Source organism: Leptopilina heterotoma, unplaced genomic scaffold (genome assembly GCF_015476425.1).
Source record: "Leptopilina heterotoma isolate Lh14 unplaced genomic scaffold, ASM1547642v1 Lhet_47, whole genome shotgun sequence".
Classification (NCBI taxonomy): Eukaryota; Metazoa; Arthropoda; class Insecta; order Hymenoptera; family Figitidae; genus Leptopilina; species Leptopilina heterotoma.
In genome coordinates this window covers 704,086-840,999 of record NW_025111098.1, presented here as the reverse complement: position 1 = coordinate 840,999, position 136,914 = coordinate 704,086, and the positions used below count along the sequence as shown (strand labels likewise).

Here is a 136,914-nt window from a genome sequence, read left to right as displayed (position 1 = left end):
TGCTTACTGATCAGATTAGGATCTATCGTTCCTTGTAAGGCAAAAATCAGTGAATTTTGACAAATTGTTGTCTTGGATTTCGTTTTAAGAATCATTCATAATAAAAAATAACACGAGAAAGAATTATTTACAATTCTTTGGGGTTAATTTAATCTGGAACGCTTCTTAATATCTCGCAATTTACTCTGTAGTTAAAACTTACTTTGTATTGTTACACTCAATCTAAAATACTTTATTCAACTTATAGGTCTGTTTAATGGGAAAGTGTGTGGAATTACAATCTGACAAAAATTCTGTTCTCAATGTAGTATTCCCTAATCATTTTCAAGTACCTAAAAATAATTCCTCTCCCGACGAGCAATGTAGAAAAAGAAGAAAACCAGGCCGTGAAGAACTTATAAAAAATGATAATAAATACAGCTTTTTGGTAAATAATAACTGTATTATACAACACTTGTAATTTGTTTCAATATAGTAAGACAATATTATAATGTTTGAAATTAAGTGTTTCGGCGTCTACATATACTTTTCGGATCCATACCATTCTCTAGCAAAGAATGTTCTAAGACATTATTTGTCAAGAATGAAATGTTTAAGGAAAGAAAATTATTTTTTGACCAAAAAAAGTTACATGAATGTTTTATTCTTGAAAATTTATTTCAGGTTAGTTTAAATGATTGTCAACTTAACTGTCAAACTTTATTTGATAATAAAGTTGCTTCAAATGAATATTATGACGCTGATGATGGAACTTTGTGTAGTAATAACGGAGTAAGACATATGTGAATTTTTAACTTTTTTTAAATGAGACTATGGCATGAAATGAAATTTTTGATTAAAGAAATATTAATTAAAAGAAATATTTTTAATTTTACAGTATTGTTATAATGGAGAATGTCACCATGTAAACATCTTCTCAGCTGAAAAGCAGTGTTTAAATTTTGGAAAATCAAGTTTTTTAAGAGTTAGTATTCTACAAATAATAACAATTTCTTTTTTCTTTACGTCATGTGAGGGTACGACTATGTATTATTAATCTAAAAATTGCTATTATTTTAGATGTCTAAAACAGAATGTCGCTTAGTCTGCATTCATAATACTATCGAAATCCATGGTTATTTTCATTACTCACATAATACAAAAGTTTCCAAAGAGGTAGAAGTAATAGCTCCAGATGGATTTCCTTGCCATATAGAGGGTGTAAGACATATTAAATTGTATAAAATTTTCTATATCGCTGATACAGTAATAATAACAGTTTAATTTATACACTAATAGCATCCGCATACTCAGGATATCCTATGGATCTACTGGCGATAACTATGGTCCGGGAAAATTAGGTTATTCCTAGAATATTCCAGGGGATATTTTAGAAAATGTCTAAAAATTCAGTACAAACTCCTTATAATTCAATAAATGAAATTTTAACTAGCTAAACAAATTTAAATAAATAATTATACAAGTTCTGAAAAAGTCATAATCCATGAATCATATTTTTCCATTCCTCTTAAGAGATAACTGAATGTTATTTTAACACTGAATTACGTGTTTAAAGTGTTTATATTAAATTTTTGCTCGAAAGTATTATTTTTTGTGGAACATTCGACAAGAAACCCCAGGAAAAAACACGCATATTTTTTAAAGTGTTATCGAGCGAACCACATTACTGCATAAAAATTAAATGCAAAATAAATAAGATTTACAAGCATTATAACTTTCTCTTTTTAGCACTGTGAAGGTGGAAACTGTATTGTTCTGAGAATTACGGCAACTACTGTCAGCACTATTGAAACAACTACTCCCATAGATAATTTTGAAACATCAAGAAAACTATGTGAAAGTATTTCAATGTCTTTTATGTATGACGTTAGTATTAGAACAAAAGTATTTTACTTTTTTCAAATTTTCATAAGTTTATTTATTTTCTTTGGTTTTTAGTATAACCACGGATGTGTAACTTATTGCTATTTGAATGGAACAGCCGATAAAAATTTAATTGCTGAAAATGGATCTCCTTGTTATAATAATGGAGTGAGTGACATTTTGAAATATTCATACAAGTAGCTGTGAAAAAAATTTTTTTCCGTGAATCACAGTCAAAGTTTTTGGAATAGACACACAAACATATATACATACAAACAAATATTTTCTTCTTATTAGTATTTTCGGAACTTTTAGGTTAAAAGATAAAAGTATATTAATAAAAATTTCTATTCTGTGTAATGCACGGACAAAAGTCTAATCTTATGTACAAGAATTTATCATCATTAGCTTTACTTGTTTTCTCTTTTAGTTCTGTGAATATGGTATTTGCATGAATATGACAAGTAATATTCGTCAAACGCCAGTACATTCACTGAACCAGAAATTGAAATTTCCTTGGACTCGATGTGAAGAAATTGGAATGGTTTATAAGGTTAGTATTATAACAATAAATTAGAATACATTTCTACCTATGTTACCTCAAAATGTAAGTCAATTAAGGGAAGTTTTGACCTACACGTCAAAAAATTGACAAACAATTTCATCTGCCCTCAAAATTCATGTCATTTTTAAGAGCGCTTTTGATCTACACGTTAAAAATTGACAAAAAATTCCCTCTGCTCTCAAAATGTTGGTCAATTTTAAGGTCAGTTTTTATCTATACGTCATAAAGTGATAAAAAATCTCCTCTGACCTGCTCTTTCCTCAAAATTTAGGTCAATTTTGAGGGCAATGTTGACTTACAATTCAAGGTTTACATGAATCCTGGCTGACCACAATAATCCATAAATAGCCCCGTTAAATTAAATATTTCCTTTAAATATTTGGATTATTTTAACACGAAATGGTATTAATTTTTTTAAAGTGAATAATATGAACAATATATTTTTTTAAAAATAACTTTTATGTCAATAATAAAAATAATATAAAATAAAAATATATACTTTATAATAAAGCAATAAAACATCTCACTTAGACTAAAAATTTTGTAAGTAAATTTTTTTTATGTTTATTTAATTATTAATTTTTAAGGCAAATAGCCTTCCTAGTTATTTTACATATTTATATGAATATTTTTAAATAATCCATTAATTTTCTTTTAATTTTTAGAACTATTTTGGTGAATGTATGTTCCAGTGCACTAGAGAAGGTTTTTTCGGTATTATTATAAGGTTTTTAAAAATTAGTCTATTCGATCAAAACTTAACCGCAGAAGATGGATATCCTTGCGGAAATCATAAAGTAACAATACAATTTTTATATATCTTAAACTTCCGAATTGTCTTTTGGTACTACCTATTATCAACAAGTTGTTTTCTCCTAAAATCATGTTTTTGAGAATTTTTAAAAAATTCTAATTATTCTCACCCCATGGATTCTATGAATTGAGGGGCTGAATTCTAGAAGAGGATACACGAACCATGCAAAAGAAATGAAGCTTATCTCCTTATAGCATCCAGCCCCTGATTTATAATTTGATAAAAAGTTGTTGTTAAGTGTTTCAGATAAAGTTTAAAATTTTTTGAAAAGTTATTAACCCCAATTTAAATTGGGGTTAATAACTTTTCAATTGTAAATTGCATGTTTAAGCGAAATTTACTACAAAATTTTTTAATTTAATTAAATAAAAATAATTATTATTTATAAGCTGTTAAATCATGTTAATAGTTAAAAGTTAATGTTTAAAAGTATTTTTCTCAGCTTTTATATTATCTGAAATTAATAATCTTCACCTACGAAGTATTTGTAATTTTCTACTTTACAATTTTTCAGCATTGCTTCAATGGGGAATGTGTTGTTTTCAAACTTACTCCAAATACTAATAAGACATCCATCAATTTGAGTACGGATATATTTAGTGTAAGTATTTAAATTAATGAATATTATGTGTATTTAAAGGATTGTAACTAAACAATTTTGAAAAATAGTTTCATGGAATATTAGTGCAGTAATTTTTATTGTCGTTGATATTTTTAAAATTTATAAATATATTTACAGTACATGAAAGAGGAAAAATTAAAGTTAACATAAAAGGTTTCAACTCCATAAGTGAAGAATAAAATGTACCTAAAGGTTAGAATTGAAATAAAAATTTATATTCTGCATAATATTTTGTGAAGAGAGCATAAGTGGATTTATTCTCATTTTTAGATTTTTCCAAAGTCGATGAAGATGTAGAAGAATTTGCGAGTGGACTAGGTATTTATATTTAGAAGACATGTTATCGTCGAGCGATTTTTATTCTAGGAGATAAGAAAATTAATGTTTGAAATAAATTTTAATTGCAATCTAATATTTTTTTATAATAATGTAATAACAGGGTTACAATAAATTTGAAATTGTTAAATATTTAAAAGGTGATACATTTTTAAAGAAGAGATAGGTCAGTTTGTGTTTTAATAAATGCAGCTTAACTACAGTTTTGGTGTTTTACTTTGAAATCTTTTTTATTTCGAAATTTTATTATATTCAACAGTAATAATCGTATATGATACAAATACTAATTATTTTATGAAAATAAAAGTGAGATAAAAGAAAGAGTAAGTTAGAGTCAAAATGATAAAGCCCTATTATGAATGTAGAAAAATGAATGTCGAAATAAAATAAGCTACATAATATCTACCCTTTACTTTAGTTTAATTTTCGAGCCCAAACTGGGATTTCACAAAGTATTTCTGTTATAAATCAAAAAAATACTTAAGGAGAAAAGAAGAACAAAACTTTAGTTAATTACGTTAATATTTAATCTCTGTCCTATTTGGAAATAGTTCCATAGGCCAATCTGGGCCAGATATGGGTTTACGATTAATGAAAAATAAGAAAATTGAAAACTTGAGTGAATTATATATTAATATTTAAATAATATGTTTCATGTATAAGTAAAATATATATATGTGAAGTTCTTAGTATTTAATTTATAAAACTAAGCCAATAAATAAAAAATTATGTGTGTTTCGAGTTTTGTGTTTTCTACTCTGACTTTATTCTTGATATTTTATTTCTTATTTTTATTCAATTTATTAATATTAGTGAACATTATTTTCTAATTTTTTTATAGCAAATTATTTGAATAAATTAAAACTGCAAACAAAATTTTAACTTTAATGTTAAGTATAGGGTGACGTAGGGTGATGTGCAACGTTTTTTTTCGTTGGACAAAAAACATGTCAAATAATTAAATTTTTAAGTATTTCAAAATTGAATGACTTAGAGGCATTATAATAGAATATTCCTGCATTCTTAGATTTTCAGAATTTAAAATTTTTCTTACAAATTTTTCGCTTTTACAAAAACGTCTGTTTTTGCATTTTCCAAAAAAGTTGGGGTGATGTGCAACACCAGTAAAATTCAGGTATGTAATGCATAAATATCGATGAAAATGTCTTTAATTATTAATTTTAGGCATTTTCAATGCAAACTAATCGAAATCTGACAAAAAAAAATTTACTAAAGTATAGTTGACCTCTAAAAAATAGAGATGTCATCAAAGTAAAAAAAAATTTTTTTTTTAAATTTTTTATTTATTCATGACTGAATAAGAAATATAATTAAAGGAAAATAACTAAGCATTTTTTATTCATCATGTGAATCGTAGTTATGGCACGTAAAAAGTAGTTACGTCCACCCCAAAAAAAAGTGTTGCACATCACCCCAAATATGATATTTTGCGAAAAATGATTTGTACGCAATACAATGTAATGGAAACACAAAATATAAACAGATATTTAAAAACACTTAAAAAACTAACAATAAACACATTTTTATCTATAAAATAAATTAAAACCCTTCACGAAACGACTAGAAACGTAAAGCGCCAGAAATATTTCCTTCTCGAGAAATTTAAGTCAACTTTCGTACAGCAAACCTAGCTGCGAGCTGTCTCGTGAGTTTTATTTCAAAAACAAGCTACTGAGGGCACAAACAAATGGCAATACTTGGCTCTGTTCAATATCGAACTGTAGATCAGATATCGGCGGTGTTGCACATCCCCCCATGTTTCACATCACCCCACATCACCCTATACTTTGGTACTTATTAAAATCTGTTTTAACTACATTATTACTGTTTAAAATGTTGAATTATGTAATAAGTAAGGTTATTTTAATTAATAATTAAAAATTTATTATTTTGCTTCCTCATAAAGGAAGCTTTGTAGGGTAACTGCACCAATTGCCGAGGGTGCTCCAATTGTCGAGGATAATAATTTTCTTTTTTAGATAAATAGTATAATATATAATATTTAAGAACAAAAAAAATTTCTAAATAATCTTTGTATTTTCAACTGTATATTTATATATACAAATTTCGTAGCGATTCTACTAAAATAATTATTTAATTAATATTATAATTCACTGCTGTGAAATTTACACGAATCTCCGTTTTCTTAATACTTCAGGTTGATTAAAAGAGATTTTTAGAAATGCAAATTAAACGTATTTATAATGACTTTTTGTGTACAAAATTATTATTATAATTTTGTACACGAACTAAATTAATTTTGTATGCATGTTTTTTTGTTAAAAAAAATATTTAATATTTTTTAAAAGCAAATCATCGGTATTTGGTTCCTTTTTTTTTGACAGTTCCATTTTTCGAGGTAATGACTCGAAAATTGGTGTAGTCACTTTTTTCGCTGATGTACCATTTATCGATGGTTAAGTGTTTATTTACTAAACGTCAAACATAAATACTAAACATTTATAGGTACAGAGAAAAAGAAAAAAAATGCTCCAAAAATTTACAACCAACAGAAAATAATCAACCAAAAAAAACAAGGAAGACGGAAAAAAAATTAATAAAAAAAATGCATTATTTAAAACTAAAAAATTTTGTACTATAGTTTAATTATAATTAACCATTATATTTACAGTTCGTAATAAAAGTTGATTTTATTCGTTTACAAATTTAATGTGACTTAAATTAATTTATTTTTTCAATTAGTGTCTGATTAACAAAATTGATTAAATTTAATTAACTTATTTATAAAAGTTTAAAAAACAGTCAAATAATTTTCTGTCCTGTATCGTCTACTATAAAAATGTTTTATATCGATATTATAAATTATTTAATTATAGTTAAATAAATATATTTGATTTCTGGTAATGTTCTATAATATTTTTATCGAAAAAATAAATATCTACTTGATTTTCAAATATCTGTACAGGTTAATTGTTAGGTTATATTGGGTTATATGTTTAAAAATGTCATACCCTCGACAATTGGAACAGACCCTCGAGAAATTAGCACAAGACTATCGACAAATGGTGCTTTTGCTCGATTGACTTTTAAATATATTTTTTGCTTAACAATTTAGTTTATATTAAAAAAATAATAATGAATATTAAACATTATTAGATCCTTCGTCCAAATATACAAAAATCAAATTTTAAAGTGCATTTACTTCCGAGAAAAAAAATGTCAAAGTCACATGTTGCCTAAAACCCTCGACAATTGGTACAGTTACCCTATTAGCAAAATTTTGGTTTGTCATTTTTTGACATATTTATAAATTTTTTTTTATTATGCCTAATACTTTAGTACTTTATATACGCACAGGAACTCCCGGTATAAATGTTCTAAATAAATAAAAAAAAATTTGACGTATTTTGACCTCTGAAGTCCAAAAAACGGATTTTAAAAATTTGTCCCGATGTGTGTGTGTGTGTACTAACATTACATTTGTCTCAATATCTCAAAACGAGAAAGAGCTAAAGGCCTCAATTTTTTTTTAAATTGTAGGTCTCCCCGGGGGACATAAAATGAGAGTATTTTCAGCCCGATTCATGAAGTTTAACTATTTTTTTTTGCATTTTTCATTTAGTAAAAAAACGTTTTTTGGACATAACTTAAAAAAATGTTAGGACACTTATAAATCTTTTTCTTTAGTTTTGTAGAGTTTTTTCACACGCATCTTTTGAGCCCTAATTGAACATTTTTCGTCCATATTAACCGGAGATATTAAACTTTTAAAAATCAATAATTTTGGAAAATAAGACTTTTTAAAATTTTTTTTTTAATTATGTAAAAGTAACTTCAAAAAATTATTACCAACTTGAAGAGCATTAAAAAACGCTTCGATTGACCTATTTTTGAACCTGATTCGGGCAGAAATTATGAAATTATTGGTATTTGAAAAATCAAGAATTGTGGAAAATATCATTTTTTCAACATTCTTGTTTATTAATTTATGTGTAATTATTAAACTATTATTACCATCTTATAGAATATATAAAAACACATTTTTTAGACCAAGATTTAATGATTTTTAACCCTTTTATAAAAAGTAATTCTTATATTTCAATTATTATCATTTCTATGAGGAAGCAAAGTGTTCATGAAATGAACACCAAAATTATAAAAATGTACAACTTGGCAGCGGTTTTAATTTATTCTATCTAAGCTAAGCCTATTTGTTTGTACAAGTAGAGCAGAAAATATACTAAGTTTAATAAAAATGTAAATCATTGTCATAGAATAATTTATTATTTGGATAAAAAGTTTTAAGAAATTTTAGGAATAAGAGGAATAATAAAAGTTATTCAATTAAATGTATAGAATACTTATTTTCCATTTTTATCTTATTCATCATATTTAATGTAAATTGTTTTATCTATTTAAACAAATTCAAGGCATGTTTCGATATTGTAACACTTAATTTCAATATAATTAACACATTTAAGTTAACCTTCTGAAAAAAAATATTAAAATAAACTTTAGTATTGTAACACATATATATATATATATATATATATATATATATATATATATATATATATATATATATATATATTTATGTATATGTATATATATATGTATATGTATATATATATATCATTACACGAAAATTTATCATTTTAAAAAATTGAAAAAAATTTTCCAAAGTCTACTTGTATTTGTAACACAATTGAAAATGCACATTTTCTTTTTTAGTCACTGATAAAATTTATATTTGAAATAGAATAAAATAAAACTTTATACATATCAGTAAATATATAAGTCAAATTTTTCCACGTGTCAAAAAATAAACTTTTTTTGAGTTTATTATTACTCCTTTTAATGAATGTATGAATGTGCATTAATATTATTTTTATGCGGGTAACAATAAAAAATATTTTTTCTACATATTTTAATTTTAAAAAAAATTAAATTTATTATATTACATTTTTTAAATTACAGTAAATTTTATAATTTTTGTATTACTCTTAAATTTTTATTTTTATTCGGAATACTTCGATTTGATTTCTTAATTAATTTATTTAAAAGCATTAAAGAAGTTTTTTAAAGCAGAAGTTACATGACGTTTGTTATCTTTTTTAAACGTTTATTTTTATTATAGTATTTGTTATCCAGTGGGCACACTTGTTCAAAAGACGTCTTTTTACCAGACATAGAATATCTTTTAGTTGTCTTTTTGATGACTCAGAGACATTACCATCATTGTCCCCGAATTGTCCGCGGACAAAAAGGGACGTCTTTTAGACGTCCCTGTGCCCTTTGGGTAGTTATTACTTATTAATGACTAGTTATATTAATTAAAATAAAAATTATTTCATTGGTTCATAAAGGAAAAAATCCTCAAAAAACTACGGAAAGGGATTTTTTCAGTAAATGTTTCCAACTGGATTCACCTCATTTTGGAAAAATATAAAAATTTTTTCAAACAAAATTTAAAATAATATTATGTTACTTAATCGTCAAATTGTATAAAAAAGATAAGTTCATTCCAAGTTACAATTCAATAATTTGTAAACTAAAATTTATTTCTAATGTATATGCATAAACATATTTTTATAAACATAATACCTGCGTAGAAAATGTAACTTTGCAGATTGGCTGAGAGACAATAAAATAGTTCGATTTCTCGACTTAGTGAGAATCTAGTGGGAACCCTCCACTAATACACTTTTGTACTTTTGAGATTATATATATGGATTCACAAGCCTGTAACCTAGACTTTTGTTTTGGATCTCGAAAACGAATCATTCCTACTTATGAAAAAAGTATAATTATTTGAATTCAAAAATTATTTATACCTGACACTTTAAGTGTTCTTTAACATTATATTAAATTTCCGAAAATTACTAACGAAGAGAAAATGATTTACGCCTGTATTTTATTTTGTGCACTCATTGTCCCAATAGAGTACACAGTTAAGGTAAATATAGTAATTAATAATTACAATTTGTTGGTTCATAAAATAATTATTGAATATTTTTCATTAGGCCCAACAATATTTCACTGATCAAGGAAACAATGAAGGTATAAATAAATAGATTTTAAAACTTTAGTCACACCCCAGTGTGCAAAGTTACAGAACAATTCTACAACTATTCTAAAACAAAAAGAACAAGTTCTGTAACTGGTGAGGAACAGGTAGGTCAAAATGTCGTCCCCCTGGTGACACAAAATAGGAACAAAAGTCTGTAACAATTCTAGAACAAAACTAGAACATTGTTTTAGAACAAATATATAACAATTCTATAACAAGAGCGATTTGTCAAAAATAATTCCCAAGTAGAAAGCTAATACTTGCATAGTACAAAACTTTTATGAGTATGAATAAAAATATAAATAATTAATAGAATTGCTTTTTTTGAAAAGAGTTTAAAAAAAATATTTTTCTTATTTTTTTCATTACAATCTTATTTATTTAAATTAATGACTAAATTATTATCATTGTTAATAATTATTTAAACTTATAGTTTATGTCACACTATTAAGAATTATACACAGGACACTTAAAACTAAGAATAAAAAATTTCGCACGCACGGGGGATCGAACCCTAGACCTTGAAGACACAAGTCGAATACGAATACCACATAGCCACGCAAGCTTGAAAGAGATTTCACTTTAACTTCCCTTTGAATTGTGGGACCGTTATATACAGTGCTAAAATAATAAATTGACTGTAATATATTTATTAAACAGAAAAATTATAAATGTATGTTTTATATATGAACCCTAGTGAAAATAAATACGTGTTTACAGTTTTATTAATTGTTTGTAACAGTGTTCTAGAACATTGTAGGAACAATATTACTTCAAAATTCTATAACTAATTCAGAAAAAATGTTAAATGTTCGTTATAGAACAGATACAGAACAACTGTTCCAGAACAAATTTAGAACAACGTTCTAGAACTGTTCTATAATAAAATTGTAACACTTGTTCTAGAACACTGTTCTTTTTTTTGGTCTAGAACAGTTATAGTACGTGCACACTGGAACTTTTTCCAAATAATAATAATAATTATAGACCAGTAATCGTTTATTTGGATCAAGTAGATTTTATATTTATCAATGTAAATATGTAAGAAGTAACATTACATATTTGAATATTTCAGAATCTAAAGGGGAAGTTATTTCTATTAAACATTCAATTCATAAAAGAGGTCTTCCTGAATTAACACTCTATTTGAATAAAGGTGGCTATAATAAAAAAGTTATTTTACAGTCAGCAGAAGGATTTTTTGCTGGTAAAAATACAAAAGTCTGGGTAGCTAAAAAAACTGGCAACAATTTTACATATTTTCCACAAAATAATGTAAGTTAGATCTGGTATACTTTAATTTTCTAACCTCTACTATAAATAAATAGTAATAAAAATAATTAATAATGACACATAGATTATGGACAAAGTAAACCTTACATTTTATCACGACCAAGAAACAAAATCTGTAATAGCTCATACAGTAAATGAAGAAGGTGTTTCGGAATTCGTAAGTATATTTCAAAAATAAATGTAACTTCTGCTATCGTCTTTCGTAAAGCGTCATATATCTATCGAATAAAAAATTATCTTTTTAGAATGGCATTATTGATTCTGAATCCATTTCAAATCAGGCAGGTCGACTAACTTCAAGTTATAGATTTAGCTGTCGCTAAAATATGTTATTGTACATGAAACATAAAGAGACACGTATTTTCTTATTTTTCAAAAAAGATAAATTTAAAGAAGTTACGCACATTTGAACTTTGAGTGGTAAAACTCGAATGAATAGTGAAAAAAAATTGTTTTGCTTGTCATTTTTTTTCTTTTGAGTATAATTTAATTTTCTTTCTTGGGCCTTGTAGATGGTCTTGTACTCTTCAAAATCCAGTTTGAAATTTGAAAAAAAATTTAAAATTATAAAAATAGGGGATGATTTTCTGAAAATAAATAAGATCAATTTTCTCAAAAACACCACCTTTTTTCTATCCAAATTTTTACTACAAGTTCTTAAAATAATTATGAACATTTTCTATGAATTTCAAGCGGGCTAAACCATTCTGGCAATCAGGAGAATTTTTTTTTGAAATATTTATTTTCACAAATTTTTGAATTGTTAACGTTCACGTCAACAATGTTATAGCGATTCATTTGTTTTTAAAAATGCAAGTTAACAATTTAAAAATTTGCGAAAATAAATATTTCAAAAACAATTCTCCTGATTGCCAGAATGGTTTAGCCCGCTTGAAATTCATAGGAAATGTTTATAATTATTTTAAGAACTTGTAGTAAAAATTTGGATAAAAAAAAGGTGGTGTTTTTGAGAAAATTGATCTTATTTATTTTCAGAAAATCATCCCTTATTTTTATAATTTTAAATATTTTTTCAAATTTCAAACTGGATTTTGAAGAGGACAAGACCATCTACAAGACCCAAGAAAGAAAATTAAATTATACTCAAAAGAAAAAAAATGACAAGCAAAACAATTTTTTTTCACTATTCATTCGAGTTTTACCACTCAAAGTTCAAATGTGCGTAACTTCTTTAAATTTATCTTTTTTGAAAAATAAGAAAATACGTGTCTCTTTATTTTTCATGTACAATAACATATTTTAGCGACAGCTAAATCTATAACTTGAAGTTAGTCGACCTGCCTGATTTGAAATGGATTCAGTCCAAAATATTTTTTTTTGCACTTTGAGAGTGTATTTAAGATGTGTGATACCTCACATGAAAATATTTATAATATAAACCTATTAAAAAAATTAATGAAAATAGCCTTTTTTTTAGTGCGTCTAAAGTGGGTAAAACTTCCCTTAACCCTTTAACGTCCAAATTTTTTTTTCCATTCAAAATTTATGACACTTGGTACCTAGGGGTTTTCGGGGTCCCTGATTACGAATCTAATGTCAGATTTCAAAAATTCAAAATGGCGGATCCAATATGGCGGACCAAAATTTTAAAATTTGGTTAATTTCATGAAACTTGGTATCTAGGGGTTTTTGGAGTCGCTGATTACGAATTTTAAGTCAGATTTTAAAAATTCAAAATGGCGGATCCAATATGGCAGACCGAAAAATTTAAAAATTCGATGGATTTTCATTGAACTTGGTATCTAGGGGTTTTCAGGGTCGCTGATTACGAATTTTAAGTCAGATTTTAAAAATTTAAAATGGCGGATCCAATATGGCGGACCTAAAATTTAAAATTCGTTGAATTTTTATGAAACTTGGTATGTAGGGGTTTTCGTGGTAGCTGATTATGAATCCGATGTAGCTTGGAACTAGTGGCTTACCACGTCCACGTCGTTAGTTCTGGGTCACGCAAAGTGTAACTTGGTTTCGTATTTAAAAATTATTAAAGACCTAACACAGTTTCTAAAATTTATCCATTATCTTTAAATGCGACATTTTGAATATTGAAAATATGACATCTAATTCGTAATCAGTGACATCGAAAACCCCTAGATTCAAATCTGACATCAGATTCGTAATCAGCTACCAAGAAAACCCCTACATACCAAGTTTCATAAAAATCCATCAAATTTTAAATTTTTCTATTCGCTATATTCGATTTACCATTTTGAATTTTCAAGATCCGACATCAGATTCGTAATCAGCGACCTCGAAAACCCCTAAATACCAAATTCCATGAAAATCCAGCAAATTTTATATTTTCGTCCGCCATATTGGATCCGCCATTTTGAATTTTCAAAATTTGACATCAGATTCGTAATCAGCGACCTCGAAAACCCCTACATACCAAGTTTCATGAAAATCCATTAAATTTTAAACTTTTCGGTACGCCATATTGGATCCGCCATTTTGAATTTTCAAAATCTGACATCAGATTCGTAATCAGCGACCCCGAAAACCCCTAGATATGATTTTGTAATTAAATATATTAACCCTATTTGAAGATAGGTTTTTTATTCTTTATGGTACAGCATATGTACCGCTTGTCGTTAAAGGGTTAAGGGAAGTTTTGACCTATACGTCAAAAAATTGACAAACAATTTTCTCTGCCTTCAAAATGTAGGTCAATTTTAAGGGCAGTTTTGACCTACATGTCACAAATTGACAAACAATTTCATCTGCCCTCAAAATTCATGTCATTTTTAAGGGCGCTTTTGACCTACACGTCAAAAATTGACAAAAAATCTCCTCTGACCTGCTCTTTCTTCAAAATTTAGGTCAATTTTAAGGGCAATGTTGACTTACAATTCAAGGTTTACATGAATCCTGTCTGATCACAAGAATCCATAAATAGCCCCGTGAAAATGTATGTCATTTGTGATCTACAACTTTAAGGTTTAAATTTTTTTTATCTAAATTTCTTTAAATATTTGGATTATTTTAACACGAAATGGTATTAATTTTATTAAAGTGAATAATATAAACAATATATTTTATTTTATTTATATTTTTTTAAAAATAATTTTTATGTCAATAATAAAAACACCCTTTTCAAATTTAAGGGATGAAAACAGTAACTCGGAGAAAACTCATTAGATTTTGATGAAATTTGTTACTCGGGGGTTTTTGGGGTCGCTGATTACGAATCTGAAGTCAGATTTTCAAAATTCAAAATGGCGGATGACACATATAAAAACTATTTAGATTCGGCCAAAACTTGTTACTCGAGGGTTTTTAGGTTCGCTAAAAATCTAAAGTTGGAGGCGAAGCCTTCCTAGTTATTTTACATATTTATATGAATATTTTCAAATAATCCATTAATTTTCTTTTAATTTTTAGAACGATTTTGGTGAATGTATGTTCCAGTGCACTAGAGAAGGTTTTTTCGGTATTTTAAGGTTTTTAAAAATTTGTCTATTCGAACGAAACTTAACCGCAGAAGATGGATATCCTTGCGGAAATCATAAAGTAACAATACAATTTTTATATATCTTTAACTTTCGAATGTTTTTTTGGTATTACCTATTATCAACAAGTTGTTTTCTCCTAAAATCATGTTTTTGAGAATTTTTAAAAAATTATAATTATTCTCACCCCATGGCTTCCATGAATTGAGGGGCTGGATTCTAAAAGAGGATACACGAATCATGCTAAAGAAATGGAGCTTATCTCCTTATAGCATCCAGCCCCTCATTTATAATAATTTGATAAAAAGTTGTTGTTAAGTGTTTCGGATAAAGTTCAAATTTTTTGAACATGCCATTTACAATTAAAAAGTAATTAACCCCAATTTAAATTAGGGTTAATAACTTTTCAATTGTAAATTGCATGTTTAAGCGAAATTTACTAAAAAATATTTTGATGTAATTAAATAAAATAAGTTATTATTTATAAGCTGTAAAATCATGAAATTAATAATCTTCACCTACGAAGTATTTGTAATTTTCTACTTTACAATTTTTCAGCATTGCTTCAATGGGGAATGTGTTGTTTTCAAACTTACTCCAAATACTAATAAGACATCCATCAATTTGGGTACTGATATATTTAGTGTAAGTATTTAAATTTTAAATTAATGTATACTAGCGCCATATTCCTCGCTCGCTCGGAAGACATTTTACTTATTTATTTCCACTTACATAAATTTTTATTATTATACATTATTATTATAAAATTTAATTTTTATTATTTATTTAATAGCATCTTTATTGTTCAATTATTATAGATATATAACTATAATTTATTTATTTATGTACCAACGGGCTCTCAAAAATATAATTTTATATATATATATATATATATATATAATTATTATAATATACTTATATAATATTAATTAAATTATTATTATTATTATTATTATTATTATTATTATTATTATGGAAGTTTTTGAAGACAAAAATTTTGTTTGGAAATATTACAATGTAAAATAAACATTAATTTAATTTTTATAATTCCTAAATTTTTAAATTTTTATTAGTTCTAATGTTTAAAGGTTTTTTGTTGCGCATTTGAAAAAATTTTTTTTATCAGAAAAAAGTATTAAAATACAGTTCCTTTGTTTATAGACAAGTGAAATATTTTGATTTTCTTAAAATAAAAATAGTTTTTTTATATGGGAGAAAAATAACTAAATGTTCTATTGTTTAAATAATGTTAATTTTTTTATGGCAAGATTAAACATTTTCAAATAATTATTTTCTGTAAACCCTTGTTCGGTTGTATTTCAACTTATTTGTTTTTATTTATTTGATTTAAGTAAATATTTACTTGATATAAAAGTTTTAATTTGTAGTATCAAATAAATAGTTATTTGTAGCAAATTCGAATTATTTAAGTAAAATGAATTGAACAAATGAACAAAAATTGCTTTGATAGATTTAAACGTTCTAGGGTTTAAAAGATTTTTACATTCAAGTACAGTAGGTTTCAATTATGCCTTCTTAGTTTTAACGTGTCGCACTCATATGTTTCCATGGGAACATATGAGTGTGACACGTTTATACTAGGAAGGCATTTTTGCAACCTACTGTACACGGAGAAACTTTTAATACCACTAATTCTTAAAACTGGTGAGACATTTTAGTATGTTAGGTTAGATTCAAGGGAAAAACGACATAGGTTATAGAAATTGCTATTGAGACTATCAAAAACACTCATTCAGTATATATGTTACAGTTCTTCATAAGGAAACTAACGAAAATTAGTATGTTGTTTTAGAAAGAAAATAATAATTTTTGCAAAGTTGGGAAAGCCATGAATTAAAAAGAAACACAACAAATTAATTGTCTATAGATACTCATAGAGACGATAGTGATACTTGGATCTGATGGTAGATGGCATTAGTGTATGTCACTGTAACTGTAGGTAAATATATTTAACACGACGTAAGAACCTAACCTATATTATTAACGCACACACGCACACGCAAGTAAAGACACGACGATTGGTCACGGAAACCGAAAGATCGCACGATTCGTTAGAAGTACACAGCTGAATCGTCCTTATATATTAAACGAGTGGAAAAATATGTGCCTTCGAGAGAGAGCATTTTTTAAAATAACTTACTAATCAAATTATGTAAATAAGTAAAAGTCGTGAAAAAAATTATGTTATATTGAGGAACAGTTCTTGAATTTAATTTGGCATGAGGAGACATTCACGTTTATTAATAAAAGGTTTTTTTCTTTCATACACGTGTGAATTTCAACTTCGAAAACATTAGGGTTAGTTCGCGACGACAGGTGATGGACTCGGTGATGCTCGGGCGAAATCGGTTAAGTCCGCCCGCAGTCCTTCCAAAATTGGTATGTTACGTTAGAATGTCTGTTATATATTCTATCTATATGTGGAAAAAAGGTTAGAATTACCGTATTATTTCACAAACAAAAACTAGCATTTTATTCTTTTCTAAAGAAAAATAAGACTATTTCTAATGCAAATAGTAATTTTTGTACACCGAAGGTTGCTTAATATATAACGAACTTATCATATTTTCGTATTAATGTTGAAATTATTAGCACAACGCACGAAAAATCCTCACATTCTAACGTACTTTTAGAATAAAGATAACCAAATATATTTAATATTAGAAGAAAAAGTTTCTCCGTGTACTTTAAGATGCCGATGGGCGTCCAAAAATCTCAAAATATTTTTATGAATTAAAAGCAAAAAACGAGGTAAATTATTCTGTAGCTCATTCTTTAACAGTTTTTTAAGGTCCCCGAATATAAATCTAAAGTTTTTTTTAAAAAATCTAAAATGTCGGATCCAATATGGCGGACAAAATTCAAATTTTATCAGATTCGATTAAAACTTGTTACTCGGTGGTTTTTAGGGTCGCTGATTACGAATCTAAAGTCACTTTTTAAAAATTCAAAATGGCGGATCCAATATGGCGGAAAAATTTTGAAATTTGATCCTATTCCCTTAAAACGTGTTATTCGGGGGCTTTTGGGGTCGCAGATTATGAATATGAAGTTACTTTGTAGAGTGTTACTCGGGGGTTTTTAGAGTATCTGATTACGAATTTGAAGTCACTTTTAAGAAATTCTAGCTTCATACTGTTCTATAATGTAAAAAATTTGTTATTATTACAAACTTCAAGCGAAATGTATCAAAATTGGACATTTTTTCAGTCATTTGGGATCCGCTATTTTCAATTTTTAAATTGTGATTTCAGATTCGTAATCAGATACCTTAAGAACTCCCAAATAACACGTTTTAATTATATCTGATCAAATTTAAAAAAATTTCCATAATATTGGATCCGCCATTTTTATTTCTAAAAAGTGATTTCATATTTGTCATCTGTGGTCCCATAAGCTTCCAAGTAACAAGTTTTAATCGAATCTGTTCAAATTTGAATTTTGTCCGCCACAATAGATCCGCCATTTTGAATTTTAAAAAAACTTTAGATTTATATTCGGGGACTCTAAAAACTGTTAAAGAATAAGTTACAAAATAATTATTCAGTTTTTTGCTTTTAATTTACAAAAGTATTTTGAGATTTTTGGACCTTTTGACTTTTGACAGCTCTATTGGCATCGGAAATAAAAATTTGCAAAAAACGCCCATCGGCATCTTAAAGTACATGAATGTAGAAATCTTTTAAGCCCTAGAACGTTTAAATCCATCAAAGCAATTTTTCTTCAGAGCTCTGTCTGTGTTGATGTGGAATTCCCCTTATTTATATCAAATATGCAATTATTTTAATTTAGACCAATATCCCTTTAATTGCGTCAAATAATTATTTATGTAGTCCTAATACCAAATTTATAATAAATAAATTAATGTTCTTCCATTTTGCATACGTAAAAGTATTAGCACACTAAAAAAAATATTTCATTCAAATAATTTTTTTATCTATAATATTTATTTGATTCAAATAACTTGAATTATGCGAATATACGAAATTTTTTTCTTAGAAAATGCAGGTTGGCAAACTTAGACCAAAAGAATTTAAAAAATTTGAAACAATCTTACCCAGATAACAATGCGTGCACGCATATTTTGTACCTATTGGTGCGCGCACTAAATGCTTGCAAAAATGATTACTATTTGACAGCATATTTTGAAGGCAATTTAAGTGCACGCATGTTGCACGCACAAGTGTATTTGTGAGTCTACAAATCAAAGTTACACAAAACCTTCAGAAAAACGGCACTTTATACAAAACTTGTTTCAATTTTCACATTCTATATTTTTAATTTAATTTTTTAGACTTCTATTAACATAAATCATTTTTTATATTGACAAAAAAATGGCCAGTGTGCTATTTTGTACATTAAAAAGTTTTTGTTATATTATTTTAATTATTTAATTTAATTTAATTATTATGTAAAATAATTTTAATTTTACTAATTTTATTAGTATTGTGCATAAGAAGAAATTTTTTTTTGAAAGATAACGATTAAAAAAGTTTTTTAAATAAAAAAATAACCATTCACAAATAACTACAATAATAAATTTTGAATAACCACATAGTAAAAAAATATGTGAAAATAATATATTTTCAATTAAAAAAATTTAAATCTTGTATAATGTTCAATACTTTTTGTTTAAATATTTATAATTAATAACTATATTTATATTTTAAATTATTCTATTTGATTGATATATATTTTATACATTCAATTTATATATAATATAAATTTTTTATTCGATATATAGGAGACATGAAATAAATCCCATTTATTAACGTTGACTTTTAAAAATAAACTTTGTCTACATATTACATAAGAAATAAGTTGTGTTTCCTGGGTTTCTACTAATTCAGATTTAGAGACTACTATTCGCTTTATTTTTTAATTACTAAGATAAATGCTTGAAATCTAATAATTATTCAACATTAGTTTCATTTTTAGAATACATATCAATATTATTTCAAATGCTATTATAGAAGAATTATTATTAGTAAACATTCAAAACTGTATCAGCGTGAAACAATGAATGATGACATTCTATCTCTTTTAAACTTGGCGCTAGTTAAAATGGATTCATCGTGTAAAGCGATCTGATTGGATGACTGTTTCATAATCATCGCGCGTGCGCGTGGTAAAACCCATTTTGGCAATATACATTTGCAAATTGTAAGCGTCAGTTTGTGGTCAGTTTATGTCAGTTGACAGTTTATTTCATTTGTGGAGAAAAGAAAACTTTTAATTTTTTTATTTCGGTAAGTAAAAATAATTTATATTGTTTGTATATTAGTACTGGCAATCTGTGTAATCCACAAGAGGCCATTTAAACCATAACAAGAAGAGAAGAAGTATTGTTTGTATACATGTTCATAACCTCAATCTTTAACAAAAAATACTAGAGTAAATTAATACATTTTCAGGATTAGGAACAGTATTATTTTAGTATCTTTTTATTTACATTTTATAGATTATTTAAATGATTCATTATAGAATTTCTAATTGCCCCTTTAAATCATTTCCAAACAGTTTTAAAATTAACTTTGACATATGTGCATATCAATAACTCACAATATAATTATAGGTTAGTTTACCCACTGTTTAAATTAAAATCAATTTATTTTACATTTTCTAACACTAAAATATAATAATAATATGCTAAAACATATCACTGCGAATCATAAAATTTATATTTCAAAAATATGTATTTATAATATCTGTTTGTGTGTGTATCCCTTTTGGTTTTTGCCAGGATTATGACAATAAGGTGCTGAAAAACAGTCAAAAAATGTAATTTGTCTTTTTGTTTTAAAGTTCAAAATTATGACAATGGACTGAATTTTGTTCCGGTTGCTTGTCAGATGTTTTTTATGGCAAAAGTATAGAACGGACTTTTAATATTATCAACCATATTCTCTTCTATTTCTTATACATTTCCTTTATATACATTTTTGGAAACTTTTATTCACTCTTTAATTTTTCATTACTTCCTATAAAAAAAAGTTCTGTCAGAGAAAATCATTTCAAATGTCAGGAAAATTGATAGACACAGTTTTCTGACCTATCAAATTTCATATAATTTAAATAAATACTACTTCAATGAAATTTACAATTTTTATGATCAACGATTTAGACAAAACAAATTTTTTATGCAAAAACTGCAAATTCAGAGCAATGTTTTGTCAGTAAAGTCAGGAAAAAATTTTTTTGTCAGGTAAATTTAGAAAATTGAGATTTTTTTCGACTTATTTTTCAAAATTGCGACTTTTTCGACTTTTTTTCCAAGTCTTGCAACAAAATATCATATTTTTAGTATTAAGTGCAACCTATTTCGATTTTTAGTGTGAAATTAACTATAAACAAATTTTTCAAAAATTATATTTGAATCATTTTTTTCTATAAATTTTCGAAAAATTTGGAAAATTTATTTGAAATAATTTATTTTTTCCAAGTATTTCGTTAGAATTTTTTAAAATCAATTTTCATTTCAATTATTGTAAACGGGTCCTGCTCTTTCATACATAAGTTTTGAAGAATTTTAATTGTAAATTTTCGAAATATTTGAATTATCAAAATTTTAATAAATATTTTTAGACGTTTTAAATTTAAGAATTAGTATATTTATAAAAACTACTTAATTCTTAAAATTTTTTAAGATTTAATTATATTCGAATAAAGCAAATAAAAACTTACTTTTTTGGGCTTATTAAAATTTGGGAGAAATCATGGTCATATTTATAACTAAAATTTTTTGAAAATATTATACCTTAATAAACTGAAGAAAAAATATGGACAGTTACAATTGTTATAAAAAATTGAATTTTCGTATTTAAATAATTTAATTTTCGAAGAACTTTCGGAAAATTATTTAAAATAATTGATCTAGAGATGACGTTTAGTTGAAAATTATAGAAAATATTTGAATTTAAGAAGAGTTATAGTTGTAATTTTTAGAAATTATTAAATTTAATAAATTTTACTCATTTCTGATTAATTTTCATATTTTCCTGTAAAAAAATATTGTCAGGGAAAATAATTCTAATGTCAGTCAATTGTTAGGGAAATTAATAAATTGAAACTTGTAACTACCCTGGCAAAATTCTTTCTGTCGGCGGTAACTTTCTAACCTTAATGAAATTTGTTTTATGTTCTACAGAAATCAATATAAAATAAATAATGTCTGGAAAGTATAATGAGTTCTCTAACCTTAGCACTAAGCAAAAACGAAGGCGCTTAGAAGCATCAATTCACAGAGAAAGAACTATTTCAGAAAATAACACTTCTGATTCGAATGATGAAGAAAACGCAAGATTTGAAAATCCGCCGATTCAACCCTCATCTGTTAGATCTGAATTGGAATCAGACGAGTCACAAAACCTTTTGGATAATTCAAGTGCTTCCACCGAATTCGATGATATTTTTGAATTTGACATCGAAGAAGAAAATGTAATCGAATCAGATGTTTCAGAACATGAAGTTGAGGCTGAACAATTTAATGATCCACGTGAAATAGCTAAGAGAATTTTAAAAAATGCGTTTCTATCAGCTGGTTTAAAGCACACACAGGGAAATATATTGCTTAAAACCTTACGAGAATTTCCTTTTAATTTAAACTACTTACCTAAAGATTCTCGAACACTTCTGAATACACCAACAATCGTCGCTAGCAGTCAAATACAAATTGTACCAGGTGGAGAATATCTTCACATTGGGTTTAAAAAAACTTTGATGCAAAAGTTAAACAGCCTTGAAGAGAACATGTTGCCAGAAAGAATCATCGTAGACTTGAGCACAGATGGTGCTAAAATAAATAAAGGGATGGATCAATATTGGCCCATTCAATATAGAATTTATAATATATGTGACAAAAGAGTTGTTATTGCAGGCATTTATAAAGGAAAGCATAAGCCGTCCAATCCTTTTGACTTTTTCAATCCAGTGGTTCAAGAAATTGTTCAGATTCAAGATGAAGGTGGAGTACGCATCAACGATAAACAAATGCCTTTGGAAATAAGATGCTTCATTGCAGATGCACCGGCTCGAGCATTTATTTTAAATCACTTTGGCCACAATTCATTGAATCCATGTTCTAAGTGCAAAGTTGAAGGGAGTCATTGTAGTAAACCGGGTTTCGAAAGAGTTATGGTGTTTTTAGGTACTGAACATGCTTCGAGAAATGATGCAGACTATTTTAATGTAGTTGACGAAGATCATCAGAAGGGTGAATCTCCAATAGCTCCAATCTTACCGCTTGTATCTAGAGTACCATTTGATCCGATGCACCTGGTGTGGATAGGATGTGTAAAAAAAATATTATCTAGTATAATAGATGGAAACTTCGGTTTTCAACGTTTAAACTATAGAAAAATAGAAATAATGAACTCGCGAATGCTTCAGATAGACGAATATTGTCCATCTGAGTTTAATAGACGACCAAAAGAAATTTCTCTGTACAAGCACTTCAAGGCTACCGAGTTTCGACAACTGGCACTTTACACAGCACCAGGTGTATTTAAAAACGTTCTTTTACAAGAATTTTATGACCATTTTATGTTATTAAACAGTACAATGCGGTTACTTGGTTCGGAAAACGTATTACCAGAATTAAAAGATTTTTGTAAAATGGCCGTAAAAACTTTTGTCACATTGTGTGTACCTTTATTTGGCGAACAATTTATGTCATATAATTTACATGGCATGTTACACACTGTTGAAGATGTTGAGGAACTTGGCCCTCAAGAAACGTTCAGTGCTTTCGACTTTGAAAATAACATGCCGGAGATTCGAAAATTGGTTAGAAAACCGCATCTTACTCTCCAACAAATATACAAAAGAATTTGTGAGATAAATGGTATTAACTTAAAACCGCTCGAAACCAGCAATCGCCTTCAAACCTCTCAAAACCATGTTGACGGACCTTTACCACCAAATACGGCCATCAACAGATGCCTTCAGTATCATAAATTGGAAATTGGAAAATTTACCTTTGCAACAACTTTACGTGACAGTTGTTGCGTTATTAAAGATGGAAGAGTAGGTCTCATTGTTAACATTGTAAAAATTGAGGGAGACATGTTTTTTATTATGAAGATTTTTCGAACAGTGACTTCAATTTATAATGTTGGGATAACATCCGAATCGGCAGGTGTATATTGCTGTTCTAACCTATCAAACACGATTGCAACTATAAGCTTAAATGAAATTAAGACTAAGTGCTATAGAATACCTGAATGGAGTGATGTAGATAGACAGGAGGAAATGGTTGTTCCTGACACATGGATTTGCGTTACTTTTCTTTCTCCACTCGTTCTACCTAATAACTAAAAAAAGAAGAGATAATTGAAGTATTGTGTACAACAAGAGGACTGGGCGGATAACAAAAGTTTTGATATTATCATGTGAAAATGATAACAATTTCCTCTAGTTGCCATGTGATTTTGTTGCAAAAATATTGACTAAGTATATTTAAATTCAGAAAGAAGTCAAGATTCAAATTCATCGCAGTTTATATATTTGTAAACTTGAGTCGAAATATCTCCGTTCGTCGTTTTTTATTATACATCATCGTTGTACCCAATGTTTCAATTCTAAAATCGAAATAATCATACAAAATTACATACAATTTTGTGTTCAAAATTTTCGATACGTATAGTTTTTATAAAAATAAATATGATATATTCTAAATATAATAAAGATTGTCGATATTACAAAAATAACCTTTGTAATGAATAGCAATGCTTTTAAACGAGATATACATTCTTTAAATTAAAAATATTCAATTTTAATTATACTATAAAATTTTTTTTATATTTATAATGGATGGTAAACATAAATGTGGCTTCATTACAGAATTATGGCTTACTTATTAAAAAAAGGCAATGAAGGATCTATCGCTAAACGACAGGAAAGAAAGTCCAAAAGTGGAAGACCAATCTCTACTCCAGGTAATTTATTGACATCTGAAGAAGAAGCACCAAAAATAAAAAGATCTAAAAATAATGTAACCGTCAACGCCGAAATAGAAAAATTAAAAACGTTAATGTCAACGAAATATGCTGCTCAGTGTTCTAGTCATACTTCTCAGGACAAACTGTTTGACTCAACAACTGCACTATCAAATAAAGATGCTAAGAAAAAGGAAACCCGAAATAATCAAATTGACAAAAAATTTAGTACAAATGCTCAAGATAAGAGTTATTCTTCTTCTAAAGTTATTCAACGCGCTGAACTTGAAGTAGATAGTGCACCAACTGTCGTAGATGGAACAAGCAATTTACAAAAGCTAAACACTCAAAAGGAGACTATTTCAAGAAAACTCCCTGAAATCACGATGTAAGTTCATTTTAAAATATAACAGGTATTTGTGAAAGTTCTAATGTAATATAAAATCCATAATAATAATAATTGATATTTGCTCCTAATTGCAAAAATAAATTTAAAAAAATTTAGGCCCAATTTATCTTTTAATAATAAATTTTAGTATACATTTCTTTATCATATCATTCCTTTTTCTTAAAAAAAATTTTTTTAAAAAAAAATTTTCGTATTGTAAAATTATTTCAGCACATAAGTTAAGTTTTTTCACTTTGAAAAACCTATAAATCTTCAATGTTTTTACGTCTTATTTAATTTTATAATAATATTGTTAATTTTTTCTAGCCCGATTCTTCAAGAGGCACTCGATCACGTTGAAGGGACATTCATAAATGCTCCAAAAGGAAATGTTGATGAGTCTTATCCAATAATCGACTTGGTCGAAATAGCGAACGATTTAAAGTAAGTTTAATTGAAAAAAAATTTCTTTTTGATAAAACCTTCAGTCACAAAAAAATTAATATTAATTTTTTCATATTTCATTGTTTTAGGATTATAAAAAAACAAAATGAGGAAATTATTTCAGCAAGTACAATAATAATCGAGAAACTTGATGAGATGAAAAGAAGTGAAATAAATGGCAAGAAGACATTGTACGATAACTTAAAAGGTTTTCCTTTAAAAACAGTGGCTGAGTTTACGCAACTTGAGAACGACTCCGAAGAAAGCGAGAAAATACGCGAAAGCTTGGTATTTATTGTTTATTACTTATAATTATATCTTCTCAAAAAGGACATAATTACTCTCATAAAATAATAAAAATTTCCCAGGAATTCAATTATTTACTCATTTTTTTATCAATTTCTTCTAAATAATTCAATTATTTTAGAAAATAAAATTCTTTTTAGGAATTCAATTTCAATTACTTTTAATACAACAATTTTTAAAACTTTTATTAAAATTCGTCGAAAAATTCAATTACTTAAAAATTTGTTGATAAAATTCTTTATGAGAAAATAATTGTTCAATAAATTACTTTTTTTATTTAAATAATTGAGTTCTAGTAGAATTTTCTAATAAAAATTGATTTAAAAATGTATTTCAGTTGAAATTTTAGATTATAATTGAATATTAAAAGCATTATAGCGTGAAAATTTAGAAATAATTGAATTTTGAAAAGGTTTCATATTAAAATCTTTAAAAATGTTAATTTTTCATACTTTTAACTAACAATTTTATAGAAGAATTTTTTTTAAAAAAGTTTTTTTCCATTTTACTTGAAATTATTTTTTGATATTTTTATTTTCTAACATACATTTAATTAAACAATTACCGAATAATTGAAATTTGGTAAAATTGAATTGTAAACAAATGAATTTAAAAATTCTCAAAGAACTTTTTAAAAAATTATTAAAAATAATGGATTTATAGAAAAATTTTAGTTAAAAACACTAAAGAAAATTTAATTTTGTAGAAATTACGAATTATTGCGGAAATTCAATTATTTTCAAAAATAATAAAATTCTTTTTAGGAATTCAATAATTTTCATATATATATAGTAAAACTCATCGCAAAATTTCAATTATTTCTAATACAATTTTTATCAAATTTCTCGAAAAATGGAATTATTCTTAAAAACTTTATTAAAATTCTTCAAAAGAATTCAATAATTTGTTGATAAAATTCTTTATAAGAATTGAATTTTAAGAAACATTCAATTATTATTATTCAATAAAAATTATTTATTTTTGTATTTAAATAATTGAATTCAAGTAGAATTTTCTAATAAAAATTGATTTAAAGATGAGTTTCAGTTGAAATTTTAGATAATAATTGAATATTAATAGCAATATATTTGCCTTCTCCATATCAACATTTTTTAAAAATAAAAAGCTTTTTAAACGAATGTAACGACTCATCATGTTTCAGTATCATCATCTCCTGACTCTAGGCGGAACAAAATTGCGAGAATTTTTAAGTACGTCCATGAAGCAACTGATGACCGATCATTTGTTATGCGAATATACTTGGAACGGAGAAAAAGGAATGCAAAAATTTGGTGATACGAAGATTTCCAACGTTTTATTTTGTAAGGTTGTTTTAAAAATGTTGAAATTATTTCTTAAATTAATGTTTGTTTAATTATGTTTAATTATTTGTTTTAGCTTCAGCTAAGAAATGTCCTTTTTTTAAAGGACCTTCCAACGTCGCAGAATACAAAACTGAGATGCGTGAAGTAATGAGAATATCAAAACAGAGATATCGTAACGCTACTAAAGACAAGAATCAGTTTGTTGCTGACAGGGCCAGTTACGAACAGTTAGAGGAACGAATTAGAGAACTTGAATCTCATAATCTTGAGACTAGCGAAAATGAGAGTGATCAGGAAGATGGCATGGCGGATGATGAGATGGAGTGACTGATTTTAAAACGAAAGTTGACTAAATTCATATCAATTTTTTTATATATTCCTTGTTACTTATTTGTTCTTAAAAACATTTATTTTATTCTTTAAACTCAAAATATTAAAAACAAATTACGTATATTTATTATTATATATATATATATATATATATATATATATATATATATATATATATATATATATATATATATATATATATTATATATTATTAATATATTATTATATATTATATATTATATATTTATATTATTATAAATTACGTATATTTTATAATTATTATCGTTACGGAAAATTTCGTGCAAGATGTGCATAAAATTTCAATTGAGACTGAATTCACGATTCTAAAATGTGATTGTTGTGATAACTTATGCTTAATTTATCGTAATAGTTTTAAAAATATGGGCATAAATGATGTTTTCCTTTAAATAATACTTAATATAATTGTTACCCAAGTTTGTTAATAAGTTGCGCTAATTGCTTTGTGATAAAAGTCAAATTTCATGAAACTAGCTTACTATATATGAAAATATAGAATGTTTATAAATATATATTGTTCTTCTACGCGTAAAAATCATTGACTAGTCAATAATTTATTATAACAACGAGGACTGTGATAAAGTAATAATGTATCAGTTTTTTGTTAATTATAAGTAAGTTTTTTGTTAATAAGTTGCGCTAATTGCTTTGTGATAAAAGTCAAATTTCATGAAACTAGCTCACTATATATGAAAATATAGAATGTTTATAAATATATATTGTTCTTCTGCGCGTAAAAATCATTGACTAGTCAATAATTTATTATAACAACGAGGACTGTGATAAAGTAATAATGTATCAGTTTTTTATTTGTACGCACAACTCTAAACTTGTTATTGAAATATAATACTAGTATAATATATTGTAAGAATTACAATTTTATTTTATAATAAAAAGATTAATTAAAATTTAACTTTTATTTATTTATTTAAATGAAATAAAAGCTGCTTTGATCAAGCATTTAGTGCTTTCCATTGGTACGCACATTCAAGCGCATCACAAAATGCGCGCCAGGCGTACCTCCATGGAGGACACATCTGTGTCGTCATATGAGCGCAGATATGACGCACGAATGTCTGCCTTATGTTTACCTACTGCACGCATTTTGTTATCTGGGTTATAAACCCCTTTGCTGTTTGGAAAAATAATCATATGATTGGCCCAAAATGTTCAGCAAAATCTGGAAGATGAATTTTTATGAAACTTAGTGTACAAGGGTTTTTGGGGTCGCTGAATTTAAATATGACGTCAAAAAAATTAAAAATCGTGGATCCAATATGTCGGACAAAATTTTTAAATTTTAAACAGATATTATAAACAAAAAAAACAAAGAACAGAAAGTGTAATGTAAAACCTTTGCAGCCTCCACGCGGCACATTCTGGGGTCATGGTTTGTTTTATCAGCTAATGCAGAGGATATAGAATAGAGAACAAAATTTGATAAAAATCGGGATAATTTCGAAAAATTACGTCCCCCATTTTGAATTCATTATTTTTTATTCTGAAAGACAAATTTAAATTCAGCGACCCAAAATACTAAAATTTGAGATACTGAAATTGATAAAAATCCAAATGAATTTTAAAAATTATGTCCACTATTTTGAATTTTTAAAAATGAAGGTCAAATTTGAATTTAGCGACCCAAAAAACCCCTAGATACTGAAATTGATAAAAATCCAAATGAATTTCAAAATTGATGTCCGCCATTTTGAATTTTTTAAAATTAAGGTTAAATTCGAATTCACCGACAAAAACCCTTATAATATACACTAAATGTGACTTAGATTAAAAATAAATTTTCATAAATTTTACTTGTTTTTTAAATGTTATATTATTTAAAAATAATAAATAATCATTTATTTATTACTTAATTTAGGATCATTACAATCAATAGTGTGTTAATAATGATATAAAAGAATTTATTTTATAATTTACTTAAGAAATTGCATTTATTTTGCGCTAAGAAGTTTACTACCCAACGGTCGTTAACAGGCAACGGGTTAACAGAAAAATAATTTTTAAAATTCAAACATATTGTTTTACTAAATTTTCTTGAAAAATCTACATATCATGTTTTATATTTTTTGTAAGATAGTTTTTTGTACAAAAAAATTAAAAAGTGTTCATGTTTTTAGAAGTTATTTAAATTTTAGTAAAACATTAAAAATAATGATTTTTTAAAAATATCTTACACAGAATATTAATAATTAATAATTAATATTTTTAAATTTTATAAATATATTTACAGTACATGAAAGAGGAAAAATTAAAGTTAACATAAAAGGTTTCAACTCGATAAGTGAAGAATAAAAGGTACCTAAAGGTTAGAATTGAAATAAAACTTTACATTCTGCATAATATTTTGTAAAGAGAGTATATAAGTGGATTTATTCTCATTTTTAGATTTTTCCAAAGTCGATGAAGATGTAGAAGAATTTGCGAGTGGCCTAGGTATTTATCTTTAGAAGACATGTTATCGTCCAGCGATTTTTATTCTAGGAGATAAGAAAATTAATGTTTGAAATAAATTTTAATTGAGATTTAATATTTTTTTATAATAATTGTAATAAAAAGGTTGCAATAAATTTGAAAATGTTAAATATTTAAATAATGATACATTTTTAAAGAAGAGAAAGGATAGTTTGTGTTTTAATAAATGCAGTTTAACTACAGTTTTGGTATTTTACTTTCCAATCTTTTCTCATTTCTCATTTTATAATATTCATGTGGAAAGTAGTGATGGGACATCGAAAGAAAAACATCGATGTTGTGAAACATCGACATTGAAAATTCATAAATCGATGTCATCGATGTATCGAAAAGAAAACATCGATGTTTCGATGTTCCGATGTTTTTTTCACACTTCCCTTTAATTCATCAAAAAATATATAAATAAAATTATAATAATAACATTTGAAGTAGATTTTAAAAAGATTTAAGATAAAATGGTAGTTTTTAAAAGCACAATTTACAGCTTTCAATAGAAAACTAATTATGAAATATAGAAATAACTGAAAATTAAATTCTGTCAGATAAATAATATTGATTAATATATTAAGACAGATATAGCATTTTATAGTTGTTTAGCACTTTAGGATATAACTATTAATTAACATTTTAGGCAAGTTAAAACCTATGATATTGACTGGTTTTAATAAAAATTTAGGGAAAAATGAGGCAAAAGTGCTAAAAAGGGGTAAATTTAACCAACTGCAAAAACAAAATTTAAAGATTTACAAATCGATAAGAGCAATTGTTTAAAAGATAAAAAAACACAAATTGTTAGAGGCAAAAAATAAAGAAAATATTTTTAAAAAACCTCTTTTCCCCACTTAATTTACATCGATTTCAAACATCGAAAAAAACCTCGATACATCGAAAACATCGAAATCAAAACATCGAGGTTTTAAACATCGACCTCGAAGGAAAAACATCGATGTTTCGATGTTTTCGATGTCGATGTCCCATCAAATAGTGGAAAGAGTTTGACTATAGCAGGGATTTGAAGGGATGTCAAATGAAATATAGGAGATTTATTTTCTTTTACTACTTTATAGTTATCTGGTGTAAAAGATATGTAAAGTTTTTAAAATTAAGACGCTTTTATAAATTAATTTAAAGGAATGACAAATTTAAGTCTTAGAGTTTTCTGTATCTTTTTAATTAACATATTTTAATCAGCCTTCTTTGGCATCTTAACAATAATAATCATTAAAATTTTTCCAACAAATGAAATAAAACTTTTCATATATATTCTATGGATGAAACACAACATAATATCTTAGTTAAGAAACTATTTTACAGTTTGTTAATATGCGAAGTTTCGTAAATATTATGTTACAAATGAAATATCTATATATTAAAAAATATTTAAGATAAACTTTTACTAACTATTACATTTTAACAATCGATTAATATTACATACAACATACAGTTGGTAAACATTTACTTTGTTAAGGCATGCTTCCTGGACTGACCCACTACTACTTTGAAGGTATTTGTTGTATCAACAAAATGAGTTAAAAGATACAATGTCAAAGAGATTATACTAATTAAGAGTATTTACGTATTTAAATAAACAATTATTTGTTAAAACTGCTTATAAAAAAACCTTATAACCATTAGGATAAATGTCTTAATTTCAATACCGAGTACACTAACTTAAACTCTTGTTAATACAGTTGTGGAACCGGCCGCGCGGCCCAAAATGTACATGTAATTTTATTACACCGATTTAAAACATCAGACGTTCTGAATAAATTATTTGGAGAATATGAAAGTATTCTAAAATCTTTATACAAATATTGATGAAACAAAGACGTTTCTGGTACAAACTTTTAACCCATTTTGTCTTCATAGTAAATGCCTTTAATCATCTAACAAATAAATCACTCTGTAAATATCTTAAAGTTTTAAATTTGGTTTTAAAATAAATTACCACATTTGCGGAATCTACTTTTTAAAAATTGCAAATATTTACATGTAAGAGCTTATAAACTATTTATGGCTAAAAGACAAAAAATTTAATTATCATCTCTATCACTGGCAACGAAACATTTCGCCATTGTTCCCAAGAACTTGATTCCACTTCAGCCAAAACTACATCGTAACCAACAGCTTTTAAAGTTTTTATATTATTATCTCTAAATTCCTGGAACTGAAAATTTTTTTTAATATTATTGTGTTTACAATAAGTAATGTTATATTTCATCAATATTTTGTATATTTACCATAACTAAATCTTGCTTTGTCATTAAGGATTTCGTCATTGCAAGAATAAATTCCTTCATCATAAAATAGGACTTTTGGTATCTAGTAAATCATAAATAAATCAACCATTCATTCATATATATATAGAAAGCAACAATAAAAAAAAATTAGTGTAAGTCAATATTTTTAACACCAGACAAATCGTTTTATTGAAATTGAAATTCTGTCTCAATTTATTATAAACTTTTTAAACCTTTTTGTTATATCCGGCCAACTTCTTTCAATAAATCTCTGAACAGCGAAAGCAGCTTCTGGATTTCGAGAGAAAGAGTGCAGAATAAGCCGACTTTCCTCCTCACTGAACAAATTTTCATCTAGTGTCATCTTTAAAATTCTGCAATAATTATTCAGATAGAACAATATTCTTCAAATATAAATGAGCTTATAAAAACTAATTTAGTAGAAAAAATGTAAATTATCAGCAATTAATATTTTTTAAACATTAAAGAAAATGAAAAAAAGAGAAGAAATTTTAATATTGAAAAAAATTAAAACTTAAAAAAATTTTGATAAGGAATGATTAAATAGCAAAAAAAAACGAATGTAAATATAATATTTTTTATATAATTATTAAGTCTAATATTTTATTATTTTTCTGGAAGTTTGAATTTATAAAAGATACACTGAAAAAAGAATATTCTTAAATTGAGAGGAAAATTCCTCTTCAAAAATCCTCTTAAATCAAGAATATTACTCTTAATTGGATAGTATTTTCCTTCCTTTTCAAGAGGTTTGATATTAGAGGACTACTTTACGCACTGTGCCTGAACCAAAAAAAAGTTTGACAAAAATGGATCCACAATCTGGTTGTCGGGAATGTTTCTGCATCATACCAAATGTAAAAATCCGTTGAGATCAAAATCCTAGCTGATCCTTTTTTCGAGTTATCAATATATTTACATGCAAATTTTTGCAAAACGTTCAAATTAAAACTTTGTAACTTCATGTAGGCAATTCAATCACGCAAAAGGTATCTTAAATATTTTTTATATGTAAATATATATCATTACATTTAAAATAAGACCTAAATAAAGAAAATTGATTAATATTTATCAAAATTTCGGGGTTTTTCAACATAAAGTTTAGTTAAAAGTTGGTTTTGAACTTTATTGATAAATATTAATCAATTTTCTTTATTTAGGTCTTATTTTAAATGCAATTATATATATTTAGATATAAAAATATTTAAGATACCTTTTGCGTGATTGAATTGCCTACATGAAGTTACAAAGTTTTAATTTGAACGTTTTGCAAAAATTTGCATGTAAATATATTGATAACTCGAAAAAAGGATCAGCTAGGATTTTGATCTCAACGGATTTTTACATTTGGTATGATGCAGAAACATTCCCGACAACCAGATTGTGGATCCATTTTTGTCAAACTTTTTTTTGGTTCAGGCACAGTGTGTTTAGCATATTATTCTTACATTGAAATTAATCTTTTCAATATGAGTATACTATTCTTATAATGTAGAATAATCTTTTTGTTTTAATAATAATCCTCTAACTTTAAGAGGATTTCCTCTAGAAATTCACACATGCGCAACTATTGATTTCATCATATAAACATAATTATAATGGCGAAGTGTCTCGTAAATGTTTTATAGTTTCGTTAAAGTCTCCTGAGTTTAAAACAAATGAAAAACAGTGATTTGAATAATTTTGAGGTTATGCATATTGTTTTATTATATCATATAAATGTTTTTGTAATGTTTCTTTTCAGAAAATTTATATCATTTTGAGGTTATGCTTCTTTACAATATATTAGACTTTTTTTAATAGGATTTCCTTTTGATTTAAGAATATCCTCTTATTTTAAGAGGAATACTCTGAAGTAGAGGACATTCCTCTTAAATTAAGAGGACAGTTTTTTGAGACATATTCTAGAGGAAAATATGCATTGAAATAAGAGGAATCCGCTTAAAACAAGAATATTTTTTTTCGGTGTAAATAACTCATTCTGAGCAGTGACTCAACTTCAATATTTAATTTCAATACTCACTTTTGTAAAATCCAGGGCACTTGAAAGCACGCTAGTGAAGACAGGATTCGATTCTTTTCCTCTTTGTCTGTCGCATTTATTGCTTTTTGCAAGAAGTATTGCCACTCATCCTCTCCGCCAACTCTCGCAACGGCACAGTAAAATATTTCTCGAGTGTGCAACGGAAGACTAAAAATTCAATAAAACATCCTGATATTTTAAAATATATTTCACACATTGTTGATCAAAAACACTTATCTTAGCATGGCAAGAAAATAAATGTGTCACAATTTTTAAAATATTTAATATTGCAAAATCTTTAAATTAAAAAAAATAATTATAAGGGATAATCAAACAGCCCTCTCATCTTTTAATACTTTAAAAGTTTTTGGGGTTTAATGTTCCTTTCACCTTGAAGAGATTACATAGACATTTAAAATTAACATATTCATAAACAAAAGTATACATAAACCATAGACCTTTTTAAATTACCTTATGCCATTCGAATTTTTTATTATCGCAAATAATTTTCTAGCCCAATCTATACAATGTGGATGCTCGAAATTACAGGCAAGTTTTTTAATAACTACTGACAATTGAGAACCATCATCATTTGTCGACTCTGTTTCATTGTAAATCACAGATAAAAATTGACGCGTAAAGATCTGAAAAACATTAAATAAACAATAGAATATGTAAAGTATAAAAGTAAAATATGAAAATTATATAATTTAAATACAGACATTCATTATTTCATGTAACATATTTTATCTGTTTTACCTGAAAATCTGAATAGATGTCAGTGTTATAGAGAGAAAATTTTAATTTCAATAAGTGAGTTGAAAGTGCTGCCCATGGAGCGTAATGTTTTTCTTTTGTCCTCATATAATTAATAAGTTTAAATGCTATTTTATAAGATGTAAGACCACCTTGAGCGAGACTGAGCACGTCATCGATAAGAGACGCTCTAGTCGCTGGAGGAAATTGGTCGGGATTTTCCTTAAGAGCCTCAGCAAGATACATCCAATTATTAATGTCATAATTCACTCGATAATATCCTTACAAAAAAATTATTCTTATGAATTTAAAATAACCAGTATTTTACATTGAATAAAATTTTTAAACAATTTTTTAAGGTTGATACTAAAAACTCGTGTGTTTTATTATTACTAATTACCTTCTCCATTAATGTTAAATACAATCCAATTATCAACTGCTAAATTTTCGATTAAAATTTCTTTTTTTGTCATCAACATATGTGTAGGTGAATTCCAGTTATCACTTGAATTAGTAAAAGTTAGAGGAATATACCATAATTTTTCTTTCTGTGATGACATATTGTCAAACGCAAACCATGCCTATAGTATAACATACAAAAAATACTTTTTTAGTAACAGTGTTTAAATCTTTAAAAAATTAATTTTTTTTTAATATGTATATGTAGCACATATTTCTGTTATGGTAAAAATGACTTTTTATTATGTATAGATAATGTGACCTTGTTATATGTTTATTTAAAATTTTTTGTTAAAAATGTTACACCAATTTAATTGCAAAGTTGTCAAAATTGAAAAAAGTTAGCTAACAACTATGAAGGTACACAATTTTTATGTTACTTGAGGCACATCATTATCTCAAGGATTTTTTAGTTATTTGCGCACTCCCAACTACATCTGTTATAAGCCATAAAGTATACAATGATTCGTTAAAAAGTTATACTGCTTAAACTGCAAAGAACAGTCCAAGTCACACACAAGAAACTATCGATTTCAACACTCGTCGTTTCGTACGTAATTAAAAAAAATATAAAACCCATGACATAATTAGGCACACTTTCACTAACACCGATTAAATGTTAATCGATGATTAAATCCTTAACCGACCAATCATGAGCGGTTAAACTTACATTAATCATTGATTAACTTTTAATCGGAGTTGGTGAAACTGGTTTTTAAAAAGCACCATAATTAATCAAATTATGGTGCTCCAAATTTATATTTACAATTTTTAATATATCATAATGAGCGATTACATATTGTTTAAAAATTCTAGAAATATGTCCACATACCACAGTATTTTAAAAAAGGTTAAAAATATATTTTTATTGCACTTATTTAATAAAGTACACATTACAAATGTTTTAAAAAAATAATTAAACAAGATTTATGCAAATCTGAATGCCGTTTTATTAGAAAATATGTATAAAGAGCCTTTTTTTTATCTCTACATTGAATTTTATAATTGCAATAAGTGGATAATAGATTGATCGTAAAAAATTGTTGTATATTTTGAAGTTATACTTCGTAAACGAGTTTATAAAATTACTGATATTATTTCTTTAGTGTACAAAAAAATTGTTATATTTAAAAATAAATGCTTTAGATGAATTTTTCATAAAACTTATATTTTAATAGAATTTCAAATCAATTATACTTCTATATTTAATATGTGTTTATTAATATTAAAAAATAAAAAATACTAACTTGATTAATATTTATCGATCCAGTCTTATTCCTTCTGACAGAAACCACAGGATATCCACTTTGATAGATCCATGTATTCATAATATCAATCAGTTTCAAATTTTCCGTTTGATTTTCTATGTTTTCAGACATGGCTTCCCAAAATGAATTCAAATTTCCATTTCCATAGGCCCTATAACAAGCAACAAATTACTCATTTAATTATAAATATCATTAGCAAAAAATATTTTTTACATAATGTTTTCCTTTTAGGAACCATAATTATATTTGCAAAGAAAATTCTGCTATTTTCAACTAGTGATAATCATAAAATTTAATTATTAAAAGCATTAATAATAAGGAAATAAATGTTTCTAAATACCCACCACCTTCTAGCAAAGTTCTCGTATCCGCTCCTAAAGGCGGTATCATTTAATAATCCATGCAACATGCGAATAAGACATGCACCTGCGATAATTTTCCACAATTATGTTTTTCTCAATTCACTAAATTTTAGTTCGGTATAGAAATTTTATTAAAGTAAAAAATAAACATATCTCAATAAAACATAAAATAAGCAAATTATGTAACAATCAATTTATAATAAATGTTAAATTGTTGTATAAATATATTTGTAATAAATATTCAAGTATATGATATATATAGGTAGATTTTGATATCTTCGATTAGGGGCACAAAGATGACATTTAAATAAAAAATTGCAGAACATACAGTACCGTCCGAAATTGTCAGTCCACCCATTTTCAAAGGAATGACAAAAATTTTTTAACATAAAATTCATGAAAAGTAAAATTTTTTTTGGTTTATATTTTGAAAGACGATAAAATTTTGAAAAGAATAAGACCTTACAGAAGTCATTTGGCCAAAATTTGTAGAAGATATTCTTAAAAATCGTCATTTTCAATGTTTTACAAAAATTTGAATAACTTCTAAAATAATGAACGCTTTTTAATAATCTTAGGCTTATTTTAAAGACCATTTTCTACAGAATATGAATTACTTATAGGCATTAACCTGTAATTTTTAACTTGGAATAAGCATGACGTCAAAGTTGGACAAAAAAATTCATAAAATTTGAAATAATATTATTAAAAGAAAAATAATTTTTGAAATTCAAACATATATTTTTTTAAATTTTCTAGAAAAATCTACACCATATCATGTTTTACATATATGTTCTAGAATAGTTTTTAGTACAAAAAATTGATTTCAAATTTCTACAATTTTTTTGTCTAATTTTGACGTCATGCTTATTCCAAGTTAAAAATGACAGGTTAATGCATATAAGTAATTCTTATTCCGTAGAAAAAGACCTTTAAAATAAGCCTAAGATTATTAAAAAGCGTTCATTATTTTAGAAGTTATTTAAATTTTTGTAAAACATTGAAAATGACGATTTTTAGGAATATCTTCTACAAATTTTGGCCAAATGACTTCTGTAAGGTCTTATTCTTTTCAAAATTTTATCGTCTTTCAAAATATAAACCAAAAAAAATTTTAGTTTTCATAAATTTTGTGTTAAAAAATTTTTGTCATTGCTTTAAAAATGGGTGGACTGACAATTGCGGACGGTACTGTATATCAATATGATTGGCAATTATTGCTAACTTTTCTGTTTATTTTAGGTTGACAAAAATATAAAAAAAACAAAAATCATAAAAACCATTTCTGCCCCAATAAACGATATTGAAACTATTTTCTAAAATGGTACAAATTATAAATGTTCACTGAAAAAAATTTTTAAAAATTATCTTTCAACATTAACTATTGTGTAGAAATTGTCAAATATAGAAGAAATTATTATAAGCGACGGTTTAAAAATTTATATAAATTATTTATTTCTTACTGAAAGTGTAATACAATTAAGAAAGTATATTACCCTTTTTGTAATGTTGGTCAACGCCAAAATCATCCAAATGTGTAGCATGTATCTTGTGCTGAAGAGACCTTGAAACACTATAAGCATCACGATCCATCATTTTCCATTGAACATCTGATTCAAATGAACCGGATGTTTCGAATGACGGATCTATCTGAAAGAGGAAGCTCGTAAATATATAAATGTATTTATGTACCTGTATAAGAACAGAATTTTTTATGTTATACTAAAATTTCATGTTCTACATTCAATCAAGTTAAAAATTTTATATAAAAATTTACGTACATGATTATGCAACACAAAAATTACTTTATGGAATTAACAGATTTTTCTTAATGTTATTTAATATTAACATATAATGTAATTTTTTTAATCAGCACTTTTGAAAACATTTTTACTTCCTAACTTTAGTTATCATATTAGGTGTTATATAATTTGTTATCATTTATATTACAATTATATTTACAATTATAAATCCATTTAGTCTTTATGACCAATTTATCTTTCAAAATAAGTTACGATTGTTTAAAACAAAAATATAAATTTGTTGCCATAATTCACAGGAAACGAAATGGCGGACATAATATGACGGTAAAATTAAAGAAAATAAGAATTTAATCAAATTTGTTTGAAAATTGATTGATTGAATTTCAAAATTTAGTTCATCATATTGGATCCGCCATATTTAATTTTGAAAAACTAACATCGGATTCGTAATCAGCGACCTTAAAAACCCCCCGACTAACAATTTTCAAGCAAATTTCATTAAATTTAAAAATCTAGTCCGCCATATTGGATCCGCCATTTTTAATTTTAAAAAACTGCCATCGGATTCGTAATTTTACTTGTACTTCCACATATGAGCCATTTATGTTGTATTGTCCATGGTTAATAATTAATATTGATTGCAATATTATAATTTTCAAATATCTAATATTTATCATTAACAGCATGTGACTGTTAGATTTAAATAAAATATAAAATAAATTAAACTAATTCTATGTGAATAACTAAAATATAATAAGAAAGGACAGTGAGCTGCAAAATTTATAATATTTTTAATATTAATTATTATATAACACATTAAAATTGTTTTAAAAAAGTGATATTTTAAAATGTTTCATAAAAATAAATTTTAAAAGTGTTAAAACTTTTACCCATTACAACCCTTCCTGATTATATTTTAGACTTCCTCACAAAATATCAGCTTAATTTATTAAATACAAATTTTTTTTATTTAATATATTTTTTTATTTTTTTTTCAATATATTAAATTATTTTTATATTAATTTATTAATATTTATTTAAGTTTCCAAATCATGTTCAAAGGATATAAGATATAATTATATCAAATTATATAATTTGATATAAGATATATATGTATAATTTTAAAAACAATTAAAACAAACAGCAACAATTTTAAAAAAAAAACTGTTTAATAATTAACAAATAAAAGTATTAAGAATTGAATGATCACTTGCTTCTTTAAGAAATGCGTGACTAAAATAGATGAGAGACCCTTCTAGAAGCCAAGTATCTGTCCAGTTTTGGGTATTGATCACACCTCCCAACCACTGTCTACCAACTTGATGAATCAAATTTTTCACTGCTTCAATTTTTAACACAACAGATGATGATTCTTCTTGAAGATAAAAAAGCTGTTCTCTAAAAGCATACCCTGTTATATGACTTTTTTTAAAAGTGTAAATTCGTGTTTCTCAAATTTTAGTTTTTCGTTTTTATTCCTTCTTTTAACTGCTATATGGATGGATGATTCTTCGCGTAGTGCACAATTTAGTTACCGAGATTATGAGAAAATTTTTTTTCTTTAATAACATAAATAAACATAAAACATAAATTTTTTCATAAACTGTACTTAGGGCTAGAAATTTCTAGTTTTTACTCAATTGTGCAATTTTTCATGAATAAAACATCTACTGATGATAAAAAATTTAAAAATTTTTAAACAATTTATTGTTATTATTTTTGTCATAAATTTGTCCCTAAATGAGGAGAAATTACATTTTTAGGGCATTGTTAGTTCAGAAATTATTTATAAAACAAAAATTGGAATAACAATTCCATGTTAAATTTATTTCCTTCTCACCTTTCAAAACATAGAAAAAACCAAATTATGCTCTACGTGGAGAATCAGCCATTTATAAAAGAGATAGAGTAAACAAGGTGAACACATGTTAAAAAATTTCAACTCAGAAGGACTCACTTAATTGATATCAATCCCGGACTTCCTGTTCCATCTAGCATCATAGGGTGACCAATCAAATCCATTTTCTTCATAGGATAAGTGATGGAGAATAGATTGACAAATTTATCCAATACAGCATCAATTTTGTCGGACAAATATGTAATTTGTGAACTTCTTGTTGCATCACCCCAAAAAGTTATCGTTGATGAATTCTCTCCATCACCGTAATTGGTTTTTACAATTGTTTCGATATTACCTTCAATGAACGCTAAATTGTGAGGCGAAATTAGCGGAGTTTCTTCGAATGTGTCAATGACTTGTCCATCGGAACTAATAAATTTAATTTTTTTACATTTACTAATGCATAGTTTTATAAGAAATATATTCTTTAATTGCAAATTTTAGAAATTGAATGAAGTATCGAAAAAATTTTTATTTAAACTTATTTTGAGGATTACTTACGAGTCCTCCGATATTTTGAGTGGCATATTTGAGAGAATTTTCATATCCTTTGGACGTGACACAGACAGAGAGAAATGAGCCTTAAAATTCATGTCATCAAAAACTGGAAAAAGTCGACGTGCGAAGGTAGGTTTCACTTGAGTTGCCATTAACCATCTTTAAAATAAAATATTTATTTCAATCCCTTAATTTATTTCTATATATATTTGTGAATTAGGTACATAAGCAAAACTCATCAAAAGAAAAATTAAAGTTTGCTATTTTTAAAGTCAACATTTTTAAAGTCTTTTTACTAATCTTTTTTTTCTTTTGCCACCTTTCATTAAGTTACCACAGAAACCTTCTTTAAATATCGATAAATTTTCTAAAGAAAAAACACTTCTGGAATAATTAGTACTTCATCGTAACCGTGAAGTAATGCTCAATTAAACTGCTATAAAAATATTGTCATCTAATATCTAGCTTATAACAATCAATTGTTTTTATTTTTATTTTATCGAACTAAATTAATGTCGATAAAAGACAAACAAAGAAATCTTTTTAATTAACACTATTTTTAAAAAGTGAAATTGGATAAAAATCATATAAAATCATATAATTTTATTATACATATGAACTTTAAAAATCACCAACAAGAATAATAATTTCAAATTTAAGACACCACAGTAAAATGTGAGGTGTTAAAATAACACCAGAATAGATTAAAATAATCTGCATCAGTTTAAATCCTCTGGAATTAAATTAACACCAATAAGGAATAAAATAATCCATTTTGGAGTTATTTTTTATTATGAATAAAATTATACTTCAAATCAAACACCACAGTCAAGGCTTTGTAAAAGTTCAACGAATTTAGCTTCACCAGGAACAATAGTAAGTAAGTTACTAACCAACTTAGTTACTAATTACCTAACTAACTTCCTAATTAACTTTCTAACTAACTTAGATACTAACTTACTAACTAACTTAGTTACTAACTTACTCACTTACTTCCTAACTAACCAACTTAGTTACTAACTTACTCAATTATTTCCTAACTAACCAACTTAGTTACTAACTAAATTCCTAATTAACTTCCTAACTAACTTAGTTACTAACATCCTAATTAACTTCCTAACTACTTTAGTTACTAACTTAGTTACTAACTTATTAGCTTAGTTACTAACTTAGTAACTTAGTTACTAACTTAGTAACTTAGTTACTAACTTAGTAACTTAGTTACTAACTTAGTAACTTAGTTACTAAGTTAGTAACTTAGTTACTAAGTTAGTAACTTAGTTACTAACTTAGTAACTTAGTTACTAACTTACTAACTTAGTAACTTAGTTACTAACTTAATAAATTAGTTACTAACTTACTAACTTAGTTACTAACTTAATAGCAAAATAACTTAGTTACAAACTCACTCAAAAACTTCCTAACTAACTTAGTTACTAGCTAACTAACTTACTAACAAACTTCATATTTTACTAAGTTACTAACTTCCCAATCAACTTCTTAACTAACTTCGGTACTTACTTCCTAACTAACTTACTAACAAACTTTTTAACTTACTAAGTTACTAACTTCCCAATTAACTTCCTAACTATTTTAATTACTAACTTACTAACTTACTTCCTAACTAACTTAGTTATTAACTTTCTAATTAACTTCTTAACTAACTTAGTAACTAAGTTAACTTAGTAATAAATAAAACTTAACTTAACTTAACTTAACTTTTTTATTAACTTTGTTAATAACTTCCCAATTAACTGCCTAACTATTTTAGTAACTAACTTACTAACTAACTAACTAACTTAGTTACTAAATTCCTAATTATCTTCATAACTATTTTAGTAACTAACTAACTTACTAACTAACTTACTAACTAACTTACTAACTAACTTACTATCTAACTTACTAACTAACTTACAAACTAACTTACTAACTAACTTACTAACTAACTTAGTTAACACAATAATAACACAATAATTAACACAATAATTTAACACAATAATTTAACACAATAATTAACACAATAACACAATAATTTAGTTACAAACTTACTCACTAACTTCCTAACTAACCAACTTAGTTACTAAATAACTTCCTAATTAACTCCATAACTTACTTATTTACTAACAAACTTCCTAAGTTACTAACTTAGTAACTAAGTTAGTTAGGAAGTTAATTAGGAATTTAGTTAGTAACTAAGTTAGTTAGTTAATCAACTTCCTAACTATTTTAGTTACTAACTTACTAACTAACTTTGTTACTAACTGACTAACTTACTTCCTAACTAACTTAGTTATTAACTTTCTAATTAACTTCTTAACTAACTTAGTTACTAACTTCCCAATTTACTTCCTAACTATTTTAGTTACTAACTTACTAACTTAGTTACTAACTTAGTTACTAATTATTTTACTAACTAACTAACTAACTTTCTAACTTACTAACTTACTTATTAACTAGCTTACTAGCTAACTTAGTTACTAACTTACTGACTTAGTTGCTAACAAACTTACTAACTTACTAATTAAGTAATTAACTAACTAAGTTAGTAAGTTAGTAAATTAGTTAATAATCCTTCGATTTGGTTTTGATTTGAATTAAATTTTCATTCATAATAGAAACTAACACCAAAATGGATTAATTTAATCTTTTTTGCTGTTAATTTAATCTGCAACGCTTTTTAATACCTCACAATTTTCTGTGACTTCAAAGAAACCTTAAAATTTTAAATTGTCACCTGTTTTTACCATCTCTTGTAAAGTTAGTCACAGTAAGGCTACTATTATTGAATGTAACATCATATTCAATTTCTAAAGAGTAATTGCCTCGTTCAATAGGTGTTAGTAAATTAATGATATGAACTTTATTCGCTTCGTTGACTTCGTAATTGCTAATACCAATTTCATTCAATGTTTCATTCCTTGAATCGATTTTCAATTTTCTACCCACATCAGTACCATTTTCTTCTTCTTTATTTTCTGAAGTTGTTTTTTCAACAAAAGATTTTGTCGACCATTCCTCCAATTTTAATAATTTATGTTCGTTAGTCGTAGTGTCAGGTGTGACAGAAGTTGATTCTTCATCTTGCTTATACGATACATCTAAATAATTAAAAACAGTATAATTTTTCTTTATGGTGTAAAAATGTTCAAAAATAATTTATATTCGATCATAATATTTCAACTAAAGTCATTATTTCAATATTTGACACTTAAAAAATTTTTTTATAAGCTTAATTTTGACTAAAATAATTTAAATTAGTCAAAATATTTGCTTAATTTCAGCTTAAGAAACTGATTTTTAGACCTAAAGTTGACTTACTTTTTTTTAGAAAGTAAAATGCAATGAATTAGAAAAAATTCGTTTAAGCGGTAAGTACAATAAAATTTTGTTTCTGCAGTGAAGGACTGATAAATCGCGTAATTAAACTGTCAGAATTTTTGTAAAACACTAAATGGATCTAGTTGTATAATGATGTCACTTAATTCTTTACATTTTTTACAAATTTACAATAAACATTTTTTTAAATTACAACAACAAACATTTTTAATATTTATTTACATTTCTACTCAATCCTTTACGAATTTAACGAAAATCCAACAGAGATATTAACATTATGTCAATTAAGTACGACCTCACAGTCACTTTTCATTACTAATGAAACTGATTATTTTCATATTATAGTAATAAAACTGGTATGGTAATATTAACAACCTCCCAGAAGCATTACAGAGTTTAATGCTACATATGACTTTACATATTTCATTAGTGTTACTACTGTAACTAGTAAACTTTCTTACTGTCTACGTAATCCTGCATTGTAGTATGATCCATAGATGCAATTGAATCCGTTTCTGTTACAGCAGAAATTTCATAATCATTTTCTTCCTTTACTTCCCGTTTCTTTTCATTTTTAGAATGCATTTCTCTCGTCAATCGATAACTTAATGGATTTATATTTTGCGCATTCAGTACAAATCTATTTAAACTTTTTGCACTATCTTGTCGAAATTCAATTATAATATGTCCTTTAATTCTAGAAACTCTGTTCATTTGAAAAATCGGTGTCAAAATAATGTGATACCTCAAAGGAAGAACGAATTGTGAAAGTGAAAACTTGCTATCTGAGTTATTATTTTCTTCGCTTTCTTCAAGCGCCAGTAAATCCAAAGGATCATGAACCTGTTTCAAATTAAATTAATTCTATGGTTATAATTTTAGACTCAACTATATTTTACAACACAATTATTACGTATTAAAATAATTAATAGTGAATCAAAATTTTAATGTAATAATTATTGTATTGGTACTTAGAGAGTGTAGTGAATGAAATATATTTAAATCGTTCTAAGGACTTCCCAGAATTTCCGAAAACAAAATAGACGCCTTTCAGACGTCCAAGTACCCACTGAGTAATCAAATAAGTGTTCAATGTTTTATAAAATAAAGCTTACTTTCGTTTTTGGCGAAAATGCAAAACGGTGACCTACAAATCCTGCGCCACTTATACAAACTAAGAAAAGAAGAAAGCATATAGCAAATTTCTTGTTTGACACAAAACAGCCACCTTCTCTATTATATTTTATATTATCTACTGTTTGATTGTTCGAGATCTCCAATTGTGCCATATGAGAAGCTGAAAATCAAATCAAATTTTTCTTGAATAAAAAAAATTTACAATAAATTATTTCGACAATGTCAAAACTTCTGAACTGGGACACCTGAAAAAAACTTTTTAAATTTGCATTATGCCTATACATAATTTGTTACAACCGAGTGGTACAAAAACATATTCTTGGAATGGGTTTTAAAAAATTTTAATTTTTCAATTAGTCATAAACAATTAAAAACTTTGAAACTTTTTCGTTTCAAATCACTCTACAGGTCACAATTTTTGACTATTTTTTTAGCTTTATTAATTATGAAAATGAATCAAAAAAATCCTATTATGAGAAGGGACCGGTGAAATTTCAACCCTTCGATATTTACGGTTGTTGAGAGGTACCAATTTTTTTTCTAGCATTATTAAGGATCTAAATTTATTCTACATTGTTAAAATTAAAAAAAAATTTTTTTGACCATTTTAAAAATTTTATTTAAAAAAAAAAATACAAAATTTTTTAAAATCTATACAATTGATTATTCAGAATCGTAAAGAGCCTATAAAAAGTTTGGCAACGAAAAATAATAAAAAATATGGAAGTAGTTGAATTTTTTAAGTACTAGTAGTAAAATTTGAACCAATCAAAAATTACCATGTTTATCAAAAAAAATTTTTTTTATTTTTTATTTTTTTTTAAAAATCATATTACACTATAAAAAATTAATAAAAGTAATTTTTTAGTGATTTAACATTTTTTTTATTTTTCAAAAAATTCAATTTTTTGAAAAAATGAAAATCTTTGAAAATCCATACGATTGATTGTACAGAATCATTAAATGTATACAAAAAATTGGCAATGAAAAATAATACAAATAATTACGAGAGTAGTTAAAATTTTTATTTTTTGAAAATTTTGATAGTTATTTAAAAAATTATTAACTAATTAATTTTTTTTTTAATTTTTCCAATCATATTATAATATTAAATACCAAAATTTGTCAGAAAAAACATTGACCATCCATAAACAACAAACATTTAAATGAGTTGAATTTGCACCAGTCCCTCCCCTTAAAATAATGTTTGAGTGTTTCTGATGTATGAAAAAAAGTTTATGAAGAAAATTTAAAGTTTTTGGTAATGTTTATAGACGTGGATAATTAAACGCATTTGTTTCAAAAAGAGACATAGTTAAATTTCGGTAAAAAAAAATTTGAAAGCATTGTTTTTAAAGTGGTACTGTCCTGGCCCTAAGGTGGTCACTTTTTTGGCACTAAGGTGTCAACCTTGCGTTTTTATGTAAAAGCACTTTTGAATTTTTTTACGATGCAATATTTGTCAAAATATATTATGGAAAATGTAAATTTTATCGATTTGGAACATTTTATGATGAATAATAAAATAATTTAGTTTTTAATGTATATGAAATATAAAGTTTAATTATTTATAACTAATTGAAAAATTAAAACTTTTGAAAACGCATTCCGGGAATGTTTTTGTACCACCCGGCTGTAACAAATTATGTATTGACATAATGCAAAACTAAAAAGTTTGTTTCAGGTGGCCCAGTTCCGATTTTTGTTAATTTTTGTTAAACTGGTGTATATAAAACATTCATTATACATATATGTAATTTTAACTTTCTTTTGACAAATACGGAAATCATAAATGTCATAAATGGTCCTGCTAAAACTGAGAATAATTAACGGGCTGAACAATCACATTATTTATCACTATATGTAACCTCAAGGTTCTTTTTGCACGAGTCAGCCACGTATTAACATCAGCATTCGTATAATCGTTATTCTAACGATAACATTCGACTCGGTACATGACCAAGTAATAAAGCACGTGCGAAGTACTAAGGCTAAGTATTTTTAGTGATAACAAACTTTTACATTGTACGATGTTTCTACAATTTGGAATTTAACCAATGTTTCTCGATAACACACGTATAACAAATGATGAAAAATTCCTCGAGACTTGATTAATTTGAATAAAATAATTCCTCTTTATAAAATAATACATTACTCTTGTTAAAACAACTTTTATTTGTAAAAAATTAATTTAAAAAAAATTAATTTCATATCCAATTTAGCGAAAAAAATTTATGGATTATAGATATGTTACATTCATATGGGCATATCTCTAAAATGTCTTATCTGCAAAATGTTATAATAATTTAAAAATACAAATTATTTGAACCTATGTTTTATTTAAATTTTATTCAATTTTTGAATATTTTCGCGCCATATTGGATCCGCCATTTTGAACTTTAAAAAAATAATACTAGAATTCGTGAAAAATTTGACATCAGATTTGTAATATTTGCACTCAAAGACCCTACAAATTTAAATCACAAAATACCCATAGGTAAATTTGTTTTTTTAACATTTTTCAAAAGTCGAAGATAAAGTAAACTTTTCTGTAAATGAAATTTTTTTAACCCTTTCGTGCCTCCGGGACATTATGTCCCACTTAGAAAAATTTATGTTATTCTTATAAAAGTCAACCAATTAAGTTGCGGTAAATTTTTTTCTATTTCAAATGTCCGCTGCTATAATTAAAAAAATAATAAATTACGTAGTACGATTATAATTATTATAAACAATAGGTAAAATATTTATAAGAAAATAACGAAATATAATTTTTCAAAATATCCTCAAATTCGCTTAAAACTTCTTACTCAGGGGTTTTCGGGGTCGCTGAAGACGAATCTAAAGTCAGATTTTCAAAATTCAAAATGGTGGACATTTTTTTCATATCTGCAGCAAATTTGCTCAAAACTTGTTATTTGGGGGTTTTCGGGGACATTATTTTGAATTTTTTAAATCTGACTTCAGATTCGTAATCAGCGACCCCGAAAACCCCCGAGTAACAAGTTTTTTATAAATTTGAGCAATTTTGAAAAAAATGTCCGCCATATTGAATCCGCCATTTTGAATTTTCAAAATTTTGAAAATCTAACTTTAGATTCGTAATCAGCGAGCCCAAAAACCCCATGAGTAACAAGTTTCAAACAAAATCCAATCGCTGAGTTTCTCGAGGTCACAAAAGGGTTATTTAACTATAAAATAAAATGCAAGAAATATTATTTCATCCATACTGAATTACTGTCCCCTGCCCTCCTATATAGTACAACATATTTTGTATCGAACTGAAATTTACAAGCTACACTGAAAATCGAAATGTTACTGCAATGCACTGGAAGTAAATAAATTGATATCCCAGTTTCAAACACACTCTGAAACGAGTAATCTTTACGCACCGTAAAATTAATTATTGTAAAAATAATGCACTTCTATGAGTATTAAAATTACTTATTGCTAATATAAATGGCCTAATAAGAGCCTAATATAAACTGATAAGAGCAGAATATTATTTCATTGAATAATTAAATGAATGAAAAAAATTGTTAAACACAAATATTATGTTGGATCATTTGGGTTAAATGTTAATAAAAAGTTAAAAATCAAAAGAAAACCCCTTTATTATTAGATTTTTTATTTAGGTATAAAATTGAGAGAAAAATAATTTTTAGTATTTAAATTATTAATAATTTATATAGTTTAACAGAAGTTGAATTCGATTTTAGATCATTGCTGATTAGTTTATTAAATGGAAGAAATCGTGAAATTTCAAACTTTTAATATATTTAAGTTGCCATGGTGCGAAAATATTTTTCTAGCCTTAATTGGAATCTAAATTTTTCTTTATTATAAAAACTGAAAATAAAATTTATTTTTGACCACTTTTGAAATTTATTTTTTGAAAATATTAATTTTTTTTCAAATCCATTACGGTTAATTGTTCAAAGTCATGAATAAAGATTTTAAAAAATTTTGTAATGAAAAATAAAAAAAATGTGGAAGAAGTTGAAGTTTTAAAGTAACCCAGTAGAATTTAAGCTAATCAAAATTGATTTCGTATTAGGGTATCAAATTTTCTTTATTTTTATTTATTTTTTTATCTTTATTTTATAATATAAAGTCATAAAAATAAATTGAAGGCCTATAAACAACAAAAACAGGGTTCTCACAAAAATTTCAAATTTAAACCTTTTGAAATACAACAAATTACAAGAATATTATTATAAAACATGACTGTGTGAATATGCACTTGCAATTCAATTTTACAAAATTTCGATTATTCAGAAATTCTTCAATTCAATATAAAGTAGAAAATAAAAACTTTAAATAATTTTTAAAAAATTCAATTAAACTTTTACAAAAAAATTAATTATAAAAATTATTAATTACTTTAAATCAATTATTTTTATAATTTTCGAAAATTATTTTTTTGAGAATATTCAAATTCATTTGCAATTCAATTGTACAAAATTTCGATTATTCAGAAATTCTTCAATTCAATATAAAGTAGAAAATAAAAACTTTAAATAATTTAAAAAAAAATTCAATTAAACTTTTAAAAAAAATTAATTATGAAAATCAAAGTGTGAAAAATTCAAATGTTCAAAGATTTTAATTTGTAACCATTTAAAAATTTCCTTATTTCTAAAAATTTATGCTATAATGCTTTTAATGTTGAATTATTATCTAAAAATGTTAACTGAAATTCATTTTTAAATCAATTTTTATTAGAAAATTCTACGAGAATTCAATTATTTAATGACACGAAACTAAATAATTTATTAAACAATTGAATGTTTCTCAAAATTGAATTCTCAAAAAGAATTTTATCAACAAAATTTTAAATAATTGAATTATAATTGAATTAATACGGAGAACTTTACAAAAAATTTGTAAATAATTATTTATTTTATTAAAATAGTAAATATTGAAAATCATTTAATTGAAGAAAATTTTTGAAAATAATTGGAATTTTGACTGGAATTTTATTATAATTTTTGAAAATAATTGAATTTCTGAGAAGAATTTTATTACATTTTGAAAATAATACAATTTCTGCAATTATTTGTAACTTAATCCAAAAGTCAATTTTTGTTAATCTTTTAAACTAAAATTCTTCTATAAATACGTTATTTTTAATATTTAGTTATATATTAAAAATTTAACTAATTTCAAAAGAATTTGAATTATTTAAATTTTTCAAAAATCCAAGTTTTTTAAAATTTCTAATTGAATTCAGTAAAAATTGAAATTTTATAAAATTTTAAATTAAAACCTTTTAAAGTTCATCCATTTATGACGATCAAGAAGTAAGTTTTTTAAAAATAAATTATTGTGAGAAATAGAAAAAAAATTGAAGGTTTTGTATTGGGACACGTGGTAATTTCTTATAGTTTATAAGGCAAACAAAAAACACACAAAAATTCAGAATTTTCTTGTGAATTCTTAAAATTTAATTTTTCTAGTACTTTTAATAAAAATCCCTGATTTTCCTGACCAATTCTACTTTCCCTAACTTCTCTGACCTGTGGCAACCCTGAAATATTTAGATGGATTGAAATTTTACCGATCCCTGTTCTTAAATACGACGCTGAGGAAATCATTATGGACAATATTCGGGCAATATTGTCTAAAGAAATATTCTAAAGATGATACGTAGCAAATTGATGTATATAAACTTGTTTTTCATTCAAAAAGGAAACAGTAAATATTTTCATTTTAAAAACATAATTTGTTTGCATAAGAGTTCCGCATTTTATAATTAGAACAAAAGGCATGTCAATAAATGCATTCAATTGCATAAACATTTTGCAGAATAAAGAAACATCTTTGGATTTGCACCCAGGAAGATTAATTGCATTCAATCAATGTTTTTGATTTAATGCGGGCCCATTGCACGCTCTTCAACGGAAAAGATTTTATCTGGGTAGTTAATTTATTTTAACAAATTAATATTATAGTGGAATTTTTTCGATCTAGAAAAATAATGAAAATGCTTCTTTCAATTTTCTAAAAAAAATATAAATTCACCAAAACAAGATATGTTAATTTGTATGTAGCTACTTTTAAGAAGTGCATAAATTTATTTATTAATTGCAGGTTCTGAAACCTTGAAATTTTTATGAATGGGTGTTACATAGTTTGTTAAGATTCTGACATTGAAGAATTAAAGACCTACTCACAGTTCCGTCGACCTTCTATGGCATAGGTGGCCATAAGCGAACCTCTCCTCATTTTGACAAATTAATTGCCCCGAAACAAACGGAAAATTGATTTTTCTCGCATTCAAACACACACACACCACAAAAATGAAAAGAAAATGTGGACAAATATAGTTAAAAAATATTTTTAAAACGCAGTCGTTTTCTGAACAGGTAGAGTGCAATTAGTTCTTCCAACAAAGCCCAGTATGTGCGGATGCTGATCGCCTGTCGAGGATATCCCCACTTCTAAAACGACCGGCAGTCTTGATTCAATTGTCGTTTTCATAATACACGTGAGCACATCCCATTCTTTTGCGATGCATTGTTCTTCCTGAACACTTACACTTTTCATGTAATCTTCGTTTTTTTCACTTTTATCAACAAATTTTTATGCTCACTAATAACGTACTTAGAGAATATTTTGAGATTATATGGACAGAGGAAACTGGCTTAAAACCAGATATCAAAAAGTAATTTTCTGTACAAAAATAAACATATCAATTATTTTAACCAAATACTTGGTTTTACCCTTAAATAATTATGGACAAAAATATGCTTTTTGACATGTTAAAACTAATTTTATCAAAAACTTCAATTATTCAAGGAACAAGATCAGTGTTGAGCAGTGTTGAGAGGAGCTTTGCAAGCTACAATTTCATAATGGCGTTCTCTTACAGAAAAGCTTCATTAAAAAAAAGTTTTTCAGTCGACCTCTTAAAATCGGCCAAAAATATTTTTTTTCTGTTCTGTATCGAAAAAAAAACAGATACGTATTTTTTATTTTTATTTAATTGTCCAAATTTTCGAGTTATGAATTTTCGAAATTTTGGACTTGTAATTGTAGACCTATATTCAGTAGCTTATAAGTCCGTAAATATTCAAACAGTTTTGTTCTCAAAATCGCATTTTGTTGTTGTAGCAACTGAATAGTGTTGTTGTCAGAATCATTGATGAATCATCAATGATAGTGTTGTATATACTTGGGGTTTAATAGTTAATAAACATTGTTAAAACAATTAATTTTTAAAATAATTTATTAATTAATATTAAATAAGATGTTTCATAATAAAATATAATACAATTAATACTAAATCTAAATTAAAATCGCACTTATCAACAATATTAGGGGAGAGTGGGGCAAGACGGGGTACTTAAGGTTTAAAGCGCAAAAAACGAAAATTATCGAATATATACTTTATTATTAATTTTAATTATCATCTTTGGGAATCAGTCTTCCGTAAAAAAGGCGTACAAAGGCCATCTGTTTCTTAAAAAAGCTTATAATTAATAATATTGAAAAAATTGCAAATCTCCCCATCTTGCCCCACCGGCGGGTAAGATGGGGTACTCAAGAAAGCAACCTATTTCTGTCGACAAATTTTACAAGTAAAGGTTGCATCTTCATCTTCATGCATAATTGCAGTGAGCCTATTGGCCGCAGAAAAAAAAGCAGCCCAGCCTTCATTTGAGTCTAAATAATAACCATTACAATAGAGACAAGGTGTATTTTCCACTTTACCATCGCTAATAATTGATGATTTAACCTGACAAACTTTTTTCTTTTTGGTCACTTTTAATTTATTCAGTCTTGATTTTAGTAGTTTTCTTAACTTCTCTTATTTCTCTTTTTTTTGCTTAATTTTTGAACCCCGTCTTGCCCCACTCTCCCCTACCCCATCTTGCCCGCACCTACGAAATTAAATAAAACAATTAATTACTACAATTTACGATTCAACAAAGAACAAAAAACATATGCTTCCCTTCTTCTGTAACCCTTGACAGTTAGAAAAAAATTTATACAGTTTATTAACTGTTATTATTAAGTAATAAACACCTCCTAAAAAAAGTGAAAAAATGACAAGAAAATCGTCAAAAATAGTTTTTTTAGTAAGACAGATAAAAGATTTGTTCTCATGACTTTTAGGTTTTGTAAACAAGAAACTATTGTCTCGGTGCAGTATTATGTAAAATATAATCGTGATTGGTTAATTCGTTTGTTAAATAAGGCCGGTACTTCGTCTTACCCGCTACCCCGTCTTGCCCCACTCTCCCCTATATAAATAGGTATTTAAATTTTATATTTAACAATTGCATGTAAGGATAACCACTGCCAACATGATGAAAGATGACAGGAGATGGAGTAACTATTTTCTGAAAATCCATGAAGCCATATTATTTCATGTTATTTCTGTTTAAATTGATTTTAATCATGTTTCATTTGTATAAAATATATTTTTTTTACTTACTATTTATTAACGAAGTCGTTTTTTATTTTTTGCAACTTTAACCCTTTAACGCCCAAATGTGCAGATTTTTAACTTCGGTTTCAAGCTAATAATATTAAAAGAAAAAAATTATTAAAAATTCTATAAGGACATATCCATACGTTTTTGGGGTCGCTCTTTCGAATGTCATGGTCAAAATTTCCAAAAAGTGACGTTTAACCCTTATTTTTTCAAAAATACTCAAAAAATACAAGATTTTGGAATAGTAATTTTTTTTCATATCCAATTTTAGTTGTCATATCGATTTTTCCAAATCATCTAAGGTATAAAAAACGTATTCCCGATAGTTTTAGTTTGAAAATATGCTTTGCGTTTTAAGATTTTTCGTATTTTTTTATTCAAAATGGCACCTGAAAATAAACAATTTTCCAAAATTTAACACAGGATGAATACAATTTTCAAAAGTTCATGAAATCGATTTAAATTTGTTACTTGGGGGTTTTCGGGGTCGCTGATTACGAATATAAAGTTAAATTTAAAAAATTCAAAATGGCGGATCCAATATGGCGAACGACAAAATAAAAAAATTATCGTATTGGCTTCAAATTTGTAACTCGGAGGTTTTTAGGGCCGCTGATAACGAATCTGAAGGCAGATTTAAAAAATTCAAAATGTCAGCTCCAATATGTCGGACGACAATATTAAAACTTCATATATTGGCTACAAATTTGTTACTCGGGGATTTTCGGTATTGCTGATTACAAATCTGAAGTCAGATTTTAAAAATTCAAAATGGCGGATCCAATATGGCGGACGACAATATTAAAAATTGATCGTATTGACTTCAAATTTGTTACTCATTGTCAGAAGTTTTTGGGGTCGCTGATTACGAATCTAAAAACAGATTTAAAAAATTTTAAATGGCAGCTCCAATATGGCGGACGACAATATTAAAACTTTATATATTGGCTTCAAATTTGTTACTCGGGGGTTTTCGGTATTGCTAATTACGAATCTAAAGTCAGATTTTAAAAATTCAAAATGTCAGATCACTTATAGGTACCAATTTATCGAAAACCGCTTAACGGATATGTTTTTTTAAATACTTGTACATTAATGGACTGTAATTTGGTCTTTCAGTTTTACAAATAAATTAGTTTATTTAAAATTGTTTGCTTATTTAACAAAAAATCAAGAAAACGGGTAATTATTTTTTCAAAATGGCACAGAAAATTAAAAAATAAATATTTGTCTTTACACTGAGAAAACTGGAGTGTCAAATTCAGAGGTTCAAAAAGTGTATGTTTCCTTTGCTTATGAAGAGAGTTAAATAGTCCTTCTAAAATAAATTTTGAATTGATAATGGAAATCTACTTGTATATTCTCTCCCATTATATCTGAGGGTTAAAAGTTGCGCAGAAAATGTGTACGATCTGATGCGCGCGAAATTATTTTTCTGACATTTTATGTATTTAATTTAGGGGTTAGGTTGCCATATTTATTCATTTCGCGCCGGATAAGGAAGGGATTTCTCAAGATGGTTAATTTGTCCCTCTGTTATAAACTCATTTTCCCTCCAAGAGAAATGGCACGAATATCTGTCAATGGTGTATTTGAACATTTAGATTGTTATCCAATAGCTAACTCTCAAATATCAACGATTTGTCCCTCCAGATGTTTAGTCCAATACTCCAGTTTTCTCAGTGTATCGAACGATCAGATTTTAGTCCTTTGTATATAAAATCATCAGATCAAAGCGTGATAAAAAAATTATTTGGAGTTGAGAAAATGGTATTTAACAATGGAATTTTACAACTGCTCATGCGCCCCTAACAAGGAATTAAAATCATTATCTGCCTCAGAAAAAATATCATCGGACTTACGCTCAGATTTAGCATCGCCATCATGCAAGTAAGATTCGCCAGAATTATTAGCGGATGAAATTATGTTAGCATTAATATATTTTGTCGTCCGCCATTTAAAATTTTTAAAATCTAACTTCAGATTCGTAATCAGCGACTCCGAAAACCCCCGAGGAACACATTTGAAGCCAATAAATGAAGTTTTAATGTTGTCATCCGATATAATAGATCCGCCATTTATAATTTTAAAAATATGACTTTAGATTCGTAGTCAGCGACCCCGAAAACCCCCAAGTAACAAATTTAAATCGATTTCATGAACTTTTGAAAATTGAAAATTATCCATCCTGTGTTAAATTTTGGAAAATTGTTTATTTTCAGGCGCAATTTTGAATAAAAAAATACCAAAAATCTTAAAACGCAAAGCATATTTTCAAACTAAAACTATCGGGAACACGTTTTTTATACCTTAGATGACTTGGAAAAATCGATATGACAACTAAAATTGGATATAAAAAAAATTACTTTCCAAAATCTTGTATTTTTTAAGTATTTTTGAAAAAATAAGGGTTAAACGTCACTTTTTGGAAATTTTGACCATGCCATTCGAAAGAGCGACCCCAAAAACGTATGAATATGTCTTTGTAGAATTTTTAATAATTTTTTTCTTTTAATATTATGAGCTTGAAAGTGAAGTTAAAAATCAGCACATTTGGGCGTTAAAGGGTTAAAGACACTTTTAACTTAAACGGAAATAAAATAAATACATTTAGCACTTATCATTCAAACGATTTGACGCTTTCAACAGGACTAATTTGTCACTTTAGAGCTCAGGTACATCCGAAGCATCTGTGCAGTTTTGGGGAAAACGCAATAGGGCTGTAAGAAATATTATTAGTCCCAGTGTTAAAATCAAATGTCATCTATTAAATTTGACTAACTGAATAATTTAAAATGCTAAATCTGGATTTTTAGTTAAAAATTAATTAATTTTTAGTAAATAATGTACTTTTTGCATCAACACCTTATGAAAAACAGTTATTTATCAGATTAGTACACGGAGAGACCCACATTTGTAAAAATTACTAAAAATGGTTGCAATGACCGGAAATAAGGGGACTTTTAGCCTAATGTACTACAGAATTAGATAAATTTACAAAAGAAACAGATAAATTTGCTACATTGAAATAGCAAGTTTTAATATTTTGTGTAAGAGTTGTAAATGTAGCGAAAATTGATTATAGTTTTCTCTAATTTAATTAGGCAAAATCTGACAAATGAAAACATTTTCCACTAAAACCTACTATCCACTGTAGTAATTTTTGGTGAGCAAGTGTGGCTAGCGAGTGCAGTCATATGGCGCCTGCAATCCTGCATTTCTATTGGTTGCTAACTTCGTCAATCTCCGTAAATGAGCCGATGCCATCCGATCATTGACAGTGACTATGTTTCGCGTATGTAAAATAAATTTGGATATTATCTACAATAATTAAATATAAAGTGAAACGTAGGTCGTTCGTTATCTCAGAAATTGACCATTATAAATTAATAAATTTTGCATTTATTCCTGTCCCAAGAACTATGTCTTATAATAAGTTGTTAAAAGTAAACTGCTTTCTCGTAAGTGCTGTAAATTTTCATCATTCAATATATAAGGAAACAAAGATGTATGCTTTCAATGAAATTCGTTGTCGTGCGTGCAGTTGTGTATTAGTGTATTAATTAACCGCGTCTATACATATAAGTGAAATAAACATGTGTGTGTCTTCAAATATTTATCCAACAAATATATAAGTGTGTGTGTCTGTGTATGTAAAAATCCTTCCAGTTTACCTCCATTAGTCAAGAATTGACGGGAAACCGGCGACAAAAGTCCGTATTTTTTCTTTCACTCTTTCTTTCTGCATTTACAAACGACTATAGTAATTTTACGTACACAATACTTCTGAGTTTACTACAGTTGTTTGGAACTATTGGACGAAATAGTAAGAAACTTTGATAATTTGGTGAACATTTGTCGGATTAGTGACTTAGTGTAGAAAATAGTAAAAAATACAAAGAGTCCCCTTATTTCCGGTGGATGCAATGTGAAAATAGTAAATTCTAGTGTGATTTTATAGAAAAATTAATAACCTCGGTCTCTCCGTGTAGACATATTTGTATTTAAATAAGTGATTGACTTTTTGCTGTTAAATTAGTTATTTTTAAAAAATTAAGATTTGAAGAATAAAAAGTTAAATATTTTATATTTATAAAAATGTTTTTAACATAATAGAATCTACAATACTTAGTATGACGGATCCAGAAAATGGCCCAGGGAGGGTTATAAAATTTGTATCTGATATATACTTCGCGCGCCAACCCCTTATCTCTATTTTTATATTTATTTTAATTTTTATAAATTTAAAATAATGTTTTCTTGATATGAATGCATCATAATAAATTACATATATACAATACATATATGACAAAATACACATCGATTTTGACGTAATGTAACAATCCCCAAGTAACCTGTAAGTTTGCAGCAAGCTTGCAGAAAACTTACACCACAAGATTTGCAATCTTACCCAAGTAGAAACTTATGCCTGGATCCAACCATGGCCCTTGTCTGGAAGCCCTGTTCCATACGTGGGCCATGCATGGAAGCCATCCGTGGCCCACCCAAGTTTTGTAACCGGCAGCAGACTTCTTCCTAACTTTTGAAATTATCAAAAATGAATACTTTACATAGTTTTAAGCGTGTTCCAGCGGTTTTTATCATCCTAACCATTCTAAAGGTGATTTATTGCATCAATTTCTTCTCCTAGAAATTTTTTACTTTTTTTCTTCTGATTAAACATTTTAAAACTCTTTATATAGTTTTTAATGTCGAAAATAGGTTACATCTAATGTGTACATTTGAAGCTCAAAGACTAATTAAATTTATTTATTTGAGAAAAAACACTTTTAACAATTAAACCCAATTTATTTAAAATTTTTATAAATAATTTATTAATTTAGGATTTACCTAAAGTTATTATGAAATTGAAGTTACCAACGTTGATTTAACGAAAAAATTAGAAAAAATTTTTTTCTAAAAAGTTCAGTATACTAATTTTTCTTAATAACATTCTTTTATTTCTACACCAAGTAAACCCTCCAAACGCTAATTTAGCCCAAAATAAAAAAAGGTAGGAAAACAATAGTTCTTATTTTTTTCTCACTGATTTTCCAAAAATCACAAAATTTCACCTAAATTATTCTTTCCACATCTCGAAAGCAATTTTATTCTTTTAATAATTATTTATGTTACTGGCATAAGCCATTTTTTAAAAATTCCAAGAGGATCCAAGGCGGGAAAAGCAATAAATTTAATTTTTTTGTCACAGAATTTTAAGTAAGTTGCTAATTCTTTGACTCTGAAGCAACTATTTTCTTTTAATAAATATTTATTTTAATGTTAGAAGCCATTTAAAAAAAATTTCAAGTTCCTCGACTCATGAGTAATTTTTTTATTTTGATTATTGTTTATTCTAATATAAGAAACTATTTAAAAAATGTTCCAAGAGAATCCAAGACTGGGATTTTGGATTTTTTTGTCGTATTTTTTCCAAAAATAAAAAAATTTCAACTTAATTAATAATTCCTCGCCTCGAAAACAAATTGTTTTCTTTTGATAATAATTTATTTTAATGTAAGAAGCTATTTAAAAAAATTTTCAGTGGATCCAAGTCGAGGAAAACAGTGATTTTGATTTTTTAAATGAAATTCCTGCCTTGGATCCTCTTGGAATCTTTTTTGAATGTCAGGGATCACAGTGGCATTTCCATTTGAAAATAGGTAAAAAAGGGGATTTTTCAAAAGAAAAAAGGGGATTTTGAAAAACACGATAAAAATTATTTTGTTACAACATACAGGATTTATTTTCTTAAACTTTTATTTTTCCTTCTATTTACAGTTTTTTGGATTAAATCTGACTTCTTTTGCTCTTTTTTTCTTAAATAATTTAAGACCAAATAGCAATTTTTTCTTTTTTCGGTATAATATGGAGTTTTCTAAGGTTTGTTTTATGTTGCACGCTATTTAAACATTTTACAAAAATAAAATCAGGGTGTCCAACAAGGATTGAGAAAAAGATTCCCTGACTTTTTACTTTCCTTATTTCTTCTTCGACTATAATATGGTTAATAAAATATAAGAAAAAAGTAATCTCATACTTAGAGGAAAAATCCTCTTCTAATATCATCTTAATGTTTTCCTCTCGAAACAAAACTATTCGACTTGAATGTATATTATTTTTATTATTAATTAATTCATTGTTTTATTATTGACATTTGTCAAAAACATTAAATATTTAAAGGAAATAAATGAAGGAATAAATATATTAAATAATGTAAGTAATTAACTTTTAGTTATTAAATATAATTATTAAATTAAAAACATTAAATTTTGTGCATAAAATTAACTTTTCTTCATCAGTTCATAACCACAATTTGCAAATAATATCCGAGAGGAAAATCCTCTAAAGTGAAGAGTATTAATTTTGATACCATATATAAGAGGAAAATATGCATTCAGTTTAGAGGATTCCGCATTAAATCAAGATTACTTCTTTTAGGGTGAGCGATAAATTAATTTTGAATTAGAGTAACAAATAGTAATAAAAACCAATTTAGTCTTGTTAGATTACAAAACTTTTACATTCACAAAAAATTTTAACTTTCTTATTAAATTTATGAAAATGTCCCTAACTTTCCTGAACACTGAACACCCTGTAAAATCTTTTAAAAAAATTATTAAATCATAATTTTTACTTTTCAAACAAAAATTTACTGAAAAAAGGGGAATAGGGGAGAAAATATTTGAATTAAGGAGATTTATTTTTTTAAGGGGAAAAAATAGGGGAAAGGGGGAAAAAGGGGACGAACTGTGATCCCTGGAATGTCTGCTGATAAGAAAATAAACAATTAACAAAAGAAAAAATTGTTTCCAAGGCAAGAAATTATTAATTAAGTTATAATTCCGAAATTTTTGGAAAATCCGTGACAAAAAAATAAAAACCCCTGCTTTCCCCGACTTTAACCTTTTGCAATTTTTTAGAGGATTTTGAAGATTAAAATAAATAGTTATTAAAGGAAAAAAATTGTTTCCAAGCCGAGGAATTAACAATTTACTTGAAATTCCTGGATTTTTGGAAAATCCGTAACAAAAAAAATCACTGCTTTCCCCGACTTAGATCCTCTTGGAATCTTTTTTAAATGGTTTCTGACATTAAAATAAACAATTATCATAAGAAAAAATCATTTGAAAAAAAAAAATTGTTTAATTTAAAAAAATTTTTTTTTAATAATTTTCTTAAATAATTTTTTTTTATCAGCCTGTAAAAATGCACAAGTATACCAATTTTTAGCTAATTAGATCAAATAATGTAGAGCTTGAAGAATCATTAAGTTGAAATTTCGAAATTTTTGGAAAATCCGTGACACAAAAAAATTCAAAAGATGTTATTTCAATAATTTAATTTTCGGGTTTACTTAAACAAGCAAAGTCATGGAATAATGACAAGAAATGTCTGAATAAATGATCTGATAAAAATTTTAAAAGTCGGGAAAAAGTCTGCTGCCGGTTACAAAACTTGGATGGGCCATGGATGGCTTCCATGTATGGGCCACAATTAAACATCGGGCAAAGCTAGGGAAATTTCTACTTGGGTACACGTAAGCTTACTGCAAGTTTGCTGCAAGTACTAAAATGTCCTACTTGCTGTCCTACTTAATATTATATAATATTAAGCAAATTATTTAATATTTAATTTTTATTTAATTTTAATATATTTAATATTTATTCAAAATAATATAATGGTGACTTGGGCGATTTATCATTAAACTTTTTTTATGGGAATTTTTATTTTATCAATAAATTTTTTAAAAATATTTGATAGACAATTCTTAAGAGAAATCTCTTTTCTAATATTTCAATTAATTTTTTTAGTAATTTTTGAAATTTAATTTTTTTCATGGAAAATTTATAAAATTATTGAAACAAAGTAAATTATAAAATGTAAAAATTCTTTGACTTTAAAAATAGAATATTTTAATATTCTTCTGTCACGAAATAAGAATAAAATTACTTATTGCCTGGTAATGTTTTTCGATAAAGCATGAAAATTATGACAAAACTATAAACTCAAGTTCCAGTATAAAAATAAATATATAGTAGTTCAACTCAACCTGTTTCATCACTTGTAAAAACTCAACTTCATTTGCTTACCAAAACAACTTTTTTTTGGCAATTTTTGTAAAATTTTTACAAATTTTATTTGATTATCAAATAAAATTTTAATTAAAATTTTTATTTTATTTATTTCGTGTATTGTAATTAATAATTACCAGTTGGTTTCTACCTCAACACACGTTCCTGGTGATGATGAAGATGATATGACTGATGGAGGTAATTTTGTTTTTCTACGATATTGTATTTTTAACTATAATAAGCATCTTAAACTATATATTTCAATTGTGTACGTTAGTTTAGATTATTACAAATAATTATTTATATATTTTAAACATCAGGGAGCAAGAATATATAATAATAATAAAAATATAAAAATATAAGTGGTTGAGGTTTACTTTATGAAGATCTCGATAAAGATTCAAATCTTTATAAAGACAATAAAGTGGTTAATATAAATTTAAATTTTTCTGTTTATGATAACAATAATAACAATTTCTCTAATACACTTTTTTCAGTGTTTAAATTAAGTAGTACTCCAGCCGATTCATATGAATCGAATAACAACAAGACTTTCTCTACACTTTTAGAAGCTGCAGGTAATTTTTTAGACGACATATCTGTGAACTTTTTGATAATCCTTACATTGAAATAAAAAATATTGAAAATTAAATTTTTAATTCAGTAATTATTACTTAATTAACAAAGAATTGCAAATGCGGCAATTGTTTTTGTAAAATAAGGTAATATTTATTTAGTTACTATTCATGTCAGGAAGATATAAGTATTAACCTTATTATAAAGAAAACAAAAATTACCTTTTTTAACAGAAACAAAGGCAAAGCTTGCATTTAAATGTTTGCAATCCTTTTGCTATTCGACAAATATTAAAAATATTTTTTTTTCAGTGTAGATAATAAAAAGTAAATTTACATAATAGCAATAATAATAAAATTTTAATTATAAAAATAATAATATTTTTTAAATAAGATATTTTAATTATTTTAGAGAATTGCCTTAATCTACAAATATCATTTGTGCATCAAAAAAATAAGTTTGCGCAACTTTATGCTAATCCAAATTTCGCATGTAGAGGCTATCGATTTTCTGCTAGTCTACTAAAAACTGCTGTTTGTAAGTAAAGTGCTCATTATCAAATTATTTCAAATTATTATATACAATTTTGTCATGTATGGAATTTATCACTTAGAATAAATAATGAGATAAATATATGTTGTTAAAATATCAATCTTGCAACTCAAGGTGTATAAATACAAAACTCAAGTTTTTTAACGTTTCGACAGTACGTCCGCGTCCTCATCAAACACTTAAAGAAAAGTTTTAAAAAAATTGTCTTTATTATCAACACTAGACAGACTGCGTTTAACCGCAACACTTCTAGTGTTGACCACATGGATAATTTTGTTTTTAACTTTTCTTTACGTTTCTGATATTTTAACATATATTTATTATATACCTACAACATTAAATATTTAATGATTGATTAAACATAGAATAATATGATTTTTAATGTCTTAAATTTTAGGTTACTGCATTCACGAAAATGATGAAGGTCAATTCTCCTGCAACACGAAAGAACCCCCACATTGCTAAAAATATTTCTACTATGTAACAACAGTGGAATGTATTGCAAGAATGTAAAACATTATTTATGAATAAATAAAATAATATTATTCATCAGTTATTTAATGATGCATTAAAATTATTTTTCCTAGTCATTTAGTTTATCAACTATGACATTTGTAAACAAGTTTAATGAATTTGAGCAAAACATAATAAACTACCTATAGAACCTAATAGAGTATTCGTAAATAATGAATATTCCATAATCTACAGATCCACACAGCACATGATATTTCCTAAATATTTCCTGAATAATTCACTGAAAGATTGAAATATTTCAGTGCAAGGTCCTTGAAATATTACTGCAAATAGAAAATGTCCGCCTATGTGAAATATTGACGCGAAAGTTTAGAAAATATTTCTTTGAAATATTTTGGAAATTTTCAACTTAAATTATGCGCACTGGTCGAACTCAGTTTCTATGGCCTGTAGAGCTGCGCAGTAGTTTTTGGCTTACTATATCCTATGGGTTTTAAAATATTTCAGAAAATTCCTATTGGTTTGAGGTGTTTAACAAATTTTTCCATTTTGTGAAATATTTTCACAATATTGCAGAATCTTTATGTGTAATATTGCAGGAATATTTCAATGAAATATTTTCTCAACTTTCGCGTCAATATTTCACATAGGCGGACATTTTCTATTTGCAGCAATATTTCAAGGACCTTGCACTGAAATATTTCAATTTTTCAGTGAAAGATTCAGGAAATATTTAGGAAATATCATGTGCTGTGTGGGAGACTTCCTCTTTAGGAAGTCTAATTTCACTTAAAATAGTATATTGTTAATTATAATCAACGAACCGTCAAAAAAAATATTATAAACGTAAGTAAAAATTTATTAAAATATAATTAACTGTAATAATAAAGACACAATCTGACATTAAATTATTAATGAGTTTGCCATAATTGTAAGTTTATAAAAAAATAATGTTAATTTTAATTTTTATTTTTTTTTATGTTTTAATATTAATAATAAAAAAGTAGGGGAGAGTGGGGCAAACCGGACCAAAAAACCCCCGAGTAACGAGTTTCAAGCGAATCCGATGAATTTTTCAAAAACGTGTCCGCCATATTGGATCCACCATTTTGAATTTTGGAAATCAGACTTCAAATTCGTAATCAGCGACCCCAAAAACCCCCGAGTAACGAATTTCAAGCGAATCCGATGAACTTTTCAAAAACGTGTCCGTCATATTGGTTTTTTGAGGTTATGTCAAAATCCTGATCTGATGGTGTTAAATGGACCTCGGATTCGGATTCAGCGACCCAAAAAACATAAAGTCTACATAGTGAGACCCCCAGATCAGAACTTTTTTTTTTGTATGGCTGTGTAATTTTCGTGAAACTCTGATACAATAAAAATATCCTATGGCCGGCTTGCCCCACCGAAAACTTCTCGGGGGAGATGGCCATAGTTTTTTTTAAAGAATTGTAAAAATTATAAAAAAGCGTTTTTTGTTTTAAGTTTTATTGATAAATAAACATTGAACACTTAACTTAAAAATGATGGAAAATAAAATAAAATTTTTTCATAGAAACAATCTTAAAATTTACATTTTTCAAAAAGTGCATTTGGCAATTAAAAAACAAAAATAATATAAACAAATTAAAAAAATTAAAGTAGTATAATATTTCCTATCAAAACGAATCAAAAATGAAAAGCATAATCATGACTAAGTTCAGGTGTGCGGACAGAATGAAAGAATGAATACGACGATTATTATAGTTAATTGTATGTGAATAATAATATGTTTTAAATATTTAAAAATAAGAAATATACAATATTAAAAAAAACATTAAACTTAACTGAATTTAAAAAAGTTTTAAGATAATATATTTGTTAGAAGTGAATTTTAATTATTTTTCTCTAAATTATATACCTTTTTCTATAGTTATCAATAGATTCGAAATTTGGAAATAAAAACGAACTGTAATATTTTTTATTATTGAAAATTTTATTGCACATACAAGCTTATTGATATCTTCGAAGTTTCTTTACGATTTAAAAGATATTTAAAAATGTTCTACTATATATGATTTAACGAAAAAATTATTCACTAAATAAATTATTCATATTAAAGAAATGAAAAAATTCTATTTTTGAAACAAAAAAAAGAAAGGACAATTTTATTTTAAAAAATTGTGTGCTGAAGAGTCGATCTTAAACTGTTTCAAATTTTTATTAAAATTATTGTTATATTGTACTTGAATAATAATAATATATTTGTATAACATTTTCAAAATATGAATTACAATTCATTAAAAAACATTAAACATTAACAAAAAGTTTTAAGACCATATAATATCAACCATATGGTCGATTCCACGTGAAATTTACCGACATTTTAAAATCGATTAAAAATATTTTTTTCTCGTTCTTTATAAAAAAAAATAAGATATACATATTTTTATATTTTTATAGGGTAACAAATTTTTATAGGTAATAAAATAAAATATTTTCATAGAAACAATCTTAAAATTTACATTTTTCAAAAAGTGCATTTGGCAATTAAGTGCAGTTTTCATGTAGCCAAAAGTGTCAAATACTATCTTCAATCAATGTCGTCACTTATTGCCATCTTACACCCAATAATACATTGCAGAAGTAAACATCAAAATATTAAATAAATAAAATAATTTCTCTCTTATTTTTTTGTTTATATCAAAGCGCAGGTTATGTTCTACTCAATGAAATGTAAAATTAAAAATTATCTCAAAAAATATAAATATAACAATAAGAAATCTGAATTTCTCAAATCTTTTAGGACCATGCAAATAAAATGAATAAGGATTCTACTTACATTTTTATTATTTTTCAACAAATTATTGTTTACAATTATTATTAGTCACAAAAGGTTAAAGAATAACGAATCATAAGTTATATTTTTTTTTACAAATTCTGTAAAATATTTGAATAGGCCATTCCTCCCGTATGGTCATCTCCCCCGGACTTACCTTAATTACCCAAATTTTCGAGTTATGAATTTTCGAAATTTTGGATTAGTAAAAGTAGACCTACTAACAATGTTTTTTTCGGCTTCATTAATTAAAAAAGTTAATCTTTTTTAAGACTTTTTACAGTGCATCCTATAAAATACACTTTCACATTAATTGTATGATTGGTTCAACGAATATTCCTGTCTAATATAATCAAATAAAACAAAAGTGACTTAACTGTTCATTTATTGGCTGAGTTAACATAGAAAAACGAATTTGCCAAATTATCAGCGACCCCAAAATCCCCCTGGTAACAAATATCAAGCTAATCAAATTGATTTTTTATTTTTTTTGTCCATCATATTGGATCCGCCATTTGGAATTTTCAAAATGTAACATCGGATTCGCAATCCGGATTCGTCATAAAAAAAACTATGGAAAAATAAAATTTCTCTTGTAAAAGATCCTTTTGGGGTTCTTGCTAGATTTCTTTGTAAAACAATAACCATCATATAACATATAACGCCACGCACACATGAAATTTTTTACGTGTCATACATTTTCGTAAAAAAATTTTCATACTTTTCGTCCACTGAAAAGACTCTGTAAATACTCTTGGGTCGATTAGTTTTGGTAAATTAAATTTCTTTCTAATATTAATATCGTTACTGGTACGAACAGTCACTAGCACCTATCATTGACACTCCTGGATTGATCATTGACGTGGTTGGCTTTATCTCGCACGTACTTCCGTTCGCCATTGAGATTAGTCCCCTTTTGTCATATGTGACATATGCAGTCCGAAATTGAATAATGGAGGACCCATTGCTTCAGGCTATCGTAATACTTCTAAGTGGGTAAGCGTTTTGAAGCCGTGATTTGGCTCTCGTTGAGCGGATGTCACGTGGCAAAGTATTATTTTCCCGACCCTTGTTTCTCATTTGAGTTACAAATCCAGGAAGAAGAAGTTAGGGCATCTAGTTCGCGGACAACTTCGTTCAACCGCGGGTGATTTTTACAGAGTGTGAAGAATTTTATATTTTACTATTTATTAGGTGAGATATTGTTTTATTAACAATCACGTGATTCAAGTCGAAGAGTATATTGTGTATTTCCGGTTTGTTATATAATAAAATAAGCTCAAGTTACATGTAATTGTTTTAAATTATAATTAAATTGAATTTTAGGTAAAAATTAATAACAATGGGGCGGACAGCCTTTATTCTGTCTATTATTTTCTTCTTTGCTGTAAGCGATGCTTTCTACCATGTAAGTACTGAATTTTATTTTCCATTCTTTTGAAAGTAAATTAATTTTATTAATAATAAATTATACAATAAGAGTTAAAATCATTCGATCGAATTTTATAAAAAATTTCTTACCAATTTATTTGGATTTCGAGTAACTTTCATGTCGAAATTCGTATATCATCGTTTTGAAAACTTTCTTCGAACCAAAATTTGTACGACAAATTCTCTTATCTTCTTAATCCCGAAGGGTTCGTACATCATTTACCGATTTTTTAAAATTATTACTTGTAGACGGATTTTGTCCTAAAAATCCGTAAAAATTTTATATTCTCATTAAAAATGAAAAGTTTTTTGGCCAAGTTCAACTGTTCACACGAATCTATCTAGAAATTATTAATGCCTGAGTTAATTGAATAGCACAGTTCGTTAAAAAACAAGAAAAATACATAAAATTTTATATTTTTGACAATTTAAATAAAAATTTCTTTGTTTTATGGTAATAATTAAAACTTGCTAAAATCATTATTTTATATTATAAGAATATTGCTACTGCAACTTCTTCAAAAATTATTTTTATTATTTCGATTCAATTATTCATTTCTAAAATTTCTAAATAAAATTCATCTTTAAATCAATTTTTTAGAAATAACTTTTGAAAATGTTTTGAAATGAATTCTTCTGGGAAATTTTATTAAAGATTTAAGTAATTAAAAATTATTGAATTGAGGAAAGTTTTAGAAAATAATTGAAATTTCACGAGGAATTTTATTAAAATTTATGAAAGTAATCGAGTTTCGGAAAAAATTTTTATTATTTATAAAGATATTAATTGAAATTTTGACGAGAATTTTGGTCAATTTTTGAACATAATAGAATTCTTTTGTGAAATTTTATTGAAATATTATAGATTGAAAATAATTGAATTTTGACAAATTTTTCAAATAAATTAAATTTCTACGAAGAATTTTTTAAAAATTTATTGTTTTGAAAAAATTGAATTGTTACAAAGAATTTAATTAATATTTGTAGAAATAACTTAATTCTTTCAAAAAATTTGATTTAAAATGTATTCACAATAATAAATAAATTTTAATAAATAAATGATAGCAAAGTTTTTTAAAATAATTAAATTTCTTTGATGAATTTCAATAAAATTTTTAAGAATAAATACATTTTTCTTGGAATTCCTTAAAACTTCTATTAAAAATAGTTAAAAATCTACTATGAGTTTCATTATCTCTGAAAATAATTAAATGTTTGCGTGAAATTTTATTAAAATTTGTTTATAAATAATTGAATTCTCTTGAAAAATTTTATTGAAATAGTAAATATTAAAAATCATTGAATTGAGAAAAGTTTTTGTGAATAATTGAAATTTTGCCAAGAATTTTATTAAATTTTTTGAAAATAATTGAATATCTGCAATCATTTGTAATTTATTTCAAATTCAATTTCTTTTAGTGTTTTTAACTAAAATTCTTCTGTAAATCCATTGTTTTTAATAAGCAATTAAATATATATACAAAAAAAATTTAACTAATTTCAGAAGAATTTGAATTATCAAACGTTATTAAATTCTTCTTTCAAATATACGAAGTTCAAATTTTCACTTCAATTTACTCATTACTTTTTACAATTTACAGTTTTTTCGATAATATCAATATTTTAAAAAAGTATTAAAATTCGAATTTTAATTTTTAATAAATAAATAATAAATAAATCGAATTTACATTTTTATATAAAAGATCTCTTCCAACAATCTACATATAATAATAGTCATTGAATTCAATATAGTAATGAATGTGAACTTGTTCACAAAATTCATTAAAGAGTTTGATAATAATAATTAAACTGTTTGAAAACAATTATTATTATCTGTAGTCTAAATTTAATTTATTTTTGCACTGAAGCAGGAAAGGCATAGATCGAAGCGCAGTGTTGATATTTACGATATAGAAGAGCCATTGGAAAATAGACTTCCACGAGACACAAAACCACTAAATTATCACTTAGAAATTCAGCCTTTCATAAATGAAACGAAATTCAAGGGAAGAGTACGAATCAACGTGACGTGGGTCCATCAAACAGAGAAGATTGTGCTTAATGTTGACCGTGATCTTGAAATTGTTCACGCCAGTGTTAAGTTCACGAAATTGGGCGCCAATTTTTCAACACCGTAAGATTTTCTCTATTTTGATACTATTTTTCCCTTGTCAGGTTCAGTAGGCAAAACCGCAACTTTATCCCAAGCAAAATCACTATCTTTATTGTTTACTTTAGGCTTGTTATTTATTTGAATTCTTTAAATCTATTTTTCATTCACAAAAATCTTCAGGATAATAATTGTAAAAAAGAAACTTTTTAAGTAAAACTAAATTTTCTTCATGGTATTTTTGATCCGAGAGTTTTATTGCTCTATCAACTAAATTCTTTACTATGACAACCTTTTGTTGAGTTAGATGACAAGATATAAGAAACTGAGAAACCTACCACAATATGTTGGCTTTCTACATATACCAGTTAGTAATTATTTGTTATGATAGTTCTCTATATAATACATTTTCACAATTTTAGTTTATTTTATTACTTTTTTAATAAATCCACAAGAAGCAAAATGGGAAAAAATAAACTAAACTCACAGTAGATGTAGAAAAAATTTATTTATTTCAAAAGCTTCCGGAACTTGAGCAGATATTTTCATATCTTTCTTCAGCATTTTTACAATATTTGTATGTCCAATAACTGGTACGCATTTTGGTATACTTTCAATTTTTTTAAAGTCACCACTAAGTTATGACAAATTAAATATATCGACATTAACGACATTATTTTGCTAATTGTCAAAAGAAAAGAGATAAACAGAACTAAACCAATTTGAGTGTCTATAACCAAATTTTACAACCGCATTCAAACGATATGAAAAAGTTTGATTGTGAACATTGTGGTGATACTGGATGTAGAATAACAAAATATTATAAATTTACTGTGTGAATATTCATTGCACACAACTTCTCGCTTCTTGATTCGCTTCGTTTTGTGGCACTTTTAAAAATGTTTAAAATTGTTTTTTGAAGATTTACACATGCAAAAACAAATTTGCACCCGAAACGAAGCAGACGGTTCTGATAGATTTGGTATTCGTGCAAATATTACGTCCGTCGATAACACAAAATATACATTCGTCGGATTTGACGCATTTAATTTGTATTACAATTTTGCAGGGTGTCCACAACCTATTAAATAATTATTTCATTAGGAATGATTTTGTTTTTTTATCAAACTTACAATTTTTTATTTTCAATTCGCAAACCCATATTGTACTCTTAATTATATCTTATTCGTTATTCTCATCATTAGAGCTGTAGTTTTGATTATATTATCTAACTTTTATTGTTTATAGAAGAAATTTAAATATGTTTCAAATTATTTTAAAGAGAGGAGATTTCTACAGTATCAGTAGTGCAGATGGGCAAAGGACCAAGAATTTCATGGTACACAATTAACTTTAATGATTCTTTAAAAGCAGGAGCGAATTGTGAAATAGACATTACTTACTATGGAAATATGTCAACTAGTAATACTGGAGGACTTTTCAGAAATGACTATATTGACAGCGATGGAAAAAATCAGTAAGATATTTATTGTCATATTCAGTTTTTAATTTTATTAACATCCTAATTACTTTAACAGTACATCCAATCTATTTCATAGTTAAATTTTTATATTCATTACTCCCAATTTATATGTTTGATAAAACATTTAATATTCATCATTTAAGGTAGCTTTTAATTATCGATTATAAATCAGTCTCTTTAAGATACTTTAAAAATCTTAAAGAAGTATCTTACTTTTCTAAAATGGAAGAAATATTTTAATCTGTGCTAAAACGTATAAAGCATCTTAGATATCAGTTAGATACTTTAGAAAACATTTTATTTTAAGATGTCGGATATCTGTTTTTCATCTTACATCTTATTTTAAGATATCGAAAAAACACCTATTTTTGCAGTGATATCTCTAGGATGTACTCCAGATGTCCATTGGACGTTCCTATAACGTACATGTATATGTAGATTATTGTAACGAATACAAATTTTAGGTATTAAATATTTAAAGTTAAAACATTTTCTATAGAGAAATAAATAAATACACAAATCTTTGTTTTATGTGCATTTAACATTACTGATTAAAATGTATATATTCCAAAAAGTTCGTTACAATTTATTGCCCTTGGTTGGGTGGGCGCTGAGTCGCTCAATATCTGGTGTACCGGATTAGGATATTTCCTTCTCCATTACCCCTTTGTTCTTCTTTCGCTGAGTTTGACTTTATTAAGGTACACTCACAGTTTGTTAGCTGTTTGCCTGTGGGTAAACGGGGCAATGAGCGTTACATGAGTGTAAGGGAGAAGGACAATTTAAGTTTGAATTTTTAATACATTTTTTATCAAACAATTTAACTAAACTGTTTCAAAAAACTATAGTTACAAATATTTGTTTGTTTCTTACTCTAAACTGATTAATCTAATTATTTTAATTAAATTTTCAGCACATTATTAGCAACATATCTAAAACGAGATAATGCTCGAAAAGTTTACCCATCATTTGATGGATTTACGTTTAAAGCTAGCTATCAGCTTAGCCTAATACATCCAAAAAATATGACTGCATTATCCAATATGCCTGCAGAAAGGACTACTGACGTGTAAGTTTATTCAATTTTCAATAAATGACTAATTTATAAAATTTTTTGAGAATATTATATATGAGCCCTACAATTTCATCAGTCATATCATATAAACTCAGCCATTCATGATACCTAATCATTAATACCAAACTTCGAAAGTCACGATTCTTATGATATAGGAGAATTTGTAAAAAAATTTACAATTCTAAAACTTTGGTAATTAACTTTTTTTTATGTTTTGCTTTTAAGACCTGGAGAGCCGGATCTAACGTGCACGCAATTTGCTCAATCACCTGAAATGCAAACCAGTCAGTTAGCGTTCGTTATAGCTGATTTTGAGAGCGTACGTCCCATAGAAAGCATAGACCAAATAACTAAAAATAACTTTGAAATTCGTGTCTGGGGAAGAAAAGGCTACATGGAAACTCTGAAACAGGTTCCAGATAAAATTGTCAGAATTGTAAATTATTTGCAAACCTATTTTAAAAGTACAATCGGTTTGCCAAAATTAGATGTTGTTGCAATGCCTAAATATGATGCTGCTAAAGCTGCAGATAATTGGGGATTAATGTTCTTCAAGTAAGTATTCTTTTGTATTAATATTGAAATTTAAGAACATTTATTACATTTTGTCTGCTAAATGGCAGACTTTCTAAAAATAATAGGTTTCGATGAAAAGTAGTCCCAATTTATTTGCTTTTAGTTATTAACTAAAAAGATTTTAGGTGTTACAATTATATTAAATAATTTATTATTTATTTTTTTTATTTTATAATCCGATATCCCATTTTAACTGATATTTCACTATGCTGTGGTATTAGTATAAAATTTTATTCATAGCATAGAAGTGTATAGTTAAAGAAGAAATGGAATGGGCGCGCATAATTTGCTCTAGTATTATTAAAAAGAAAAGTAATGTGCAGCCTCTTAATTTTTTACATGTTTTTACACTTATATATAAATGAACATTGAAATTAACGTGAACTTAATTATTGTTGAACTAATATGTGACTGAACATGTACTTGAATTGCAAATAGTTTTCTTGTCAAAGAAAATGTGTTGTTTTTTCAGAGAAACTGATATCAGTAGTCCTTTAATATGGAATACAGCCTATGAAATAATACACCAATGGATTGGCCAGTATAGTACATCAATTCGTTCAACTGATGCACTAATGGGAAAAGCTTTCAGTTCTTTCTTGGCATCAATGACAACAATGGATGTAAGAAAATTTAAGAGAAATTGTAACTGTGAATGAAAGTGATTGAAAAAATAAAAACAACATTTTATTTATTTTTAACGTTTCAACAGAACAGCTATCTTCTTCAGAAACAAAAGAATTAAAAAAATACTATATAAACATTAAAAATTATTTCTTCCATCGCCTTGATTCAGAGTTATGATTAATTTCAATGTTGTATTAAAATATAAATACCACTTGATCTAAATAAATAGTAGAAGTGATTCCGATGAGATTCAAAAATAATTTTTGATTAAATTGTGTTTTTATGAATAGTAACTATGGTTTTAATTTAGATATGCATTTATATGCCATACTTTTTAATTTTCGTTTTTCATAAAAACGTAGATTGAAAATGAACTAGAATTTTTTACATTTTAGACGTTAATGAGTTACATCCATTTAAAACAGTTTAGAAACCACATACCCTCTGGGCACGGAAACGTCTTTGTTCTAGAAACGTTCCTAAAACGTTTTTGGAACGTTTCATGTCCACTAGATAACGGCTTAAGAACGTACAATGTTCTAAAAACATTTTTAGGAAATAAAACGTTTTTAAGATATGTGGAGGTCATGAAACGTTCTACTAACGTTTTAGGAACGTTTCTAGAAAAAAGATGTTTCCGTGCCCAGAGGGTAGGAACCAAAGAAATAACAATAGAAAATAGGAAGTAAAAACATATCAAAATTGTTAAGATGATCAAAAATTTTTGGAATCACTACACTTATTTATATAAAATACTTTGTGAGAGGTAAGAAAACATATATTCTTCTTTCAGCTTAATCCAGATGAACTGGAAGGAAAATGGCCAATGACCGTTTTATACTCTCTCTATTATGGATATGGTAAAAGTGTTCGTAGCAGTGGATTTGGCATTGTAAAGGACTCAAAGTGTGCCAAATGTAAGTATATGAACCGTATCTATTTTTATTCTTAACTACTTTATAAACCATAATTTTAGAAATTCAAAATAGCAGATCAAACATGATGGAAGAATTTTGAGTTTATAAAATTTTTTTAAGAAAATGTTAAAGTCGATTTGACTTTTCTATAAAAAATTCTATGTAACAGCTGGCTCAAGTTTGACACTCTCTTAAGAAATTTTTAAAATTACAGGTTAATAGAATATAATGTATAGCTAATTCAAACATTTACGAGAGAAACAGTTGTCATTGATTTCTCAAAAATTTACATTCATACAATTGTGCTGTTTTTGTACCAACTGATTCGATTATTTTGTAACATTAAATTTTTTTAAAACTTATTTTTAAATGATTTTAAGTCAACACTAAGCACCAAAACTTTCAAGAAAATTTAATTAAAATTTTCTGTCAACTTTAAGCGAAACATTTATTGAAGTGGGATATAAATTTTTACAGAATTTTCTCTAAACTTTGCAAGTAAATACTCCGAAGTTTGCAAGTAAATCTTTACTACATTTTTAGAAAAGTTTCGGTGCTATGCGGGTTACAAAGTTAGTATAAAATTGTATTCAATGCTTTAAAAATTTACTTTGTTTTCAGACGAATTATTATTCAGAATGTTCAATTACACTCTTGGAAAGGAAAATTTTAGGACCGGAATACGAAGTTTTATTGAGAAGTAAGTTTTCTACATTTTTTAAAAGTGAATTCGAACTTTATTATTTTATATTTTTCTAATACAATACCCAAATAGTAGAACATTTAAGTTTTTGCTATGTTAGATAATTGTTAAAACATATTTATTTATTATTTTATTATTTATTTATTTGAACATATTTTGCCTTTGGTTATATAAAAATCAGAAAAGTGGTCTACTTATGGAGCCGGTCCAAAAAATAATCCAAATATACATTAATTTAATGATACAAAAAATTTATTTAAGCAATGTTGGTTTGTTTAATTATATTCTACTAATCAATTTTATCCATAGTAAATGTTTTCTATGTTTTTAAAAAAGTTATAAGATATGTATTGAATAAGATTGCTGACATTTTTCTCGCTGCTGCAAAAAACACCTATTTTCTAACTCAAAAAACATATTTTTTCGAATAGATTTAAAAACGGCTGACGCTAACTTAAAGTTAAACTTTTAACCTTCCAAAAACCTCCCAATAACTGATTTTCTTTTTTGTTTTGACAAAATTACAGTACTTCAAATTTTTTTTAAACACTGCTTATATTCTTAAGTATAACTTTTAGTAAAAAAAAATTCCAAAATGGAACACAGATATCACACTCTAAAGAAAACTTCAGATCGATAAAAATAAAAACTTTTTTAATTAATAAATTTCATCCCTATATACAGTCGATCAAAGTTGCTGCGTTATGGTAATACAGAGTATACAAAACGTTTCAATTTTATAATGTATACACTGAGGGTAAAAAACAAGTCCAATATGACAAAATGGTTACTTTTTAAACGGAAAGAAATTTATAAATCCAGAGTTATGCTTAAAAATAGTATATTTTGTAACGAGTGCGAGCAGTTGCCAATTTTTAAACGAGCACTTTTTTTTGGAACAAACTGTAGGCGAAGCTGCGCTTTGTTCAAAAATTGGCAACTGCTAGCACTAGTTACGAACGATATTTTTCATAACAAGGTGCAAAAAAGTGCCCTTTTTAGCACCGCGTTATGAAAAATTTGTTTTAAGTGTTTTAAAAATGTTTGTCACTTAATATTTACAAAAACCAAAGTGTCCTTTTTCCTAGCACAAAAGCTTACTATAAGCTTACTCAGTATATAAATTAAGGCAATAAGCTAATGTGCTTAGAATTATAAAGACATTTGTTATTTCCATCAAGCTTGTAGACTAATTAACCATTGTTTCGATATACAGTAAAAATGAATCAAGGTTTTTTCTGTAATGTTATTTAAATGTAAAATAAAAATTGTTTAATAGGTTAGTATATTATGCTTCTCAGGATACCTACAATGAATGATAATGTGGGACCAAGGACTTATTTGTACTCAGATTTCTATAAGGCAATGAACGAAGTGGCAAATAAAACTGGTTATCTTCCAGCAGGCACAACCCTAAGCCAAGTTGCAGACCCTTGGATAGATCACGACAGATTGCCACTTGTCACGGTCAAACGCGATTACGACACCGGAACTATCAACATTACACAGGTAAATAGCAAAATATTTCTACAACGAATAGTATTGTTTCTCTCGCTCATTCAATTCTCACGTTTTGATTTTCACATTGATATTAAGAGTAACTCGTGATTTTTAATAAAAATAATCACAAATTAGATGTTTCATTTAAACACATTAACTATCACATACTAAGTTAAAAATTTTTAAAAAATCGTAATTTGGGTGATTTTCTGATACTTTCAACTTTGAGAATACAAAATTTATTACAACATATATTAATAGAAATTTGTATTTTAATTGATTTTGATTCAAATTCACTTTATTTTTTCTTCTTTAAAATATTTACTACATATATATTACTAATTTTTAACAATCCTTGACTTAAAAAAAATAATTTCAAAAATCAAAAATGATAAATTTTTAATTAATTAATAAATGAAGCAAAACAGAATCATTAATCAAGAAAGTGTCTTACAATACGGCCCTATGCCTTACAAATGATTGCTCTTAATAAACTTGGTAATTAACATGTTTATGAAGTTTAATTTATAAAAGTAAAAATTTTCAGAAACGTTATCACAGAGAAGGTCCTTCAAAATTTACAAGTTATGAAAATGGATTAACATGGTACATTCCATTAGTAATAATTTCTCAAGAGCGATTAAATTTAAGTAACACAAAACCTACAGTATGGTTGCTTTCTGATGAAGCCGTAAAGCGTAATAAGAAGGGAGTAAATATAACAATGAACGATTTTGTTTCCACCAACAGCTTTATTATAGCTAATCCAGAAGAAATTGGTACGTAAATAATAACAAATATTGTTTATAAAAAGGCATTCAATATTAAACGTCCTAGTCAATAATATAAAGCGAATTTTGTTATTATTGTTCATAAGTTACACCGAACTATTATGTAATAATCATGAGAACAAGACCGATGTCTTAGTTTTTAAAAAGTTTGTTAGTTAAAATAGACAGGCGAAAATTCATGAGTTATCTGACAAATGTGTATATAATATCAAATAATGCAAAACATTTTTGTTGGTTTTATTACAGGTCCTTTTCCAGTTAATTACGATTCTCTGAATTGGAGAAGGTTATCAGAGTTTCTTCAAGGACCTGGACGTGAACGAATTCCTCCTTTAACTAGAGCAAAACTGTTTCACGACTCCTGGAATCTTGCATATGCTAACGAACTTTGCTTCGATATTGCACTGAACATGACACTATTTTTAAAAAATGAAAGAAATCATGTTGTTTGGGAGCCAGTTTTTACCATGATAGATCACATTGGACGAAGAATTCATGGATCTGAAATATACATTAAATTTCAGGTATTTATTATTTCTTAGTAAAATGTTTCTTATATCTATTAGATATACATTTAAATATTCATACACTTGTAATTAACAAACAATTATTTATTTTCCTCTGCAGGCTTATATTCGCAGTCTATTGAAACCTCTATACACAGAATTATGCAGCAGTGAACAACCTGATGAACCTTCTTGGAAAACACACATGAGGGGCTTATCAAAAATCTTCTTATGTCGTGCTGGCTATGAACCTTGTATTCTGGAAGCCAGAAAACAGTTCAAAAAATGGCTCACTGATGAAGAACCTGATAAAGGAAATCCGTTAGTGTCTCTTGTTTATTTTTTTAATTTTATTCCACACTAAGTAGGTAAATATCAGTATTCTAAATAATTTTGTTAATTTTACTTTTTTTCAGAGTAGCGAATGAATTCCTCTGCCCGGTTTTTAAATGGGGTACAGAAGAAGAATGGGAATTCGGTCTCCAGCGAGTTATTAATTTTCCACAAAACAATGAAAGAAAGCAGAGCGAAAGAACTTATCTTTTAAAAACTTTAGCAGGATGCCCAAAAGATGAATATAAAATAAAAAGGTAATATTCAAAACAGAAATAATTATGATTATATTTATTAAATCCTCGAGTGCGTGAATTAATGCTTGACAATACAAAACGAATTACGACTTAAACTTGACCATTTCAAAACAAGGTTTTACCAATTGAATATTTTCCTACTGAAAAGTGTTTGTAGCTCTAAAGCACTAGAAATTATAAAACAGCACTAATGCGGAACTCCCTTGCAAGTCAATTTTTTCTTTATGAGAAATATTCATTTATAAACCCTGTAGAGTCTGAGGCATAAAATATCTTTAGGACATCCTGAAGACGCCCTTCGAATGCAAATAGGCGATCTAAGGATGTCCTACATTTGTTCTGAAGACATCCAATATGTCACAGTGACTACTAGGAGGTTTATAATTTTCACCATAAATAAATTTCTTTTATTGCAGATTGCTAAATGTAACAATTATTGAACAAAATCCCAACTTTTCTACATCGGATATTCACTTGATAGCAAGTACTTTAACAGGAAGTGCCACTGGGTATACGACATTGTTTAATTTCTTAGCAGATCATTGGGATGTGGTAAAGATAAGATTTACTGCCTATCCAAATCTGTGGAATCGAATTATAAATACTGCAATTTCATCATTTAACACTCAAGAAGGATACGACAAAGTATCTGAGTTGTATGCTAGTAAACAGGAAGAATTCAAAAATGTTCAAACTATTATTGAAGAAGCCCTCGAAAATATCAAGAGGGAGACACAATGGAGTGAAAAGAATTTTCCCGTTATTAATGCATGGCTAGATACAAAAGTAACTAAAGAAGATCTTGAACAAAGTAGCGTGAATAGTACTGCTAGTTAACAATTATTAACTAACTTGGCTGGCTGAAATATTTATGATTTTTAATTGAAAAAATCTCAAAATTAATTTTACTTATGGTAAGAACGATATTATACAATGCAAAGAAAATTAAGTAAGTTTTATGTAAATTACAAATGAAACGAAACAATATTAAAAAAATGTATTCTTGCCTTATCTATTTTAAATTAGTAATTTTATATAAATAATTCTATTTTTGATAAAACAACAAAATATGAATTCATTTACCCTGAGAAAAAGAAACGTGACTGCGTAATGTTCAGATAATTATCTTATTGTTTACATTGACACAGAATTCTACATTTCCTCAAAATAAACCATTCCTATCTAAAAAAGATTCACCATATCTTGGACGTTAATGATTTACATGCAGGGAAAAATATCATATAGATTATAGAATGCCACTTACATAAAGTCATTTTGGTTCTAAAATCAGTGAAATTTTACTCATAGTAACAGTTAAAGAATGTACAATTATTAATTTAACAAATAATATAATACTTTAGTAAATTGTATTTTACTCATATTTATATTTAAAGTGTATAAAGTATAGACGCTTTAAATAAAATTAATTAAAAATTTTTAGAATTCACAATATCCAATTTTAAAAGATTGATTTGAATTTTCAAACTAAACATTCTTTTTCAATTTTAATGTTCATAATTTTCTCAAAACATAAAGTTAATTTTAAATTTATAATATATTTATACGTCTCTATAGGATAAATATAAACTATTTATGAAATCTAAACTGACCTTAAGTAGAGAAAGTAATTTTATGTATTAAACATTAATTTCACTAGTTCATTAAAATTGTTCTTTTGGGAGTTTTAAATTTTATTAATCAGCTTATTAATTTTTTTGACAGTCGTTCAAACTTTTAAACTAAAATATAAATTTGTTATTATTTATATTTATTAATAATTCATACGCATTTCATTTTAGCTCCGTGTATCTTAATTAACATTTAAATGAATGATTACCATTAAATAAATTATGAAATACTACAACCATTAGCCATGTTCTGCATTACATTTAAAATATCCGACGAACCTATTTGGAAAAATTACAAGGAAAGTTACTTCTAGATTATTCAGACAGATTTATGAAACAAATTTTTACATGAATTTCTGTAAAATCTCCATGGGTCCCTTTTTTGAAATCTTACCAACTGGGCATTTACTATTTATTAAAATGTAACTTCTTAAATAATTTCAGGGTTCGTAATTTTGACATATTTTATAGTTGATCAATGTTTTGTGGATTTAACTTTTTCTCTAAGTGAATTTTGCATTTTCACGTTTGGATGAATTCAATGTTTTTGACTAAATTTGAAATTCTAAATAAATTTTTAACAGGACTTTTACCAGACAATATTATGATGATGTAAATGTACAAAATAATATATACTTTTATTTCTTAAAAGTTTATAAAAATACGATTTAAATGATATGTCGCACCATTGTACATGATTTAATGAAATAAAAATAAAAATAACAAATATTTTAGTATTATTTTATTTAAAACACAGGCACACAAAAAAATAAAAGTGGTCTGTTTATTGAACCAGACCTAGATGTCTTATAGTATTTTTGCCCACTGAAAACGAATATGAGGTCAGAATTGCTCCATCACCCTCTATATTATTAAAATCGCAAAAACTACCCTTAAATGTACAAATTCAAAGTTTAAAGTAAAAAAATTAAATAACAGATTGTTCCATCACCCTCTGTTTTTTTAAAATCCAAAATCTACTCTTAAATACACAAATTCAAAGATTGAAGTAAAAAAAATTAAATAACAGATTGTGTTGCAAAACAGAACAATAAATTTATCTACTAATCTTATAACGACTGTAGCAATTGTCGAGGGTTTTACACAACATGTGATTCTGACATTTTTTTCTCGGAAATAAATGCACTTCAAAATTTGATTTTTTATTTGGACGAAGGATTTAATAACGTTTATACAACTCAGGCGTATTATGGTCACTTTATCTACATGTACAGGCGCGTACTAAGTTCCCCCTTATAACCCAGCAGTCAATAAAGAAACCATTATATCCCTAGGGAGATAAAGGGTATGTTACATCCCAGATACATTTTTGTTTTAATTATAAAGGAATATCTGTAATGTAACTTCACTATCTTCTATTCAACACATAATACCCGTGTTAAAAGGCGTAAAAATACAATAAATGAGATAGAAGTTATAATTGAAATTCTATACTTCGTCCTACATATTAGAATAATGATTAAAAAACAAAACCAGAGATAGAAATTGTCAAAAATAAGAAACAATGCGTTGAGTCAAAGAGTGACTCACGTAAGCTCAAGTGCGCTTGCTATGACCTACTTTTGTAACCCGAGCTGCGTGAATCACTGCTTGTAACTCTAGCTTCACTTTTTTCACAATTGAGGTAAGAATTCAGGTCAATTTTCGCAGAACTGCATTCTTCTCAAAATCAAGCTATAAATAGGTCTAAGACGAGCAAATGTAAATTCCAAGAAGGTAACACACTTTATCGCCATAATTGTCTATAAACTCTCCCACTTTTTAATAATTCATTATTATATAAACCAAAGCTTTTTCAACAAAAATTGTCAAATGTTCCGATGCGGTTTTATAGACCAGTAGTCATTGTAGAGCGACCCTTCAGTTATACAAAAATTATTGTATTCCTTCTTTAATCGGCAATTCAGTCCGCGTTGTACTCGATTATTGTGCAAGTTGCTTTTCTCACACTTAGAAAAGTTTCTTTCCGTAATAGGTGCAAGTGACGATAAGTAACACTTAGAAGCAGTACTAGCTCTTGAAACAAACGCAAAAACCCTAAAGTTGTGAAAGTTACATAAGTGTAACATAACAAACTTTCTTAGTTTCATTCAATTGAAACAACATCTTGAAAACCAAAGTTAAACCGACCAGCGCTATAACCTGTATCCTACGACTAATCTGTAATAACAGTAAGTAACATTTATGTAACAACTTTGTAAACATTACATTTGAATATTGAATAAAATTGTTAAAAGGGAATATTTATTGTGTTGTTAACGCAAAACCCATAGTTTTGACAAGTACAAACGATCCTACTTAAAAATAAAGGTCAAGCTTTACCAACTTGACCATAATCAGCCTACCATTCCTCAAAAATTCTATAACCTAACCTATAAAATTACCTTCTGCTCGGGATGTAACAGGGTATATTATTGACCGCTCACAGGTCAATAAAGTACCCTTTATATCCCTATGGCAATAATGGTTACTTTATTGACCAGCTGAGTTATATGGCGGGAGAACTTAGCATGCACCGGTACAGGTAGCATAGAGTAACCATAATACGCCTTTGTTGTATAAAGCAAAGTATGGAACAAGGGAGGTAATATAAGTTTTTTTTCAAATTTTAGTATTTTTTATATCAAAATTTCGCTTTGTCGTATTTTTTCCTTCAATTGTGAAATACTTTTACAAAACTTAATATAATTTTCTCTTAGTGTATAAAATACATTAATAATTTTTTTAACAAAAGAAATAAAAAAATACAAATTTTTTCATAATACAAAAACCTTAAAGATAAGCCGAAATCAAGAAGTTTAATACTAAAGTTTTTTCATTACACAAGTATAAAAGTTTACGTATCACTTTTTATTTGAAAATCACATATTTCCGCATGCCAATGTTCAAGATATATTTAATTGTTTTAAAACTTTAAAAATAACCAAATAAAATTTGAAATAGAATTTAGATAGATACAATAAATTGAAATTTTTTAAAAATATTTTAACAAAATAGAATTTTTTTCAAAAATATATTACATAATTTCTTGAAGGATACTATAAATTTAAAATATTTTTTAAATATTTCAACAAAAATTAGAATTTAAATTTGATAAATATCTGAAATTATTTCTCTCATAATCTATATCAATGATTCCGGAAATAAAAATTAATAACTATTTTCATTTTTAGAAAATTTTTTTTTTCAAAATTTGTCTTATAACTTTGAAATAATTATTATGCTGCAATAAAAAATTAAATAATTGACAAATAGATAGTTTAATTCTAATCAAATATTCATAAAACAATTTGAAAATTATGTTTATTCTTATCATGGAGATTTTTCACTTTTTCAAGAAGAAATTTGTTTTAAATATTGTTTTTAGAGGTAGATTAAAAAAACATAAAATTCTTTAGTATTATAAAGCAGAGTTTCGTGGATTTTTCGTATTGTACAATATTCAAAGTCGTTGCTAAATACAAGTGAAAATGAATCATTTTTTAATTCTAATTTTGACTGTCAAATGCATTTTTATAATACCTTCTTACGCAGACACGACTGTAAATATTTTTAATACAACAATATATATTTGTGTTTTATAAAATTATTTCTTATTTTAAAACTATGTATACTATTTTAACTGAAAAAATAAACTACATAAAAAATATTATTATAAAAAAAATACTTTAAATTAATTACAATACCTTTTTTCAATAATTATAATCATTCAAAAATGAATATTAAAAAAAATAAAAATAAAAAAAGGAAATAAAAATAAAAAAATAAAATAAAAGGAATTTAAATACTCTGGACGACTATTTCGTTTCTTAAAAACAGTAACTAACATATTATTATTTTGTTTTTCCCTTCATAGATTGATAATATAAACGTAAGACTAATATAATTATAAAATAAAAATGCTCAATTCATTTTTATAATTTTTTTTCTCATAAGTCAATTATGACAAAAAATTTGTTTAATATAATTTTTCAAAGATTTAAAGATCATGTCAAAAATGTTTATTTGTTTTTAATTTACTTTTCAGAATCTTTTGTCTAAAGTAAGTAGATGAACAAATAAAAATATTCATACCGTATTAAATGAAGATTATTTTTAATAAACTTTACATAGAATTATAATAGTTTATAATAACTTTTAATTTTTATCTTAGAAATTAACATACCTACTTTCTATGTTTCTTCTTTTCTAGTATGATATTTATATAGTAAGTGTAATTTAATTAAAAAATAAATATTATTTTATCTATATTTAAATACTCTACGATATGCAGCTATGCATACTGTTCAGAGCTTATAAAGTTACTAAAAATTAAGCAGTTTACCTTAAACTTGTGACAACTAGTGACTAATCATAGTTTAAAAATCATTAGTGTAAAGCAAAATTGCATATATGTTATTATAGGCATAATTTTTACATTTGTTATTTTAAACCTAATAATTAATATCTCTTTTTTTAATTTTTCAGAAAAAGTTGGAAAATGTAAGTATATGTAGAATTAGAAACATCTATATCGGATTAAATGAGGAAAACATTCATTAAATGTGACATATAATTAACATATTGGAAACTTTTCGTTCTCATCTTAACAATTAATATTTATTTGTTTTTTCCTTCTTTTAGAAGTTGCAAAGAAAAGTAAGTGCAGCCTAACTAAAAATGTAAATTATTGAGTTATTCATCAATATTTAAAAACTGTGTGACTCTACATTAAAAAAAATCCAAATATGTAGCAAGGATGTGTAACTTTAGATAATAAACGCCCATTTTATTTTTCAGACGGAAACAGTTAATGAAACACAGGTATTGACAATTGTAAAAAAGGAATAAATCAAATAAATTAAATATTTTCTATCCTATAGGCACAAAAATTGCATTAAAATACATTTCACTTTTATTTCTTGTACAGAATACTGAATTATATGTAAGTTTAACCTGATTAAAGAATCCTATTACTAATTCATTTGTCAATATTTAAAAATTATGTGATATATTGACTTTACAGTAATTAGAATACTGAAAAAGTCTTTACACTGCACTTTAAAGTTAAAAAATTAATAAAAATACAAATATTTTAATGTAAGGTAGTAGCGACTTTTCACAAAGCGAAATTTAAATAGATAATAATAAAAATATATTTGTTTATTTTAAACTCATTTTTCTAAAAATGTTGCTATAATTGTTTTAGTATTCTGAACATAATAATCGTCATTTCTTTTTTTAATTTATTTATCAGCGGGCTATAGAAATGGTAAATAAATAAAAAATATTTAGATTGTACTCAATGAAGATTAATTCTAATAAATTCTACATATAAATAGCATATTTTGTAAACAACTTTAATTATTAACGTACCTATATCCGTTGTTTCTTTTTTTAAATGGATGCACAGAAGGTAAGTGTAACCTAAACTTATAGGCAACTAGTCACTATTTTAAGCATGATAATTGGTAATTCATTTTTTATTTTTTAGAAAAGTTTGGAAGACGTAAGTATATGAAAAAACTGCTGCCAAGTTGTATATTTTTCTTATAATTTTAGTGCTAATTTCATTAACACTTTGCTTCCTCATAGAGATAATGATAATAATTATATATGAATAATAACTTTTTATAAATATGGTAAAAGTGATTGAATCTTGGGTCAATCAATGTATTTTTAAATACATTGAACTACTTTTTGAACTACTTTTTGAAAAATTAAAAATAAAAAAAAATATAGTTAAACTCTATGAATCGGACTAAAAATACTCTCATATTATGTCCGCACGTGAGACCTACAGTTTCAAAAAATTCATCCCTAAAGCTCTTCATAATTTCGAGATATTTTTAAAAATGTAATGTTTACACACACACATGGGGCGTTATTTCTCTAACGTCCCAGTCAAAAATTGAAAGTCTTGGGATTGGCGTGATACTTTGGAAAATTGATGTTCTACATAAAAATAATAAATTTGTAAAATATTATCCTTTTTTAAAAAAATAAGGTTTATTTTTAAATTTTGACCTTAAGGTGTTTAGTTCCAGAAGGCTAGTCAAAAGTAAAATTTTTTTTCTAAAAGTTCAAAAAAGAAATAAATATCATGATATAAAATAAAAAATTACATTTTAAAATATTATTCTTTAAGTTACGATGTATAAATTTTAGTGATGTGCAAAAAGCTCGAATTTCCGAGCCAAGCCGAGCCCAAGCCGCGTCGGCGTAACGTAAAAGTATCGCGTGCGCGATATTTGTAATATTTGTAATACTTTTGTATTACTCTTTTGTTTGTTTAAAAGTTAAACAAACATAAGAGTAAAGTTGAAAAATATTCTTTTATTATTTATAAACCTAACAATTATTCCCAGTATGTAGAAACTGCTTATTTTAATATCCAGGAACTGGCTAGGAATGATTTGTTTCACTAGACAAGGACTAGACAAAATAACTGTACAAAATCTTGACGTTGCTAGCGTCACATCTCTCGTTCAATCCTGTCCATTTTTCTCATCTAGTTGCTAGATTGAATCTAGCGCAACTAGACAGTTTCTTATACTTTTCCACGGTAAATTTCTACACGGGTATCAGAAAGCGACATTTTTGTGCATGAGAGATAAAAACAATTTATATCGTATTAAAGGAGGAAAAAATTCCATAAATGTGACATATAATGTTCTTCAACATTTTTTATTCTCATCTTCACAATTAAGTCTTCATTTTGTTTTTTTAATTTTTTAGCGTTTAAAAAATATAAGTGTAAGCTAAGTACAAATAGATATTTTTAATTTATTCATTAGTATTTAAAAATTGTGTGATGTGTAACTACAACTTTATAACAACAGAAAATCCTAAGTAAAAGTTCCGCTACGTACGAGATCTATCATCTATACTCATGTTAAAGATTATAAAATTAATACAAAAAATTAATATTTTACTAAGTATTTAAACATGACAATTCGAAGATTAAAAATTATTTGGTTAAATATTTATTTCTTATGAGTATAACTCGCACATTTTATAAACACTTGATATATTTTATTCATAATAATTTATGTTGACAGTAATTTTAATAAGGTTTACAATTATAAAAAAATTAACATTTTTTATTAAAACTATTTGTCTAAATGTATTCATTTTATTGTATTTTAAGATTAATTGTAACTTTTTAAATGCTTTCAGGACATATCGATTGAAAAAGTAAATGTAATTACAATAAAAGAAATTATAAATATCGCACATATTTTTTATCGGATTTTAAGAATTAATATGATTTAAATTTCTTTTTTCTTAGAATAATCAGAAGTTGGTACGTTAAACCTTAGATAACAAATATTTTAATTCACTTATAAGTAAGATATTTTAAGAAATCATTAAAGGTATAAACATAATAGGTTCGCGAAAGTCGTTCGCGAACGCAAAGCATGAGTTAGCAAATGACAGAGATATATTTGTGTCCTTGTCTATCTCATGCGTCTCGTTCGCGAACGACTTTCGCGAACCTATTGTGCGTTGGACTTGATAGTAGTTAGACAATGTGAGTTCCTCATGATAGTTCTCAAGGCTGCCGCTAGAGGCGCCACTAGCGCTGCTGTCGGTTATGGCGCGCATTTAAAATTTGTACATTATAGTTCGTGCGAGAGCCACCAACGCTGCGCGGTTGCCAACCCACAGTCGGTATTGCAGATTCCACCATTAACAGTTGATTGAAATGCAGATTCCTACCCTACATTTTAATTCGACCGTCAGAGTAGGGAACTGTTTTTTCGACATGTTTCGACCCTCATCTGTGTTATATTTTACACATGTGTTAGTGCAATTTGTGATGTGTGAATCTGTATATTGGGTATATGTACACACGGCAAAGAAATTTACCTGGAACAACCATAAATTTCACTATATTAACGAAAGTTTTAGTTATTTCAGTTAAGACTTTCACCTTATTGCAGTTCCAGTTAAAATTTTATTTCCGTGTACAACACCTGAAATAGATTTCAGATATTCACACCTGTCTCTTTTTAATTCATTATTAATTCATTAATGATTTGTCTTATCAATCCAAATATTTTATTTTAACGAGTCTTGAAAATTTTTTTCTTCAAGACATGTACATATCAGGATATTTTACTTTAAGAGCTTCCTTATTATATAATCATTATAAAATTTAAGCCAATTTTAAAGTGATTTTTGCTCTCCCACCTTTGACTTTGACCTAATTTTGACGTTTTATTTTTTTTTCTCTTTTGAACTAATTTTGAGAGTATGTTTAGTCTGACATGTGATCTAATTTTGAAGTTATGTTTACCGTCTGACATGTGATCTAATTTTGAGGTTATGTTTACCGTCTGACATATGACCTACTTTTGAGGTTATGTTTACCCTCTTCTTTTTTACCTAATTTTGAGGTTATGTTTACCCTCTGTCATTTGACCTAATCTGCTTTCTGACCTATCATTTTGACCTGACTTTGAGGTTATGTTTACCCTTTGTCCTTGGACCTTATTTTGAGGTTATGTACTATAACGTTCATTTTATTTATTTTTATTTTGAGATAATTATTTACAGACTTTTAAACAATTATTTGTAATAAATTTTAAAGTTTTTAGATCTATTCTAAATTTTATCGAAGAAAAATGAGTTTACACTTGGACAATAGGTCAGGGCTGAACGCTATCTACACTTTGAATTTAATTATTCTTAAAGGTTAAGATGAATTATTTTAAACGCCAGGATATTTTTCTTGAAAATATCCAAAACATTAATTTAGTTAATTTCGATTATTTTTGCCAGGCTAATTCAGAAATTATTAGCAAAATTTCTAATAAACCGCGGAGAGGGGAGGAGTAAGGAGATCAACACAACAATTAGTTACACAGTCACTGAATTTAATTATTATCAAGATTGATTTTTATTCAATTAATGTTACCTTAAGAATTTAATTTTTTCTTTTAACAATTGTTATATTTGGCAGAAGGCCGAATTTTCGAAATTGAATTTCCGCATAAAAATGCGATGACAAGCATCACTCTTCGATTTTCAAAAAAGTATTTTTATTATTGCCAATCTGGCGAGAAAATGAATATTTAACTTTACTGGGACTCACCATCTATGCGACGCCGACCTCGCATTGAGCCTCGTCCAGACATTGCACACTTTTAATTTTTAAAACAATTTTTTTTTAATTATTATCAAAATTTGATCTGGCGTGACGCGCCGTTTACGACTATCAAACCGAGAATGAATAAAATGGCTGTGTGTCTGGCTACGAGAGCGTCGCTACACGTGCGCTTCTTTTTAGTTTTGGGTGAGTCCCCGGCGTACTTTTTTTTAAAACTTTACTCTCTACAAGTATTCGCGCGAGGTAGGATATCCGGCGCCAATAATGCAGAGCGCCTACTTATTAGTCGCTGTCGTTTACTCGCGTCACCTTTTAATCCAATATGGCCGCAATCAGTGTTTTGACAGGACCAAAACAATGAGTAATTTTCGTCTTCCTGGTGCTCTTGAATATTCGGGACTCACATCCGAATATATGCACCAGGAAGCACTTCCCCTGTTGGCTTCGACCAGCGACAGCGCAAAAAGACCATCCGACTTCCAGTGAACATTTTTTTGATGGCTATGAAACAACAAAATACGAACGGCAGAAAATGTTCCAATTCCGAGTTTATTTATGATCTGACGCGACGCGCTATTTAGTTTTTTCACGTTTGCAAATTGCGTCCCTTGTGACGTCACAATCAACTGTTTCAGCCTCGCCAGACTTACAGTCAGCTGTAGGCGTACCTTATTAGAAGTTAATTTCATATAACTTTTTATTAATACCATTGGATCTGAAATTAAGTCCGGTGTACTACAAATAAATTATAAAATGAGTGTTATTTTAGTAAGAGTACAACTAACTTTAATTTTTAGTTGGTTTTTATGATTAAATAAAGTTGTTTGCTTAAGATAGAGTCAAAAATTAAAACTAGCCACCATTAAATTTAAGACTTTGTTTTTACTGTGTAAGGTTCAACGAATCTAACGTACAAAATCGGAAAAAAATGAATATAAGTTTCATGAATGACAACTATGGATTTAAATAATGTTATATTTTATTAAGAAAAAGTGAAATTTTTCAACAAGCATGCCGTTTTGAAAATAGGAAATTTTAAAATCGTAAAAATATAGAAATATTTTCTATTCGCTTTCCAACAGTAACAATTTAAACGAACAGGAAGAATTATCAATTTTACGTTTTCTTTGTACATTCTTTTTATTTCGTGACTTAAATATCTAGAGTTTAAGACGATACGTGAAGAGTATAAATAAAGGTTCCGCTTTTATAAAAACTTCACTTGCTCTTTTTGGATAGTTTCCGTTCATTTTAAAACTGCAACATATAATATATTAAAAAATTTTATATATGAAGTGTATGTTTCATTTCAAAATGATTTGGGCAAAACTCTATCTCTTGCTACAAACAATGCTGTAAGTAACAAGCTGTACATTTAATCAATTTTTGAAAATAATTTTACTTTTCGGTTGTAATCTTTATTGTGCTTTTCTTGAATTCCAAGTACTTTATTTGTCAAGATAGGGGTACTTAATTACTTGGTAGAATGTAATACAAAGTTCAAAAGTTTTCAGCAAATAATGAATCCATCATGAATTTTCCCCCACCCAACTTGAGTAACCTTATTTATATAGCAGGGTGAAAAATTGTGAAGTGGGCCTTGTATTTCCCAAGGGTCGCAATTTCTGTAGTAGAATATGGACAGGGTAAAAAGCCACCTTGTGATTTAAGCGTTAAATGCCTTCTTGTATAATTTTTAATTTGTTTTATCAAATAAACTTGAAGCCAATCCTAAAATAAGAGGATAAATTAGGTTAAATCTATCCGAAAAAATTTTTGAAATAAAAAATACATATATATATGATCAGTACACTTTTTTCTTAAGGTGTAAACATATACATACTTTTATTTTCTATTCATTAAAATTAGTTGTAATAAGATAGAAAAAGTCAACCATAATTTTGTGTTCGAAGCAACTCAAAATTAAATTTAACAAAAATAAAAATTTTATCATGGATGCCACAAAGCCTCGAAATACTGGAAATGGTATGGAATATAAAAAAAGGTATGAAAACCCTGGAAATAGTATGGAATTAAAAAAATTTTCTGGAATTTTGACTGTTTTTAAAGATTTTTGAGAAAATTTTGTTTTAGCCATTGTTTAGGAAAAGTAAATTTTTTTTTTACTATCAATGTAAGCAAACCGAAGATCTCTGTCTCAAAAAATAATTTTGTATCTTCTGCTGATTATCGGCTGTGGTTACTTTTTTTAAATTGTGAATTAAATTAATTAACCCATTGCCTGTTTGCGACCCAACGTTGGGTCGTAATATAATAATTTTAATACAAGTAAAATTTATAAAAAAAATTTTTTTTAATTTACTTACATTTGGTATATAAGGGTTTATGGGGTCGCTGAATTCGAATTCGACCTTCATTTTTAAAAATTCAAAATGGAGGATCTAAAATGTCAGACACAATTTTTAAAATTTATTTCGTTTTCATCAATTTCAGTATCTAGGGGTATTTTGAGTCGCTGAATTCAAATTTCATATTCATTTTTAGAAATTCAAAATGGAGGATCCAAAATGGCGGTCGTAATTTTTAAAATTCATTTTGATTATTCTCAATTTCATTATCGAGGAATATTTTGGGTCGCTGAATTCTAAAATTTGACTTTCAAAATAAAAAATACAAAATGTTGAATTCATAATGAGGGACGTAATTTTTTTATTTTATTCAGATTTTTATCAAATTTTGTAATTTATTTTATATCCTTTGCATTAGCTGATGAAAAGAATCATGACCCCAGAATGTGCCGCGTAAAGTCTGCAAAGATTTCACATTCCACTTTTGTTTTTTTTATTTTTAATTTTTTTTAATTAAAATTTTTTTTTTATTGTCCGCAATATTGGATCCGCCATTTTGAATTTTTAAAAAATAAGGTCATATTCGTCATCAGCGACCCCAAAAACCCCCGAGTGACAAGTTTCAAGCAAAGTTAAATATTTTTGAAAATTTTCTTCATTTGTTTATAATATTGTTTAAAAAAAGGAACTTTGGTAGCCATTTTGTGGCAGCCATTTAAAAATTTGATTCCCAAAATAGTCCTATCTTGTAGCCCAACTATTTTTGACGCGATATTTATAAGAGTAGAAGATATGCTGAAGGGTTAAGCTATAAAAAAATTTTAAAAACCAATTTAAAATTCTTAAAAAATCGTGTTTTTTGTTATAAATTGTTAAATAAATTGTTTATTTAACATTTTTTAGTTTTTTTGAGCACGCCATTCGAAAGAGGAACTCTTTACACATAGGAAATGTGTACCCAAAAAATTTTCTCGTAGCATTTTATCATTGAAATATATCCTTAAACATTGTGTACAAATTTTGAACATCCCGTCCTTAATGGGTTAATAGAGTAGAGTGGGTCAAAAATGCAACATTTTTACTTTTTACGCTATAAAATCTGAATTAAAAATTTTTTCTCAAATTTTCAATTGGTTCTGAAAGTTTTGTTATTAGGTTTGAAAATCCTTGACGGACATTTTTTTATCCCATGAAGAACTAAGTTGTAAGAGTTTTACGAAAGCGCTGCAAGTGGCATTTTTGTACCACCTGGTGGGGGGAAAAACCACCTCGTGATTTTATCAAAATATGTTATTAATTTTGGTATTCTTATAGATATCCTTTACTTATGTGACAAATGATCTCATTTTTAAAATATTCTAATAAATTTTAAAGAGTTTTTAGTAAGCAAAATTAAATATTATGTTAAGTTTACCTGTTTTTGATTTACAGTGACAATTTTGTGTACGTTTTCTAAACGTTTGCAAACAAACTGTTTTTTATAGCCTTTGCAAATGAGAAAATAAACACTTTTTACATTTTTAAAAACAGAGAACAATTTATGTTTAGAATTTCTTTTATAAAATTAACTAAACTGGTTTCTTCAAGGAATATACTGAAAACTATCAATAAATAAACTTATATAAATAGTTTTAAATGCATTGTAGGTTTTATGTGAATGTAGCAAATACTCATTTATAAACAGAACTCGGTCACCTGCTAAGTTAAGAGTTATTGGGACTTTACAGAATATGGAAGAATTTGCAAAAACATTTAATTGTTCAAGAGGGTGACGAATATATAAATATATTAATATTGTATATTAATTCCCGCGCCAACCTCATATGTCTATCTTTATATTTATTTTAATTTTTATAAATTTCTCCTTACACGGGTACTATAGCATCAGATTTTGAATTTTTAAATACTTGTCATATTAATACCTTCAGTATCAGTAAAGCTTCAATTTTTTCTAAACTAAAAAATCTAGATATTAGGAAGGGGGCAGGCCCGGACGGAATACCCCCCCTCCATCTTGAAATCCTGTTGCTCGGCTTTTGTTGAACCGCTCAACATTCTTTTTAATTGGTCTTTGTCTATTGGTACTTTTCCAATAGATTGGAAAAGAGGTATTATTGTGCCTATCTATAAAGAAGGAATTAAGAACGATGTGAGGAATTATCGCCCAATAACTATTCTTAGTGCAATACCAAAAATTTTTGAAAGTCTTGTTTTTGACACACTTTTTAATCAACTTGAGAGCCTAATAATTGACGAGCAGCATGGTTTCATGCGACGTAGATCAGTACTAACAAATTTGACTATTTTCACAAACTTAATAAACAACACCATTATGGAGGGAGAGCAGAGAGACACTATCGTTACTGATTTCTCTAAGGCTTTTGACAAGGTCAACCATAATATTTTGATCGCAAAGCTTGAAGCTCTGGGTTTTGCGCAGGATATGCTCGGCTGGATCAAAAGTTATCTATCTGACAGGTACTTGTCTGTAAGAATTGAGTGTGATTATTCTGAGGTGTTCTTGGCAACTTCTGGTGTCCCCCACGGATCGCTATAGGGTCCACTTCTTTTTTTTTTATTTATTAATGACACTACACTATTGTTTAAACACAGTAAATTCCTTTTCTTTGCAGACGACCTAAAATTGTACAAAATAATTTGTGACGATCAGGATCGATTAGATCTGCAATCTGATCTTAACAATTTATACACGTGGTCTGTGAAAAACAGGTTGCTGCTCAACGTGAAAAAGTGTAGTGTCATTACATTTTCAAGACGGACAGTTAACTTGATTTGTAATTATAAAATTGGTGATTCACAATTAGCTAGAGTGACCCTGGTGCGTGATCTTGGGGTTCAGTTGGACCAATCGCTTACTTTTATTGATCACATTCATCTTACCATTTAAGTAAAGCAACTAGAGTTTTGGGTTTTGTTTTAAGAAATATTTCACGTTTTAAAAATATAAACGCCATAAAGCTATTATTTTCTTCTTTGGTAAGGCCTATTATTGATTTTGCTTCGATTATTTGGTCACCTTGTCAGGACTACTTTATTTTGGAAATAGAGCGTGTCTAAAATAGATTTCTACGTTTTTAGCACGGCGATTGAGGGGCTTTTCACTAAGATCCAAGAGATCCAGTGAAAATCAGACGAAAATCAATCGAAAGAGACGGCCAGGGATCCAAAAAGATGACCAGCGATAGCATGAGATGACAATAGAACGCAACTAACGACAAGCCAAACTCTTACCACATCAAATATCAAAATCTTTCTAAATAAAACAAACGAATACATTCGCTTTATTTAAATGTCTATATTTTATTTATAAAATTATATTTGTTTTTAATTTTAATTTTATTTCAATGCATTTTTTATATATTAAGTATTTATTACATTAAATTAATTTTTAAACATTCAGTATGAAATAAATTATTTAGTTACAATGTTGTTTACTTTATTATACTATAATAATTGTAATAAATATTTTTATTTAAGAACTATAATAATATATAGATTTTACTTTATCAATAAATTTTGTTAATGATACCTACAAACTTTTAAAATTTTTTAATGAAAATATAGAAATTAATAAACTTAAAAAATAATTTCGTTTGTAATTAAATTTATTAAATTTGTTCAATTAAGAAAATTAACGTTAATGAGCACTATTTTCAAATATATCTAAAAACAATATTTTTTAATTTATAGGTAGGGGAGACTGGGGCGAAAAGTTAAATTTTGCATAAATGATTTTTTTTGTCAATATAAGCCGCTTAGATGCAAATATTTGTATATCAATATTGTAGGGCAACTTGTCCTCTACAACTTTCAATAAAAAAGTTCCTGATATTTTCGCAAAAAATACATGTTTTGTCCTTTTTTGAAAATTTTGTTTTTTTTTTAACTTTTCGCCCCACCCTGGGCCGAAAAGTTAAATTCTATTTTTAGCCTACTAAAACTATTTTCTGATAGGTGATAAGTAGTAGATAAGTTAACCCTTTAGCGCCCAAATGGACAAAATTTTGGCATGAAGTTTGAGGACTTATTTCGGTACTTAAAAATCAATAGAAAAATTTAAGAATCATCATTTCTTATGTTTTTATATGCGCTCTATCGAATAGCGAAGAAAAAAAAGTCAAAAAATTATAAACAAAAAAGTTATTAATGTTTTTTATAAAAAAAAGTCCGATTTTTTCCAATTTTTGTTTAATTTTCAATTTTTTCTACTATGAAATAGCGGAAAAACAATTCCAAATGTTACAAATAACGTGACATAGATATATAACCTAGAAGATAGGACTATAGAAAAAATTAAAAATTAAAATGGCGGCTCAAAAATGGAGTTCGAAGTTCAAATTTTTTTCAAAATTTGATTCGAAAGTACGAAATTGTTAAAAGTGTTTAGATCAGCTTAAAATTTGTTACTCGGGGGTTTTGGGGGTCGCTGATCACGAATCTGAAGTCCAATTTAAAAAATTCAAAATGGCGGATCCAATATGGCGGACAATTTTTTTAAAAACTCATTAAATTTTCTTGATACTTGTTACTCGGGGGTTTTTGGGGTCGCTGATTACGAATCCGAAGTCCAATTTAAAAAATTCAAAATGGCGGATCCAATATGGACAATAAATTTTCAAAAACTGATTAGATCAGCTTGAAATTTGTTACTCGGGGGTTTTTGGGGTCGCTGATTACGATTATAATGTCCAAGTTTTAAAATTAAACATGGCCTCTTCAATATGACAGACAAATTTTTAGTTGAAATTTGATAATCACGTTCTTTAGCCATTAAAAAACTTAAAATATTATTAATGTTTTCCAACTTTCACCACGTGGAGGCAAACGTCAACTGTAAAGTCTTTTTTTAAAATATCTTTTTTTTTATTTAATATATTGATAAGTAAAATTAATCGAATTAAAACTGTGAATAATAATTTTTGAAAGGTTTTACAAGAGCTGCAAGCTGGAGATAAATTTTTTTTTTCAATTTGACCTTGAAATAAGTAATGATTAAAATAAAACATATACATTTCCATTTTTTGACCTTTAAATTCAAAAATTATAATAACAAATAAAAAGAAGAAAAATACATAAAAATGAAAAAAGAAAAAAAACAAAAAATAAAAAAGTAAAAAAAATATAAAATTTAAAAATAAAAAAAAGACTTTCCAGTTCACGTTTACCTCCACGTGGTAAACGTTGGAAAACATTAAAAATATTTTAAGTATTTTAATGGCTAAAGAACGTGATTATTGAATTTCAACTAAAAATTCGACTGTCATATTGGATCCGCCATTTTGAATTTTCAAAATTGGACTTCAGATTCGTGATTAGCGACCCTAAAAACCCCCGAGTAACAAGTTTCAAGCAAATTTAATGAGTTTTTAAAAAAATTGTCCGCCATATTGTATCCGCCATTTTGAATTTTTTAAATTGGACTTCAGATTCGTGATCAGCGACCCCTAAAACCCCCGAGTAACAAATTTCAAGCTGATCTAATCAGTTTTTAAAAATTTGTCGTCCATATTGGATCCGCCATTTTGAATTTTTTAAATTGGACTTCAGATTTGTGATCAGCGACCCCAAAAACCCCCGAGTAACAAATTTCAAGCAAATTTAATGAGTTTTTAAAAAAAATTTCCGCCATATTGGATCCGCCATTTTGAATTTTTTAAACTGGACTTCAGATTCGTGATCAGCGACCCCTAAAACCCCCGAGTAACAAATTTCAAGCTGATCTAAACACTTTTAACAATTTCGTACTTTCGAATCAAATTTTGAAAAAATTTGAACTTCAAACTCCATTTTTGAGCCGCCATTTTAATTTTTAATTTTCTCTATAGTCCTATCTTCTAGGTTATATATCTGTGTCACGTTATTTGTAACATTTGGAATTATTTTTCCGCTATTTCATAGTAGAAAAAATTGAAAATTAAACAAAAATTAGAAAAAAATCGGACTTTTTTTATAAAAAACATTAATAACTTTTTTGTTTATAAATTTTTGACTTTTTTTTCTTCGCCATTCGATAGAGCGCATATGAAAACATAAGAAATGATGATTCGTAAATTTTTCTATTGATTTTTAAGTACCGAAATAAGTCCTCAAACTTCATGCCAAAATTTTGTCCATTTGGGCGTTAAAGGGTTAAAGTATACGTAAACAAGTAATTTAGTAAATAAAAGATCTTTGTTTATTTTACAAAAGCTTTAGAATAGTTGTAAAGTTAAAAAATTGAAATTTCAAAAAAAAAATTTTTTTGTTTATTTCGCGTTAACCGGCTTATTTTTTGACAGAGAACTTGCCTAATGTCAAATAAATAATGTTTAAACAAATAAACCCAAAAAAACGAAAAATAAAAAAAAAATTTTAACAACATGTAAAAATACATTTAACTTTTCGCCCCAGGGTGCGTTTTTGGCTTTAACAACAAATATAAAAAATCTGACTAAAGATATTTAGCAAATACCTTTAGGTATCTCTTCAGGGGACCCAAATAAGGATCTAAAAAAATCGCGATGAGAATAAATTGAAAAAATATACTTAAAAGTTGATATTTTCTTTTTCGAAAAAATTTTCAAAAGTAGGTTAAAAAAAAACTTTCAATATCGACACCACAAAAATAAACAGAATTGCACACAACTCCGGACATTTATTTAGGGTGATAACACCCTTCTATAATTAAAATTGCAATGCTCTAACTATTTTCGTTCGAAAGATATTGAATTTTAACGGTTTTGGCAGTTTAACTTTTCGCCCCAGTCTCCCCTATAATATGATATACGCAGATAAATCTTCAATTTCGTCCCTTAAATCAGTTTCTCACATTTTTTGGATTTTTCATGTTTAATATCACATGCAAAAGAACTTCACAAACCTTAAAAATTAAAACTTTAAAGTAAATCAAATTTAATTTAAATTAAAATATATTTTTATAAAAAATTTAATAATGTAAATTTTTAGCTTTTAAAAAATTAATACAATTTACATATATATTTATAAACGTAAAATAAAAAATATTTCATCTTTGCACAAATTGTAAACAAAGTTCATTTATAAATTAAACGCCTTGAAGGAAGTTAAGAAGCCAACATCAGACGAATTAACAAAACAATGCAATCAATGCGAGATCCAGGAGACGACCCGAGATGTCAGAAGATCCTAATGGATAAAAAAAAGATTGCAGCGTCCCTGGATCTCTTCGATCTCAGTGAATAGCCCCTCGACGGCGACAAAATATCGATTTTGATTTCTTTAGTCACGACTACACGCAAATGCGTGAAATTTTAAAAATCCCGGAATTAAAAAAACGATTTTTGTACGCCGATCTCCTTTTTCTTTTTAAAATTATCAATGGAATTATTAATTGTTCACATCTGCTGTCGTTAATAAACTTTTTTGTACCAGTCAAATCGCCACGAAATTCCACTTTGTTTAGATTGCCGTACATGAGAACCAACTACTTATCAAATTCAGTTATAAACAGAGTATGTAGTGAGGCAAATAATTTTCATGAAAGTGTGGATTTTATGGGTGTTTCTCTCAACTGATTTATAATTAAATTACGCAGTTTGATTTTTGATAATAATAACAACTAATTTAATAACCTATCATTCTTCGCAATATGGTTGTAAACTAGATTTTGTCACACTTAATACTATAGTACTTATGTACGAATGAGCACTGTCCGTAAAAATATTATAAATAAATAAATTTCAAATAATGTTTTCTTAATATGAATGCATAATAATAAATTACAATAAATATATGTATGGATTTTAAATAATATTATATTTTATTAAGAAAAAGTGAAATTTTTCAATAAGCATGCCGTTTTGAAAATAGGAAATTTTAAAATCGTAAAAATGTAGAAATATTTTCTATTCGCTTTACAACAGTAACAATTTAAACGAATAGAAAGAATTATAAATTTTACGTTTTCTTTTCACATTCTTTTTATTTCGTGACTTAAATATCTAGAGTTTAAGACGATACGTGAAGAGTATAAATAAAGGTTCCGCTTTTATAAAAACTTCACTTGCTCTTTTTGGATAGTTTCCGTTCATTTTAAAACTGTGCAACATATAATATATTAAAAACTTTTATATATAAAGTGTATGTTTCATTTCAAAATGATTTGGGCAAAACGCTATCTCTTGCTACAAGCAATGCTGTAAGTGACATACTGTACATTTAATCAATTCTTGAAAATAATTTTACTTTTCGGTTGTAATCTTTATTCTGCTTTTCTTGAATTCCAAGAACTTTATTTGTCAAGAAAGGGGTACTAACTTACTTGCTAGAATGTAATATAAAGTTCAAAAGTTTTCAGCAAATAATGACTGTTAATAAGGCCATTTTTGGCCCTAGAGAAAATAAACACTTGGAAATACATGAGGAAAAGTTTTTACAAGTGTAATAATTTTTTCTCACGTATTGTGCAATTCTTCAAGTTAATAAACTTACAGTTGAAAATTGCATTTCAGCTGTCTATTTAAAAAATAAGTGTTCCATACTCTTTCTGCATAAAACTTTGTGCACCAGCTAGAATCAATTATGAATTTTTCCCCACCCAACTTGAATAACCTTATTTATATAGCAGGGTGAAAAATTGTAAAGTGGGCCTTGGATTTTCCAAGGGTTGCAATTTCTATAGTAGACTATTGTTAGGGTAAAAAGCCACCTTGTGGTTTGAGTGTTAAATGCCTTCTTGTGTAATTTTTAATTTGCTTTATCAAATAAACTTGAAGCCAATCGTAAAATAACCCAGTGGGCAAAAAACCAGCATTGTTTTAAAAACGTTCCAAAAACGATTTTGGAACGTTTTACCACTTTTTAAACTTATGAAATCGAAATTTTTGATACAAAAATATTTATCCAGACAGTGACTTCTTTTTGACAATTTTTGTTTTAAATTAGCTTCAACCAATTTAAAATTTTTTGCCGCCACACGAAAATCTTTTGCTATGCCAATAGTTTTTCTCTGACTAAGATGATACCGATTTTGAATTTTTAGGAAATCGTCTGCAGATAGAAGAGTTTGTTTCAGGATATTCTCGTTTCTTTTTGCTCCAATTGTCACATTCAAAGACTGACCACCTCGAGTTTGACTCAGAGAAAGAGATACATTTTTTTTGTCGCTTGATTCCTCAATTTTTCTTTTTAACAAGGTTGAAACAACTTGATCAACTACCTTCGGACCCAATTCAGTGATACTTTTAGTCAGATTATTTAAACGTGATGTTAAATTGCACTTATGAGACAGACCTTTCCCAACTAGTGAAAAGCAGTAACTGCAACGTTTCTCTTGAGAAGAACTGGCTTCTATTAAAAATAAAATTTCTTAAGTTTTTCTGTAAATGTATAAAAAGAAAGAATAAACTTATACATACAATTTGGAAATATTATACCTAAAATTTTGTCATTTGTTAAATTATTAAATCCTTTCTCAGGAGGAATTTTCTGCAATTCTGAACTACGAAAATTTTTGGGTACTGAATTTCTGACGAGTTGACAAATATAGCATTTACATAGAGATTTGCTACTTAATCTAGTGTTCATGCTTCTAAGCGGCTCAAGATCGGAAAAAATGGGTAATTTTGCCAAGTTCTCTGAATCACTTTTGTTATCATAAATTTTTTTTTACAATTAATGCATAAAGCAGCTGGTAACCTCTCATCACTACAGTCGTACTCAAACAAATTGATAACGTGATCTTTCAATTTTCCTGTCACTGGTATCATAACTTTCGATTTTCGAAAACACAATAAACAAATTTTCAAACGATTATCCTCGTGCGTTCCTGCTTTCGGCATTTTATTTAATAAATATAAAATGATATTTAAACAGTGACTAAGAATGAAACATGAATTATATCAACAGATTATTTGATTACCATGGAAACTAATTTTATAAGAGCATCCAATAAGAATAACTCAAAAACTCTTCCAGCGCTAATTTAAAAAACAGTGACTTTCGATGCTCAAGATATTAATCAAGTTTATTTATTTAAAATTGTTTAAAATTAAACTTTTTTAAACATATTATTATATGGTTTTCAAGTAAGGTCCAGAAAAAAAGATTTCACCAAAGAAACTGGACTTAATGACAAATTTCAATTACTTTTTCATTAAAAACGAACTTTAAATCATCATATTTCTGTAACGACAATAGATAGAATAGTTTTTCTTGTTTAGTTTTCCAGGAAATTTTATGTACTTTAATTTACATTTGCATAATAGTAGTGTTTAATGACTTATAAAAGAGTAATTTTCAGAAAAACGAAAAAATTCACACTTTTTCGACAATTTTTTAGCTTTATAAATATTAAAATATTGTTTTTACTAAATAGAATGTTTTTTAATGTTAAAAGATATCTTTTGAAGCAATAAATATTGTTTAAAACATTATCCTTCAGAAAATATGTACAATAACCAAGAAAAAAATTAAAAAATCAATATAATTTGAGTTTCCCTCCAACGATTATTTTAATTTTTATCTTAAAATGATTATTAGACATCACTTAAATAATTTCAAAAATAAACCAGAAAGGGTCATGACTTTTGGGTTAAATTTCATCCAAGCTCACCGTGAGAGACGTTAGAGAGAAAGTGTGTAACGCGACTTTTGGTTCAAAGAACCCAGTATCTGTCGGTCAATTAAATAAAACAAATTCGAAACGATTAAACAAACAAACTGAGGTGAGGTTTAGCCAGGGACAACGGCGGATACCAAACGACGTCGTTGATGGATTGGAAACGGCGAAAACGGCGGTCTAATACTTACTTGTCGTTTCTCCTCTGCTCTCAGGTCTCGACGAAACAACACAAAATAATAATCAACACGCAAAAGAAACTACAAATAAATTAATTAAACTGTCTAAGATTTATTAAATCAAATTAATATTAATGTGAGACAAGGCTCACTATAAATTAAATAATAATGGGAACTGAAGAGGTCTTCTCGTATTCAAGTCTGAAACTGGACTGCTCCTCGCCAACACACGTCCTGCGCAGTTCCCCTCTCTCCATCAGTCCCCTTTGGTCATACCTAGAAACTCGCCCTAAACTATTTAAAATTCTCAATTCGCAACAAAACGAAACCGGCAAATTCAAATTAGTTCAATGACTCGACCAATACAATGTCAAGATACCAAAAGTCCATTAAACTAAAACAAGTGACGAACACTTCGTCAAAAACTCCCCCCCTAGGCCAAACTTACCCAGGTAAGGTTGCCGATCAGAATCGAACAAGAATAAAAGGGTCAGAATAAAAAAAGTCACAACTAACAATATTATGAAAAATAGAAAATTAAAAATTTAATTTTTTTTCCTCTTTGGTCCTTAATACGATCTTTAACAATAAAATAAAAATATCACGTCAATATCAAGTCCAACAAAGTAGTTACATAATAATGAGAGATCACGTCAATCACCATAAACATTAAATAATGATCCAACTACAAAATATAAAGAGAAAAACTTAAAACTTAATACTTAAAATTCTTAGATTTGAGGAAGGCAATACGAGCCTTTTGTGCCATTTCAGGAGGCACCCCAATCAATAACTGATCCAACTCTCTTAATTCCTGCAAAAGATCAGTCTTCGAATCCTCGGTCTTCCTGGTCACAACATCACCTTCCATCTTGTCTTCAGAAAGCTCAAGACTCGACAGAGAACTGGTCACGAGCGAAGCCTGATCAATAGGAAGTACGAAGACCTCCTTCTCGTCAACAACCACCTCAGAGACTTCGATAAGTAACTCTGGTCTCCTCAATTCCTTCTCTCGTCGAGAAATCTGACACTCGCCAGAAAAATTGCCACCTTGAGACCCATTAGCATATATTTCCTCCCGTGGTCGTTGGAACCCATCGTAGGCGCCCTCACCAAAACGGCGACGCAAATATTCTCTATAACGCACGGCACATCTCGGACACTCCGCAACTCTGACGTCAGCTCTGCCACAATTCAGGCAAAATAACTCCAACGGTTTTGGGCAGCTCCTTTGCCTATGGCCCTTCTTCCAGCAGTTAAAACATGCTCCTGGGGGAGGGTCCAAATCACGGTCGGTCATAATCGGATCAAGATTACCAAACATGGTCCCAGTGGTCTTAATTGGCAATGCAGGAGATTTCTGTTCACGAACCACACGTTGCACTACTGACTTGATCACAGGCGCTTCCTCGGGCAAAAGATCAGGATCAAAAGAGGTCGCAAGGGCATCAATGCCCAATTCCTGTGGCACAGCCAACACATCTGGCAAATCAGGATCTCTAGCCCCAACATAATCCTCCAGTTTTAATTGAGGAGCACGTTTGTACTTCCGAGCCTCCTTCTGACGAAGTTTCAGTTGAACCTCATCCTTCTCTGCTACTAAACTGGAGCCATCCACCGTGTTCAGCAAATCTGCCATTGCTTTTCGGCTTTCCCACTCCTGGCGACTCTCCCTCTTCTTCCTCCGCCAAGAATTGTCCTCTGTCGATAGCCCACCCTTTATTGGTTTTAGGACCTTCGAAATAGCACCTAGGTTCCTCGACGTGCTGGGTTGAGACATTTGGTCCTTTGTCTCCTTAACACTGGGCACCACGGGCACTACCGGTAGCGGCAGAGAAATCCTCACGGCCTCACCCACTGCTCCTATTTCATCTCTTCTCACCGACCTTTTCCTTTTCTCTTTCTTAGCCGCAAACTTCTCATTCCAAAAGGCCAAGATCTGCTTGACCTTAACCTCTCTTTCAAATTGAGGAATGTCCTTTGATCCTTCGTCAAACTCCGTCAACGCCCGTGCTGCTACTTCCTTTCGGCCAGACCAACCTGGCCTCCTGGCGAAAGTCTTTGGTGGCATTACTTCGGTCGTTCGGGTCCTCTTAGTCGGAGGCGACAAAGACTGCTCGTCCTGTTCCCTGGACATCCACGAATTGCTAAAAGAATAAGGAAATTAGAAATCAAGTTAAACAGATTCAATTATTATTACGAGGGAAATATAACGCTTCAAGTCAGAGACGTGCACTTTCGCCACACGACGATTATTTTCATTCGCCAATTCATAAACGGAATCCGAAAGCTGCTTAACAATCAAATACGGACCCTCGAACTTAGGTGATAATTTGGCCGAGAATCTCTGGGCCGCATTAGACAATTTATGTGTACGCCATAACACTCGGTCACCCTCACAAAATACTGCCGTTCGTTAGTTCCGATTTTAATAAGTAGTCTGTTTCTGTTTTTCCCGGTCAATGAATCTAGCCACTAGGTCTCTTAACGCGTCTAACCTCTTCATTGTGTCCAACCAAACCTCTGGGTCAAGTCGTTCTACGGTCGAATGAACTTCTACTTCCCTACGCAAACTTTTGGCCGGTCGTGGTTGACGTCCAAAATTCAGAAATGCAGGAGATACTTTGGTTGTAGCCTGCACTGCCGTAAACACCGCATGTCGAAATTCATGTACGTGCTTATCCCAATCTCTATGATCAGCACCAACGAATGTCGCAATCATGGTCTTGATTACACGGTTACTTCTCTCCACAGGAATTGCCTGGGGATGATAGGGTGGGGTCGTAAGATGTCGAACACCATATTCTTCCAAGGTCGTTTTTAGAGTTTTATTGTCAAACTCTTCTCCGTTGTCCGTCAAAAGGAATCTCGGCGTCTCCCAACGAAACACAACTAGCTCCTCGAAAGCTCGTGCAATGGATTTACCATCAGCCTTTCTCAGGGGTTTAACTTCCACCCATCGAGAAAAACTCTTTTCTCCTTAGGTACCACGGGTCATTTATCAGGTCAAACGCTGCACATTCACCTTCATCCTCGAAAAGTCTTGATAGTGCATCCGGTACATAATGGTGGATTCCTCTACGATGGACAATTTGGAAATCCCACTGTTGCATTTCCAAGGCCCAGCGTGCAAGTCTCCCTGACGGTTCTTTGAGATTCTTTAGCCATTTCAACGCACTATGGTCGGTTATCACATTGAAACTCGCTCCCTCAACATAAGGACGGAACTTTTTTATGGCCCAAAGCACTGATAAGCATTCATTCTCGGTCACACTGTAGTTTTTCTCTGCTGCGGTCAAGGCTTTACTAATGTAAACAATTGGATGTTCACCATCGTCTGATTTCTGGGTCAACACCGCTCCAATAGCGTAATCACTAGCGTCGCATTGGATTGTAAACGGTCTAGTAAAGTCAGGTCTAGCCAAAACTGGTGCCGATACCAATTTCTCTTTCAAGGTCTGAAAAGCTTCTTCTTGCTCTGTTCCCCATTCCCAGGTCTTGCCCTTATGCAATAGTCGCAATAATGGCACTTTAAGGTCGCTATCATTCTCAATAAACCGTGAATACCAGCCCACCATTCCCAAAAAACGTCTCAATTGTTTCTGGTTTTGTGGTGCTGGATAATTCACTACAGGCGCTATCTTGTCTGGGTCTGGTCGTAAACCCTTATTATCCAAAACGTAACCAAGATAAGTCAATAACGACGGTATTCCGGGGTCAGTCCACGATATAAGAACCTTAAAAACTCGTCCTCGGTCACTGGATATCGGAAATGTCCCGCAATCAGACGTAAACTCATCACATAGTCTGAAATACTTTCGCCCTTACTTAGCTTGAGTTCTATTCTTCAACTCGTCCCACACATCGTCATCTTCGATAATTGGAGCAAATTCCCTTAAGAACAATTTTTTAAAGATCTTCCAGGTCTTAATTTCATCTTTATTAATCATAAACCATATACTCGCTGAGTGTCGTAAAATACTGGGTACAGCCTTTAGAAGTTCCTGGTCTGAAATACCGTGACAATCTTTACAGTCGTTGAGCCTCTGGATAAATTCTTCTGGGTCTTCTTTCTCTGATGCTGTAAATTTTACGTCCCAGTCCTTCAATGCTTTAACAGTCTTAGAACTTAAAGTTGTATATGCCCCATGCCCGGACCATGTTTGAGCCCGATTTGAAAGGTTATCGATATCGGAATCGGAACCACTATCCACCAACAACGGAGATCTAGGCATCGTTCTCGAATTGCTCTCACTTGGTCTTCTAGAGTTAGTGAATATGGTAGTGAATATGGGAGAACAAAGTTCTCCCATATTCACTGTATTTTGTGCATTTACACTCGGGATGTCCAATTTCTTCGGTCGGTGATCCCATCTCGCTCGTCTTTCCCACTCCTCTTTTTCAGGTGGGGATGAAACTCTTCTGTTGACGTATATATTTCCCTCTCGGCGCTGATCTGTAAACTCGTCTGCAGGATTCTTATGGCTCACTTGCTTATTCGGACGTTTGGGTATTGCTCCTGCGGTCACGTCGGTCGTTTGGTACGGTGGCTCTGTGACTTTCCAGTTATTCACCCGGTCCTTCCGCAGATCGAACAAATTGCTCTGCTCTCCAGGATATAACCAATTCACCTCGGTATTGCTACGATGAGAAAACATCGCACCCACATTTTGTCCGAAATGCATCCTAGTATCCCTGTGACTCAGGCTCCATACACTCGGCGTTTAATTGGTCGTTACGAGATTTCCAGAAGTCGTATAGGTCACATTGGTCGAAGTATTTGTTGCACATACATACACTGGGGTGTCCACGGTCGGCACAGTTCCATCTATTGTGGTTATGGACCCATTACACTGGTCGACAAAATTAAGGTTTTTTCTTGCTACAAGAATAAACGAAAGTGATTCTTACAGGATTTTCGACGTAGATTACAAATCTGTAAGTAAAATTGTCCCATCACGTCTCAATTTTGAGAAAAACGGGGTCAAAGTGCCAAAAAATGTCTTTTATGGCACTTTTTGAAGTACAATAATAAAAGAACGCGACGTGATAAAAAGCTCAAATTTGGCTTAAATGAGAGCTCAAACCCTCAACTTTAACATCCAAAAGCAAAAAACCATGTAGAAACAATTCAAAATTGTAGGGAACAACTTTTCGCTAAAATCGCTAAAATAGCGCCAAAATAATAGCTGTTTTACGCGCATGCGGTAAAAAGTTGTTCCCAACATTTTTGAGTTATTTCTACATTGTTTTTTGCTTTTGGATGTTAAAGTGGAGGATTTGAGCTCTCATTTAAGCCATATTTGAGCTTTTTATCACGTCGCATTCTTTTATTATTGTACTTCAAAAAGTGCCATAAAAGCCATTTTTTGGCACTTTGATCCCGTTTTTCTCAAAATTGAGACGTGATGTGACAATTTCACTTACAGATTTGTAATCTACGTCAAAAATCCTGTAAGAATCACTTTCGTTTATTCTTGTAGCAAAATTTTGTCGAACAGTGTTATCAATCGCTGTTACCACTATATCACTAGCCTCTGGTCGTTGGTCGTCCCCACTACTTGGGTTGATGTCACTCGATAGACAATTATTAATTTCGTTGACAGGTCGGTCTTCACCTCCCGCTGCTCCCTCTAATTCACGGACATTCTCGTTCGTGACTCCAGTTTCCGACTGAAATTGAAGGCATTGGTCCGATATTGCTTCTAGAGGCCATGTCTCGCTAGACTCGGCCAGGTCGAATTTTTCCATCCATGGCACGAAAACTTTTTACCCAAATAAAATTCTAGCGCGTAGTCGCAATAGTCGCTCACGCAACACCTGCGCTGTTCCCTTGAGACTACATTGCTGACTACGAAGTTCGTCAACCACCTCATCGACAGGCGTCTCTAGAATACCGGTCCAAATCACTCTCGCTTCCCGTAATTCCAACAATCTGGCGAAATGTCGGCGATACGACTTCATGTTTTTCGCCGTTAATAATATAACGTCCCTTAAAAGGGAATATAACTCGCCCCGATTCGACAGGATTAAAAATATCTTATTAAAAAGTACAAATCATAAAATTAAAAATCACACTTAACACTATACTCAACTTTTTATTTTTAATTCGTTTGATTATACACACTAAATGTCTCCCTCGTGAACACTTTAACTATGACGCACGAAAAAACGCAACACATAATTTTACTTGGCTATATTCTGGTCAAAAATCAATGTGTCCGCGCAATAATACATAAACAGAAAAGTTTTTGTGCCTGGTCGTTGGTCAAAAATAAAAAAAACTGATTGAGCGGAAACATAGGAATTAACAAAAATGGTTAATATAGCCACACCCTATACACTATACACTCCATTTTACGAATTAAAATCAATTTCAAATAATCTCATTATTGAAATTTTAGTCGTAAAATTATTTCACTATACACACGTATATAAAACATTAATTATTTTATTTTATTATTTAACCCGCGGTCCAATAAAATAAAATTTCACGTCGTTACTAATATCGAAAGCATGGTCATATTACAGGAAAACGGAAGCGTCCGCCATTTTGTTCCACCACGGACACCCGTGCGAACATCGTAAATTCTCTAGTCACATCGTGACGTCACATCCGCCCCAGCACGTGTTGCTTATTATAACCTTTTTTTCGAATTCTTTTCGCGACGAATCTAACCTCAAAACACAACTCACTCGCACTTAAAACGGTCTCAAAGAATAAATCAATAGACAGGTCGTTACATACCTCCTCGTCAAACAATAAAATAGAAAATATTAAACTCTCGTCTTCAATCCATCAAAGCGTCCCTTACATGGCGTGGCCCCACGTTGGGCGCCAAAATTGTAACGCGACTTTTGGTTCAAAGAACCCAGTATCTGTCGGTCAATTAAATAAAACAAATTCGAAACGATTAAACAAACAAACTCAGGTGAGGTTCAGCCATGGACAACGGCGGATACCAAACGACGTCGTTGATGGATTGGAAACGGCGAAAACGGCGGTCTAATACTTACTTGTCGTTTCTCCTCTGCTCTCAGGTCTCGACGAAACAACACAAAATAATAATCAACACGCAAAAGAAACTACAAATAAATTAATTAAACTGTCTAAGATTTATTCAATCAAATTAATATTAATGTGAGACAAGGTTCACTATAAATTAAATAATAATGGGAACTGAAGAGGTCTTCTCGTATTAAAGTCTGAAACTGGACTGCTCCTCGCCAACACACGTCCTGCGCAGTTCCCCTCTCTCCATCATCAGTCCCCTTCGGTCATACCTAGAAACTCGCCCTAAACTAGTCAAAATTCTCAATTCGCAACAAAACGAAACCGGCAAATTCAAATTAGTTCAATGACTCGACCAATACAAAGTCAAGATACCAAAAGTCCATTAAACTAAACCAAGTGACGAACACTTCGTCACAAGTGTATAATGGTTTTTAATTTTTGCCGAAAAACAGTAGTACGTTTTGAAAACGCGAAAACTTAGCCGTTTTGAGAGTTGTATTAATTTGTGTGTGAGTCGAAATTGTTAATAAGTGAGCAGGAGGCTCGAGAGAATTATTGATAATAAATCGTAACTTTAATTAGAGGTTTTGTGTAGTTAACTTCTTTTTTTCATGGTTTGAGAAACTAATTAAATTTTACAATCATTTCAAAGGTTATAATGTATGTACCAAGCGGATTTTCTTTTTTTCAAATTTTAACACAGTTTAACCTGTGACATCTTTGTAAAATTTAATTAATTAAGGGCTCGGATCGAAAGAACCGACGCTTGTAAACGCACAGAACATTGCGAAGCGTCGGTTCTTTGATCCGAGCCCTCAATTTCTTAAATTCCCCTAAATTATCTTTGAAACTTAATTTTTTTGACGAATTATATTATTCTAAAAAAAATTTTCTACCATTATAAAGTTGAGAAATTTTTATAAGTGAAATTTTGATATTCTATGTCATGTTTTTAGAAATTATTATATAACTTTAATTATTATAATTTAATAAAAACAATATTTAATTACGTAAATAATGTTATTAATAAACATTTCAATACGTTTTTAAATCCTTTGTGATTGCCCGGGAAAATTATTTAAAAACCCGGGAATTTTAAATTGCCAAATCGCTAGACACCCTGGAGTTAAATTCCAGCTTTGTTGGAATTTTTTAATATTTCTGCTAGAGTTGTGCAAAAAGCTCGAAGCTCGATCGTGCTTTTTCGAGCTTTTCATTTTTCGAGCCGAGCCGAGACTAATCAGTTCGAGCTCGAGCCGAGTTCGAGCCGAGCTGTGTAAAAAGCTCGAATAGTTTCGAGTACTCGAGTTAATTCGAGTACTCGAATTTTTCGAGCACTCCAGGGAATTCGAGTACTCGAATTTTTTCGAACTCTTGAGTAAATTCGAGTTCTAGAGAAAATTCATATAATTTTCGCATTTATTATATTTAGCAAATAGAAATATTGATTCAGTAATTCAAATAAATACGAAATTTTTTACTTATTAATAGTTTTTTTAGTAAGTCAAAAGCTCGAATCCATTCGAGTACTCGAATTCACTCGAGTGCTCGAATTTAATCGAGATGTCGAATATACCCGAGTACTCGAATTTTTCGAGTACTCGAAGTCACTCGAGTACTCGATACATCGAGCTGGCTTGGGCTCGGCTCGACTCAGCTCGAAAAAATTTCGGCTCGGCTCGGCTCGACTTTTCGAGATTTTTGCACATCTCTAATTTCTGCATATTTTAGAAAAAATAAAATTAAATGTAATACAATATTACTGTGTTTCAACTTAGAAAATATTTTAAAAGAAATGTCTATTTAAAATCTAAAGGGATGTGAAACGGACTTCAAAAAGACATCTTTAAGACGTACATACATATGGACGTCCTTTTTGAAGACTTTAAGGCGTCTTTTGGACAACTTTTGGACCAGACATAGAATGATTTTTAGACATCTTTTAGTAGTTAGTGCAATTAATGTTTCCATAATATATGGGGTACGTGACCACGGAATAACATAAACTTAAGACGAAATTAACTTAACCCCTTGGCAGTCGATGACGTGTATACACGTCATGGTGCAGGTGGGCTCAAACTATCGATGACGTGTATAGACGCAAGCAGACTTTTGGCTACAAAAACACACAGATTTGTCCACAAATTGATACTCGGGGGTTTTCGGGGTCGCTGATTACGAATCCGTTTTCAGATTTTAAAAATTCAAAATGTCGGATCCAATATGGCGGACAACATTTTTAAAAATTCATCAAATTCACTTGAAACTTGTTACTCAGGAATTTTCGGGGTCGTTGATTACGAATCCGATATCAGATTTTGAAAATTCAAAATGGCGGATCCAATATGGCGGACATTTTCAAAAATTCATCGGTTTCACTTGAAACTTGTTACTCGGGGGTTTTCAGGGTCGCTGATTATGAATCCGATTTCAGATTTTAAAAATTCAAAATGGCGGATCCAATATAGCGGACGACATTTTTAATAACTCGTCCGGTTCATTTAAAACTCGTTACTCGGCGGTTTTCGGGGTCGCTGATTACAAATCTAGCATCAGATTTTTAGAATACAATGTGGCCGTTCAAATATGGCTGGCGCCATTTTAAAAAATTTATCAGATTTACTTAAAAGTTGTTACTTGGGATTTATTGATGTCGTAGATTAAAAATGTAATATCGGTTTTGAAAATGGCGGATCCAATATAAGAGCAAACAAAAAAAATATAAAAGAAACAATTTAAATAAAAAAGTGTAAAATCCGACCGCATACTCCACGTGGTAAACTCTGGGGTCGTAAGTAGTATACTTAACAACTGACTGCGGGGGAAAATTTTGTATTTATTATCGTTTCAAAAGTTTTTCGTAATCAGCGAAAACCCTCAAGTAACGAGTTTCAAATGAATCCGATGAATTTTAGAAAACTTCATTCGCCATATTGGATCCGCTAATATGAATTTTAAAAATCTGAAATCGGATTGGTAATCAGCGACCCCGAAAACCCCCGAGTAACAAGTTTCAAGTGAATCTGATGAATTTTTGAAAATGTCCGCCATTTTGAATTTTCAAAATCTGATATCGGATTCGTAATTAGCGACCCCGAAAACCCCTGAGTAACAAGTTTCAAGTGAATTCAGTCGATTTTTCATTTTCATGTCCGCCATATTGGATCCACCATTTTGAATTTTCAAAATCTGATATCGGATTCGTAATCAGCGACTTCAAATACAATAGTATGCTCGTTTGCGCAAATTTTAGTTTTCTAAAAAGTTGTCGACATTTTGAGCCCACTTATGAGATTTTGGTCTTGACTGCGAAGGGGTTAATTAGCCTTATTTACATCTGGTTTAGCGTGTTTATACGAGCTTTTTGAGCTGAATTGTTTCATATAAAATAAAAAAGGCTATTTGGGTGGAGGTAAGACTCCATACACGAAGTATCGCTTGGTCGTGGGTACATATTAGGGTATCCCAAAAAAATAAAAAGTTTTTTTTTATTGGGCCTCATCCCCTAAAAATCTTTTAATTTGTGTAAAAATAAGAACACAATATTTGGAAATAAAAATTTTTAATATTAACCCGTGGTTCAGAGCCTTTGAACCATAAAAACGCTAAAAATTTAGTGTTTTTTCGTTTTTAACATAAATATAAATGTCAAAATATAATTATTAGGGTGTCAATGAAAATTAAGAGTGTTACAGTCGATTAAAGATCAAATTTCATGGAAATTTTGATGATTTTTAGACACTTAAGTAACTAGCACTTTTTTCACATTAAACAGTAAAAAATATTTAGATATTAATTTTTTTATTGAGAGTCTAACATTACAAAAATCCGTAATTTAATCGTCGATTAAATTCGTCTCAAATTCCGTTACCCGATTTTGAGACGAATTTGGTCGACTTTTATAAAGTTCTCCGCCATTTTGAAATTTAAAAAACTGACATTGGACTCTAAATCAGCGACTTCAGTTTTTTTTAATCACTGATTTTAGTAAGTTTAGTGGTTATATCTAAATTTATTGTTTCAATTTTTGCTGCAAATGTTAAAGGAATGATAAAAAATAAAAAAATAGTTTCGTTCACTAAATCTAGTGTATAATTATCATATTCAAACAAATCGAGGTTCACAAAGGCTAAAAATTTTTGTAATGTTAGACTCTCAATAAAAAGATTAAAACCTAAATATTTTTTACTGTTTAATGTGAAAAAAAGTACAAGTTACTTAAGTGTCTAAAAAATAAAAATCATCAAAATTTTCATGAAATTTGATCTTTAATCGACTGTAACACTCTTAATTTTCATTAAATCTTAAACTATGACATATGGATCGAAAGGTAATTTAATTATCTTTACAATGACACCCTATTAATTATATTTTGACATTTATATTTATGTTAAAAATGAGAAAACACTACATTTTTAGCGTATTTATGGTTCAAAAGCTCTAAACCACGGGTTAATATTAAAAATTTTTATTTCCAAATATTGTGTTCTTATTTTTACACAATTTGAAAGAATTTTAGGGGATGAGACCCAATAAAAAAATTTTTTTATTTTTTGGGACACCCTAGTACATATGCGTCCTGAGAGGTATATTACAACAAATGTTTCATTTACTTTTCAATGTACTGTTTTTGGAAAATAATGTAAATACAATGTAATATTGAAATAAAAATTAAAATCTGTAATTTATTTATTTCTAGATCTACATTAATAGTAGTTTACAGTTTCGATATGAGTGTGGATGACATTGGTAAATATAAATAATTAACAAACCTTAATAATTTTACAAAAATAAAAAATTAATTTACTGTTTTGTAATGTGAATTAATATCATAAATTGCCGCTTTTACCCTTGTCGCAACAGAGTTTTTGCTTTATACCAGCCCCTTCTGCTCACCATTTTCAAAACATTATAAAAGCCTTACACTCTCTCACTTTTTAACGCTCGATGGTAAAAATCAGGACAAGATTTAGATAATTTACGTTACTGTCGTTTTTAGCCCTACATTCTGATGCGTCAACAGAGTTATTGTTATATACAATCCTCCGGTCCTTATTTTGTCAATTTTATTCATGTTTATAACACACAGGACCACAAAATTTTTCTTAAATGAAGTATTGACCGGACCATATTTTTTGTTTTTTGGGTCGCTGATTTCGAATCCAAACTCAGTTTTATGCTATCACGTGAAGTTTCTTTAAAATGTCGGATCCAAAATGGCAGTCGAATTTTTTAAAAATTTACCAAATTTGCTTGAAACTTGTTACTCTGTAGTTTTTTGGGGTCACTAAATACGTATTTCACCTTAGTTTTTTAAAATTCAAAATGGCAGATCCAATATGGCTAACGAATTTTTAAAAAATTAATCAGATTTTGAATTTTTAAAACTAAGGTGAAACTCGTACTCAGCGACCCCAAAAACCCTTAAGTATAACGTTGCAGGTAAATCCAATAAATTTTTTAAAAATTTGTCAGCCATATTAGATCCGCCATTTTGAAGTTTTGAAAACTATGTTAAAATTCGTATTCAACAAACCCAAAAAACCCCGAGTAACAAGTTTCAGGCGAATTGTGTAAATTTTAAAACAATCGACGCCATATTGGATCCGCCATCTTAAATTTTGAATATTTACGAGTTTTTTTAATGTTTAACATTATATAAAGTTTTTTCAGTGTGTTAAAGTTTTTTCGAATAGAATCTTCTGTTTATTTTTATTTATATCTTGTTTACAGTCAGTTTTTGCGATTTCTATTAATTTGTGAAGAAACCTGACGTGATGGCGCACGCGCCCAGGGTTAGGTGTGTGAAGTTGGCACAGCAAATGCGAGAAATGACAAATTTAATATATGGAATCGTTTGATGGTCGTTTGATAGACTGCTTTGGTCGTTTGATAGATAGTTAAAAATAGAAAAATATGATGTTTTTAAAAATGTGGTGCTAACTTCAAGACGGCACAACAAAATACTAAATTATTATAAAGTTAGATAATAAAACGTTTGATGGTCGTTTGATAATGTTTGATAGCCAAATAATAACGTTTGATAGTCAAAAATATGTCAGAACCCTACTAAAAATAAAATCACAAAACAACAGAAATTTAGTCAGAATCTCTGATGATTTTAGACTGCATTTGTTAAGATTGCAGACATAGAACGTCAGGCTTGACGATGCGTTAATAACCACCTGAGCTTTTAAGTTATCTGACAGAGGAGACGTAAAATAAATAAAACGAATAGCAGCACCGCACCTAGATTTCGATGCCAGTAGGTCAAATGTTTTCGTCGGCTCAAGATACATTTTGGTTTGGCTAAATCGATGGCTGGTTCGAGTTAAAACAAAACCAAAACAAGCAGTAATGGATTATTCAAGAGCTTTATTAGAAGCGGTCTGTTTATCTTTTAATCAGTGTTCGATTAAAGATTATATTCGAGACTGTTTTTATTTCTGACAGAACAAAAAAGTGGAAATCGTCCTGCAGCCACGTTTATAAGAATTGATGTTGCTCATTTTATACACATTTTTTGTCGCTTGAAATGTTTTCCGAAAAACAATATACATTAGTGAAAGATTTTCTTGTTCGTTACATTGCACTTTTAGTTTCTTACGAAGATTTTCATAAATTTGAAGAAATTTTAATTTCAACCATGATCGTCTCAATTCACCGTTGTGACGGAGAAGACAGTAATGGAATGCCATCTTCTGCAGAAAATGCAAGGATAAAACTAAAGAAATGTATTGCAACAGAAAAGCACCTAGCAATGAAATTAATACCTGATGAAGAGAGTGAAAAACTTCAAGCTTCAACGAGAAGACTGGAATCGATTGACATTGGTCCCAAAAAGGAAAACTGTTTTATTTATGAAGAACCTGACGTCGATGCGAATGTTTACGAGTGGTTTAAAAAAATCAAGTTGAGAGTAGAAGAAGGAATGAATACAGTCCATTCACGAATGAATCCTTACTGCCTGCCGAAATCCGACAACCATCTTTGTGTGCTAGCACCAGAACTTATATTATGGACAGCTGTCATGTGCAAAAAGTTTAAATCGCCATACATAAGAGCTTCCTCTGCTGCAGTTAAAGGGGATTTCAACGACATTAAGAATGTCCTTTCGATTCCCTAGCAGAAATTTTAGCACAGGGTGCGCATGACTTCTCAGAATATTTAAATCACATGAAAAGTTCTGAGAATTCGTTTCTTGGATTCATTGCGAATTATCTTAGTTCAGGAGCAGTTGGCAGGCGCAGATCCAGGGGGCACAGTGACATGAACCCCCCCCCCCCCCAGTATTCAAACTTCCTGGAATTTTTTAAATAAAAATTTCATTCATAATAGATCATCAAGCTAGCGTCTAGCAGATTCCCCCCCCCCCAAGAACCTTGTCTGGATCCGCCCCTGGCAGTTGGAAAAGTATATATACAGAAATGCTTAATTTTAAAGGACTTCAAGGTTCCTCAAAATAAAGTAGAATTAACTGAAGAACTCCAAATTTCATCACCGCGCTTATTACGATCTTTCAGTGTCTTTTGCTGCGTCTTCGATATGTGGACATTCTTAACGGAAAATGAAGCCAGCTTATATAACTTAAAAGAATGCGAATGTAGCTTTGTTATCAATCAAGAGATTCCTATTTTGTATATAAATCACAAAATTATAGCACAGAAAGAATTTAAAGCCATAGGAGAAGCTATTTTAAATTTAAATTCAAATTTTGAAGAGACTTGTTCAAAGAAAGACTGTACTCGCAAACCAAAAGTGCAAATGCGATTGAATGAGCACATTCTAATCGAAGCAAAAGTCAGGGATAGTGCTAAACTCTCAAAATCATTGTGTTGCAAATTGAGAGATTTTCCAATCTATCTCTCTATTCTTAATCAAAAACTTAGGTACGCATATTTATTTATTCATTTATTTAATATATAAACAGGACAAGCCCTTTTGTACAATTGTACTTATAAGAATAAATTTAATTACAATAATTTTTATTTTAACAACATACATCTAGGCTGCCTAAATATTATTAAAATTTCGTAATATTTTACGTAATGCATATAATAATTTGAAAATTTTGTATTCGACAAGAAATTAATTAAAATGTCAATTACTATTTTTTATTAATTATTCTGTTACATAGTCCTCAAATGGTACAATTTTTTTAGCAATGAAAAATATCTATAAGAAAACAAATTTAAAATATCGTATAAACAATCTTATTATAATAGACATTATTTCAGGTTGGTAGAAATTGTTACACACAATGGTGTAATTCACGGTGTTGAAAAATTGACGGGACCTGGCAATTACACAACGATTTGGATAAAAAATTAAAAATCTTAAGATCATAACAGCACTGTTAAAAATTTTTGTTCCAAATTTTATACAAAAATGTTTGAAAAAATTATCATATACAATTTTGGAAAACTAAAACACACATTTTTAAATTTAATACAAATTAAATATGTGGACCATTCCCCTTTTTTACTTCTTCTAAATTTCTAAAGATTCAATATCTTTAAAATTCTTTACCAACCGATTCATAGTATTCTTTACTTTTTGTCTCTTCACGTTTCTGTTAAATTTATGATATGTATTAAGATGTTTAAGAAATATTTAAACAATACTTTATACACAGAAGATTTTTTATGGAAAAATATTTTTCTATTGAATTTAGCAGTTTTTAAATTTTAATCTGTACAAAATAACTAACTATATTAATTAATTATATTATATCATCCAAAAAGCTGTTTTCCTCTTAACAAGTTTTGTCAAATTTAACTAATTAAACTGATTAAAAAAAATTTTAATTATTTCAATATTGCCGAAAATGTATTTATTTATAAATAATGTTTTAAACTGATTATACAGAACTATTAAACACATATGTTTGAAGCAATTTCGTATAAAAACTCAAAAAAATTTCAATTTAGTACTTTTCAATGAAAAAGTTATCAATTTGCCTACAATATTTTAAAACATATGTGTATTGAATTATTTTACAGATAAATTTTTTAATTTTTCAAACACTTTGTTATGAAAAGGTTGTAAATTTACATATTTTTCAAACTTATGTATTTGAAGTTAATCCATACAAAAATTTTTGAAAATTTCAAACACTTTTGTTTAAAAATATTGTAAACTTGCAAATCTTTCAAACATATGTATTTGAAGTTAATCCATACAAAAATTTTTGAAAATTTCAAACACTTTCGTTAGAAAATATTGTAAATTTACAAATCTTTCAAACGCGCGTTTTTGAAATTATTTCATATACAATATTTGTAAATTTTTAATCACTTTTTGTATAAAAGTATTGTAAATTTACAATCTTTTTTAACAGTGAGGGATATTTTATTCCACAAGCGTTAATTTATGTAAAAGTTTACGAAAAATAGTAGTTTAATACAAACAGATCAAAAATTTCTAACTTGATTTAAACAATAAAACTGTTCTATAAAATTTCTAAAAATTGAAAATACATTTTCAGTGACTTCATACTCTACAATCTAAAAGTACAGTAAACTGGGGCTATTAGGAACAGATTTCAACTTTAAAGTCTTGCAACTTTTTTGTGTATTGAAATATTGACTTAATTTTTTGTTTCTTTTTTTGATCTTGGCGAGCACATTGAAGGGTTAAATAATTGCCTTGATCAAAGCTGGAATTTTAAACAAAAAAAAAGAAAAAGACGCATTTTTTCGAAATTATAAAATGGGGCTATTAGGAACAAGGCGGTAAAAACCATTAGAAAACGTAGTTTAAATTAAAGAAGTTATTTTTTATTGCTCGAAAGCAAACACAGAATATAAAACAAATGTAAAAACAAAACTAAAAGAGCGAATGTGTGTTTTAAACGTTGCTGGTATCATAGTAGAGGTCGATGATGGAATCACTAGTCGTTTTTTGTGACTTGTCGGTACCAACACTCTTTTACAATTTCGAACCATCTTTGAACACTAAAAACCAAATTAGGTGATAAAAAACAAAAGAAATTACGAAAAACTTACGTTTTGACAACACACTTTAACAATTCGGAAGAAATAATTGTGTACCTTATATACCCGCCGTTTGTGAATTTTGGTTTTTGTTTCTAAAATCTTACTGTAAATACAAAATAAACGTATTTATTACTTAGTGAACTCAATAAAGTTTACCATAAGAAATCCTATTAATAAAAAACAATCACTTCGAGATGTTAAAAATGAAACAACTTACATCAGCAATCAAATGTTTTCCACGTTTGAAACTTCACTAAAACACATTAAGTCTCTTACAAGCTACTATTGTTCACAAAATATTTAATAATCACAATTATTACATTGAAAAGTGTTGCCAGTTACCGCAGCAACAATTTTTCAAAAGCAAGTAACACAGTTTATCGATAAACGGCGCCGATAGCATCAACTCCACCCGAAAACAGAATTTTGTTCCTTATAGTCCCGGTGTTCCTAATAGCCCCAGTTTACGGTACTGTTAAGTATGAATTCTAGTTAATATAAAAACGAAATTTTATGTAAATAAAGCTTTATGAAAGAAAAATTAGAAAATTAATTCTATATGACGACTATCAAACGGTTTTAGGATACTATCAATCATAATTGAGGGAGGAAGAATAATTTCCAAAAAGAAAATTAAAAAAATGTTAATTTGTCCAACGCCTTCGGGGTAATGGGATCATTGTTCACTAGGCACCAGTCGACGCCCCCCGACTATAAAATGTTTATTCAAATCTCCGTGCAATAAAATGTTAACTCAGAAATTCGTGCTGTATAATTGTTTTTAAAAATTTCATGCAATATAATGTTAACTCAAGTTGCATTCAATAAAATGTCAATTCAACCACCAGTGCAATATAATGTTATTGAAAATACTAAAAGTTTTATTTCTAGCCTTTAAATTATATGAGGTTAAAGAAAAACATAATTAGTGAATTTTTCTTGCGAAAGTGAAAAAGTTATGTTATAAATATTTTTTACTTATACTAAATTAATTAGGAAAATGAAAGAATAAAATTTATTTAATTCTAACTTTGAAAACTATTTTTATTAAAATTATAAATAGTTAAAAATATTAAAATTACTTTAACAGTCCCTTTTTTGAATTTAGTTTTCCATTTTGTAGCAGTTTTTAACGCTGTACATATATAATAACTCTTTTTTTCAACCAATTGGTCTGCTGAAGTAAAACCAAACTGTTTGTCTAAAGAGTGGAAAACTATGCAGATATTTCACCATAAAAAAATAATCTTTTATTCACCATTCTGCATTACTGACTTTTTTTATAAAAACTTAACCCATAAATAAGGAACTATACGAATATTATTGTGCTGTCAACAGTTGCAACTTCAATCTATTTAAGTAATTTAATAAATAAATTAATAATCTAATTTAACCTCATACAATTTAAAGGCTGGAAATAAAAATTTTAGTATTTTAAATAACATTGTATTGCACTGGTGGTTGAATTGACATTTTATTGAATGCAACTTGAGTTAACATTATATTGCATGAAATTTTTAAAAACAATTATACAGCACGAATTTCTGAGTTAACATTTTATTGCACGGAGATTCGAATAAACATTTTACAGTCGGGGGGCGTCGCAGTGGAGAAATGTACTATATTCCTCCACTGGCCGTTTGTCCAGTGGAGAAATGAGCGAATAAAAGACTAAAGGGTACATAATTTGTATATTGTATATAACATTAGGTAAAAAATACTATTTAGGTTTTAATTATTCTATTGAAAACACAGTTACTAACACAAAACTACTTACTAATTAACTTACTAATTTAGTTACTAACTTACTAACATAGTTACTACCCATCTTGTTAACTTAGTTACAAACTCACTAACTAACTTAGTAACTCATCATAACCTACTTACTAATATAGCGACTAATTTACTAACTTTTGAGTTCGAGAACATCTAGGCGAACATGCACATGTTCATGCACAAGTTCGTGTGTGTATAACTTTGACTGGTTCATGTTCATGTGCATGATCATTCAAATACTTTAAAGGCTGCGCAGTAGTTTTCTAAGTGTTTTACAGCTGCGCAGTAGTTTTTTGCAACTTCAGTCAGAGATTTCTTTTGATTATAACTAAAAATTTTCTTAAATTTTTTAACCTAAAAACAACGGTTTTTTAATACACACACGAACATGTGCATGAACAGGTGCATGTTCGCCTAGATGTTCTCGAACTCAAAAGCCACTCAAGAATGTACATGTGCATGTTCTTGTACACGTTCTTGTTCATGTTCTTTGTTCCAATTTCTTGTACAAGTTCACTTGCTGATCTTGTGTAGGTTCGGGTCAATGTTCCTGTAACTGATCTTGTGCAAGATCGTGTACACGATCTTGTACAAGATTTTTCAGTTGGGTAGTTACTAACTTAGTTACTAATTTTTATTTAACTAACTAACTTACTAAGTTACTAATTTACTAACTATCTTAATATCTAATTTACTAAAGAATTTACTAACTTTAAACTAACGATCGAGCATAGTTACTAACTAATTTACTAACTACCATTGTTACTAACTATGCTGCTACCTTGGCCGGTTTTCGCCGGCCTGGCGAAAAATTTATTTATTTATATATTATCACATTAATGAATTATGCTTTTACAGCACAAATGGTATTGAATGCGATGAACTATAAAACAGATCCCTGTGATGATTTCTATGATTTCGTTTGTGGTGATTGGAATAAATCTATTCAATTACCTGATTATTATTCTGTTTGGAATATTCACGAAATTTCAAAGGATATCATAATTAATAAGATAATAATATTTAATAAGATTAATAAGATATAAGATATAAGATATAAGATATAATATAAGATTATAAGATATAAGATTAATAAGATATAATTAATAAGATTCGAGGTAAATCAAATCAAATTTTATTAGATTTGTGTTGACCCCCACAGCACCAAAAGATGCCTAAAAATTTATATAATTTAAATTTTAAAAAATTAATTTAATTATTTCAATTTTCCAATTCAATAAATATTCAGCGTAAATATTTCCTGAAAATTTAAATTTAATTTTTGTGTAAATCTATGTGCCGGTCGGCTTAAGGTCTGCCATTTGTGTTATAGAACTGGCCTTTAAGTTCTCCCTACTTCGAGAGTGAGTTAAGCAATGGAATGAATGTAAATGTAACGAGAAAAGAAGAAGAAGAGTGACCTTACTTTAGTTTGAGACTCTCAATGATCGACATTTTTGTCGAATACTTTTATAAAACAGGTGTGAGAATAATTTTTAGTTCCAAGTTTATACGAATAAATTACTGTTGTTAATGTTAATTCTTGAGGTTATTCATTCGGTCTAATGAGGAACAACCTTTAATTGGCAATCTAATTGTTAATTTCCCACCACACTGGTGACCTTCCGACGCGAGTTGCTTGGAATATTCATAACCTCGCAACACGCACATTTCACATTCAACTTAATCTGAAAATATCTGGGTAACGCCAATCCATCTGAGCATCATTCGCCTACTGATTGATGAGAGGATTTTTTTCTGTTCACACCCAATATAATTTTTTGGATGCTATGATTTATCTACATTTTGTAGATTTTTGTCTACATAACCACACTTTCAACATGTACTTTCGCCATCTTTAATTCTCTAACGACAATCGACTTCAATAGTTTTTATCGTCAAACTTTCCACCGACAATGCTGGATATTGACCATATTCTTTGCTGAGACAACTCTTTACTTACCATTTTTCAACTCGGATGACCTTCGATGCAGCTGTGCCAGTCAGTTATTTGGTTCGAGGGTGAGACTTTAAACATTAAACGCCTTCAAAATTTACGCATGGGCACATTTTTATGAGCCCATGCAAAAGACCGTCTAGTGCTTTTTGGGCAGCTCCACTCAATATGGTCTTAAAGAAGGATGATCAGTGGCGACCATGCGGTGACTATCGTATAGGCTCAATTCTGTGACGGAGCCGGATCGTTATCCGGTCCCTCATTTACACGATTTTTGTGTTTAGCTCGCTGGTAAATCAATCTTTAGTAAACTCGATTTACATATGGCCTATAACCAGATCCCAATCGCTCCAGAAGATGTTACAAAGACGGCTATTATCACGCGGTTTGGACTCTTCGAGTTCACTATGATGACATTTAGCTTAAGGAATGCTAGTCAGACTTTTCAACAATACATATCTCAAGCTCTTGGGGACTTAGATTATGTATACGTATACATCGACGATATTCTCATTGCCTTAGCTAATTTTGTTGAGCATGAGAATCATCTCGATGAAGTTTTTGCCGACTGAATATTTCGGTTTACGCGTAAATGTCAGCAAGTGTAAATGCGGACAGAGCGAATTGGAGTTTTTGGGCCATATTGTTAGTCATCAAGGTTTTCGACCTACGCCTGAAAAGGTGGAAGCTATTAAATCTTATCCGAGACCAAAAACCATTACCGAACTATGTCGCTTTTTGGGTTTCCCTAATTTTTATCGTCGAAGTATTCGTTATGCGGCTCACCTATGGATCATGAGTTTCGTTATTGCCTGACGATGATTGATCGTTTTTCTAGATGGCCTGAGGCCGTTCCCATAAAAAATATTGAGGCTGCTACAATCGCACACGCATTCACGAATACCTGAATTTCGAGATTTGGAACACCCCAAACGGTGACGACCGATCAGGGCACCTAATTCGAATCCAGGCTATTCACTGCCCTGCTTCAATTTTCCGGATGTCGCAGAGTTGGTTCTCCCGGATGATTTTGCTTCAGATTCGTATTCATTTCTTAACGAATTTAAGACCCACATGCGCGAGGTCAAACCGGTGCCTGTCGATCACCACCACAAGCGCAAGATTTTTGTTTACAAGGACATGTCTACTTGTTCACATGTTTTCGTTAGACTGGTTCGAGCTCTTAAGAAATCTCTTCAATTTCCTTACGCCGGACCTAATCGAGTTGTTAACCGCTCGTCTGACCGCGTCTTTGAGATTAATGTTGATGGTTCATTTAAACAAATATCAGTTGAGAATCTCAAGCCAGCATATTCTGTCGTTGATTCGTCGGAAATTGCTGAATCAAGTTTGTCATCAACAATACCTGTTAATTTAAATTTCAATAAAAACAATCCTTCTGAATTTGTTGAATCAGGTTTGTTGTCGTCAATTCCTGTTAACATTGAATTTAATAAAAGTGATTCAACGTGTTCTCCGGGATTTTCAAAGAGTGAATTTAGTGATCCGTCGAAGGTCTCCAGACGTGAAAGTCAGGTCTGCCATTTGTGCTATAGAACTGGCCTTTAAGTTCTCCCCACTTCGAGAGTGAGTTAAGCAATGGAATGAATGTAAATGTGAGTGACCTTACTTTAGTTTGAGACACCCAATGATCGACATTTTAGTCGAATACTTTTATAAAACAGTTGTGAGAATAATTTTTAGTTCCAAGTTTATAAGAATAAAATACTGTTGTTAATGTTAATTCTTGTGGTTATTCATTCGGTCTAATGCGGAACGACCTTTAATTGGCAATCTAATTGTCAATTTCCCACATCTATTTAGGCCAAAATAAAATTTTTAAATGTTTAAATTTAAATATTTGTCACATTAATTTCTTAATTACTTCTTTTTAATTATAGATATTTTAGAAAATGAAAACATTCATTCTCATAGGCGATTACTTTCAATGGAAAGGAAATATTTTCATGCATGCATGAATGTTAGTAAGTATCATTAAATAAATATATCAAGAAACAAATAGCTGCACAAAGTAATTGTGTTCAGAAGTAAAGAGTGTTCCATATATTAAGTCATAAAGTTCAAACAATTTGTGACAATCTGCAGAAAAAATGTCAGTAATGTATGTAATAGAGTGCGACATTGGGATTTATTTAAATAACTTTTTTAATTAACAAAATAAGAAAAATGTTGTTAAAATTTTTGAAGCGTCTCGTCTTTATGAATTTTTAGCAAAAAAGTAAACTTAATTATCTTGGACCGTTTAAAAGATATGAACATTTAAACAATTTTGAGCAATTGTTGTAACTTTTAAATAAACAATTGATTTTACTTAAAAAATTGATTTTCTAAAACTTTAGACCAACAAATGTAATACTACCAAGTTTACTAATCTAGTGGTTATAACTAAAATTACCTTAAAAATCAAAATTTAAAAAAATGCATTACTGTGTTTCAACTTAGAAAATGTGATGAAAGATATGTCTATGTAAGATCTGAAGAAATGTAAAAAGGGCGTCCAAAAGACGTCTTTAAGACGTACTTTAGGCGTCCCTGTGCCCACTGGGTTATTTTAAGACAAAAACTAAAAAAAATCGGTGGAGGAATACTGTAATTATATTGATTTTTATTGTTATTTATTTATTATAGCATACTCGCTAGAAACAGAAGGATATTTATACCAAGCTATGGTTCGAGGAAGCGAGGAAGCAGGTCCTAATTGGCAAAATGTGGCTGAATTCTATGCTAATAGAATTGGTGAAATTTCTCTTTTTCATGTTACACTAGGACCTAACAACGAATTGGAAGTAAGATAACGTTTTGTCGTTTAAATTTAAAACAGAAAAATTTAATAATAAATTAAGAACTTTAAGTTAACTTTGACGTAAGATTTTTGTATTATCTTAAGAAGTGTTATTTTATTTTAATAAAATTAGAATAATAATATTGTAACTATATCCCCTTTCATTAGACATTTGAAATTAAAAAGAAAAAAAACATTTTATTTAGATTCTTAGACCATCCCAGACGGTATCAAACCTATTGGCATTCCAGGCCATAAGTGGATTTATTGATATATATTTGGCAAATCAGAACGGTGCTTTATGGTTTCATGAAATGCGAGCAACTGATGATATGTTTAAGAGAGATTTTAAACGTTTTGTACAGCTTATGTCAGAGGTATTATGATTTTTGATGAGTTTGATACTTTATTCGTATATTTATAGATATATTTACTTGTGTAAAGTTTCATTATTCTAAGTTTTATATTTCAGTCTTTTCACTGAAAACTAATTTATATAATTAATTTTAAAGGAAGTACATGATATAGAATGGCCATTGATTCCAGTTAATATTGGCAGATTTCAAGAAATGTATGATGAATCTTGCCTCTCTCCAAATTCTGTAACGCAGGTAACTGTAAATGTTTTTAGCTTTGGTTCTTTGTTTTACAGAAAATTAATTAATTTTGGCGACTATGGTAGTAGAAAATTTGACAACTTTCTTTTATATTTCTCAGATAAATTGGTTACATTTTCTTAGAATACTTGCGGGTCAGTCTGGTGACATGCTCACAAATTTGCACACCATATATATTGATTGGTCATATTTGAAAAAAATGTGTAAAGCATTAAGTTCAACATCAAACGACGTAATTGGTAATTGTATTTCTTGCAATTAGCACAACATTGGTATTAAGGTCACTTTCTGGTTCAGATTGGTCCAAAAATTTAATTGGTAGAAAAACACACTTTTCATGACTTATTAACAGTTCATTATATTGTACCGATTCAGATCAACGTCAAAAAATATACCATTTGAGGCTGAAGTCCCATGACAGCGTTTTGCGTTGCGTTTTGTAACTAGGCAATGAGTGCAAATAGAGCAAACATATATCTCTATCTCTCTCACACTCATGGCCTAGTTGCAAAACGCAACGCAAAACGCAGTCATGGGACTCCAGCCTGACGCCTTTTCGACGATGCAAAAATTTGTTTTTTAGGTTATCTGTACAACTCACTGTATTTTTTCATAAAATAATAATTTATTTTACGCTTTGATAATTATTATTATTAGATGATTTTATACTCTTAGTACTTTCATATTCTTTACATATTTTAAATTCATCACCAACATACAGATGATTTTCAAACAGATCCGTGAAAACTAATTTCTCCTTGGGTGATAAAGAAGGAAATTTTTTCGAAAACTTACTGCACTTATGGCAGATTAAATGAAAAATTATCAATAGATTTTTATTATTTTTTAATAAAATAAGAAACGTACATTATGTACTAACAAAAAATTGTCTTTACTTAATTACGTTTTCTGTAAAAGAACTATAAAAAAATTCTCAGAATTGCATCTTGTCAACAAAGAAACAGAAAATTCATGGGGTAAAATGAATTGAGTCATTTTTATTTGCTGAATGGATAAATTTGTTATTTTACATTTTTTAAAAATATTTTCAGTACTATGTATTCCTTGCTTAATTCAAACAGTACAGTAGGTTGCAAAAATGCCTTCCTAGTAAAAACGTGTCGCACTCATATGTTCCCATGGAAACATATGAGTGCGACACGTTCAAACTAAGAAGGCATAATTGAAACCTACTGTACAAGTTTCAAAAAAATATTAATAGTTTTCATTTATACTATTAAAAAATGCAATAAAAATGTAAATAAAAACATTTTTAACTATTGGTCATATTTTGCTGATATATCTGGAATTTATTTAATTTAACATTTTATCAGAGCCTTTTACATCAAAGATTTTAATATTTTCTGTTTAAAATCTAATTAGGGGAGGATGGGGCAAGGATAGTTAGGTAAGACCTTTTCGGATCTAGCGGCCAAACTTGATTATGTATCTGCAAATGAAAAGTATTTTTGGAAAGCCTGGTTATTTGGCTATAATTTTGCTGTACATTATTTTACTGTAGACTCAAATCCCTACGAGATACGAATGAAAAAGTAAACAAAAATTAAGGGGATAGTTAAAAGAATTCGAATGCCAAAAATGTTATAGAAAATCAGTAAATTTTTGTTTTTTTTTATTTTACTGGTTTTAGACTATTCAATATTGATATCCCAAGTATTAAAAATATGTATGGAACATTTTCTGAATTGCAATTATTATATTAAAATTCATCTGAACTAGAATCAGAAGTTTAAACAATTTTTTTCAGACGACCACCAATTTCTTGGTCATAAGCTTCGTTTTCCGTATATAATTACGCACCATTATGTATATCAACCTAAAAAGAACAATTAAACACTTTTTTAAAATTTTCAATGGTATTAACACGCTTTTACCGTGCCGTATTATCTCTAACTATCCTTGCCCCATGAGTCCATATTTCAGTTTTTTCTAAATTTTAAGGAACGACGTGAATTAATTTGAAAATAAATACGATATTCGTGTTTAGCAGGAAATTCCACTCCGGAAAACATTTTACGTAAAAAATATTCTGAAATTCTAATGTAGAAAACAATATGATAAACATTACGTTGACATTTTAGCAAAACAGACTTTTTTCAAAAATAATCTCCCAACTTCGCAAATGGTGACAGATTGACTTGCAATTTTTACAATCATCTTTTAGTGTTAAAACGCGAATATACTATGAATTACGCGATTTTTGAGCAAGCCGTCTAAGCATAACAGCAACTAACTATCCTTGCCCCTTAACTATCCTTGCCCCATCCTCCCCTAATATTAAAAAATAATAATAAAACTGTCTCACGTCAAAAAAAATTTGGAATGATAACTAAAATCGAATGACCAACTTCTCGTCATTGTACAGACAACCTGACAACAAATTTTTGCTTCGTCGAAAAAGCTTTCTTCCTCTGTAAAAAAAAGTATTGGGAGGTACGGGATTCCGCATTGCGAGTGCCAACCTGACAATGTGGTATTCGCGAAATACCGCATTGGGTGCCGGGGTGAATACGGAAATCAAGGGGTCCCAATGCGGTGCAAGTTTTAAGCTTAAAAAAAGAAAATACTTGACAGGAGTAAATAATGAAAGGCAGTGGAGAAAAATGCGAGTTAAAGGAATAAGAAAATACTAATAGTGAGTGTAAAATTGAAACTTTAAGAAAAAAAGTTTAGATGAACTGTAAAATATGGGCCCATTGCGGCATAGGCTGATTTCAATGCGCCACAGGAAAAGCAACTTTGACTGGTTTGAATGACATGAAATAGGTCAACAAAAATTTTCTAACACATTTGTCTCCGTACACAGACACTTGTCACTAAATCTGCCAACGTACAATTGGTAAGCATCTTCTAAATTAAAATAATCAAAAATATTGTTTAGATTTATGCAGAAACGCGGTTATAAAATAAAAAACTGGAAAGTAATGTAATGCAAATCATATGTCAGCTGGGCCACTGTGTTCGCTCTGCTTGCTTCTGACTCATATTTGACAGTTCAACTTACCTTCTTTTCTTAAAGTTTCATTTTTACATTCACTATTATTATTTTCTCATTCCTTTAACTCGCATATTTATCCACTGACACTAATTATTTCCTCCTGTCACGTATTTTTGTTTTTTTAAAGCTTAAAACTTGCACCGCATTGGGACCCCTTGATTTCCGTATTCACCACGACCCCAATGCGGTATTTCGCGAATACCGCATTGGCAGGTTGACACTCGCAATACGGAATCCCGTACCTACCAATACTTTTTTTACAGGGTCACCATTCGCTCGAAAGGGTACGCTTTTTACTGCTCAGAAATCGCACCGAAGGGCCTGTTTTTCGTTGTTGATATGAATTGGTACACTCTTCCTCCCAAGCGACGAGCAATACATTTTAAAGTGATATAATATATATCTTTTAGTTCGATATTTGCAGTTTAATTTTGAAGTAGATCAAAACATATTATTTTATGTTAACGGGCTGTTGGCAAATATGGGGTATAATGAAAGGTATGTATTAGAGTATTTATTAGAAATAACGCACTTTCTTACACTGAAATAGATTAAAGTTTTTTAAATTTTGAATTTTATTATTCGAGGAAGTTTGATTTACAAATTATTAAAAAATTATTTTTAAAAAACAAGTTTTAAGAACGTTTGATGGTCTCTGAAATTTCTATAAGTTATGTGCGAACTACAGTTATCGCCCTCTGCGAACCGAACTGTTCGAATTTTTTCGCTTAGTTCGAATGTCGAGAATTCGACATTTCGGCGCCCCAAAACCAAACAAAACTCGGTTCGAATCGAATTTTGCACAGCTTTAGAAAATATACTTAAAAACGAGAATTTTGAATTAATCTGAATACACAAATTTACCTCATATAGAATTTTAAGATGATTCACATTTTAGGCAAGTTAAAACCTATGAAATTGGCTGGTTTTAATAAAAAATTTAGGGGGAAATGGGTCAAAAGTACTAAAAGATGGGCAAATATTATTTTTGAAATATCTTCTTTATTTTCAAACCAATCCAATCAATTTTTTATTTTGTTGTCCGCCATATTGGATCCGCCATTTTGAATTTTGAAAAGCTAATGTCAGATTCTTAATCAGCGACCACAAAAACTCCAGAGTATTATGTTTCAATTCAATCCAATCAATTATTTATTTTGGCGTCCGCCATATTGGATCCGCCATTTTGAATTTTAGAAAACGAATGTCATATTCGTAATCAGCGACCTCGAAAACCCCCGAGTAACCGGTTTCAGGAACATTTAAGAAGTTTTGAATTACTTTTTTTAAGTTGCGCATATATGCGTCAGCGACAGTCAACGGGTCAAACTGGCGAGTGACATATTTGTTGGGTGATAACTGTTTCTCGCACATAATCTAAAAATTTAAGAGACCATCGAACACATACTTAGAAGTGTGCAAAAGTGTACTTTTCTGCACACTTTTTTGTATTCAGTATATATACACTATAATCAACATAAAATTATATTTATTGATTAAAACAGTATAAAAATTACATTTTTGGTAAACAGGTGTTACACAAAGCACTGTGTACACCTTATGCGGAATGTCACTTTTCCGCACTTGGTGCATAATGTACTATCGTTTTGAATTTAATATAATATTTTTTATATAGAAATTATCTTCTAGAAGATTCTTTAAATTTGGAAATTTACATTTTTTAACATTTAATATGAATCTTTTTCAAAATAGATCGTATAATTGCATTCTCAAAATGCCATTATCAACAGGGTATTATAATGTTCTGTCGTCTGAGGAAAATATTTCTCCCAAATTTTCTTATGTAAGTTAAGATATGTGTACGTGCGTGATGAAAGGCCTACTTTGTCACTATTGAATTTCTGTATAAATATTATCATTATCTTGATTAGACGTTTAGCACATTGAATAGACTGGAATCCTCTAGGTGAAAAATTTGCAAAGTTTTGTACGGATTCAATTATGAAAGCACCTAATTTAGAGAAAATTAAATTCAAATCATTCATTAGTTCCAATGTTAATTAAAAATTAAAAGTAGAGTACTAGAAGTTTTAATTACAATTACCAGTATGTCACTTTTCACGTGAATGTACACGCATATAACAATACCTTATTTATCATAATTAGAAATTTTTAATATTTACGATTTATTATAACTGCATTAGCTAACAAAATTACTTGATGTCATGAAATCGGAATTGAATGAACAAATTCAAAATAGTTGGTTTGAAGATGGTTTAAAATCTAAAGCAGAAACTGTTGTAAACGGAATTCATCTTTGGTTTAGTAATATGGGTTTTCCTATGACAAGAAGGGAAATAGAATCAATTTCATACAATGTAAGAATATACTTTATAGTAAAAATTTAATTCTAACGAAAAGTAAACATTCTAAATCTATTGAGTACGTTAATGTTGAAATTTTTACAGTTTGAAGTTGATAATACTGCTTTGGGAAATTTGATCAATTATAAAAGAGCTCAAACGGTGCACAAATTTAATCTCTTTTTAACTACCACGACAAAAAGAAGGTATAAATTTAATTTTTGGTTCTTAAATTCTTGTGTTGTATATTTTCACTTTTACATTAGGCGAGCAAAGTAGTAATTTTTCTTTAGATTTTGTAAGTAAATAAATATAACATATAATAACAATAAGAAACATATTTTTAATAGAAATAAAAGAGACATAGAAATGAATGCATTTTACATGCCTAGGAGAAATCTTATGGGTGAGTTAAATCAAAAAATGATACCATAGGCACATAAAGAAAGTGGGATACATTTTTTACAATATGATATTTGTTATATTCCAGTGATGTCGCCTGCATTCTTATTTCCACCCTTTTTCCATACAAATGCACCAGTGTGAGTTGTTTAGATATTTTTAATAAGGAAAATCATAAATGTGTATTATAATTTATATGTAAAATTTAATTTTAATAGAGCCTATAACTTTGGGCGATTGGGGTTTATAATTGGCCACGAAATTTCTCATGCTTTCGATTATAAACGTCTTATACCAATTTTAGGGTGTAAGTATATGTTTATATTTGCTATGTAATTGAAAAAAATATTAAAGTTCTAAGAACCAGAAAAAAAGTTATTCACGAGATTCTTTTGAACGAAAGCTTTTTGAAATATTAAACTGATTTAATAACAGTTGTACATTGTGCTTAGATAATGCTGAAAATGCAAGAGAGTTTTCTGAGGATCTACGTGATAAATTGGATTGTTTTACAGACCAGTTCGACGGTCTTAATATGGTGTGCATAATAAAAATTCCTTATTGGTTTACTTTTATTTAACATTATTAATGATACTGTAAAATTTGTTCGATTAATTGCAATTTCTTTGAAAAGGCTATATTTATATAATCTTATATTGAATGTTAAAATTTGTATTTTTTTAATTTAAAAATATTCTTTAAAACATTACAATGTAGGAAAGTGGTTATAATACTTTGATTGAAAATATTGCTGATACACAAGGATTGAAACTGGCATTTAGAGCAATGAGACGACTTATTATGGCATATCCACATATACAAGATCAAAGATTAGGAAATCTCGATGCTTTTCATACAAGAAAATTGTTTTTTATAGCCTTTGCAAATGTGAATATTACCACTTTATATTTTTAGAAACAAAGAAAAATTTATGTTTAGAATTTTTTTTAAATTAAACTGGTTTCTTCATGTAATACATTAAAAACTATGAATAAATAAATTTATAAAAATTGTTTTAAATGTTTTTGTAGCTTTTTTGTGAAAGTGGGGTAGACCCATATGTATCCGCAACTCATTCACCAGCCAAGTTAAGAGTTATTGGAACATTACAAAATATGAAAGAATTTGCAACGACATTTAAATGCGCTAGAGGACGACCAATGAATCCACGTGGGGAAAGATGCGACTTCTGGAAATACTAAAAATCTTTTTTCTAATTTTTTAGCTTTAATATAATTATAAAGCAGTGTTACCAGAAAGATATAAATAAAAAATGCTTGAAATTTACTTTATCTTACTTGCACGGAGAGAAAAAGTAAGCCTTTTTAATATGAAAATGGTTCACACTTTTCTAGCTCGAACTTTTACTACGCTTAAAGCAAGAATTCAACTGTTTTTAGTATGAGAATATTTCATAGTTAAAGAGAGTGTCAAACCTACTCTTATAGAAAGAAATTAACACTCGAAAAGCGCAGTAGCGCCACGCGAGAAACGTAAGTAACACAAGCCTACTACGATTGCAAGAGATTCATGCTTTTTCGGTATGTTACTCATAGAACTGACGCATGAAACTCCTCCAATCGTAGTAGGCTTGTGTACCTACGTTTATTGCTAGAATTTTCTAACTGAAATCGCGCGCGTGAAAGTTTCATGCATTAAACGTGCGCCTCTTCATACTATATTAAACGTTTACTTTTTCTCTCCGTGTGCATACTTAATTTAAAAAATTTCCTATAAATTGTTTCATATGGATGGGGCTTTCTCCACAATATTTTCATTAAAAAATTTTATTTTTTTAGTGTAGGAGTTATTCTTAGCTTGATGGTTGTTTAACGACATTTGCGCATCAGGCTAATTTCTTAAGGGGTTGTGCGCACGATGCGCACTGCAAGGGCCTGCCAGGGTTGTTTTGGGTCCTTGCTGTCAAGGGACCACACTGTCGTTGAGACCCCCTGCTAGAGCGGATCGTTTTTAGTTTCATTAATCGTGATCTTGTAACAGTACAATAAATTGTGAACAGTTGAATTAAAATTAAAAGTTAATAATAATTATTTATAACCTTATCATCTCTACAGATCAGAAGTGGGATACACACACGTGCTTGTGTATCATTAACTGTCAATCGGTTAATTGTGTAATAGAGGTGCAAAAAATAACGGGAACATTACTAAACACGTTAGATTTGTGTGTGAAAAGTGCTCCAGTGGAAGTTAAAAGTTAGTGACAATGCCTTCTAGCAGACGGAACCGATCCAGATCAGACAGGAGAGATGGACATCGGCGGGATCGTTCGAGATCTCGTTCCCGAGATAGGGCTTCACGGATTCGTGATAGGGTATCACGCATGCATGAACGGATGTCTCGTTCGCGGGAAAGATCATCGCACATACGTGATCGGTCCCCGCACAGGATGTCGTGGAATAGCAGCCGAGCGAGTGGTGAGTCCGATTTTGCGAGATTGACGGAGGTGCTATCAGGTATTGTGCAGTTAGGTTCGAGAAAGTCAAATAAATATATTAACGAGAAAATATTACCGGAGTTTGATCCGGCAAGTAGAGATTTGTCAGCATCAGAGTGGCTAGATAAAATTAGCATGTTTGGGTCAATGTATGATTGGGATGAGGCTTAAAAGTTATATATGGGCATATTAAAATTACGTGGTAACGCGAAAGCTTGGTTTGATGGGCTTAAAACGCCGCTGGTATCTTGGGAGGTTTTCGCGATATCACTGATAAGGCAATTTCCCGGAGAAGAGAATTTTGGTAAGCTGTTTGAATTAGCAGCCTCACATAAAACGACTTCGGGTCAAGATCTGCAAACGTACTGCTTTGAGAAGGTTAAGCGAATTAATAAATTAAAACTTGATATTCCGGAAAATAAAGTAGTCGAATTAGTTACATTTGGTATAACCGACGAGAATATTCGAATGAATGTAATGGCGTCGAAAAACAAAACTATCGCGGAGTTGAACCAATGCTTGAGCATGATTCCAGTAAGTAAAAAACAAGAGCCGAAAAGTCACACGGACTCTCGGTATTTAAACGATCGGAAACGCTCTTCGAATCGTGATGGCAATAAACAGCCAGCTTGTTTTAATTGTCAAAAGACGGGTCACATGAAAAAAGATTGTCCTGAGGCGACGCGAAAAGGGGAAAAACGGTCCGGTACCGAAGCGAACAATGAGACGGCGGGATCATCCGGTAATAAACCTAAGTGTACATTTTGTGGTGTTATTGGCCATGTGGAGTCCACGTGTTTTAAAAAGAAAAATTCCGAAGATAAAGAAAAGAAAAAAAAGGCATGACTAGCAGACCCTTCGGAAGAGTCTAGCTTATTGGTAATGCAAGTCGAGGGTACGGAAAAAATATGCAAACCAATTAAAACATGCCAGGTCGAAAAGGAGAAACGATCTTGTATTGTTGATTTAGGAAGTAAGTGCTCGATAATAAAAGAAAGTGTTGCTCGACACTTTAATTTGCCTTTAAAGAAAACAAGCAAGGTCCTTTCTGCTTTCAACCACGCCTTAGTTGTCCCTCTTGGGTATTCCAGGTTAAAATTGTTGGTCGATAAGATAACTTTTAAGGTAAATGTTTTTATTGTACCCGACAATGAACTGGCAACGGAAATTTTAGTGGGCCGGGATTTACTATCCAAAACAGGGACGGTCGCTATTACAGACGCCGAGGGGATTACATTTACTTTAAAAGATAAAATAAATAAAGCAAGTAAATTAGAGGTAAACTCGGTAGACACAAGTTCGCGGAGGGTCATACAGGAATCGGATTGTGCGTTCGGGGACGTAAGCGAAGCGGAGAAATGTCGGTTACTTAAACTATTAAATAAATACCGAAAAACAATAGAGCTCGAAAT

At 28.5% G+C, this 136,914-nt stretch overlaps 5 protein-coding genes across 12 annotated transcripts; 4 read left to right on the top strand and 1 right to left on the bottom strand.

The window, feature by feature from the left end:
• Positions 1–9,385: 9,385 nt before the first annotated feature.
• On the top strand, positions 9,386–30,475 carry LOC122507456. 2 transcript variants are annotated; one of them, XM_043620173.1, is made up of 8 exons: positions 9,386–10,138; positions 10,206–10,242; positions 11,328–11,527; positions 11,610–11,702; positions 14,948–15,076; positions 15,574–15,660; positions 30,052–30,116; positions 30,207–30,475. In XM_043620173.1, exons 1-7 carry the CDS (start codon positions 10,079–10,081, stop codon positions 30,082–30,084), a joined length of 639 nt encoding a protein of 212 aa, XP_043476108.1. In that variant the 5' UTR covers positions 9,386–10,078; the 3' UTR covers positions 30,085–30,116; positions 30,207–30,475. The 2 variants fall into 2 exon arrangements, with proteins under 2 accessions (XP_043476108.1, XP_043476107.1); XM_043620172.1 differs by having other exon boundaries at positions 30,052–30,126.
• On the top strand, positions 19,806–27,869 carry LOC122507454. Of its 3 annotated transcripts, XM_043620171.1 has the most exons (6): positions 19,806–20,285; positions 24,877–25,359; positions 25,687–25,803; positions 25,893–26,091; positions 27,272–27,431; positions 27,508–27,869. In XM_043620171.1, the coding sequence occupies exons 2-6, from the start codon at positions 24,881–24,883 to the stop codon at positions 27,759–27,761; spliced, it is 1,209 nt and encodes a 402-aa protein (XP_043476106.1). In that variant the 5' UTR covers positions 19,806–20,285; positions 24,877–24,880; the 3' UTR covers positions 27,762–27,869. The 3 variants fall into 3 exon arrangements, with proteins under 3 accessions (XP_043476106.1, XP_043476104.1, XP_043476105.1); XM_043620170.1 differs by lacking the exon at positions 19,806–20,285 and having other exon boundaries at positions 24,351–25,359; XM_043620169.1 differs by lacking the exons at positions 25,687–25,803; positions 25,893–26,091; positions 27,272–27,431; positions 27,508–27,869 and having other exon boundaries at positions 22,184–25,018.
• Positions 30,476–31,442: 967 nt separating the features above from the next.
• LOC122507406 (thyrotropin-releasing hormone-degrading ectoenzyme-like) lies at positions 31,443–52,606 on the bottom strand. Of its 3 annotated transcripts, none has more exons than XM_043620093.1 (17): positions 52,229–52,606; positions 46,035–46,216; positions 45,381–45,762; positions 44,318–44,681; positions 41,587–41,742; positions 41,143–41,454; positions 40,400–40,583; positions 38,919–39,072; positions 37,405–37,486; positions 37,040–37,211; positions 35,734–35,914; positions 35,337–35,614; positions 35,049–35,221; positions 34,578–34,745; positions 32,767–32,907; positions 32,534–32,615; positions 31,443–32,460 (listed from the first exon to the last, which is right to left on the bottom strand). In XM_043620093.1, the coding sequence occupies exons 2-17, from the start codon at positions 46,206–46,208 to the stop codon at positions 32,311–32,313; spliced, it is 3,153 nt and encodes a 1,050-aa protein (XP_043476028.1). In that variant the 5' UTR covers positions 46,209–46,216; positions 52,229–52,606; the 3' UTR covers positions 31,443–32,310. The 3 variants fall into 3 exon arrangements, with proteins under 3 accessions (XP_043476028.1, XP_043476026.1, XP_043476027.1); XM_043620091.1 differs by having other exon boundaries at positions 52,233–52,606; XM_043620092.1 differs by lacking the exon at positions 52,229–52,606 and adding an exon at positions 47,804–48,176.
• Positions 52,607–68,034: 15,428 nt separating this feature from the next.
• On the top strand, positions 68,035–80,369 carry LOC122507492 (aminopeptidase N). 2 transcript variants are annotated; one of them, XM_043620241.1, is made up of 15 exons: positions 68,035–68,191; positions 68,324–68,405; positions 70,300–70,562; positions 71,821–72,015; positions 72,935–73,090; positions 73,322–73,651; positions 74,145–74,295; positions 75,093–75,216; positions 75,838–75,916; positions 77,221–77,428; positions 77,967–78,198; positions 78,457–78,734; positions 78,838–79,037; positions 79,133–79,306; positions 79,723–80,369. In XM_043620241.1, exons 2-15 carry the CDS (start codon positions 68,340–68,342, stop codon positions 80,141–80,143), a joined length of 2,877 nt encoding a protein of 958 aa, XP_043476176.1. In that variant the 5' UTR covers positions 68,035–68,191; positions 68,324–68,339; the 3' UTR covers positions 80,144–80,369. The 2 variants fall into 2 exon arrangements, with proteins under 2 accessions (XP_043476176.1, XP_043476175.1); XM_043620240.1 differs by having other exon boundaries at positions 70,297–70,562.
• An 8,094-nt stretch (positions 80,370–88,463) lies between these two features.
• Positions 88,464–134,332, top strand: LOC122507491 (membrane metallo-endopeptidase-like 1). Of its 2 annotated transcripts, none has more exons than XM_043620238.1 (17): positions 88,464–91,404; positions 114,849–114,898; positions 125,782–125,865; positions 126,530–126,687; positions 126,890–127,060; positions 127,196–127,294; positions 127,401–127,539; positions 130,730–130,817; positions 132,033–132,123; positions 132,485–132,658; positions 132,749–132,849; positions 132,994–133,049; positions 133,134–133,185; positions 133,264–133,352; positions 133,498–133,583; positions 133,763–133,933; positions 134,077–134,332. In XM_043620238.1, exons 1-17 carry the CDS (start codon positions 91,340–91,342, stop codon positions 134,245–134,247), a joined length of 1,845 nt encoding a protein of 614 aa, XP_043476173.1. In that variant the 5' UTR covers positions 88,464–91,339; the 3' UTR covers positions 134,248–134,332. The 2 variants fall into 2 exon arrangements, with proteins under 2 accessions (XP_043476173.1, XP_043476174.1); XM_043620239.1 differs by lacking the exon at positions 88,464–91,404 and adding an exon at positions 100,390–100,534.
• The last annotated feature ends 2,582 nt before the right edge of the window (positions 134,333–136,914 follow it).

Bases quoted from the DNA above. Each gene is read 5' to 3' on its own strand.
- LOC122507456 (XM_043620173.1), top strand. From the start codon at position 10,079: ATGATTTACGCCTGTATTTTATTTTGTGCACTCATTGTCCCAATAGAG. The intron at 11,528-11,609 runs GTAAGTTAGATC...AATGACACATAG, and splicing joins CATATTTTCCACAAAATAAT to ATTATGGACAAAGTAAACCT. The intron at 11,703-14,947 runs GTAAGTATATTT...TTTAATTTTTAG, and splicing joins AAGAAGGTGTTTCGGAATTC to AACGATTTTGGTGAATGTAT.
- LOC122507406 (XM_043620091.1), bottom strand. From the start codon at position 52,284: ATGAGGAGAGGTTCGCTTATGGCCACCTATGCCATAGAAGGTCGACGG. The intron at 46,217-52,232 runs GTGAGTAGGTCT...TTTGATTTTCAG, and splicing joins CATAGAAGGTCGACGGAACT to CTTCTCATATGGCACAATTG. The intron at 32,461-32,533 runs GTAAATATACAA...AAAAATTTTCAG, and splicing joins CAAAGCAAGATTTAGTTATG to TTCCAGGAATTTAGAGATAA.
- LOC122507492 (XM_043620240.1), top strand. From the start codon at position 68,340: ATGGGGCGGACAGCCTTTATTCTGTCTATTATTTTCTTCTTTGCTGTA. The intron at 70,563-71,820 runs GTAAGATTTTCT...ATTATTTTAAAG, and splicing joins GGCGCCAATTTTTCAACACC to AGAGGAGATTTCTACAGTAT. The intron at 79,038-79,132 runs GTTAGTGTCTCT...ACTTTTTTTCAG, and splicing joins GAACCTGATAAAGGAAATCC to AGTAGCGAATGAATTCCTCT.
- LOC122507454 (XM_043620169.1), top strand. From the start codon at position 22,204: ATGTCTGGAAAGTATAATGAGTTCTCTAACCTTAGCACTAAGCAAAAA.
- LOC122507491 (XM_043620238.1), top strand. From the start codon at position 91,340: ATGAAGTGTATGTTTCATTTCAAAATGATTTGGGCAAAACTCTATCTC. The intron at 127,540-130,729 runs GTAATTGTATTT...TATATCTTTTAG, and splicing joins AACATCAAACGACGTAATTG to TTCGATATTTGCAGTTTAAT. The intron at 133,353-133,497 runs GTAAGTATATGT...CATTGTGCTTAG, and splicing joins TCTTATACCAATTTTAGGGT to ATAATGCTGAAAATGCAAGA.